At 39.5% G+C, this 124,257-nt stretch overlaps 2 protein-coding genes and 1 long non-coding RNA gene across 4 annotated transcripts; 2 read left to right on the top strand and 1 right to left on the bottom strand.

Annotated features, from left to right (window-relative positions):
• Nucleotides 1–2,889: 2,889 nt before the first annotated feature.
• On the top strand, nucleotides 2,890–20,786 carry LOC105063157 (T cell receptor gamma constant 2). The gene is made up of 8 exons (XM_074367679.1): nucleotides 2,890–3,091; nucleotides 3,181–3,484; nucleotides 11,608–11,663; nucleotides 14,564–14,893; nucleotides 18,242–18,301; nucleotides 18,791–18,838; nucleotides 19,094–19,141; nucleotides 20,212–20,786. Exons 1-8 carry the CDS (start codon nucleotides 3,016–3,018, stop codon nucleotides 20,352–20,354), a joined length of 1,065 nt encoding a protein of 354 aa, XP_074223780.1. The 5' UTR covers nucleotides 2,890–3,015; the 3' UTR covers nucleotides 20,355–20,786.
• Nucleotides 20,787–26,923: 6,137 nt separating this feature from the next.
• STARD3NL (STARD3 N-terminal like) lies at nucleotides 26,924–68,220 on the bottom strand. Of its 2 annotated transcripts, XM_045510908.2 has the most exons (10): nucleotides 68,013–68,220; nucleotides 67,269–67,327; nucleotides 46,178–46,460; nucleotides 41,578–41,655; nucleotides 38,853–38,930; nucleotides 36,927–36,980; nucleotides 36,711–36,828; nucleotides 34,672–34,767; nucleotides 29,039–29,114; nucleotides 26,924–27,644 (listed from the first exon to the last, which is right to left on the bottom strand). In XM_045510908.2, the coding sequence occupies exons 3-9, from the start codon at nucleotides 46,400–46,402 to the stop codon at nucleotides 29,056–29,058; spliced, it is 708 nt and encodes a 235-aa protein (XP_045366864.2). In that variant the 5' UTR covers nucleotides 46,403–46,460; nucleotides 67,269–67,327; nucleotides 68,013–68,220; the 3' UTR covers nucleotides 26,924–27,644; nucleotides 29,039–29,055. The 2 variants fall into 2 exon arrangements, with proteins under 2 accessions (XP_045366864.2, XP_010945605.2); XM_010947303.3 differs by lacking the exon at nucleotides 67,269–67,327 and having other exon boundaries at nucleotides 68,013–68,219.
• An 87-nt stretch (nucleotides 68,221–68,307) lies between these two features.
• On the top strand, nucleotides 68,308–102,142 carry LOC141578188 (uncharacterized). Its single transcript, XR_012508274.1, has 3 exons — nucleotides 68,308–68,602; nucleotides 71,110–71,237; nucleotides 101,945–102,142. It is a non-coding gene; the product is annotated as an uncharacterized LOC141578188 (long non-coding RNA).
• Nucleotides 102,143–124,257: the final 22,115 nt, after the last annotated feature.

The raw sequence follows: 124,257 nt of genomic DNA, 5'->3' as shown, positions 1-124,257 counted from the left end.
TATTATTGACTGATGTTCCTCCTTCCAACTCTTTGCTGACAAGCTTTCATATGTTTTTTAAGTGAAAATATCTTGAGGCTTTAGTACAAATAATTTAAAAATTATTTTGAAAAATATTTTGAAAAATGGCTGTATTCGGTGAGTGAGAGAGCAGTAAGGGCTTCCTAGTGCTGGGACGATGCCAGCCTGTCTCCCTCCTGCAATGTTCCCAGGGACCACTGTTATACCACTGCCGTCAGTGTCTCCTGGACCTTATACGATCCTTGAATTTGATCCAGTCATTCCACTCTGGAATTACTTCCTAGGATAGATCCCTGAGGAAATCGTACTTCTTTTCCACTATGATGTTTGTCCCTTTAAAAATCAGAAGAAAAATCTAACATCTGAGAGTAAAAGAAAAATAATTACTATATTTTCATGGAACATCTTGCATTCACTTAAAAACTGTGTATCAAGCAACATCTTATTTCTCTTTTCGCGGAGACTCGTGGAGCCTTGACCAGAAGCTTCCGAACTCCCTCTTAGGGCTCAGAGGGAAAGCCCTGGCTACTGTGTGACTCTGTCCTGCCCAAGAGTTTCCCTCTATGGTATATGCAAACACGTGTCTATTAGATGAATATAACTTTTCAGTGCCACTTAAGAGCACAGACACATCATGCTAGGAAGAGAAATGTAACAAAGGAAACCAAATGTCACCTGTTGAAATAAATTTCTGGGCACAAGATGGAGGTGCTGCCGCCCCGGATACCAGGTCAGCAAATTGAAACTTGCATAAATGTGCACTTGGCCAGAAACACAGTATTTCCCGCCAACCAGTCCCTTAATACCAAGAGTCTGTCGTGATTTCTCTGTTCCAATTAAGATCAGATAGGCAAACTTAGCCAATTAACTAAGCCAAATATTTTTTTCCTTATTCCCTAATGGACCTGGCAGCCTTCTAAGGAAATACCCCACCTCTTAACTAACCCTGCCCCGTTTCCACTGCTGCTTCCAAAGTTCTTCCAAATGTGCTCCTGGCCCACATCCCTGGGGAGCAGTACTCCCTTGCTTGTGAGACTCTGTACTCCCCCAGTCCATGCACTGTTCTCCTTGAAGAGAGGACATCAAACTCTTAACCAGATTGGTTTTTTTAAACCATTTGTCACACCAAAGAGAGTATTTGCCTAGAGGCCTGGGGCAGACTTCATTAAAATCTAAGGCTGGTTATTGCCATCAGCCTTTGACCCTTAATTTGAGCAGCAATTGAATGAAAATTGTTATTCAAACAATTGAGGAACACAGTTTGGAATGCTGACATGAAATAAAATTTACTTGCATAAAACAAGAGATGGTTGTAGATTTTGTCCCCCAAAGAAATATTTCCTTACGGGTGAATACCTAGAGAATAGAGGGAAAAAATTTCAGCTTCTCCCCACCCAAACTGCTTGCCTTCTATTTGGAAACTTTCCACTGTTGTTCTTCTATGTTGATGTCACTTCAATTGTCACTTTCTTTTCCACGTAATATTTTACCACAGCTGGGCTAGACATCAGCAGAGGGTATAAATGATAACCCCAGGCATATTCTTTTAGCTAAAATATTCTATTAGCTCTGTTGGGCCCACACCTCACTAGCTCAGCACATCCCAAAACCCTTCAACTGGGGACACTTGTGCCTTGAATCTCGGTTACAGCTGAGCGTGTCTGACTCTCGGTTTGTCCCACAGAAGAGGAGCTCCGGAACTGGGTCAGTTGGTGCAGGCTCAAGGTCCCATGTCTTCCCTGCCCAAGCTAAGGCCCCTCTCTTCCCCAGGCCCACCGCACCCTCCTCTTGGCCTTCAGTGTATAATTGGCATAACTAATTAGCATAATTATATAGACCCAGGAGGCCCTGGGTATAATTGGCATAACTGAAAAGAACCTGCATTTCAGTTGGAAGTCGAAGCCACCTTATTCCCAAAGCCTTATTTCAGATGAATTCCCCAGCTGATCCTTCCCAGTGCCCTGTCTTTACCATCGCTGAGGATATGATGCTGGAACTGGAGGACCTGGTCCCACTCCATGGCCCTCATTTCCCCCTGGTTCAATTTCAGAGTCTTTGAATACACACACACACACACACACACACCCCAGATTCTCCAAAACTGTAACATTCCCTATAATTTCTACACTAAGTGGACAGCAGGAATCATCTACCACCAGCTGCCCAGTTTCAAGGTGAGGAAATAATCCCCATCATTTCTTGAGCATCTTCTCTGCATATGGGACCCGGCTGCATGCTGCAGTCACGTAATCCTGTTTACTCTCCACACGACCCCATGACATCCCTTTTTACAGCTGAGGAAAAGGAGATGAGACAACGTGCCCGAGACTCCAGCTATCACGTTATTGAAGGCATTTAAAATCTCCTTTTGCTGGGACCTCTCGGGGAAATGCTCCAATGCTGCTCGGATGGCGGACTCGCCCTCTGAGGAGGGATGGCTTTTCTGGGCTTGACCCTTCCTCCCCAGCAAGCAGCACACGCCCTGCTCCACTGGTATCAAGTGACTAAACCAAGCATGAGATGTGCCCATAGCCAGACCTGGCTCCAAATTCCAGCATCATTCTCCTTGGGCATGCAGCCTTGGAAAAGCAATTTTAAAACCAGCTCCAGCTTTCCCATTTCTAAACTGAGGATAATATTTGTCCCACACGGGTAATTTGCAGGATTTAATAAAACAACGAACGTAGATCAGTTAGCAAGCACCCTGACAGAGTGCAGCTGATGTCTGATCAAGGATTGCTGTGTTGCTCCTGTTAATATTCCATCAACTTCTTTTAGCATTTCTCAGACCTCTCACATTTATCATCCCCGCCTTCCTCCTGTGGTCACACTTCCGTCTCCTCCCTCTTGGCCCCTCCCGCCTTCCCTCCCTCATTTCTCCCTCAGTTGCCTCCCTGCACCTGAGAGCTGCAGAGGCTCCCGCCCAGACCTGGCCTCACCACCGGCCCAGCTGGCCGCTGGAGAGCCTCCTGGCGATTTGAGCCCCAGATCACCATGGGCCCCTCCACCCCGGCGGGATGCAGAGCCCTGCTGGGCTGCCTGGCCCTCCTGTGGGCCCTCCCGGTTCCCAGTAAGTCCTGGCCCTTTCCCTGGGTGGGTGGGGAGCCACCAGGAGGCTGTGGGCTCAGCCCACCCTCATCACTGCCCTCTCCCCCGCAGGCTACCAGGAGGAGGTAAGGCTGGTGCAGCCGGCCCTGGTGATGGCGCGCACCAGGGGCTCGACTACCCTGCCCTGCCGGACCTACGGCTCGGTCACCTATGTCCACTGGTACCGCCAACTGGAGGGCCGGGCCCCCGAGAGGCTCCTCTATCTGGCCTTGTCGAAGAGGGATGTGCAGTGGGATTCGGTACTGAGAGGTGATAAAGTCAACGCCCAGGTGAACAATGATGGCAGAAGCTGCTTCTTGTCGCTGATGAAGCTGGAGAAGGCTGATGAGGGCACGTACTACTGCGCTGCCTGGGACGCCCACAGCCCCGCGCACCGCCCGGGCCCCTGCACAAAAAGCACTGGGACCCACTGGTCGGTCCAGGCCTGACAAATGCCACGCCTCTGGGTCCCTCGGGTTGCCCTGAGGTCAGACCTCAGAATCCCGGCCCTCTGGGACTCCCCCTCCGCAGGTCCTGTGCACATAAAATCGGATGGGAGCAGGAGCTGACCCAGGCAGGGACCTTTCTTAAGACCATCCAGCTCAGCGTTTCTGGAGCATCTGGCGGACAGTCTGGGCCGCTCATTTCCACCAGCCACTAGCCGCATGTGGCTACTGAGCCCTTGAAATGGAGTTGGTCCAACAGTCCAAGCTGAGGTGCCCTGTGAGGATAAAACACAAACTATATTTTGAAGACAGTGGCAAAAAAAAAAAAAAAAAAAAAAAAAGAGGTAGACGATCTCATTAATGATTTTCATACTGACTGCATGTTGAAATGATATTATGGAGATCTTGGACAAAGTAAAAATAGTCCTAACAGTAATTTTAACTGTCTTTTTACTTTTTCTAATGCAGAAGTCAAAACATTATAAATTTGTGACTTGAACGGGTGATTTCTATTGGACAGAGCTGTCATAGACAGAAATATAAGAATCCGGCCACCTCCCTTGAATGATACACAAATAAAACGTTGTGCAAATGATTTCAAGGGTGAAGGACCCTCTGGAGATTTGCCACAAAGTGACTGAAAGCTGAGCCTGGAAGTGAACTCCTGCAGGAGTTCAGCAGGTATTCTGTGAGGATTGTTCCACATGTTGGCACCTTTGAGGTATTTGTGGGGGGAGGGTGAGCTCTGTGTCCTTCTGTTCTGCCATCTTGAAGCCCCTCCCCTGGAAGGGAACTCCTGACTCCAGTCCATAAGTTATCATTTGGCAGGTAGGGTAGGGTTGGGGGTTGGGGTCAGGGGGGTGGCAGTTAGAATCCCAGGAAACACTGGCAGCTTCTCAGTGCCCTCATCCATCGCTCGCCTGCACTCAAACTCATGCTGGTAGGCTACAATCCTCAGGGTGGTGCAGTCAACCCTGGATGAGACATCAGACCCACTGCCTTCCACCTCTCCTTGAATGCCACCACATATGGGATTTGGGGTGGATCTCCAGCCTCTCCAGACCTCTGTTCTCACTTCTGTAAAATGAGGTGGTTGAGCTGCTAAAATTACATGACTTTGATTTTTGCATTAAGGCAAAAATCATACAAATCAGCTAGCGCCATATTCATTGCCTTCTTGTAAAACCAGTCAACTTCTTGCAAAGAAAACCTGTGTCACTGATTCTTCAGCCCCAAATAGGAAACCCCTCTGCTGCTATATGTGGGGGAGAAATAAAAGTTCTTTGAGGTTGAAGCTGAATATTTCTTTTCAACTGAAAATTCAAAGTTTATATACAGCTTAAAAGCAACAGTCAAATGAGTAATATAAGGAAAGTCTAAATGATCCTGAAGAAGATTGGTCCCGCAGATTCCTTAACTCATTGTGTACCTTCCTGAGCTCTGATTTTGCAGTTAGAGATATGTAATTAAGACATGCTTGGTTTCTGAGAAAGCCCAACAGCCCACCCTCTACTGCACACCTAGTTCAAGGCTAAGAACCCCCACACCCTAGTATGTATGAGAAGAGGTGGGGGTAAAGGGGGCAGAAACTTACTTTAGCTCCGTTTCTGTGTGGTTCCTTTACTTTATCTTCTCCATCCTCCTAATAAAATTCTTTCCTCTTCTTGCATCCATCCCAGTGCCTGACTCCAAGGAGAAGGGAATTCTGTGACCTGGTGACAATGAGGGGTGTGGCCATCAAGAGGAACCAGCTTGTCACTCATGTCCTTACAGAACAGCATTGTCCCCAGTCCCCAAGGGGTTGCAAACCTCGACTCTGCTCTTAACCCTGTTTTCACAGCTCACTGACCCCTGCTTTGGCCTGATGAAAATTTCATTATGCAATTAATTTTTTCTGACTTTTGGGTTCTAGGATTTTTTTTAACATGGAAAAAAGGCAAGACAAAAACTAGTTATTGATGCAAATAAAAACATTAAGTTGGACCACAAAGACATGCCTCTGGATTATTGTCTTTGGTGCTGCCCTGCTCCACTCTCAGCCTGCTGTTAAGTACAGAGATACTATCCACAGGCAGAGGGAAAGGACATAAAGGACTTCCAGTTTAACCATGGTGACTTAGTTAAACACCATACTAGAAGCTGATCTGACTACTTTGTTTGCTGAGTTTGAATGGTGCCTGGGCACACTTTGACCTCATTGCTAACAACCTAAGAGTTGCTAAGAAATGGAATACCCTTTATGATGGGAACCTGAGCATCAGGACCTACGATTGGTAGGAGGTCACTGTGCCCGAGCTTGGAGAAAACAGGTTCACTGGGGAGGTGGCCGCCACATTGAAAAATTCAAAAGTGAATCAAGGATTTTTGGAGGCAACTGTACAAAATTAATTGACTTACTGTGTCCAGTTCAGAAATCTGTGATGGAGCAGGTCCCTTTTCAACTCTGATACCCACTTTCTCTAATACATACAGGCGCTCACATGGGATATACAGCTTACCCTATCTGATATTCTCAGATTCAGTCTCCCCATCTGTAAAGGGGTATAGTAAGTGTTCCTTTCTTGGAGGGCTGCTGGACTGTTCACTGGGTCAATACACGTAAAGAACTCAGACACATAGTAAGGAAGCTTGTCACGTATTAAGAGTTTTATAAAAGTTAGCACTGGCCATTATTGTCTGTGGCCTGGGCCCTGGGTAAAGAAGATGCAGATGAGATGGTCAGGAGTCCTCCGTGATGACTTTTCCTCTCAGGAGCCTCTCAAACCCAGACAACCTGAAAGACAAGACAACCACCTTGGCTGAGATGGCCACGTTATTCTGCTTCCTCAGTGGCCAGGGCTGAGCACCAGGTAGGCGGCAGATCTTGAACTTTACATCTTTTTTTTTTTTTTATGACCTAGATATTATCATCCCCCTTTATGCATGAGGTATTTGGGATTCAGAGGGACTGTGGAGCATCTAAGATCACAGAGGCATTGCTAACAGCAGAGAAGGGGAATTCAAAGCAAGTATGAGCAGGAATATCAAATCACTGTGTTGTACACTTGAAACTAGTATAATATGGAAGTCAACTAGACTTCAATACATTTTAAAAAAGAAAAGAAATGAAAACAGCAAGAAGAAAGTATGCTTTTCTCACCACATCAAACAACCCCAAAAGAACTGAATTAAAGGACAAAGAAGAAAAGAGGGGGTCAGATCTGTGTATATATTCAAGAAGATGGAGAATGTGTTCCCACAAATGTAGCCATGCAGGAAATTTGGTCCTGTAATGAAAAAGTGTTGAAACAAAGAATTTCCAGTTGATTGGATAAAACATGATAGAGCAATCACCATATCAGAGAACTGGGCTTTGTTTTCAAGTTTTAGTTTAAATAAGAAATCTATCCTTTCAAAGAAGATAGAATTCCACAAATTTCTTCCTTTAGCCTACGAAAAATAATGTCATCACAGAACTAATTTTTCTCACTTCGCATTACTGTGGTAAAGAATCACGTTGTCCAGTGAATGGAGAACTTGTTCCCATCTCTCAGTACACTTGTGTTGGCATATTTGCATTTTCAGTTACTGAAGAGCTTCCTCCTTTCAGAAATACATTCCCAAGCCTCTAACGGAGCAGCCCTGGTGTTGGTGAGAACAGAGGGGTCTTCCTTTGATGCAAACTCGGAGCAGTTTCAACGCAGCTGAACACCTGGAGGGGAAAGAAAAGTGTTGTTTCTCTGAATACTTTTCCTGGTAGTTTAGAAAAACAGTTGGCTGATTGGTTGGTGCTGTGTCTTCTTTTCCTGCTTTTATCCTTTTCATCTTTTATTGGTGCTTTTAATAATTACTCCTCCGTGGAAAACAGATATTTGGGTCCATTTATTTCAGGAAAACTTATAAAATATCAGATACCATAAAATCTACGTTCAAGGACTTCCAAACGAACCCAGAAGGTCAAATTGCCAGTACAAAATTTTTTAACTGCTAGTCACATCATGAAGCGAGGGGAAGGCTGAGATTTTTATAGGAACTCAGATCACACCCGGGCTGCAAAAGGGGCTGGAGGAAGATATTTGGAGAAGGGACTGAGCTCATAGTGACCGACCGCCCCTGGTAAGTAACTTTCTTCTATTTTTGCCTTAGTAATGAAAAACTGACAGATGCTTTTTAGGGGAAAAAAAACCCCAACAATTTAGGATCCCCCTTATCTGACTGCCACATTCTTGGCTTCAGCACGCGAACCATAATTTTGCAGCTGCTGGTCACCGTATATGGAAAGAAAACTATTTTGTAAATGGTTTGTTCTCTACCCTGCTCGGAAGCAGATTGAAATTCTTCTCTTAGAATATGCACACACACACAAATGTAGACAGCAGACTCAGGTTAGGTATTAAAATATTCTGAAGGTCATGTCTGTTTCATTGTTTTGTTTATGTTTCAATATTCTTATACCATTATCATATTATGTCCTTAAGTTGGTATAAGTTATCGGTTCAAGTTCCTTTTCTTGTAGACAGTCTATTAATTGAGAAGCTCTTTTCTTACTTTTCTCTTCTCTATAATTTGAGATAAAACACCATTCTCCTTTTCCCCCCAAACCTGCAAAACCTATATTATTGGTTTCCATTTCAGACCTAACAGCAATACGAAAAAATTCTCATGGTAAATGTCTACAGAACATCAATAAAGCCCAGTTCTTATTATTCTAGTTTCTTGGAGGTAGGCTGAGGTCAGTTGAAACTTATGCTATCGCATCTTTTGTTATGGTACCTGGATACAGACCAGTTTAACGGAATTTGTGAGCTCAAGGAGCCGTTTCTGCTCCAAAGTCCATGAAAAGAGTCTGCACGGTTTTACATCCTCATTTGCTCTTTCTTTCTCTTGGCAAACATTTACTGAGGACAGTTTCTGGGCTGGATGCTGCAGATAAAAGGGTGAACAAAACAAAGGACAAGTCCCAGCTATCAAACAGTTTCCAAGGCAGGATGTCTCGGACCGATGAGCTTGTTTCCTTTCTCAGTTGATGTAATAGTTATTGCTTATAAAATCCATATTTTTTGTCTGATGGTAGAATTTGGTGAAATGGCCCCAAACCATCCCCGTAAAGAGAATAAGAATATCAGGTACTATTTACTGAGGGCCAGACTCCGTGATAGATGGTTTGAGTGCCTTATCTCATTCCTCAACAGGAATCCTCTTCTTCCCATTTCATAGACAAGGAAACTGAGGTTTAGAGACGTTCAGTTACTTGCCTAAAGTCACGTGACTAGTTACTGTGGCAAAATTTGAGATCCAATAGAGATTTTTCTATTCCCAAATGCATGGTCTGGACCATTATGTGATGTGAGAAATATTAAGTGTAAGTTTTATATTCTGAATATTTACTCTTCTGTAGCCTGATCTTTTAAATGGATCCTTTAATTGACTTCTTAATTAGTAATACCTATAATTTGTATTACTCGTATATGAAAATAATGCTTCTGCTTCTATTCACGGCACTGAAATGAACTCCCCCCCACAAGACATCAGGTAGATCATATTGTACATGCATTTCTTGAGTACTCAAACTATAATTCTTGGGGTGTCTCTCAAGAATGACTCCACAGGCCTCAGTTATCTTTCTGTATTGGTATCAAATCAGCTCGAAATATGGAAGCTGTTAAAAGAACTACAACAGTTGTACTGCACTGCATTCCTGACTTGCACAACTCACAGCTGCATTTACACTCACGACAGGGGTGGAAAATGCCAAACCAAATACTGGAGAAAATACCAAACTGAATCGGGTTCTCCGATGAGCAGCGCAGGATTTTCATTCAATGCCTTGGAAACCATCGGGTATTTTCATTCAGCAATGAATAGCTCAAGAGTTCATCCTTAAGAAGTCAGACTCTGCAACGACTCATCTGGTCTTTTAAGTAAGAATTGGATTCTAGACAGAAGTTACTTTAGAATCATCCCAGACCTCAAAAAAATAAAAAACACAAAATCCCTGTAAAACATGTTGACTATGCATTTATTAAACACTCAAATATGTAATTCTTCTTATTGTTTGTCTTTGATAATTTAAGGAACATTAACTCTACATTACACTCTCGACAAAGAACTGACTCTATACATGAAAATCTTCAAGTCAGAGAGGAGATTTAGAGGGTTCAGACAGCAGGGTAAGATGTAACCATACTTTCCAATGTAGTGAGAATTGAAGTGAGAAAAGCACAGACTTGGCTGCCCAGGCAGAGCTGGGTTGGTTATTTGATTCTTTTTTTTTTTTTCTCAATTGAAGCACAGTCAGTTACAATGTGTCAGTTTCTGGTGTACAGCACAGTGTCCCAGTCACCCATCTACATACATATATTCATTTTCATATTCTTTTTCACTAAAGGTTATTACAGGTTCTTTGATTCTTGACCACATTTATAATTAATGTGGTTTTCTGAGCTCCATCTTGAATGTTAACAGGGCCAATTTTTACATATTTATATAAATACTGAAAAAATAGGGGCACAAGGATAAAACAGGCACAATTCTGTGTGATTTCCGAATGTTTTGCATCTATATCACAGAATTAGAATTTGCAAACATGATTTCCCATTCCTCATGTCATAATTGTTAGGCCTTATTAAATGATAAATCTCTGGGACAAAAAAAGAAGCAAGCTGAGATGCATGAACTTGCTGTCATTTATTTAAGCAGCTGGTTTCCAAAATCTATTTGAGAAGGTCTCACATAGAAAACACACATACAGGCAGAGCATGAAATGAGAACAGAACATCGAAGACACTAAGAAACAAGGCCTGTGATGATCTAGCAAGAGGCATGGGGTAAGATTTTATTCTCAAAGGTAGTAGAATCAGGTGTCTGCCCTATCTCAATGTTACACATAAGAAAGAAAAAAGTAGAAAATGGGGTGGAATACATACTTTTTATTATCAGATAAAATGAGCACACCAAATTTTCAAATATGGTATGTTCTTACACTATAAAATTAGAAAAGGACTTCAATAGACAAGATTTAGGCGGGAAGTGAGAGAAGATGGGATAGTGCCTGCAGCGTGCATTTTATAAACTGAAAGAAACGGTCTTTAATCAAATCCATTTGTACTCCTAGGGCATCGATGCTCTGGGCACCGTAACACTGAATGTCATTCACAGATGGTGGCCCTCGGCAGACAGGGTCAGGCAGGTAGGGTCTTCATGATCCAACGTGATACCGGGAGGATTTGAGGGCCAGGCATCCTGCCATCTCTCTGGTCATTCTGTCTTGAAGGTCCACTGTCAGGACTTGCAGGCTGAACTCTGTGCATGAGCTGGACAGAAGTCAGTTTGAGGCTGAAGTTTCTGGTAAAAGCTTGGAATGAAAATAGATTGTGCTGTTGATAGACGGAAAGAAGCCTTTTGTTTTGAACAACACAAGTGAAGCAGTTCCATATGCTGACTGTATATATCAGGCTTTAGCCAAGTTTCCCTTTGATTTTCTTAACCCTGGAGATGCAAGGGGAAAGACTAGACAAAGAATTGCCTTTTCACTGTGTGTGCGAAAAGCACTTGCCCCATGTTGATGGCTTTGAGAATTCCAGACATATCAGAGCACACTGAATTGCAAACAAAGGGACAAGCCTTCGCAGTTAATGACCACAGACCCAGTTGCAAGTCCCAAATACTGAGTTCCATCAGTAAGGGCAAGCTTTGGTCTCGTGATATTAAAATACCACGTTGGAGCTTACAATCAGCACAAATTGCTAATAATAATGATAAGCTAATAGCAATTATGATAATCTCTCTTTGCTCCGGCATTCTTAGTCAATTTGCTTTTTCAGATCTTGTTTCATTTTGGTCTCACTTAGGACTAGTAGGGATGTTGAATGGATTTACTCTCACATTATGTCTTCAAGTAAATAAGCACCGAAAGCTTTAACTTATTGATTTGCTTAGCTACAGAACTTGTTATGAGCAAAAGGAACCAGGTGCAGAACCCTGATCTCTTGAATCCCAGGCCAGCACAGTTCCACTAAGATTTGAAGAACTCAGAGAAGCTAAATTAGTCTAAAGTTTTTGATGCGGGTTGAATCACTGTGGAATTATATAGTAAAATCTTCGGTGGTGGAACAAAACTCGTAGTCACAGGTAGGTATCAGAGGAATGTCATTTTTTTCTTTCAAGGTAATAGAGGGAAGGCAAGAGACAATTAAATTGGAATAATAGTTTAAAATATTTGGAAAAGTGGGAATATGAATGGGGACTAGCTGTAAAAATTTAGGAGAGATAGTAAAACAAATCCTCAGAGTAAAGGACAGCATAGACAAGATTGTACAAATATCGTAGTAAGATTTGTCTTTGTGTACATGCACACTTATATGAAAGGGCTCACGTATAACATCATGAAAGTGTTTAGCCCGAAGCCGAAATTTGTTACTAAACTAAGTTTTGTGAATTGACACGTTTCCTTTTCTGATGGTGAAGGGATGTTTTCAAAGAACCTGATTTTGGGGTCAGGCTGAGCAGGACCTCTGGGTCCACCATTCACTGCTTAGAAGAACTTGGTCCATTATTCTTTGGCCTCAGTTTCCTAATCCATAAAATGGGATAATAGTGCATGTCTAGTAGCTGTTGTATGAAAATTAAGTGAGATAGTGTGAATAGTGTATCTGGTACATTGTCTAACACATCATAGGTGCTGGGTCAGTGTATCTACAGTCTATACAAATGTAAAGGGAAAATTGTATCCAGCAGGGAGAGTTGTTTGCAGGCAAAAATACTGATGGAACTGAAATTCTCCAGAGGCTACAGCAGTACTTCTAACTTCACAAATGGAAAGTTATCTCAATGTCCACTGGTAGACACACAAAATTGAATTGGGAGATATTTGTCTCTCTCTTTAGCAGACTTTTTTCCACTTGGAAAGAAAACTGAGATTAAAATGTGTTTGTTTTTTGTATTTGTTGTTGTTCTATGTGCTTTAAATCTCAATCCTTTAACTTAATTGATATCTTCTCTAACACCAACATTTATTAGCTCTAAAATGGATAGCCAGTAAGTTTGGGCTTCATGATCCTGTTTATCAGAAAAAATGTTTTAATTTATAAATTAAATGATCAAGATGCAAAGTCAATTAAATATAGTGACAAAAATCATAATGTAATTTTCTTCTTTAAATGTGAAATAGCTCTTATATTTAATTTATGAAAGGAAATAACAAGAAAAAATAGAGAACTCTATGTAAACAAAGTATATGGTTGGAGAAATATACAGTGTCTTACGGTTATAAGTAATAAAATACTATTTACACCACACGTGAGATGTATAAAGTCACACATTATAGCCTGATTGTATTTACAGCGTAAATTAAAAATTACTACTGTTTGCTTCCATTTAAAAAACCCAGGAACTTTACTATAGAGGCAAAAATTTTGAAGAAGTGTTTTCTTTTCCTTTTCAATTGAGAAGTCCAATTTTTCTCTTCTTAGGAAACTGTCCACCGAACGATTAACTCCAAACTAGCCCAAAGAGAATAGTAGTAAAGTATTTGTGTTTCATTTGGAAATCAAATTGAAAAGGCTTCCAACATTTATCATTTTAACCATTAGGTTAGCTATAACTGTATAATCAAGTAACATTCCAGCATTGAAGTGACATTCTTTATAAACTATGTTTTGTTATGTATGTTGACGCTATGTCTGCAAGAAACTCAGGAAGCATACATTTAACCTTACTCTAATTATACGTACATAGTATTCAGCACGTGAAAGTAAACAGTGGTGCTGTAAAGCAGTTCAGCAGCCTTAAGGAGTAGACTGAAATTTGGGAGAGACATTGAGATTTAAAATATGGTAGATTCTTAGTCATGCTTAAAATTCAAATGAAATTCCAAAATACAATATACTTTTGTTGAACATTTTCTAAAATGAGACAAAATTCTAACTGCATTACTTGATGAAGTATATATAAGGCATGTTAGAAAACTATACACTTTAATAGAAGTTTTGGAAACATTGCAATTTTGTTACTAAATTTGAGGCACTGTAAATAATTTACTGCTCCACTCAAAAATCTGGAGTGGTTCAGATGTGAAATTGCATTGTATACAATCGGAAATCAACCCGGAGACCCCCCAACACTCCAGAACTGGGCATGGGACCCCTGCATTGGAAGCTAAAAGTTCAACAACATAGATTGTCAAATACACAGGCACACTAAATCCCGTTACAAAAAGTGACTATATATTGCTTAACATATGATAAATTTCCTACTAGCATCTATTCATACAAGAAATAAAATAAATATGGTGCATCCCAGAATCAGTTAAATGAAGAATGAGGTTCCAAAGAGTTACAGGACATGAGAATATATTATTTAGTCTAAGGGAACATAAGATACAAAACATGGATGGGGAAGGGAAGTAGTTTAGAAGCCATCACAGATCCTCACCTGTAGTGGGGAGGGTACAGCTCAAGTGGAAGAGTGCATGCTTAGCATATACAAGGTCCTCGGTTCAATCCCCAGTACCCCCTGTAAAAAAATAAATAAGTAAACCTAATTACCTCCTCCCACAAAAAAGTAAATTAAAAAAAAAAAAAAGATTCTCACCTGTAGAGAAGCCATCCAGGTTATCTGGTCTCCTCCTCCATCCCCATCTCCACCACCCACCCATCTACTACTTTCAAACTGGCTCCTCTAGGGTAGAACAAAAGAGATTTAAAAAAATGTGCTCCTAAATGCTGGAAGCTTTGAAATGGGGCAAAAGTCATGCCCCATCTCTGCATATGGAGAAAAAATGAAGGCCAAGGTGTCATTCAACTACTTAATAGTTGTGGCCTCGGGCAAATTATGTAACCCCTTGAACTTCTCATTCCATGGAAAATAAGGATAGTAAGACTTCACCATCTACTGCGGCTGAAAAGCCAGGGCGTGAACTAATTCAATGGTAACTTCTCCTCCTTTTACTACACGCTGGGTGGTTCCAAACTGCACAATGTTCCTGTTTCTCTAATAATTCTTTCAAGTTACTTCTCCATCTCCCTTCACAGATAGAGGGCTTGATGCAGACATGGGCCCCAAGCCCACTATTTTTCTGCCTTCAGTTGCTGAAATAAACCACCATCGGGCTGGAACGTATCTTTGTCTTCTGGAGGACTTTTTCCCTGATATTATTAAGGTTTCCTGGAAAGAAAAGAATGACAACAGGATTCTGCAGTCCCAGCAGGGAGACACCGTGAAGACCAGCAACACGTACATGAAGCTGAGCTGGCTGACTGTGCCTGAAAAGTCCATGGATAAAGAACACGTATGTGTCGTCAAACACAGGAACAATAGAGGAGAAACTGGTCAAGAGATATATTTTCCTTCAATAAATAAAGGTATGTATCTATAAATATGAATATAACTTCCCAGAATGCTGTTTTTCAAAGAAAACACCCCACTGTTTCTGCCAAGCATTCATGAAAAACATATAAATCTTTCTAAAGTGTTGTTAACATTCAGTGGTAGCATCAATGTCTTGCTACTTTCCCTAGAATTAAAATGGTACAGTTTGAAACATTAAAAAAAAAGAGAGAGAGAGAAATATTCTTAACTTTTCTCAGCCTCAGTTTCATCTTCCAAATTATTGAGGTCACAGTGCTGATGTTTTGGTTGTTTTATGGGAGTAAATGAAACAACACACTGGAAAGCATCTAACAACTTAGCACACAAGAAACGCACAGAAAGAGATTCCACTGTAGATCATCTTAGATAGTCAGGAAATACGAACAATAACACGTCTTTCAGGAATGGTCTACTCAGCAGGCAAAGTCAGGCTCGCTTCAATCCTGTTTTACACAAAGACTAGCCCAGGAACAATGAGTCATTAAATGACAAAATGGTATTTGTATGAGGGAGCCAGAGAGCAGCTCAACCAAAAGAGTAATCTGACTGCTCAGATTTACTATGGTCTTAGGTTTTTGATGTTTGTATTTTATGTACCACCTTAAGGTAATTATTCGTAATTAAATATTGAGTGAGGCTAACGTGTGCAGACAGACTTCCGTTCTACATATGAGTGTGTTTCTTGCCATCGCTACGTGCCTCTCACAAACTTTCATTGCTGCCCTAGCATGTGCCAAGTCTGGAAGGGATGTGTGGGTGATACACTCGATGAATTACTGTCCCCAGGACAGTACAGAGATTATACTCGGTTCCTAATCACTCAGGGTCACTGATCATTCAGGCCTGATGTCCCGGAGGAGTCCCTTTGAGGCGGATGCTGTGAGTACTGCTCCGCGTGGGCAGAGGGCTGCACGTGCCTTGGCACTGGCAGTGGTGACTTGTAACTCACTAGACCCGGGACTTACAGTCCTAACAGACCAAAGGTCCCAGAGTGCCCATAGGAAGGAATCATTCTGTGCTTTTCCCTGTGGTTAAGCAGCCCTTTTTAAGCAGTGGGAACTAAGCACCTAACATAATGTACATACATAGACTTTTGCGGTGTTTTGGTCCAAGTTTCTGAAGTAAGTCATTTTCTTCTCTGTTCCTATAGTTTGTCCAATGATCAAATCAGGTTTGAACACTTGCCTTGGCTTTGTCCTGGGGCTGTGTTGAAGAGCGAATGAAATAACATGAGTGAAAACGCTTGCTTTTGAAAACATAACTTGGATGTATTTATTCATATATTCAGGGTATTTATTTATATCCTTTCCTGAAACTAATTAAAAGTAAGATTACAAAAACAGCCCTAAATTTCTATTTCTACAGCTAAGAAACAGAAGGGAAGCAAATTTGCTAAGTGTAGTTAAATATAACCACGGCCTTATGTTTAACATTGGGCTTTAAGTTTTTAAGTGATCAGAAAGAAATCAGTGTAATAAGTTCCATCGTGGTAATTATCATACAGGAGACAAGTTCTTTTTATAGTGTGTTGTATTTGGCACTTAATTTTAGAAACGGATGTTTTCCATGGATTGCATAGCAATAAATCTAATGTTAATACCATTCCACAGCAAATTTCTGATGCTGTTTTTCAGAATTTTTTTGTTTCTTATGAAAGCTAAGAATATAACACAGAAGCACAAACCATGAAGTGATTTTTGAGGAGAGATATAAAGCTAATCTGGTCCAAGTTTTCGACCAACCTTGATTGAGAAAGAGCTTAAGATCCATGGTAATTTATGATGAAATTTTTTTACTTTATTGTTTTTACCGCAATCAATTTGTAGTAATAAGAGATGTATTTATCTTTTCATTAATATAGTCACTGAAAGCAAAAGAAAGAGACTTTCAAGACACATTAAAGTCAGTTCTTGAGGCTATCTTAACATCAAAATATGATTGTACTAACATTTACTGCAAAGCCTTTGTACCTCAAACCTATTTGTTAGATTATAGTGAAAATGATCTCATTGAAGGCATAAAACGCCATACAGAACCACACTCATGAACACACCCAGGAGGACAAGGATAAACCAAAAAGCACCATTGTTGAGTCTGTTTTCCTGCCGCCAACAGTCCATTATCTTAAAAAAAAATTTCGTCTTTGTATGCTTGCCTTTGAATTTTTTTACATTGTAGATGGCTACAACTCACACCTCAAGTTTTATGGAGTCAGAGAACTCTAAGTGTGATTTGGTCTGTTTTTCTACATCTGGAATTTTCCATCCCTGGAATTACACTGAAATGCTGAGCTCCTGTAATAAAAAGGTCATTGCTAAGAATAACTAAGATATCTGGAAAAGAAGATGTTTTCAGTGTCCGCAGTGATGGGATTACATTGTTTCTCTATAGATTGATTTCTCTCTATTTCTGTGGAGTATTTTTGCAAAGTGCTTTCCATGTGCTCTGTCTCATTTAATCCCCCACAATGATCCTTTGAACGCTGGCTCTGCCTTCACTGGTGTGACTCTCCGGGAGCTACTTTCCCTCTAATTCTTATTTCCTCCTTTGTAACATGGAGTCCGCCAAAATACACTCACGCCAGTGTCACTGGCGGATTAAAGGAAATAATGCATGTGGCGTTTTTAAGGCAGTGTGTGGCCCAGTTACATTCACTCAATAGCTATGAGCCTTATTAATACTGTTTTCATTATGCCCACAAACATCACAACTGCAGACAGTCACGTGCATGAGTTGGGGGTACTGGGGATCTCTGTGATTTGGAAAGGTCGGCTGCCTTCCTGTGCTTAGATGGGAAATGTGTCTAAGCCAGACTCCCTCCCACGTGGGATTCTGTTGTGGATTTTAGGACTGGACAAATTCATCTTGGGAGTGTCCCTTCATGTCAGCGGTGTGTGCTGAAGATATAGGGCAGCCAGCTGCACTTTCGTTTGTCTCTTCGACAAATATCTCTCGAACACCTACTTTGAGGCAGGCACTTTGCTTGCAGCTATGCATACAGAAGGAAAACAAGATGGTCTTGGATCTTACCCTCCAGTTATGATAAAGAACAAAACTCTACCTTTCATGAACTTCAACCCTTCCATGTGCAGAAAAAGAATATATGAATTAGATCTACTGAATTACATCCAATCAGACGAACTATCCCTGGAATTGTAGGCCTCATATTTTTAATGACGGTCTCTGTGTCAGATTATCTTAGATGTACACACATATATGTTACATACATGCATGCACACCCATATGTGTATTACTCACACATACACTTATAAACACACACACACACACTGCCAAACAATGGACACGAATAATCAACTAAAACTTGGTCTCATTTCTTATAGTTGTCACCTCGATTGTCACTACTACTGATTCTCCAAACGATTGTTTGAAGGATAAAAGAGGTATGTTTTTTGTACATGTTTGCCTTTATGTCATGCTTCAGTATTTCCCCCCCCTCTGGATTAATCAACTTTTGAACATCTCTGGCTCAAAGTAGAAAAGACCAATTAACTGGAATTGTGAAGTTAATCATTTTCTTAGTTTAAATGACTCTCTCTCTGTCAGCAGATTATATCCATATACATAAACACACATATATATACATACACATATATACACACACACATATACACACACATATACACTCACATACACACACATATATACACATACACGCATATACACACTCATATATACACACACATATACATACACACATATATATATACACACTCATATATACACACATATACACACACATATACATACACACATATACACACACATATATACACACACATAGATATACCCACATGTATATACATACATATATGCACACTGTTAATAATAGGCAGGGACAATTGATTAATACTTACCATCATTTCTTCTAGAAGGCATTGTTAGTGATTCTACAAAAGCCTGCCCAAGAGATGGAAGTGGTAAGTTTTTATATCTATTTGCCTTCATGTCATCCTGTAGCATTTTTACCCTCCTGATCCAATTACCCTTTGAACTTTCCTGGTTTATGGTAGGAAACACCAATTATTTCTGGAATTGTGGGGCTCCTACATTTAATCAGTATCTCTCCTGTCTCTGTTGGCAGATTTTGTGTGTATGTATGTATATATGTATATATCACACTGTCATATACTAGGTCTGAACAATTGACTAATACTTGCTTTCCTTTCTTCCAGAAGCCACTGGAATTAATTCTACAAAAGCTTGCCTGAAAGATGAAAGCAGTAAGTTTTGTACATGTTTGCCTTTATGTCATGCCCAGCGCTGTTTTCCTCTGGATAAACTTAACTTTTAAACTTCCCTGCTTTAAGATAGAAAACCAGAATATCTGTATGTTGCAGAACAGACTGAGCGATATTTTATGTCAATCTATCATTATTTCTTGGGAGTCATCTGAACATAGGAAAAGCTGGTTTTGGTATGGGATGACTGTAAATTAGAGGGTGCAGTGATAAGTTCCGGATTATTTCAAGAATGCACTTCATTCGTGGGGCTTGTGTTTCTTATTACTAGGGAAACATGATACCAAATTGCTTCTAGATTTTTTACGATCTTTGGTCATTGCTAGTAGATAATAACATAAACTAACACCTACAGAGAGATTCATACATAGAAGGTGGATGGAACGTGTGTCCTGCATTTTCTGTATAATTCTCACAACACTCTCATGAGGACGTACATTTAGTTCCCCCCATTTAACAGATGAGCTAGAATTAAGTCCCTTATACCAAGCCACACAGCTGGATCTGATATTTCTACCCAAGCCATTTGAATTCCTCCTCTCAGACATTGCTATAGAGCAAGAAATCCCCAAACCAAGGCCCTGAGGCATGATGGACACCTGGGGAGGGGTGTTAAATGCATGGCTTCTGCCCATCGCACGCTGCGGTTTAACTGCTCTTCTTTTACTATTAGTTGCATGAGTATGGGTAAATTATTTACATTTCTGAGCAATACTGTCCTCACCTGCCAATAGGGAACAGTTACTCCTCACTCAGTTACTGAGGAGGTAAGGGCACAGGTGTGGAGTGTCTCCCATGGGGACTCCACGCAGCTGGCACAGAACCAGCACTAGCGGGGCGGGGGCGGGGGGGGGGGCTTTCCCCCTGCGTGGAAGGTTCTGAGTGATTTAGAAGCATTGGCTCTGGCCCTGCTCATCCTTCCTCCTTCTCAGGAGGTGCGGGGGTGTCAGTCACAGCAGGTCTCCAGAAGGGAATAACTGTGCCCCCCTCCCCTCACCGTGTCCCGGCCTCTCAAGGCAACGGGTGAAACTAACGGCCCGCTTTCCCCTTAGACACAGTGCGGCTGCAGCGCGAAAGCACGTCCGCCTACTACGCGTACCTCCTCCTGCTGCTCAAGAGCGGGCTCTACTTCTGCGTCGTCGCCTTCCTCCTGCTGCGGAGAACAGCCGTGTGCGGGCACGGGAAGGGCTCGTGACGGAGGGTGCCGGAGGGCCGGCTGTTCCTCACCGTCTGTTGTCTGAAAAAGACGTCTGCTGAGGACCTAGCGGGGCTTCCCTCCTGGGTTTGGGTGATTGCAGATAATGTGTGTATGTTTTTTTAATTATTGTAGAACAGTTTTTCAAACCGCTGGGCAAACATATTTTGCTCTGTAACAAGGAATTCTGCCATTACTCGGGGTTGGGAGGGGGCGGGCAGAGGGCAGGCCCCCGGGAGCCTTTCCCGCCTCGTCCCCACGAGCTCGTCGGCTCCTCCGGCCGCACGAGCCCCCGCCCTGAGTGCCGTCTGCCAGCGCGGCAGCCCCGACCTTCCCCGGCGCACACCCCGCGCCCGCCAGCTTTGCCACTTCAATTCTGTACTTTGTTTTTCATAATAGGAACAAGAAATTAAAAAAGAAATCAAAAGCCCACTTTTGTCTTTGTGCACTTGAATTTCACGAAATCTAGCCAAGGTAAGAAACAGGATGCCGACAGAGCTATCCAGTTCTGCGTTGGTTGTAGCAAAGGTCAACACCACGTGTCTAAGTGTTTTTCTGAGATGGTGGTTATGGTGCTTTCTCTGGGGCACTGACTCCAAGGGGAGTCGCAGCCAAATGCAGGTGCCCGGGTTCCTTCTCTTCCAAAGGTCGCCAGATCAGACTCATTGGTGTGGGACGTTCCCACGGTGACAGGGTGACCCCCCCACCCAGCATGACTTGCAGTGTGTGTGCTCAGATCTGTACGAGTGTTTCACAAGCACTGACTCCTGGTCCTCACATGAACCCCCTGAGAACTGTGCTAACACCAGAGGGGCATCGCGGTGGACGGTGGAGCACCCGGACTCTGACCCCCGGGGGCCTGGGTTTGCACCATGACTCTGTATTAGTCTCTGTGTGACCTCAGGCAGCTGCTTGAACTCTCTGTGCCATCATTTCCTCATCCATGAACTGAAGCCCCAGAGCCCTTTCCCCTGGAGCTGTGTGCACTGGCTGAGATAATAGTTTGGTCCACGCGAGTCCTCAAGGACATTAGCATCCACTGTCCGCAGCTCCACTTTAGAAATAGTAGATCCCACACATACAGAGAATCATCTCCAATCTCATTCCCTGCACACAGGTTAGATGTGAATGTCACAGGGAATCAGTTTCTGCTGTTCACCAGGTAACCCACCAGTCCTCTAGGAGCCCTTGGAGGAAGAGACAGGGACAGTCCACAGTTTACAGACTGGAGTGGTTAATTTGTTTGCTCCTGCTCGCTATTTTGTACCTAAGAGTCATTAAAGCCAGGTCTCTGTGAACTCAGAGCCCATGTTTTGTTTCCTAGTATCCTGTGGCTTTCCCTTAACTCACTTTCTACTGGGAAAAACAAAACAAAAACAAGCCACAACAAAACAAAACATGCACAGCCTCTTTACTAAAGATCTCCTCCAAGGAGGCAGGGAGAATTTTCTCACGGACTCGTGGGCGCATTTCTCCTCTCCTCAAGTATATACTCTGGTATCACTGCAGTTGTTCCCTGGGCTCTCAATACTACAGAAATCCTGCCTTATTCTGTGAGTGTGTCCTAGATTCGCAACTGCTCTTTTTGGGGGGTGTAACGAATTGGACTGAGATTCCGGGCAGACAGGACAGTGGATGGTTCCCTGACCATCCTAACACTCCAGCTCCTCCCTAGACTCAATGGGCCCTGAGATCCTTATAATCTCGGGGCATTTCTGAGGTGGAAGGAGGGCACACATCATTTTGGTCCAGTTCTTTTCCACTACAGCTCAGCTTCCACATGGTGTAGGGGGAGGAACCCTGGACCAGAAGTTTCACCTCACAGCCAGTAGTTAGAGTGTCAGTTACTTGGTCTGCTCTAACCAGCTGTGCCCATTCTTCTTGACCAGTCATATTGCCTGTATTTGCTCATCTTCACAAGAAAGTGTTCAAATTAAGTAATTTCAGACTTCTAGGGAAACTTACAAATTCAATGATTAATATCCTAATGAAGTAATAATAGCAACAGCTTTCTGGTTCTGGTCTAAGTGCCTGCACATGTGCAATTATCTTTGTTCTGTGGATGGGGAAACTGAGGCAGAGAGGGGCTACAGAACATCCCTGGAGTTAAGAGACCTAAGAAGAAACAGAGCTGGTGTGTGAACCCCAGCAGCCTGCTACCAGAGCCGGCTCTTACCTCCTACAGTAGTTGCCGCTAGAGTAGAAACAGGTTATTTTCGCTTTCAGTGGAAACAGGAAAATTTCCTTCCTTATTAGGCTAAGAGCAATGGAAGGGAACTCCCTCTTTCCCAGTCCTAATTTCCCTCCTGTTCGTACAATTAGAGGATCACAGGCCAGCCTGTCCCACAATTTTTCATGCCAGGAAGACATACACTGACTTTCCACCTACTAATAGGACTTCTGTGAGCTAGCCCATGACACTTGGTTGGATAAAATAAATAGCACAACAGCAGGCTGCACCCACAGGTGTGCAATGGAAAAGTCAGGCAGATTTGTATAATTCTCCCCTAAAAACGCTCGCGTCTCATCAGTCTTTACAGAACTAGAGTACTCCACACACTTCTCAACTATAAACAGGGAAACCGCAAGGCAACAATTCTCAGAATTTTCTCCATTATGAATTCTCCCTACTGTTTTGGAATCTCCCCCTCACAGACTTTATTTTTTTGAAGACTTCCTGTCAATCAAGGAGGCCATGAAAAGTAATACATGACATCCCACTCGATTTATTCAAAGTCCTATCTAAGTGTCAACTAGAAATTCTGAGTAATAAGAGATACCCAGAGGTATGACACCAAGATGGTATTCAGCCCAAAGGCTAGGAACTCAGCATTTCCATTAGCCGTGGAAACTTGTCTGGGTAAGTGCATGCTCTCTGTCACGTACTCTTAGGCTATTTTTTCTTTGCTTGTTTGAATAACAGCTAGCACCCACCACCTAGTGAGCATCGGGAATTCTGCTGGGCAGCTGCCTGCTTCATATCTGATGCGCTCACTGTACCACGGTTCAGTACGATGCTCATTTCACTGATGAGTAGACACAGTCCCAGAGAGGCTAAGAAGTATGCCTGAGGTTCAACACAGGGTAGTGTCAGGGTCCACATGGGCCGAGTCTGCCTGACTTTAAACCTGCTGCTCGATCCTTTGTAACAGTGATTCTCTTCTTGGGAAAATATGGTACGTTAATTAGAACTTAAAATGAATGAATGAAAGAAAGGAAGGAAATGAAAGGAAGGAAGGGAAGGAGGGAGGGAAGGAAGAATCAGAGGTCCACATTTCATCGCAGTCCAGGCATCAGACTTTACAAAACCTCCTTCAGGAATTCTAACGTGCAGCTGGGTTGAGGTAGCAAGGGGCTGAAAAAGCTCTAGGGCTGCCTTCACAGACCTCAGCAGCGAGGAGTCACTGAGTGCATTTCAGTGTAGAACTTGCTTCACCCAGAAAGTGTTCTTACTACAGATCCATTACTTTCCAAAAAGAAACAAAATGTACGTACGAAGATTGATGTGCACAGATGTTCCTTCCCTGTAGCACCATTTATACCAGCCCTCAGTTAACCCTAATGCCCAATAAGAGAACTAAAAAAATGAACTAAAGGATGTCATATGACAGAGTACTATGCATTTTCAAAAAAATGTAAATTACTTAAAGAAATGGAAAACTAGTCATGAAGTGTTGTGGAAAAAGTAGTACCCATAGCAGAATCCCAATTAAATGGTTACATAATACAATCAAGTGATGCAAATCCATTAAAACACTGACAATTGCATTAAAAAACCTTGCTTTAACCACTGTCTTCACCTTCCTACCTCTTACAGGTCACACTTTCGTTTCCTCTGCATCCTTCCCGTTTTTATTTAGGAAACACAAATGAACACACAAATAATGAGCGAATAAATAAATAAAAACACACACACATATATGCATCTATATATATATTCTAATTTCCTGCCTTGTACACAAACATATTACACAATAGACATTATTCTGCACTTCTCACTTCTACAACCTAGAGCTCTTTTTATGCCAGTCTATGGGGACACATAGACAGCTGTGTGTTATTACACAGGTGTACATGTATTTTATAAAAATCAGTTCCCCATGACACATACCCTGGCTTATTTCCACTCATTTACTATTAAAAAAAAAAAATCTGAGAATTTAAGTGTCTTACATCATTTTGAACCCATGTATTGGTCATTTTGATAGATATGGCCAGCTTGCCTGTGATGGACATAGTACCACCCTGCATTTGTACCACAATGTGGGTGAGTGCCAGGAGCGTGCTGTCAAAATGTCGGGATGTCACTGATCTAGAGGTGGAAAATACTATCTCACTGCGGTTTTAATTCGCTCTTTTCTGTGGGTGATGATAAACATCTTTTTATATAAAGTCTATTTATATTTCTTTTCTGTTGAATACTTGTTCATGTCCCTTGACCCTTTTTTCTACTGAGTAGTAATACTAACAAGCATGACCCTCACTTATATGTGTGTCTGGGCACTTCCGTAGGCACGGGCATAAAACAAAATATTCATTGCATGACCTATTGGTGAAAAAATAACTGACTGTATATTTTTCTGTTTTCTCTAATGAATCCTATTAAAAAAAAATCCTTTTCAAGTATTAGAATTAACACAATGTTCCGATTAAAATTGGGAAGGCTGTTTTATTGGTTTACAATCCACTTCAGTTACTGTAAAACCAGTTCTTTTGGAAACCAAACAGAGGTTCCCATTTGGATGCAAAATGAAACCAACCAGACACAAGACAGATGAAATCAAATTTAGAGCGACACTTTGATCCTTTTAAATTTGATCAGAATGCTTTGGCCCAAATAGCTGGGACTCATCTGAGACATATCGAACGATTTCTGCACTGGGGAAGCATAGAAGCCAAGAGGGGAAACTTGCAAATCACTGGGAGTTTTGTGCAGCTGGTTTCCCCTCCAGGGCACTGCTAGGCAGCGTCTCCCGTGGTTTCCACCTTCTTAGCAACTCCGTCCCCTACTCGCCCTGGCCGCCCTGACCTGGGAGGTGAGGGGAGGGGAGAGGCAGAGGTGGTGGAGGTGACAGCACGAGTGGCAGGAGGCGCTGCTGTGGCTCATGTTGCTTCATTTCCTCAGGCTTCTTTTGTTCATGTGCTCTGTTAAATGTGGTTGATTCGTGGAAAATGATCAAAGTCAAACCGGCCGCCCGTATTGTTTGACGCTGTGCACGGGGTGGCTGGGGTATTATAAGAAAATAACAACAGTTAAACCACAACCAACTCGGCTCACTTTCAAAGGGCCACACCTAACGGGAAGGAAATTTCCCTGCACACACACGAAATTGCCGTGAAACACACTCTTAGGCCGCGGGGCAGGGTTCCCACTATCTGTCCCTCCAGTTGGCTCCTATGTGAGGTGGGAGCCTCGTGCCCGGATGTTCAGATGCGGCACCTTCCATCCACGCTCAGGACCCTGTTCTGAAGCAAAGAGCAGACAGGACTTCCTGCAGCACCAGGACGGCCCCTGACATTCCACCAACGACCTGCCCTCTCCCGGGAGACGCGGTCACTGGGGCTGCTACTTGTTGATTTCAGTTCCTCAGTAGGGACGGGGTGACACAGGACCTGCTCCCCTGAACCCAGCAGCACAGCCAGACTGCAGGAGTGACAACAGTGACGTGCTTTGTCCCTCACAAGAACAGATACGGAGGCCCTGGGCTCACCTGTGCAACTGAATGTCCTGTACTGAGTCACATGAGTCCCCCTAAAGGGACAAAATGGCCTCAGAGTCAACCTGAGCAAGGCTTCAGAGAGGACAGTAACTCAGATCACAGTGTGATGGTGAATCAGCAGAGGGCTGCTCTGCAATGTCAGTGTGAGAAACAAATGTCCCCCGCCCCACCCAGCAGGGGACAGAGAGGGGTCCAGGCCCACGGGCTCAGTCTGTCCTGTCCTAGAGGAACAAAGCTCTCTTGCTGAGATCAACAATTCAGGTTCTCACTGTCTGACTTGAGGGCACATTCAATCATGCACTTCATTCCTCTGCTCTGAGAGCCAACATCTGGGGGGGGGGGCCTGGGCTTCCTACGAGGACTGGCCAGTCCCACGGGTTCAGCCCAGCACGGCAGCTGGGAGCTCGTCCTCAGGTTAAAGTCACACACTGACGTCGGGCTGAGGCGCCGTCTCTGGGCTTGGTGTAGATGCGAGCCCACTCCTGAGACAGGACGTTCCCACTGTGATGACACCACTGCATTCTTGGGCTTTTAGTCCCAAGGTCAGACCCTGGGGCTTTTCCTCCCCTCTTCCTCCCTGTCAGAAGCTCTTCCTGGTTAGAGCCCAGCCTCCAGGGAGCCTCCCAGCTGCACTTCTGTCATCTGGGCCAGTCTCAGAACAAAGACGGCTGGAGGTGATTTGATCGGCACAAGTGGCCAGTTTCCACCCAGACCAGCACCAGTACCAATACACACAACTGCATTTTCCTCGAATGACACATGAACAACGAAAGAACACTAATAAGCACGCTGCCTTCCCATGGCGCATTAAGGGGACTAAGCACGTTTTTGAAAAAACAACTCACAATATAATTTAGTTCATTTTAATTCAAACTAGTTAAACACAAGGGAAAACGATGGCAATGATTTCATAGAGTAGGTTCAACATACGAGTATTCAGGCTATTTTAGAGCAAACTTCTAAGAGGAAGATACAATTTTTGGTGACTTTTCATATGTATTCACAATCCCTCTGCCCCCCTTTTGTAATTCTAACTCTTTAGGCCAAACACATAAAGTAAAACAGGAAAAATAAAACTCATCATTCTGACATGTTGGATTTTGTTACCTTTTAAAATTGTACAAAGAGCACATGTGCATGAGTTAAAACACACACGGGAAACGTAGGGTGTTGAAAAGGAAATACAAAAGAAGTCTGAGACATGACATAAAATTCCATTTGGCAAATCAAAATAAAAAGACATTTGCTTACTAAAAAAGTGTTATTCCAATATACTAAGAAGTCTTTTGATTAGGAACACAGCACGAGAGTTTCCTGCAACTGTTCATGAACACATCAGACTCAGTCTCACTGAACACAGGGTGGAGCATGACATTGCCTTTCCAGCCTCAGGCAGGCCGCTACATGTGTGTGGATATGGTACAATGTCTGTGAGGTATTACAATAAATAAATTCTCTATTAGCCGTCCGACAACGTCAGCAGTGGATGTCACCACTGCAACGTTCAAAAGGGAGAATCCATCTCCAGTCCTTTTTCCCCTCTGGTGACTTTCAAAGACGGTTTTTCACACTTAGAAAAAGAGAGAACACAGAAATATTTGAGATGCAGTGTAAAAGGCAAAATGCTGCACTTTGCCTTATGTGTTAACAACAAAGTCTAGGTACTAAAGGTGGGCTGTGTTACATCTGAAAGACCATGGTGAAGGCCACACAAGAATTTATTTCAAGGTAATTTAGAAAAGGATCTACTGTTCCCATGCCCAGATTTTTGTCTTATGTCGAACACTGCCATGGGAGGATGGGGCTGACGCGTGCTGGGTACCATGGATGCAGCACGGGACCTCCAGCCCCTGGGCCCCGGATGCCTCTGCCGACCAGTCTGCCCCTGTGCCGGCCGCCCACCTACTCTGAATCAGTGCACTGCTTTCCCTGCTTTTACATTTTGCTTCATTATTATTTTCTATTGAGATGTAATTGGGGGGCAGGTGTAGCTCAAGTGGTAAAGCACATGCTTATTAGCATGCACGAGGTCCTGGGTTCAATTCCCGGCACCTCCTCTAAAAATAAATAAATAAAACCTAATTACCTACCTACCCCTGCTACCAAAAAAAAAAAAAAAAAAAAAGAGAGAGAGAGAGATGACATTATTTTAGTTACAGTTATACAATATAATGATTTAATATTTGTATGTATTATGAAATGGCCAATAAGTCTAGTTAATATTCATCACTGTACATAGTTACAAATGATTTTTTTCTTATAATATGAACTTTTAAAGTCTACTCTCCTTTCCCTTCTGGGGTTAGTTAGGCAGAGTTCCTGCTATAACAATTTCCTTGCTGTTTATTTGCCTGTGCTTCTGAGGGTGAAATGCTTTCTCTGGAGATTTGCAGGGATTTAACAATGGGTCCCCCCTGGAGGCACATCCAGCCGTCCTGCTGTGACTGGACCACATCCTTCATCTCAGAAGCTCCGAGACACTCCAGAGCCCTCCCAGTGCTGGGCCAGCACAGATCCTGGTAGCAGGTGGGGCTGGGCTGCATCCCAGCTCTGACCCCCGCCAGCCCCGCAGCCTTGGCCCAGCTACTCCCCCTCCAGTGTCACAGCCCTCGAGTGTGGGCCAGACAGTAACAGTGGCAGCCTCCCAGGACTGCCACCTCCCAGCACTCACGAGTCAGGGTCGTCACTACACAAAGTCTGACCCTGAGACAGTCTGGCAACAGAAATGAACTGGGTCATCCTTATTAGGAATTTGGGACTGTGCATTATTTTCATCCTTTGCAAACTTATAGCTAGAAAATGTTCAGAAATTTTACATTATAAAATGTGTCTGACAAATTTATGTAAATAGGAGAAATATAACTATATAATCCCACTCACATTTTTTGTATTTTACTTTCAATCTCAGAGAAAGGTTCCATATCTAGCTCCTGCATTGTTACTGTTTCATTTTCAAAGACTTACTTTAACATAAGTGTCACTCATAGTTCTAAGAGTGGTTTTTCACTGTCCTGCTTTTCTTCAGCTTCATTTTCAGATCCTAGATGGTGGGGAAGGGGAAGGGAGAAAAGTACTGCGTTCAATTACAGCAACACTTTCTTTAAAATTATACCTGCATAACATTTTAAATGAGAGATACATATGCTTAATCCAAGAGAGATTTAGGTTAAAACTGTAAAATAGTTTATTGTGCATCTTACAGGAGGAAAATCTTCAGAATTGGACCTATCAATTGCACTAATCTGTCAAGATGTATTTCTCTTATGTACTTCTAAAAATATTCATGTGGACCGAGAACTAATATCCACTGTTCTTCCTCCTCTACTCTTTGCTTGAAAAGCTTACCTATTTTTCAAATGCAAATATCTTTGAGTATAAATAATTTAATCTACATATTTTGAAAAATGGCTGTATTCAGTGAGAGAGAGCCATGAGGAATTCCTAGTGCTGGTTGGGGGACAAAACAGATGGTCAACTTCCTGTGCTGTTGCCAGTGGTCACTGTTACAGCCAATCTGCGTGAGTGTCACCTGAATGTCACCCAGTCATTCCACTCTGGGTTAATATCCTTAGGATATATCCCTGAGGAAATAATACTGTTTTCCATTATGAAGATTTTCCTTCTAAAAATGAGAAGAAAAATCTAACGTCTGAGAGTGGAAGAAAAATTAAGTCATTATTATAATTTCTATGAAATATCTTGCACCCATGTAAAAACTGTGTGTATATAGAATATAACATGGGAAATGCATATGCTGGAAAGTAAAAGCAAATATGTAATGAAAAATAGACTGTAAGATCATATTTGATAACAAAAAAAAACTTAATATACACATGCAAATCAGTAAGACTAGAAAAAAATAACCAGGTGACTTACATACATTTCTGGATACTCCAAACTTTCTACAATAAACTTAAAGTGACTTTTTAATTTTAAAACAAGATCTATATAATACGGGTAGTATGTTCACAATTACGCAAATGACAAACACAAAAGTAAAAGGAAACAAACTAAACGGCCAACACTGATGCTGCTGCATAGTTTGAAGGACTGTGATCTTTTCTTTTTGTTCTTTGCACGTTTGTGTAACAAGTGTGCATTCCTCTCATCACCAGGGAAGGGAACTAAAGAAAGGAGTGGTGAGGACAGCGAGGGAGCAGGTCAGGATATAACCTACTCACCTACAGAAGCTGGCAGCCCCACTGGTGCTTATCTGCTGTCAGATAACACACTGCAAAAAGCGCATTTTTTTTTCTCAAGAAAACGTCTGCCTGGATTATAGCCAAGAACAAATCTGTACAGGAGAATGGGCAGCTGAGAACCTTAAGGAAAGATTGTGTCTCATATCTCAACCCCGTAAATGTCACAGAGCTCAGGATAAGAGTGTAGTAAAAAAACAGATAAAGGTATAAGTGGTTGGAAGGCTTCACTTTCCAGGCTATTAAACTGCTGAAAATCATGGGACGCCGGGTGGTTTAACTGCCTTCTCACCATGAGTCTAAGTCTAAGGAAGACGGTCACACGGAGCCTTCCTGTCTCCACCCGTCAGGCTGACGGCAACGAGCAGCTGTCACGGCCTGGGGCTATTTGGGAGTCCCAAATAAAGTCAAACTTTAAATTAAAACATAATATGCATCTGCTTTCCATAGATTAAAAGTGTATGCCAGCAAGGGCTTCTGGCTATAGTCAAGAGAGGAGTTCACCAAATCCTCTCCCTGAAAAGCAACTATAAAACTGGACACGATGAACACCACAACCAAGCCAGTGCTGGGGAACTGACTGAAAGCTTACAGCTATGCGAGCGGTGTTTGCACTTGAAAAACTGCAGAGTCTGGGGAAGAACAGTGTGGCTCCTTCCTGCAGCTGCTCCCATCCCTCCCCCAGCTTCCAACACCCGGCTCCACGGCATGAAGGTTCTTCCCGGGTAAAGCGGGCCATGAGGATGGGCAGCAAATTCACACAGCTGAAGGAGCTGATTTAATTTGAGGTGAGGTGTGAGAAAATTGTGAACTGACAGACAAACTCAGTGTGTGAGAGCGAGCAGGGCCAGAGGCTCTGCTGGTTTGAGGTTATGGTCACGGCCGTAGCAAACACGTGCTTGGCTGAAGCTGTGTGCATGCTCGACGGAAACCCAAAAGAACCCAAGCTAGCCTGGGCGGCCATGGGACTGTGAGCATTTGCAGAAGAGATGCAAAAACATTCAGCCAAAAGTCCAAGGGGAGGAAGACTCAAAACCACCTGCAATTTGAATGTGTTATCCACTGTACACAAATATTCATCTGACCGAGGATGGAAGTCTTAATCAAGGTGTTTGACCACAAAGGCTGTCCCATCACTGGCTACCACCAAGCTATGTAGACACAGAGGGGAGCCCTAGGAAGCTAGGCTTAAAAATAAAAGAATTAAAAGAAAAACAACTGAGAAGAGACATCAACAGCCACACACCACAGGGGACATAATTTCACAGATTCAGCCCACACAATTTTCTAAGCAAACGGCAATACCAGCAACCTTTCGGAGCAAATTCAGAATCTACACTTGCTACGATATATTTGCAAAAAAATTTTTTTCAATAAAAACATGATACGAGGGGCAAAGAAGAAGCAAAGTTTGATTACTCTGAGGAGAAAAATAAAACAAATACCACAACTCAGTACAAACTTTCGCGTGTGTCCAATTTTGTTCAACAAAGATTTCAAAGCAATGACTATAAATATGTTCAAAGAACTGGAAAAAAGTCACGTTTAAAGAATTAAAGGAAAGAATGACAACAATATATCAATAAATTGAGATTCTCAAAGAGATAGAAATTTAAAATAAACAGATTTTTAAAAAATCTGGAGTAAAAAGTAACTGAAGTTAAATATAAATACATGTGTTAAGAGAATATTCAAGTTGGCAGAAGCTAGAATCAGTAAACTTGAAGACAGGGGAACAGAAGTTATCCATTCTGAATAACAGAGAGAAAAAGTCTAAAGAAAAATTGAAAAAAGCTCAGAGACTTATGAGGTAACATCAAACACACCAACGTATGTAATGGGAATCCCAGAAAAAGAGAAGAGGAAATAAAAAGAATCAGTAAAAATGTTTGAAGACGTAATGGCCAAAACTCCTAAAATTTGTTAAAAAAAAATCCCCACTAACCTGCATATCTAATCCTGACCAGGATATAAACCAAGAGACCAACATGTAGACACATCACAGGCAACCAAGCTGAAAACCAAGGAGCACACGAAAACACAACACCAACATTTACAAGATGTCACAAAAGCACTGCCAGGGGACATTTAATGGCTTTAAACGCCTGTATCAGAAAAGAAGAAAGATCTTAAATCAATGACGAAACAGAACAGCAAGCTAAACCCAACCCAAGCAGAATAAAGGAAATAATAAAAATTGGGATGAAAACAGGTCTGCTACGTGCCAGGCAGTATACTAGGTGCTAAAGAAAGACAGACAAAAGCCAACAGGCAAGGCAGGCCCCAGATGTCCTCTTATGTACTAGGGGCCAATCAGCGCTGCGTCAGGGCGAAAACCTTCTAGCTTCTGCTGCGGAAAGACTTCTAACATTTGTCCGCTGACCTAATGAGAAAGCTTTACTTTAAAGGAAAATCTTTTCTAGGCACACGAATTCCAAGAATAGTCTTTAATTGTGATTCTTTCTTACACTGAACATTCAGACAATGAACCTATAATACTATAATAAAGCAAATCACTTTGAATACTCTGCTCACTATTAATCTGCACCTTGTCTTACACAAGGCAGCCACCCAGCGGGACACTGCAAGTGTTTTTGTTTGGCTTCCTAATTCAATGAAGTGGTAATGCTTCCAAATGCCACTAGGTGGTGGTAAAAGTCAAAGGATGAGGCCAACTGATTACTTTTGAAAAATGCCTCCAGTGGTACTCATGTCATCCTGTGTTCGGAACTTCTAATTAAAAAGTACATTAGTGCTAAGAAATTTTATTAGTCTTAGGAAAATCTAAGCTATACAAAAGCTTTTTGCAAACTTTAAAAAAAAAAAAAAAAAGAACTAGCCCTGTGATGTACAAAAATCTCGATGAAACCGTCCTTACAGTGAGGCAATGAAAAGTTTAATACTTATTCTAGCTTCTGCTGGCTGAGAAATAGCTTTTCTGCTAATCCATATCTTTGTTTCATCTGACTCTACATGATTGTATTTTTTACTGCTTTTAGATTCAACCCCTATCGTCCAGCACGTCAGTTGCTTCGAGACTCCCTGATACGCTATGCCACACTGCTGGGCCCGGGACATCCACGTGGCTCTTTCTGCCTGGAGTCTGTTCTGTTATATTGTGTGTGTATGTGTGTGTGTGCATTTTAAAGTATTTACTAAGTGTGATGCTGGGAATAAAAACTATGTAGCCTCTAACTCAAGTTTCCGTTCCACTGGCAGAAACAGACCAAGTCACTGGCAAAGACAATCAGTTCAGGCCGGTCAGTACGGGAGAGCAGAGTCGTGGGAGAGGTCTGGTGAGCATGAGGCAAAAGACACACCTCCTATGCCTGCCGGGAGCCGGGGTGGGGCTGGGGGTCGGGAGAAGCCTCCTGAACGTGAGTGGAGACTAGGAGCGCAGAGGGTCACGTCAAGGGTGCAACCAACAAGGGGCACAATGGATTGAGGGTTTTGGTGTATTTTCAGAGAGCTGAGAACGGAACACAAGGTGAGGGATGAGAAGCAAGCTTGGACAACTGGGTAAGGGTGGACACAGAGGTGCTTTGTGCCAGGCTAAGGATCCAATGATTTCCTTAATCCTTTGTGCCGCTGAAGGCTTTTAGGAGAGGGAGTAACATGGTCAACTCTGCATTTTCATGAGTACCGGAAGGCTGTGTATTTATCAGCTATGACTGTGGACTCTAGTACAGGAGCTGGGGTTCAAATCCTAGCTCCACCTTCTTACTCTTTGTGTGATGCTGGACGAACCACCTCCTCTCCGGGCCTCAGCCTGCTCATCTCTAAAACAGGGCTAATGAGGCTTTTACATCACAGGGTGGTCACGAGGAACTCCCAGAACAATGGGATTGTTCTATTTAACACGGCATTCCTGTGGCTGGGTGGGAGAAGGCGACTGAGGTGGACAGTCAGGAGGCTGTTGCAGACATGGAAATAAGAAATGCTGAACTGAGGCTAGAGATGATCATAAGAGATACAATTTAAATGAAATAATGGAGACAGAAATAAGGAGGATCAAAACGGCTGGTGAGTGAAGAAGGTGATGTCCCCAGTAAGGCGCTGGATTCTGACTCGGGCACCTGGGGAGGCGGTGCTGGCGTTCTCAGACAAAGGGAGTCCTGGTGGACAGCCAGTTAGGGGAGGACGGAACACAGAGAGCATCAAGACCCTCCCCGTCCACATTCCGGTGTCTAAGACCCTCTATTATGTTTATTTCTACATCTCTGTGTCTCACCTCGGGCTGCACATCGAGATCATGTCTTGGTTATATTCACATCCTAAATGCCTGGTGTGTTATGTATTTGCTCAATGTATTGGGAAGTAGAAGGTGGGGAGGGGGGAAGGGCCAAGCTTCTGAATGATGGACAGAAACACAAATGATAAGTCACATTTTTTTTTTACCTGCTTCAGACTCAGGAGGAGAATAAAACTGACCGTCAGAAAGCCCACCAGGTATAAGCGCCGCTCTCTCCGAGGCATCCTGAACGATCAGGAGTCCTAGAAGAGAAGAAACTCAGCTGCTGGGAATGACGTCACGGTTCTGGGAGCCTCTTGGTAAAGTTAAATACAATAAAAGGGTGTTATTATCACATTTTAAAAAACACTTAGCAAGAAGAGGTACTTCGAAAATCAATCAGAAAGTAAGTTGTATTAATGAGCTACGAACTAGCGCTGTAAGGACAGATTCCAACTAGCTTAAAAAAATTGCTTCCTGTTACTTATGGGATTCTTTGGTTCAGGATTTATAGCCTCTTCCCCTTGGAAATACCTACTTCCCTATCGAAATCCACAAGATCAAAACCAAAGCACAAAGCAAAACCAAAAAACCTGGTCAGCTGGCACAAATGGCTTACAGTCTGCATTTGGTTAGAGCAATACCAGACATAAAGCATAAAAACACTAGCAGGTGACCATCGGCGATGAGTTCTTCCAGCTGGAGCAGGGTTAACACTGAGATCAAGCTGCAGGGAGCCCTGGGCCAGACAGCAGGTGCCAGGTATGCGTGTCATATACGCTACAGGGGAAATCAATGCTGCTTTAAATATTTTCCTTAAGTTTGTTCTGCTTTATTAGTTACTCTGAATGTGGTTTAATCACAGAAGCATTCAAGCTGCAGTCCCACGAATAGCTGCTATGCCTTCAGTAAAGTTCAGTTTGATGTTTATATAGAATTTTTTCAAAAGTGACTTCCATCAGCTTTGTCCCTTTTCCACATTACATTTTCACAAAGGAGCGGAGGGCACATGACAGAAGATGAATCTTGGTCTGATTAATGTGTTTTAAAAGCTACTGTTGGGGGAACGTATAGCTCAAGTGGTAGAGCACATGCTTAGCACACAGAAGGTGCTGGGTTCCATCCCCGGTACCTCCTCTAAATATAAATAAATAAGTAAACCTAATTTCCTCCCCCGCAAAATTAAAATAAATAAATAACTTTTTAAAAGAAAGAATCTATGTTAAACTATAATTCTTTTCTTATGGGTTTCTTCTTTGTAAATGAGATTTTGAAAAAGAAAACCACTTGCAAGGTTATTTTTCCTTCTGCTGTTTCTCAAGGTTGTAATTATGCTTAACTTTCTATAAGACATACAAAAATTTGTCTTCCCTATTATGCAGGGCAAATTCAGCCAGGTGATTGACAGAGCATAAAAGCAGCATGTCTTGAAACTGCCTGGGTCTCTGGATCAAGCTTTGACCTTATCACCCCCAAGAGGGCAGGTGGGATGGGTGGGCTTCCACCAAGGCCATCATGCAGAGAATTCCAGCCCAGGAATTCATCCTAAAGCTCAATCAAATCCTTTGGACTCCCAGTTAATACCAGCCACAACCGGAGATGATAAGAGCTTTGACAGGACTCACGATCACACAATGCCAGCTACCACTCTGCTCCTCGGTGGAGGACGGGGAGAGCCTGAGATGGGTGGACACTTCTCTGGCTTGCTAACTTCCTCCTCTGAACTCCAACTCCATCATCAACCCATCAACAGTCCCCCCTCAGCTCTCAGCTGCTCAAATGATGGCCCATTCAAAGGCACCCCCTGCTGCATGGACAGCAACATGAGACCTTAGAGAAATGCTGACTTCTATTTAGAATTGCTACCTCGGCACAAAACGCTTAGTGCCCTCCGGCCACTATTAAACAGGGAGAAAAGGTGCACCTGTCGGAGGAGAAGGAGGTGTTGGCTATTGCTGTTGCCCTGGGAATGACTTTTCCACCAGCGTCCCCACTTCCTTCCAGGGACGTCTAGCCTGACAGCTGAAGTGAGGAGTCACATCCCGCCCCTGCCCTCCCATCCACCCCTCCCGATGTCTCCTGCCCCTGCAGAATGGAGACATGCCATCTGCCCAACCCCACCTGGAGCTCCAGTTGGAGCCGGACACCTGCAGCCCCTCCTCTGCGCCCGGCCGCTCTCAGGAGGCCCCCTCGGAGCCAAACTTACTGTTCTCTTCCTCTGCCTCTTGAGGTAACACCTTGAAATCCAGGAACCACGTCTCAATCCAGGCGAGGATAAAGGAAATGATGGGCAGCACGTAGCCGAAAGCCCCTTGAGAGAAGAGCTGGAAGGACAGACGGGACAGCAGAGGGAAAGGCCGTTACCGGGAGCTCACCTGGCAGGAGGTGGCAGCCACCACGCAGAAAAAGTGGAGGGCCGTACCTTTGAGAGGATCACTTTTGCTAGTAAAAAGGCACTGGTCACCGCTGTCGTCAACTGAAAGACAAATAATCCAGTACCATTCAAATTAGATGCTTTACACTGTGAACACCTACCTCATGCAAGAGACCTGGCTGAGCCAGGAGCAGGCGATGCCTGGAAAGGCTCTGTCCGCCTGGGCTCCCTCCCACGTCTCCCAACCTCTATCCCCGAAAGCAGACTGAGGCAAAGTGGGCTTCCACGGGGCACACAAGCCCTGCCTGGCAGCTTGAGGTTTCCCTTAACCCATGTCTTAGCACACTGGTGTGGTGGAAAGCTAAATTTTGTCCACTAGAGGGTGCCACATGCAAAGATGCTATCAGCACAGAAGGGACCATTGAAATACAGCGGTAGAGCTTCCCCAGGGATAGCTCCACAGGACCTGGGCCCTGTCATTCCATCCTCTAACTAAGATCCATGGCCATGTGAAACCTGACTGAAGTAAGTGCCAGCAAGGAGGTCAGGGAAACATCAGACATCACGTTCAGACAGTATTAACAAAGTTGCAGTCAGTTTTGTTAGCAAAGCACACGCATGTGTGTACACACACACACACACACACACACACACACACAGGAGAGGAGGCATCTTACATTCGGATGCTAATTAACTTTACAGGCTGACACTAAGTGTTCTTTAGGGACCAGCTGACTTCTCCTTCCAGCTGCCTGGCTCCTCTCTGCACATGTTTTGAAAAACAAGAATCAGAAACAATAAAATGCTACATCTGACCTGTGATAATTTGCAAGTAGATATTGAAGAAACTTTCTTAAAACTCTCAATGCGTGTCAACCACTTTGCTGAAACAAACATTGCGACAGACGGTTTGGCAAATACTAGTGCACATTCTGGAGACTCCGGAATAGAATGTCCAAAACAGGGACTGCTTTAGAAAATGGGCGAGGGACACTCACTACAGCTATGTGGGGTCAGCAAAAGCGTCTTCAGGAAAGGAAGTCAAGCCTGGCTGAAATTTGTCAGCCTCCATCCGTGAAATGTGAGCCTGGGCTCAAGAGATGGTCTGATGGCAGCCCTGGGGTTCTGGGGATGCTCAGAAGAGATGGCCCAGGCAGAGGTGGCCTCTGGCGGACTCTCTGTTGGGACAGCAGCACAATGCCATGCCCAGCTGGACAAGCCCGCAATGGGCCCCACTCAGACCGAGGCCTCACGCTCCAGAAGCAGGACTCCAGGTTATTCCTGACCGTGTCTCTCCCGTCTGAGATGTCAACATGCCTCCCAGATACCTGCCTCGTCAGAGCTCTCACAAGGGTGAGTGTTCAGACGTCTGCAGAAATGGCAAAAATAATTCAGGCAGAGTTGCTTATAGTTCTTGTTTCAGTCCATAAACATTTATTGAGGGTGAACAGCATGTGCTAAAGCTCTGGGCTAGATGCAAGGACACAGAGCTGAGTAAAAACGCCACTGCCTTCAAGAAACCCGGAGGCAACAATAAAAAGGGACACACGAGTTTTTGCCTGGAAGCCTGGAGGGAGGTGGATAAAACAGTGAGGAAGGCAGTGATCAAAAGAAGCAGAAAAATCACCAAGCAGTTTCAACCAAAGAGGAAACTGTTCAAGTGCCTCTGTGACAGAGGGACTGAATTCATCTCCTGTTTGCAAAATTAGGTAGAGGGTGGGTTGGTGCTTGGCCAACAGTCATTGTTGGGTCTCTGGATTCCTTGTCTGTCTCAAGTCTCCATAGAGACAAAGCTAATTACTCATGACCACTGGAAAGAAGCCCCGGAGAGTTAAACCTACTGAGGTGTGGAGGAAGGGGACCGGGGAGAAGCTAGTGGAATTCAACCCAGATGAAAACCTCGTCTGCCCTCAGCTCAGCCCTGCCGTGAGCCTCAGCCCTGGAGGGGATGAACCACTCACCGACCATACTCACCGCTATCGCCCACCAATGGCGCAGTCTGCACACAGCATATGCAAGTATTAACACTTTAAATCGAAAAACCGCCAAAAGCTATATATAAAAAAAAAAAAAGATAAGTTTTAAGATACACACACAAAAGTGAAGTAATTCGGTTTTATGAAGAACCCACCAAAGTGTCTTCATCATTCTGGTTTAGGACTGCCACAGACTGGTCCTGATTGACAGATCAGCATTTGGGATCTCTGTTCTAGAATTTATGGAATACCATTCGAACAGGGATTCAAATTAAATGCCCATTACCAACAAAAGAACATATAGTTCGATGTTGATTTTTCTTTTCTATTGGAGTCTACATATGTTCTCATACCCTTTGAAGGTGGGAGAAAATGCTTTCAAAGTTGACTTTTCCATGCCAGGTACAAACACTCACTTTTGGAAGATGCCAGATTCTCAGCGAAGTCCACTGTAAAGCTCTGGGTTCTGGGGTGTGGTGAGGGTTCTGCTGTCCCAGGGGCTATCCTCTGATTTTTCAGGGTGGTTCAGGGACTCCTCTGAAACCCTTTATGTGCATCATTACCCCGTGTAATCCCCACCCCAGCAACCCCATGAGTCAACTATCATTAATGCCAGTACACACATAAGATGGATAGAAAACTTGTCTGAGGCCACACAACTCCCAGTGAGGAAGCCAGGATCTGAACCCAGGCAGCTTGACTCCAAAGACCAGGCTCTTAACCACTATGCCACAGCTGTTTCCAAAATTCTCATCTATTAAGGAACTGACATAGAATGCAATTTTACCAATTTTACTTGGAAAATACGCTTATTCTGAGCAGACGGAAGTCAAGTGGGTCTTGAGCAATGCCTCAGGGTAGGGGGTCTGCCAGAAGTTCCTCACTAATCAAAACTGCTGAAAGGCTGGAGCCCGACAACTTCTTTGCTACCACTGGCTAGATGACCTCACTTAAGGTCCTTTTACGTACATGAAGTTCGCAGTTACATTTGTTTTTAATCTGCTGCCTTCATTAAAAATGTGTTTTCCGATAATCTGCTAACCATTTATTCTCTACTTCTCATAGCTCTATCTCTGCATCCTGGACTTGGCAAAAGTAGTTAAGTCTCTACCCCTCCATCTCAAAGTCTCCAAGATCCCAAGGTTTCCCGGAGGCGGTGCCCCTTTCCAAGGCCAGGCATGACAGTCTTCCCAATCTGAGCTAAAGGGCCCCACCTATTTGTCCAGCGCCATCAACTCCTTAAGCATGGCATACAGACAGCCCTTGGAGATCTGGCCAAGGGACTAAGCTGGCTTCCTGGCAATTCCTGGCTCAGGCTGTTTTAAGATAAATTCAGCAAGGGAAATGAAAGGAAAAAGAGAAATCAAATTTTGTTATTCTACGTCAATAGTCTTACAAGAAAGAATTATCAAGAGATTTGGGATCTAGCATGCTCTGTGGCCTGGGCAGGTCAAGGCACTGAACCAGCAGACTCGGTTTCTTCAATTGCAAAAGGGGATTAAGTTCTATCAGTGGTTTTCCAAATATTCTGTAGCAGCTGAACGCTTTTGCAACTCAGTCTTATTGGAACTCTAACATACTGTACAGAAGAAAATGGAATTACTCAGTTTAGAAGAGGGTGATGACAAGGAACCCTGATCTCTATTTCCTGAGAATTCCATCTCTCCTTATACTCGCTTCTGCAGCATGTGTGGGAAAGACCAAACAAAACAAGACTTTTTAGAGTAGTCTGAAACACACTAGAAACTATAATCACTAATACTCTCTACCAAAAGCAATGATGATGGTAACAGTGATTGCAGGTGAGTCTCTGAGCTTCCAGGATGTACCTAGCACTGGGCCAAGTGTCTTCCACGTACTATTTCATTTACTTTTCAGAACGACGATGATCTCATTTCACATATGAGGAAACTAAAGTTTAGACCTAGAGACAGTCAAAGACAGACAATCAGTGATAGTGTTGTGGGTCAAATCCAGGTTTTTCTGACTTTAAGGTCCTACTCTTAACCACTGTTCATACAGCTTCTAAACATAGTAAATAAAGTAGTTGAATTTGGGGCGAATTCTTTATGAACTTTGCCTATGCTGTGACTAACACAATGTTACAGTCTGACTTACAGACACTATCAACCGAAAAGACATACCACAGAGATGTATCAAACCCAATCTGAGTCACAGTGTGTCCTAGAAACATGCTGCAAGCATTCGTTTGAAGTGAACGCCTCACCTACAGATGACTGCACCCGTGTAATTCTACAGCTGACTGTTTCCCAAGATGATCAATAAATCACTTTTCTCAAAAATTCCTATTATTGAAAAGTGAAACAGAATTATTACTAAAGATATACTCAGAAATTTATCTCAAGACAGAAAAGGAATAGCATTTTCATTGTGTTATTATATGTAGAGGTGACTTCCTTTCAGTGATTAGGGTGTGTCCATGACGTCTATCTCAGCCATTTTCAAGAACAAAGGAAAATCAGAACAGCTTCTGCTGAGACCCCGTATCTCTCTGTAATCTTTCCTTTCCTTGAGATGGCCAGACAATTTCTTAGACAGAGACAGAGAGAACACTGAATGGGCCAGTAATAAGGGAAAAGAAAAGATAATGTTTAAAAGAGGACAAAAAGAATGGCATAGAATCTGAGGTCTGTTGATAGCAAATCTGCCTTTTGGTTAGTTTCATCACATCTGAACTGAAACAGAAAACAGAAAATACTTACAAATATGTCAAAATAAGAAGAGTAGTAGTCATACTGCACCACCTCCTTCTCTAATGTGTTCTCAATACCTCCGTTCACCTAGGGAGGAGAGTAAGGGGTAAAAATGAGGACAGATTTTATGTGTAAAAATAATACGAGAGCGCATGCAAGTAAGGTTTTGTATACACTTTTCTGTCTGTCGTCTCAGAATCCAGAAGTGTTAAAATATGAAAGAAAAGAACCCTCATCATTCCAATAGAAGGATGCTGAAGAGCACTTCTCACTTCGATTCTGAATTCATTTACTCAACAAATGTAAACGTAGAAGGAAGAACAGTGCCTTTTTTGCAGTTCACAGTTGGGCAAACCAAAATGTTCACTATGGAAACGTTTCTTCTCTTGTCAGAGAAAGTCTTCAATCATACAAACGTGCTTTTTTAAAGACCATTCGCATTTATCTAGGGCTCCCCCTACTTTCTGATCACTCTCCACTATTTTGGGTCTTGGAAGACCAAGAGGCCAACAGGTCCCCTGATCTCTTAGCAACTATCAGTGACAGCAGTTACCATGTTGCTCCGAGCATTTTAAAATTCTGCACTTTTATCAATTTATACATCTATATTTAAACTAAATAAGGGACAGACCAGACCTACAATCATATGTGACAAAGTCATAGTAAATGATGGATGAGTGACAATGTTGGCTCGGTTGAGGGTGGCGACAGTAGGATTGAAGAGAAGACTGCGTTGCGTTGTGGGTGGATTAGACAGGACTTCCTTTCAGACTAGATGTGGGGCATGAGAAATACTAAACAAACAAGCCAATCCATTCAGGTTGAGTCCTCATTTTTGGCCTGAGCATTTGAACATTGTTTACTGATCAAGAAAGAGGCAAGGAAGTAGGGTGGGTGTGTGTATGCGTTGCCGGGGAGCAGGCTGAGTTAGGCATCCGAGTCGGCACAGCAGGCAGGTCATGGTGTAATATCGAAAGCGAGTCACTACCTTCTGGAAGATCTCACAACCATGTTTTCCGATCTGCTCTAGAACCTGTTTCAGCTCACGACTGCAGGAGATCCAACGCTTCCATGTAGCTCTTTAAGAATGTTAATCATTTAGAGCCGGCTTACCTATGCACTTCATTTCCTATAGATAAACCTGACCTTCTAACCAGCCTAGTATTTTCTCTGCATCAGCCCTGTTCCCTCCAAAACACACACACACTCTTGTCTCAGTGCTTCTGCTGACCTTCATCTCCAAACCCTTTTCCTATTGCTCCCACATCCCAATCCCAGATCATCCTTCTATTTCCAAATTCCACCCATCCTTCCACACCCAACTCAGTCCATCTCCTCCACTCACTCCTCAGATAACTCCAACCCACCGACCTCCTGCAACCTGAATGAACTTGTTACCATTGGTCATCACAGTTTGATGACAGAACACAGTGACAATGGGTAATAAAATCGGAATCAGAATCAGTGGGATAATAAATACTTGAAATATGTGTAACAACAGCAAGAGAATAATAACCAACTTTTTTTTCCCCTCCTTCTGGGTAAAATTTACTTTGGTTAATAGTAAATGACATAATCTACAGTTGCATAGAGCTTCCTAACGGCCAAGGGCTGTTGTATATGTCTCTTTATTTGATCCTCACAAGAATTCACAAAGAAGGCAAGACAGGTATCAGCTCAGTTAACTGACTGAGAAACAAAAGCCCAGAGAACGTAAATGGACAGTTCCAGGGTAAATCAGAAACATTCTGACACTTTCTAGTACAGCAGTTAGAAAATAACATGAACAGTAAGCATTGATAAAGGCCTTTCTTGAACCAGAATCTCAACTGAAGGGTCAAAAGCTGAAAAAGCAACTTCTACGGCCATTTGGGTCTATCAGTCTAAGAGCCTGGGGGAAGAGTCTGGAGGGGAAGTGAGTCCTCAGGCAAATCAAGCCATTGAGGAATTCCAGGTCCAATGTGGGAAATCAGTCTACTCAAGGGTGCAATGGGAGGCCCGAGACAGAACCCCAGAACCACCCTTGCAACTGGCGCTGAAGAACTCAGCTGCCCCAAGGTCGGCCAGGAGGAAAAGGAAACCAAGGTGCCCTCAGGCTTCTCCAGCTGGCCGGGTCCCTGCACTCCAGGCAGGGTGGGTGCCGGCCAGCTCCCTGCGGCCAGGAGGAAAGGCGGCTGAGTTGGAAGCCATACACAAAGGCAAAAGAGTTTGGTGATTGCTATGACTGCACAGAACAGCTGGGTCCCCATGCTCTTGGAAGGTCTACGCTCCCTTTAATGTGACTTCTTTCCTCTCTTAAAGACCAACACCATGAGGCAAACTTTAAATCTTTTTGTAGAGCCTGCAACCCCGGAATCAGAAGCCTGTGTCCTGACATCAGTAAATGCAGAGACATATAAAAATCATGATGGATCTGAATGATTATAGAGATTTACAGAGAAAGACAAGAGAAAAGGGATGGTACAGAGTGTCATAAAAAACCCAGGTCAGGACTGACAATTCAAAACAAACAGAACTAGAAAATTAAATGTTCAAAAACAAAAATAGCCTTGCTGAGAAAGACATGACAGATGATCTTATAGATACACATTCTTGTATGATTTTTTTTTTCTTTTTACAGTTGTGGAAACTGGCAGTTGGTGGAAAAGTGAGGATCAAGACACATTTCTTAACTGCGAGGTCTGGTGATTTTTCATTTATAACAAGTTTCAAGCAGATGTAGACAGATCCCTTTTGATGAACAAAACAGGGTACTGCCCACTTACTTTGCTTCCATTTCAAGTTCCTCAAAGCAGTGAAAAAGGAGGGAAGTGAGAAGAGTAGCTCCATGACCCCCCACAGCTCCACCCCTGGGCTTCCCTCACTTAAACGCACTCAGTGGTCGCATCAGCGGCAAACCAACGAACTCCTTGGTTTTCTGCTGTCACACAATAATTTTAAGTGTGCTTCATTCAAACGGCGGCTATGCTTCCCTGTCAAAAGATGCATTTCCTTTCCACCTCTCATTCTACAGCTGCTAGTTTTGAAAACACGTTACTCCTTTAAAATAGACATCAATTTCAGTATTTTCTTTAATGTGTACATATGCAACAAACAGTAAAAAGAAACACTTTAAATTACTGTTGTCATATCACTGACTTATTTGGTTTTAAATAAAAATAAGGCAAACCCACAGTGCTAGATTAACAGAAGGAAAATCTGTAAAAAGAAACTTAACAGTAGATTCGTGTTGCGTATTACCCTGATTGGAGGACAAATCTTATTTTCTACTATAAGTACATATCTGCTTTCATAAATAGCTTTATTCTTCTATTAGAATTCATGATGAAATTAAATTGAGTCCAACGACCCTAATTATTAAGAGTCTAGAATCTAGAACTAAAATTGCTGTTTTGGATCAGAATATTAATCAGTTTAGATTAAGACGCTGACTCTTTCTATTATAAAGCGAAATTAAAAATCATTTTCCAAAGGCATCTCAGTATCTTTTCATTTTTTTCTCTATTTTAATAAATTTCTTATAAAGCACCGGCACTGTGTTTAGCAAAGAGTAACTGCAACAATAAACAATAGCTGACAACTATTGCTACCCAAGCCTTTGCAGATATTTCTTGGAAAGAAAAGAACTGCTGAAAGTGAAGGAAATAGACAGTTTTTGCCTGGGAGGAAGTATTCTGGAAGAGTTCACCAATTGTTGGTAAGGAATGTACCCAGTCAAAGCTGAGGCTTTGGAGAAAACAGACACACTGGGTAAAAATAAAACATATTATTAAAATGAATTTCACCTGCTTATTTTTACTTTTATTAAATGTAGCAACTAGAGAACTTAAAATTACATGTGAGGCCTTATACTTCTACTGGGCAGTACTGGTCTAGACAATTATTTGGCAACAGAACTGCATAAACCTAACAAAATAGAGACAAACTTCCAAATGTCTCTAGGATTTTTCTGGATAAAATATGAATAAATAATACCTTTGCAAAAAAATAAAGAATAATGACATGCAAAATCTTAAATTTGGGATCCAGATGTCCCCTTAGCAAAACCAAAATAGAACAAAAAACTTAACTGTGGGAACTAGAAAGGAGACGCAACATTTAAAACATATTCCAGAAGCATGCTACATTTTTGGAAGCAAAGATCAGCAATTTTTTTCTGAAAAGGGCCAGGGAATAAAAAAAGTTTGCCTTTGTGGGCCAGATGGACTCTGTCAAAACTACTCAACTACTGGCACAAAAGCCAGTCACACAGTATGCGAACAGGTGGGCAGGACTGTGTTCTGATAAAACTTTATTTATACAAACAAGCCAGTTGAATTTGGCCCTCAGACTACAGTTTGCCAACTCCTGTTATAGAGCAAAATATCATGGATTCAACTTTTATATGTGCGAAATGAATTTTAAATTAACCAGGTGTGTTTTAAACAAATATAGTAAAAAACAAGAAAGGCCCAAGTCAGCCAGAGAAGACCAATGTTGCCTCATTTGCAAAAAGATGGAATTCACTACAATGAGACAGAAGTGAGGAGAAAAATAAGAAGACCGTTTTTTTCTGTTTCTGGAAACAATTCATGTAACATCATGGAAAAAGAAAAAAAAAACCACTTACATTTAACTCTATTATCCACAGTAATGTTACAAACAAGAGGTCAAAGGTGACAAACAAACAGAAAGTCCTCCTGACATCAGATATGCCTTTCTTCTCCCTTCCTTCGTAGGACTCGATCCTGGCCATGAGCTGCGTGGGGTTGATGGAATGGACGTCGCGCAAAGAGGCATGAGAGCTCTGACTCCCAGTGAGAGCGTTCTCCACGTCTTCTGGCAGGGGGTTCATCCTGCAGGAGGGTTAAAGGAGCCTCTTTCCAACTTCACCATCCCTAGAGGGAAGAGATCTTTGGGGAATAAAAGAGAGACACCACGTTAAATCAGAGCCCACCGCTACCACAGTGCTACCCCCACCACTGTGCACCGTTCCCTGATTTGAGCATTCAGGCATCTTAACCGAGGATGTTATGTCTTGAGGAAGACATAAAGAGAAAGCAAAATGAGGAGCAATTATTCATGTTATCAATCAATACTACCAAAAAAAAAAACTGTTACAGAAAAGACGGTTAATAAAGACAGCATGCAAATTTACAGTAGGTAGTAAACAGTAGAGGCTGGCTGTGAACCACAACACAAAGGTGCCGGGTAACTTTGGGGCAAGCCTCTGGGTGAACGAGCCAAGCCAGCTCCCTTCCTGTGCCAGACAGAAAACCTCTACAGTTCTGTAAGTGTCCTTACCCATGGACTGGGAAAACATTTACTGAATAGCTGCTCAGAGGGCATGCAACCAGAACCTGCAAACTGGCTATAAAAAAAAACCTGTTTCCTCAAGAGGAACTGCTTTCCACCACAGGTATCTAATAAACCGAATTTAGCATTTCCATTACCTCTAAATGAATTAGCATGTTTCTGGGCCTCTTCTTGGAAAAGAAGTATGCATGCACCAAAAGGTTACCATCATGCAAACAAACATACCCCACTGGTAGTGGCAACAGTCACAGTCCCATTTGGAGATGCAGGAACCCCTCCCCACAAGGTCGCATGTGCTTCTATAATAAAGGTAAAAGACTGGCCATCTCACCGATCTCATCTCCTCACGGATGAGGCAAAGTCATCAAATAGAGGGTACGGTGGATGGTACTTTTGTTTGCCAAATATTCCAGTTTCCCTTCCTATGCTACCTCTCCCTGGGGGAGGAGTATATCCCCTGGCTCTACTGAACTCACATGCCTTTCTGTGGCCAATGTGATGTGTGCCACTGGGCGTCCAGATCTCAAGAACCAGTGCATGGCTCACCACGGACTCTGCACAAGAACTGGATGTTTAATACTTTCAAATTCTATCTGGGAAAATATCCAAGCTCTTCCTCAGAAATGAACAGTGTGGTCTCCTCAATTCACCAGAGATTTTGGAGAGCCTGCTCTGTGCTAGTCTCTGTGCCACAATGACTGGCAATGTCCACAAAAAGAACATTTTCAAGGTGGGTAAAATATAATTTCAAAACATTGCTGGAATTTCCCAAAAGTAACAGGGTCCCATCGGGTCCTATTCACAGTCCAGAACTCCATGTCTTTACACCTGACCTTTGTTTCTCTCCCTCTCCAAAATTGGGAACAGAAGTCCTTTCCCCATTTTCATACAATGTGGTGATTTCATAACATAACATTTTGGAAAGCAATCTGGTGATATGAAGTAGCATACTGTAAAATATTCATATTCCTTGATCCAGTAGCCCTACTTCTGGAAATCTAATGGAAATTAACTGTAGACCTTCAAGGCAAAAATTGATCTACGTCATTAGAAACTGGGTCAGTGATTGCCTTTGAGAAGGAGGAAGAAGTGACTAGAAGGCACAAGCTTGGTCAAGTCGTATTTCTTGGCCTGAGTAGCACTAACATGGCTGTACTCACTTTTTGATAATTTATTGACATATAAACAAGTTAAATCCACTAAACTGTACAGAAAATTCAACAAATTCACAATTCAAGCTGAGGACTGCTTTTAGGAAGAACATCAGTCTCACTCATTCCCCCTTTCCTGAGCCCACCCCTCATGAATGGAAAAGGACAACAAAGCCAAACACCGAGCCTAGACATCCGAGGCTGTTTCAAACTAAAAACTGGCATCATCCAATGCTACACCCCTGACTTGGGAAATGAGAATCATTACATTATTTTTCAGACATGTGCACTAATTCACAATCAGCTAGAATGTACAGATACTTGCAATAGTTTCAATAATAAAGTTACTCAGTACCCAGAGCAGCTTGAGGCTAACCAGACTGACCTCTGTCTGGGACAGAGGAAAATCTTAAAAGGAAGAGAGAGCTTCCTTTTAATGTGTAAAGACAAAGATACTTCTACAGCCTCTTTCTATTCTAGAATTACAGGACTTCGCCCTAACCATACCCTCAGAAAGATTCAGTTCAACTGTCAATTCCTTCCAGAAGACTTCCCTGAAATGCTCCCCATGTGCCAATCCCCAGGCAGGGCCCAGTGCGTCTCCTCCAAGTTCTTCTCAGACTAAAGATACGCCATCGATGGTAATGCTTATCACACTGTGCCTTAATTATCCACTTAGTTGCATGCCTCTCCTGCTAGCTGGAGGCCTCCTTGAAGGCCCTGAACTTGATTTACACATCCCTGTGTCCCCAGGAACTAACTACCTCAAACACCGCAGGGTACCCAGCACGCACTGGGAACAAAACAGATACGGACAGAATAAATTCTGTCTAGCTTCAAGCACAGAGGCTAGCACAGAGCAGGCTCTCCAAAATCTCTGGTGAATTGAGGAGATCACACTGTTCATTTCTGTGGAAGAGCTTGGACATTTTCCCAGATAGAACTTGAAAGTATTAAACATCCAGTTCTTGTACAGAGTCCTCTCCGGGGCTGGCCTGAGGAAAACTACGTCTCTCTGAAGAGGTTGTTAAGCCCTGATTAGCCGTATAATCTATAATACAGGGTTTATAACTATGGAAGAAGCATGGGGGGGTGTGGGAGAGGTGGCGAGGAGTGGGGGGTGGGGGAGAATTAATAAAATAAAGGAAAACATCCCCCTTTTTTTTTTTTTCTGGAACTTGTGTAAGGAGATGAGAACCCCTTTTGGTTGTTTTGGTTTTTGAAAAAGAGAGTCGTATCGTAATTGCTTTATCTAGATGGGTACCTGTCCTCTGTATTAGCCAGCAATGTCTACAACTTTGCTGTGATGACAAAACCCCCAAAACTCAATGGCTTTAAACAATCTACATTTATTCTCAAGCTCACAGGTCTGCAGGTGGCCTGAAGTAGTCTGGGCCCAACTGGCAACCCTACTTCAGGCCCCTCCGGGGAGCAGAGCTCAGCCTCAAACCATGTGTTGGGTCTGTCTTTGTCCTGGGACCAGGGCTACCTGGGCCATGTTCTCTTCATGGCAAGTCGAAAGAGCACACGGGACAAGCTAGACCCCACGAACGTATCTGAAATCTCTGCACACATCACGTCTGCTCGTGCTCTGTGGCCAAAGTTTATCTCAAGGCCAAGCCCAAAGGGCATGGAGCTGGGATGCACATTCCACCCAAAGAGGAGGAGGAGGTCAGTGAATACTTGCTGACAAATATTCCCATCTACCACAGCCAGCACCATTCTGTGTTCTAAACCAGAGGGCAACAAACTGTACCTAGTAGGTGGAATATGGCCCACTGCCTGTTTCCGAATACGGATGGAGTTTTATTGGACTTCTGTTGGTATCCACTGCTATGGACACTTTCCCACCAAGAGAAGAGAGGTGAACAGTCACAACAGAAACCATATGGTTCCCAAAGCCTAAAATATTTCCTATCCGCATTTTTCTAGGAAGGGGGACTGCTGCTTCCATTAGCTTCTCAAAGAGAAGTTGGGTGAGATTGAGTTACTGTGTTGTAATTAGTGAAAAAGATTAGGCTAACTGATGAATAGTAATTTTGCCAATACATGCTCTGATTCTACAATTAGAGCAACTTCTAATTCATTCTTATCTTCCCACAGGTCGCTCTCCAGACACAGCACAGCTCAGGCACAGGTGGTCTTGTCCTGAGGCCACCGCAGCGGTCCTTCAGCCCAAACGCTTCTCTTTGCTATTCTCTTGCCTTAATGCCGCACCACTAGAACTGGAGAAAAATTCTACCTTGTCTCTCCTGGTAGCTTCCTAAATGATGATAATATCCTGTCCAGGTGGAAAAAAACAAAAACCACAGCCTGAGATCCTTTTGATTCCAGAGAGACTAGCTTACATCTCTGGGATGCTGCTACTGCACTGGTCCCCATGCTGGTTGCAAAGCTGAGCCAAAACTTCAGTTCCATCTGCTTTAGCATGGAATTGCTACCACCCAGATGGGAAACAGGACGCTTGGTACAGGAGCTCTGATGCTAGCATTTTGCCCAAGTCCCAAGGTCTCTTTTAGGACAAGTCTAGAGGGCTTCTGAGCACCTGCTGGTGGAGGCCAAACCAAGTCTCTCGATCCAAGCACCCAGCCTCCTTCTCCGTATTACTTCTGGAGAAGCCACAGCCAGGACACTGCATTTTCCCCTCCGAGACAGAGAGAGAGAATGAATAGCAGACGTTAAAAATATTTAATTCAGCAAGACCTTAGTCATCATCTTATCCAAAGGCCTGGGGAGCAAGATGTGGCTTACAGACATGTTTTGCTCGGTCTTGTACGGTGTTTCTAAAGATTCTGAACTAGTTGCTAACATTTTAAATAATGAACTTTCATATAAAATTCCAGATGTCCAGCTTCTCTGGAAAAGTTAACACATAGGATGGCCAGGCCTGCATTCCCTTACCAGGAGAATAAAGCCAGCAAGCTGCTGACCTCCTTAGATGGAGCACTGACTCTGCACTTGGCCTCACGCTTGACCCAGCCTGGAAGCATCTCAGTCTGCCACTTGGATCTAGTCCAATGCCCTTGTTTTACAGGCAAAGAGAGTACAAACCTGAAGCTTGTGTCTCATCACGTTGTTTTAAAGCCTTCTTCATCTTTGTTATCAAAATTATTCTTGCCTATAAATGTTTGCTTACAGATGAAAAAGCAAAAAAAGCAGCAGCTGAGGCTATGGGGATGATAAGGATGCCCCCATATTAAAGAGATTTCAAGATATAGCTTAAGGTTGAAAGTTGGGTTTTCCACTTCTTCCCTCTCCATCACCCTGCCTCACTCACCCCTGATTCCTGGAAGGAAACAGGAGGGACGCCAGAAGGTGTTCAGATGGCCCCTAGGATGCAGTCACTGAATCTGAGAGTCCCTGAGGACCTGGGCTGCCTCAGCTGTGCTCGCTCCATCCTGGGACAGGGTTTCTCTTGGGGCAGGAAGCACCTCGAGCTGGTTACTCTCTCGCAGGGCCACCACGTGTTATGAGACCTGGTCTATAATGGTTTTGAAAAGTCCTGTTCAGAGCCCACAGGTTACAAAATGAAACAGCTAGAAGTGGAGAATATTTTGTCAGGATGAGAGACATAACAACTAAGAAACACAGGTGCTTTAAAAAGTAAACATGCACAGAGAAGAGAGAGCCTTAGGAAGGAAGCAAACCCAGAGTATCAGAAACACATAATAAGATAGCCTTCATAGTCTAAAGGTACCAGCGTGAGGTGAGGAAAGTTCTGTGTGCCTAAGAAGACCTGGAAATTCTACATGTCAGATTCAACTGATTATTCAGGTGTTCATAAAATAAAAACTTCTACTTAGTGTTTGCTTAAATGAGCTGCTTATTAAAACCTCCTAAAGTTGGTTTATAGTAAAGATGCTCTAAACAACAAAACAAAGTGTGAATCACTGTCTTGTACTTCTTGTTACTGATGCTACAGGTATGTTGATTTTACTCTGGAAGGAAAGACCTGGCAGAACTCCAGTGAAAGCGGCTTTAGAAAGACTGGCAGCGGGCAGGGTTAGGGAGTTGATGCATTTGTGTAACATGCTAGCTTCCTGGGCTGGAGAACTAGCACGATGAAGCACTACAGGAAGTTTAATAAAATCAAGATCAAACAAACTGGTCTTTGGCAAGTGTCCATCACCATTATGTTCACATTTCAAAACAGGTCTTTATTTTGTGTTGTGCGTATCCTGTACAGCAAGGTTGGTCCTTCGTAACAGCGGATGAAATGATTCCCCTTTTTAAAAGTGCCCTCTCTCCCTCCCCACCCCGCGCCCCTGTCCTTGGCATGTTTTGTACCAGCGATCATTCTGAACTGTACATAATTTATGTTGCAAGAGGCAAAGGGCAAGTTTTGGATTTTGCTTCTTCAAAGTTTGTTTTTAAACGACAAATAAAAAAAGAACATTAAAAAAAACTGTCTTGGCTGTCTTTATGCCTTATATACTCCAAGTTAAATACCATGTCTAGAAAAGCATTTCTAAAATCTGGACTACTGGATTAAATTTCAAAACTCCCACACATCACATCCAAATTAGTAGTTGTAGTAATAGGAAATTACTGAACAGAGAGGTGTAGAAAATAAAGTTATTTCAAAGTAATAAATGAAAAATTCTAAAAGCATCTAAATAAAATCACCAACCAATTGTTTGGTATTACTTTAAAGAAAAAGAATCTTTCCTGAATCAAGAAGTCAGATTTTGCCAGCAGACTGTTATTAATTTTCCAACTGAAAATGAGTAAAAATGTTTAGAAAAAGAAAAACAAAAAAAAGATCTATGTGCATGTCTGAAATTCTGCTAGGCTTTTTATAGATTTGCCTATATCATCAGGGCTTCATCAGGGGGAGAAAAGGAAAGAATTTTGAAATGATTAAAAGGATGCTGCCCTCTGAAAGTTAAACTACAAAATCAACACATGATGAATCAGAGTTGATGTGCCCTGTCCTTAAAGAAGCAAAAACAGTTTGTAGGTCAAGAAATAAGAACAAGTAGACAGGACGTATATTCAGGTCTAAAGAGGTGAAGATGGAATGTGCCCATCAGAAAGGGGGTGAGCTAGTCTGGAAAACACAGGAAAAGGAATGTCACAGGTAAATGGCGGCTGTGGCCAGCCTGGCCCTCTTCAAGTGGGGCTGCCTCGTCTGTTAGATTTTAAGTATCTCCAACCCACTGGCCAGATTATTCCTACGATTATTATTCCTATGATTAGTATGATGGCATTAGGGTGACTTTTGTCCCTGAACAATTTAGTAAGTCCCCGCCCACCTCCCACAAACTTTCACAATTCTGTGCTTCTTGTTAAAATGTCATAGGGAAACAACAGACTGGCTAGGCTGAAATGAGCATTCAGTCCACATGGCAGTTACGCTGTTCACGGCAGATTCTTAGATGTGAGTTCACCCATGTGAGGAAGAGCCACTCTCCACTGGGCTCCGGACACTGAAACTGACCAACCAGGTTTGTTTCTCAGTCCGTAAGAAAGAGGGCTGGACTCAAACCTAATGAAGTCACCAGTGTGATGCCACTGAGAAGCTTTTTGGAAGGTTGATGTCTAGACATGACCCGATGACACTTTAACAGTATTATCCTACAAAACTGCCCTTTAGGAACTTCTAAAGGTATCACCCAGAGGCCATGTTAGTATGGTTAGCCATAATAAAATATTAGCATATCCTCTATTAAATAAAGTATGCAAGTGCTAACATTTCAAAAGAGACTTATATAAAAGTGGTATTCTTCCAATATCTCTTTATAAACTGGCAAGTTATTATCAATAATTTTCCTTAAGTAGAATGACTAAGTGCATCACAGTTTTCAAGCTCAGAACAAAGCTATGATAATTGAACTTGACTATGCAATGGTGATACAACATCTGCTTAAGTCTTTGGGTATGATTTTGAATTCACACTCAATAAAAAGCAGGGGAGGGTACGTAGTTCAGCAAAGGTTTTTAATACGTACACAAAAACTTCAGAAACTCATTAAATAAATCTAGCATACTTCTAACATTATCTGACCAAGCACACACAACACAAGAACAAAAGAACAAAAAGTATAAACATACCCCATGTACTAACATGCTATTATAATATGGATGGTGTGTGCCTTATACTAACATAACAACAAAATCAACAGCTTCCTCACATTGAGACTGAGTCCGACACAATGCTGGGTACTTAACACACACTATGTCAGTTAAGCCTCACAACAGCTCCCACAAGTAGGACCCACATATTAGAATGTATTCCTGGAACATCACAAACATAAGTCAAAACCCACATTTAAAAAAAACCTAATAGGAAGGCAAATATTTCTGTTTACCCATTAAAATATTTCACTAAATTTCAAATGCAAGCATGAACACAACTTAAAATTCATTTGGACCAAAGTGTTTTGAAATTATGTATGTTTTGACTGGTTTTGAGTTTGAGGGCCTGGCATAACTTCAAACTTTATGGGACTCTTCATTTCCACCTAGACCTTCACTGTTTTCCACTTTTCTTCAAATGTAGCTCTCTCAAGTCTCTTATTGTCCAGGCTTGAAAGAAACATAGGGATATATATAAGTGATAATAAGAAAAAAACAGAATAAGCTGAAGGAAAATGGGCAATTGATGATCAGAGTTGGAGATGAGGAACGATTGGCAAACAAACAGGAGAGGAGTGTGTGCCCAATCTTTGGGGGACAAACATGTAGACAAGGGCCACAATGTTGATTTATCAGTAGAAGCCAGAAATCTGAACTGTCATAGGAAATTTCCCAAATACTAAGCATTAGTTCAATATTTAAAAATAAGAAAGGCACTGATGGTCAAGGAAAACTCATTACCAATAAGCCACCACGTGGTCTGTACTTTCCTAAGCTTTCCTGTAAGAAAAAACCCATATAAACCAAAAAATATCTACAGATGATGGAGATACCATCAAAATTCAGTTGCAAAAGAATAAAACTATTAACCAGTCATTCAAGTATACGGAGAAAGAAATTTATGCATCAAAATATACTGAAGATTTTATTAAAAAACTAATAAAAGATCATTTGCACGGTTGATAAAGTAGAAGAAATTATAGGTGCATAACACATGATTTGAGGATGAGGAAGTTCTTTCTAAGAAAATTTAGAATGGGAAACAAAACTAAATATATAAAAATCAAGTTTCTCAAACTTAAGAACATTAGAAGCAAAACTTTAAAAAGTGTTGAAGGATAGGTAATGAAAACCTTAAAACTCAATTAGATAATGGGCAAAGAAAGTGAAGGCACATAAGGAAAAGAAATGTATTAATAAACTAATTTAATTCTCATCCAACACCTGCAAACTTTTTAGAGGAGCAAATGAGATTTATGAGACCATTTACTAAATAGTTTTTGGGACCTTCAGGTAGAGCTCAGACCCCTTAATCTTACCTAACCTAACACATGGCCTACTTCTGCCTACTTCTCCAGAACCACTTCAGCGCCACAAAAATCCCAAGGAGTTCCCTAAAGGAATCACATTCTCAGCTACCTCTCTGCCCGTATTTTCCTCCTGATGTGAAGCGCTACTCTCCTTTAACCCTGTTGCTCTTCCTCATCCCAGTGAGCCTCAGCTCAAGGGTCGCTTTCTCAGGGCAGCTTTAGCCTCCTCCCCCTCTTCCACACCTCTCTGCCCCATCAGAGAACAGTGGACAAAGACGTCTCTACTGACATCTATCATGCTGCCTCAAGATCAGTTTTGCTCTACTTAAAAAAAAAAAAAAAAAAAAAAAAAAAAAGCTCATTTAGGAGTTGTGATTCACCCATTTACCAGCCCTTCATTTTGTGCAGTTGGGAGTAGAAAGTAACCAAGAGACAGTAGGAATGCATCTAAAATCGCATCAAAAACATAAAACACTAAGCAAATAAAATATATGCAAGGTCCCACCACCGAAAACGGTAAGACATTGCTGAGAGAAATCAAAGAAGATAAAAATAAATAGAGATTACAATGTTTATGGACTGGAAAAAATCCACATTGTTAAGAGTTCAAGTCTCCCCAAACTGATCTATAGATTCAACTCAATCCCAATCATAACCTCATCAAGCTTGTATATGGAAATGCCAAAGGAATAAGGATAACTCAAGTAATCTTGAAAATGAACATAAACTGGAAGACCCACTACTTAAAGACAGTGTGCACCAGCATAAGGATCAACAAACAGAGATCAATGGAACATAAGGAGAGCCTAGAAACAGATCTGCCCTTATATGATCATTTGACTTTGGACAAAGATGTCCAAACAATCCAAACGGAAAATAAAGAATGACGCTGGGACAACTAGATATCACAAGAGAAAAGAAAAACAAAAATCAACCTCAAACCCTAATTCACACCATGCAAACAATTATTCAAAATGGATCACAGACCTAAACATAAGAACTAAAAGTATAAAGCTGTTATAAGAATGTGCAGCAGAATATTTTAAAAACCTTTTTGTAGGCTAAGAGTTCTTAAAAGAAGGCACAAAAAGCCATAATCATTAAAAAAAAATTGTGTAGGCTGTCATGAGGGGTTCTCATCGGTCAGTTTGGAACAACTTGAACATAAAAATAAATAATGACTGTAATATTGGAATTTATGTTGGAAAAATTATTAAGTTCCATGAGCCCATGGTAATACTGTAAAAAAAAGGGAGATAAGGTAGGAGTTTTCCTTTATAGAAAAAAAAAGTTAGATAAAAAATGTAGAAGGAATAATGAAGTTAGAAAAATCAACAGTTTGAAACCCCCAGTTGGAGTAATTGATTCTGGCAAATTGATGGATGCTAAAAATTATTAAAGGGGATGTTCACAGTCTCAACGTGTTACCCTTCAGATTATTTAATAATTTCACTGGCAGTAACAGAGAGATCTGGCAGTCACCACCCATACCAAGTAATCAAATAGTATTACCAATAGGAGAACAAGCTGATACTATGATACAGTCAGGAGTACGTGTTACGACATACCAGTGCCAAAAATGTTTAACCTGAATTCAGTCTTAAGGAAACAGTCAAACGCAGTTGTGGAACATTCTACAAGACAGCTACCCTGGAATCTTGAGAGAAGTCAATGTGGTGAAAAACAAAACAAGAACAAAAGGTAGGAAAGTGATGTGAAGACTTAAAAAAGCATAAAGAGCCACAGGCATCACATGCAATGCACAAGCTTAGACTGAGTCCTGAATTCAAACAAAAACAAAAACAAAACCCCAAAGATACAGCCACAAAAGACAACTGGAAAATTGATTACAGTTTAGTATTCTGGTCATGTTGGAGAATGTCTTTATTCTTAGGAGATGCATGATGAGGTACTGAACGGTCAGTCAGGAGGTACACAACTTAACCCCCGATTAGTTCAGAAAAAAAAAAAGAACATAAGGATGTTTGGGGATAGAGTTGCTCTGTTTATCTATCAACCATCCGCCCATCCAGTACATGTAAACATATATACACAATACAGAGAAATATATTTAAACAAAATATGTATATAGTATACATAAGCATACATAGTGTGTGTATGCATGTATATAGGTATATAATATAAATATGTATCAAAGAGAATAAAGGACAGTTTTCATCGCAAAAAATCATTAAATTAACTTTACTGTAAGTATGAGCTGCCTTTAAGAGCAGTATAAGAAACTGGAATTATCCTAGAAAACCTCTCAGATCATAATATAAAATAGAATGTAGATGGATTTTGCACACATACTTTTATATAATAATTCTCATTGAGACACAATGATAGAGCAAGTGAAAACCTTTATAAGATTTCTGGCCATCCAATTCATTCTGCTCCTAATAAAACTATCAAATTACCTAAATGCAAGTGGAGATTGAAGACTTCTAAAGTGCTCGTGACTGCAGATAGGAGTCATTCTGTCTGAATTTTGAGCCAGTATCAAATACCTAATAATTATTTTGATGTTGTTGACATCACAAGGCTTGAATGAAGTGACAGAGGGCAGTCCAGCAAGAATTACAACCAACAATTTTGCCAAGGATATACCACATCTACCACATTTACTTCACAAGTAGGTTCTCCTCTGAGCACTGGGGCTGTGGCAATGAATAAAACCAAACAAAATTTCCTCCCCTCATGGAGCTTACCTTCTACAGTCCGGGGACAGAGGACAAACGAAGCAGCACTGTAATTTTAAACTGCTTGGTCAGGATGACCTCATTGAGGCCAAGTAAAGGTGGAGTAAAGAAGAAAGGTGGAGATAAGGAAGAAATGCCATGTCAGCATCAGAAGGAAGAACCCTGCAGGCAGAGGTAAGAGTAAGGGCGAGGCTCTGAGGAGGGTGGGGCTGTCCAGGCAGGAGGTCAGCCCGGTCATCAGCTTTCAGCTTTGCAGCAGCCAAGGGACAGAAGGCAGAGAGGCAGGAGATGCTAACGGAGAAGTCAACAACTTGTCAGGGTCTGGTGGGACCTTCCGGGCCGCTGGAAAGACTGAATGAGATGGGAAGACATCGGAAGCTTTTTGTTGTTGTTGTTGTTGTTGTTGTTGTTGTTTTAATATTTTGTTTTGTTTTGTTTTTTGGCGGGGGGAGGTAATTAGGTTTTTAAAAATTTTTTTTATCTATTTATTTTTTAATTTAGAGGAGGTACCAGGGATTACACCCAGGGACCTCGTGCTTGCTAAGCAGGCGCTCTACTGCTTGAGCTATACCCTCCTTGCCGGAAGCTTTTCAGTTGGTGACAAGCATGATGCAGCTTAAGCTTTATGGGGTCCTCTGGCTGAGAGAAGCTGGAGTGAGAAGACCACGTGGGGGACTACGGCAATCAGTCAAGACAGAGAGGATATACTGACCTAGCAGACTAGGGTGGTAGCGGAGATGGTGAGAACTGGTTGATTCTAAATACAGAGCCAAAAGCATCAGGAGATGGGTTGGGCAGGGACACAGGACACAGGGAGGGCTAGCTGCCTGAGGAAATGGAAGGATGGAGCTGCTGCTTACTGACACGGGGAAGCAAGAGGAGGGACGACGCTGAGGGGGAACACCGGTTCAGTATGACACATCAAGTAGGAGAGGCTTTTCAACATCCAAGTAGAGATAAAGTAAGTGGCTGGATAGGAGTCAGGAGTTCAGGGGAGAGGTCTGAGCTAGAAAAAGAAATGTGGGAGTTAACAGCATATAGATGGAAGTTACAGCCATGCGATGGAAGAGAAGTTAGAATGCTCTCCCTTCTCTCCATAAAAGATGAAAAAAAAAGGGCATTTATTCGTAGAACAGAAAATAATTATGAGGTGGGCCTTATTAACATTCACTAAGAGTTCCATTTTATTAATTAATATGCATTGAACACCTACAAAATGTAAAACTCCAAGCATTTAAAAGGATTCAAAAGGTAATGCAGGAATTCCCCTGCTCTCAGCAGAACTTCCAACCAGTCAAGGAGGCAGATGTACTAATAAGACAAGGGGGTGACTGAAGAGAAGGGAAGGAAATCAAGTGTGTACTCCTGACAATAACCATGCCACTGGGATGACGCTTGGTCCAGGGGAGGCTGGGCTAGCTGCATGGAGGAAGGACATCTGACAATGTATATTTGTTCTCCCACAGATCACAGGTTGGCAAAATGACAGCATGCCTCGAGTGGCCAAAGTCACGCTGGGCAGTACACATTGTTAGGTCACCACCCTGCAAGGGTCAACAACTTGGTAGCCAGTTATGTCATCAGCATTGGCTGAGTCAGATGGCTGGTATGCTGTAGCTACATCACATCACTTCTTCAAAGTCCGTCTCAACATGGCCTCTGACAAACAAGAATATTCTTTTATTTGTCTTTCATCTTTTTTGGAAGCTGCTATCAGGTGGCCCAGAATAACTGGAACAACAGAGTCGTTACAGCTACCTTCCTCCAGCTTCTACTGTCCCTCTCCAACCTGACTCTCCTCCTAGTAGCTTTCTCCCGGTGCTCAAATGGACTTTGCAGCTTCTTCCCCTTTCTGAGCTTCAGTTCTAACTCCTACACCCAAAGACTTCCTCCACACCCTACCTAGAAACTCCTTTGTCTTAATCTTCCTAATCGTAGACGCTACACGTAACTCCATTTTCCTTCATGAGTCAAAGTCATTTCCACAAGTTTAAAAGACTACTGATTTTTTTGGTTGCTGACTGCCCATCATTTTCCAGAAGATTTTCTTGTTCCCATAGAACTAAATCTGCTTTGAACTTTCCTAAAAAAAATCACAAGAGATCAGTTACAAAATACCTAATGGTTATTATGGAGTTACCACTATTTCTCCCAATTTTGACCTCATTATTACTGTCAACTAGCCAACCATCAGCAGACAGTAATTTAGAGGAACTATGGTGCTCTTTGGTGCATACATTCTCATGAATATTTAAAGCTTCCTCTTAGAGATGTGTTGCCAGCTTTAGCAATGATGGAATCAACAGTCATATTACTATCTAAACAGATAAAATTCCCTCAAGTAAGAAACTTGAAATACATTCCACTGCATATGAGGACATCTCTGCACTACGTAATGCTGCTTCTTCAGTACGTACTGCAAGCAATTTTCAAACAAATGCTTTCAATTCTCAGGATGGAACTGATGATCTTATTGATCTAGGTCTGGAAATCAATAACATCTCAAGGCAGTGAGCTCACTGCTCTCCTAGGAATCATAGGAAGGTGGCTACAAGTGTACACTTGTTTCAGTAACTATCCTTCTCCATTGCAAAGACTAGAATTAAGAATGTGTTCATCACACAACCTTCACAGGCCTCCCCAGACCTATCTTTCTCCATGCAGAGAAAACAGAAGTTAAATTTCCAAGTCGCTAGCTGATGAGGAGACAGCAAAGCCCAGGTGGATATTGGAGGCAAAATAAGTTTCTTTTCATTCAACGCAAGAGTCTCTGAAAGGATAAGGGTTCCTGCAAGTGTCACCCTAGGTGACAGAGCCATCCTTTACTCACTGCCCCTGGAGTGGCTCTACAGCTGGAAGAGGTGGCACACTAATAGCAGCACTGGGGAAGACATAACATGAATGGTCCCTGGAGTTACCCAAGGCCAGCTTCCTATTTCACAAACTAGAGCAAGTGAATAAAAGGGAATGTCATTTACAAGTTTGCCCAGGAGTACCTTCCAACAGGCACAAGTTACAAGTAATCTCCCATACACTGACACACAAGGACGGACAGAGCCCAAGGGCCATGAAAAGTCAGCATGAGAGCAGGAGGTCGCTTTCAACACCCAGAGCAGCGGCACAATGGCTCACAAGCTCAATTAAAGAAGCAAGGGTCCTGAGCATAAGGAAAACACCGCAAAGGCCGGCAGAAGTCCACCTGCTGCTAAAACACAGGCAGAGAGTCTGGTCTTTCCCTACAGAGTTAAACTGGACTCAGCTGCTGGCTGTCAAAAGTGAGGTATGAATGTCAAATGCTAGACAGGGTGTGGAGAAAAGGGAACCCTCCTACACTGTTGCTGGGAATGTAGTTTGGTGCAGCCATTATAAAAACAGTATGGAGATTCCCTAAACACTGAAAACGGAGCTATCATATGACCCAGCAATCCCACTCCTGGGCATATATCCAGAGGGAACCTTAATTCAAAAAGATACGTGCACTCTAATGTTCATAGCAGCACTATATGCAATAGCCAAGGTAAGGAAGCAACCTAAATGCCCATCGACAAATGACTGGATAAAGAAGATGTGGTATATATACATAATGGAATATTACTCAGCCATAAAAAATAATAAAATAACGCCATTTGCAGCAACATGGATGGACCTAGAGATGATCATAGTAAGTGAAGTAAGTCAGACAGAGAAAGACAAATGTTATATCATTTACAGGTGGAATCTTAAAAATACACAAATGAACTTATTTACAAAACAGACACAGACTCACAGACACAGAAAACAAACTTATGGTTTCCAAAGGGGAAAGGAGGTAGGATAAATTAGGAGTTCAGGATTAGCGGATACAAATTCCTATATACAAAACAGACAAACAACGAGGTCCTAAGTATACAGCACAGGGAACTATATTTAATAGCTTGTAATAACCTATAATGAAAAAGAATCTGATAAAGAATCTATATATATGACTAAATAACTATGCTGTACACCAGAAACTAACACATTGTAAATCAACTATACTTTAATTAAAATAAAAAAGGGGAGGTATGGCTGTGGTTTGCTTCTCCAAGATACAGTCATTGAATTCTACAATTTATGTTTTCTCAATGTCATATAAGATATGGATTTAACACCTCGTCAAGCAGAGGTCATGAAAGAAACAGTTATGAACAATGCTGCTGAAGGTAATTTCCAACTGAGTCTGCACCGAGCAGCAGAGCATTGCCATTTCAAAGTGTGATGGGTGGCCAGCTTTAATTCTTGCACTTTTTGGCTTAAAACAAAGCAAGACCACAACTTTTGTTTAGAAGCCCACCCATCCTCATTTCCAGAGCCTTCCAAGAAGGGAAACATTTGCCCTCCTCATTTCCCCTCATCAAATGAATATACAGTTCTCTATAATGTCACGATGCTGCCAAGTTTACACAAAAAAGACTGAAAACTGAGAGCCTGGGGCCAAACCCTGTCCATCTGTAGGTGACGCTGTTTGGCTGAAGGATGTTCTGTAAACACTGAATTGAATGCCAATACTGAAAGATAAGAATTTTTCACACAAGTAAAATCCAGATTTCTAGCTTCTCTTGAAAAACAGGCAATTCTGGCAATATTCACTCAGCCACCTCACTTATGGCCCTGCCTGGTCCCGCTGGCACCTGTTCTGTCTCTGGTTTACAGGGGTCTTTGGCTCCCTAACAGTTGGTGCCGGGTCTGAGCTGGCTGCACCGGGCCAGTGTTCACAAAGAGCACTGCCTGGTTTCACATCCAGTATGACTGCTTGCTGGTCATGTAACCTCAGACAAGTTACTTAACCTCTCCATGCCGCAGCTTCTCATTCTGTAAAATGAAGGCAATAATATGACCCACGTGTCGTGAGGAATAAATTCGTTTATATAAAGCAGTGGCTCTCAAGGTGTCCAGCCTGTGGAGGGGAAGGATCCCACCCACGACTCCCCTCAGGACATCTGTCAATGTCTGGAGACATTTTTGGTTCTCACAACGAGGGGAGGCGTCCCTGGCGTCTTTTAAACACCCAACAACGCACAGGACAGCCCCCACCAACCCTAAGTGTCAACAGTGCTGAGGATGAGAGATCCTGATGTAAACATTTAAAACAGCAGCTGACAGGGAAGAAGCCCCTCTAAGTGTCACTTATTATCAATAATAACAAAAGCAAGTCCTGGCTGGTGCTCCCACCTCAGCTGGAAAAACTGTGAATTTCTCCAGAGCTCCACGTGTTACCTTAGAAGAACTGGACATACCTTACAAATACGAAAGTGGACTTGAAACTTCCCTGGCTCTACATCATTAATTCAGCAAATGATTAATTAATTAAAGAAAGAATTATGAGAATCTATTTTCCTGAAACAAAAAGCAAACAAGAACATGCTCTAGTGAGCAACAACACACAGTATCTGAAAAGTATCCCATCCCAGAAAAGGTGGGTCATGGAAACCTGTGCTCACTACAACTTAGAAGGCACTCAACCAAATTCCTCCAAACTCCAAGCTTAATACAGAGGATGCCCACCAGGCTCATGGTATTTTTTGGAAAACTGTGATGAGAGGGTAAGTAGAAGAGAGAAGTTTTAAACTAAAGAGCGTACCAAACCCGACACCAGCCAGTGCTTACCCAGGAAGAACCCATAGGTTTAAACAGCTCAGTCAGGGATCCTTGGTAAGAGGTCCTACTTTGACCTTGAGTCATAACAAGAGGTATCTTCCAGATCCAGGTCAATTCACTAGCAAAGCAAGTGAAACAATCCAGAAAGGCCTCAGCTGTGCTGATACTCTTTAAGAGGCCACCAGGAGATCTGATGTAGGACAGTGGGGGCACAAGCCCCCACTGCCGTGAACCAGGAGTGCTGACTGGGCTCCTTAGCCCAGCACTGCAGGGTCCCTGGCTAGTCCTCTGGGCCTCAGTTTTCTCACCTTCACTATTAAAAAGTGCAACTGCTAGTATTTTTTCCCTGAAACCATAAATGCAGAGAACACTGATTTTTATTTGCGGCAGTGCACCTTCAATATTTACTACCCAAAGACTTGGGCGCCTCTCAAGAGACCCCTTGGTAATTGTAGAAGGCAGACCCTTAACTGAAACAGGAAAGAGGTTCTGTTGAATCCAAGCCAAGAAAAGCGTAACAATGCTTCTTGCAAAGATGAGGTAATAAACACTCCATTAATCCAAAGAGCTAAACTAAAGGGTTCGACAATCTACAGAAGACTTTGTATGTATAACACAAGTTGTTAAAGTCTCTTTTACGCCCAAGTCAACATATATTTGAACACTCAGGTACAAAACAGTGCTTTACCAATGATATCAAGATTGATAAACTGCATCACAGAGAAAGACTACCGAGAGAGAAGCCTTCCATTAAAGAGACACAAAAAATAGCTCATTAAGAAAGCAGCCCAGATGGATACAGAGGGACAGGTAGAATTTTGGCTGGATTTGTCCATCTAGAAGGCATTCCAGGTTGCAGGCAGAGCACAAGCAGTAACAGTTAAGCTGGAAAGGCCAGAAGTCCAGTTTCAGGCACTGGGTTCACAGCGGAAGGACAGCGCAACTATTTGAGACCAAATCATAACAGCCTGGGTCTTCAGAAAGTGGGTGTCAGTTGCATAAATAATCTTAAAGGATAGAGATACCCAGTCAAAATACCCAGTAGATGGTGTGAAGAGCAAAAGCAACCTTTTGCTTAAATTTAAATATCTTCCAACATTTAAGAAAGACGGTGCTACTAATTCCATGAACATTATTCTAATTTGACTAGTAGAAAAGACCACCTCCATAAAGTCATAGGAGAGTCAAAAAGCCACCAGAAAGTAAATTTAACTATTTGTTAATTTGCCATTATTCATCAACCATATCCCAATCATAATAACATAAGCGAACCTTAGAAATTAAGAATGGGTATTCTTAAATTGCATGAACGCAGTAAACCATTTTCAACCATATAATTTACCAACTGATTTTTACTCATTAAAATCAATACATTCCTAAGAGAAGTTGTATTCCTGAGATGACCCAATGGCTTCCTCAATTATAGGAAGAAACTCCATGTGCCAACAGAAACTATGTGCCAGCATCGTGTAAAGCTGGGTTTAGCTGGGAAAAAAATAAATTTTAAACTCCCTTACAAAGATTTATGAAACTAAAACTTAAATTTTAAACTCATTTTGAAACCACTTTTTACTAAGAAAATCAAGATACATTCAGAAAGTTTATACCTGCTCACCGCTGAAAGAGAAGTAAAATAAAGCAAGGGTTATTTTCGCCCAAGAAGTAGCACTGTTTTACCTTTTTAAAATTACCTTCTATGAGTTTCAAAACATCATGAATTTAGGGACTATAAATTACCTTGTATGAGTTTATGGTCAGTAACTTCAAGATGTTGAGATACTGTATTTTTATATACACAGAAGCCCCTTATGATGGAATTGTCATGTGGCAAGTATAGCAGTAAAAACACTAGGCTGATATTTAGTGGGGTGAGAATTTGGTGCCAGTTATGTCTTGAAAAGCAATGAATATCTACAGGCCTCCAGTCTCACCGTTAAACTAAGAGAATCGAATCTAAAATGCTATTTCATAAAATATTAATTTCACACAATAGAGATTTGTAGTTGTTGTCGTGTACCCAGGCAGTGAGGTGTTTAGGCTTTGGGGGCAGGCTAACTGGAGTGTTCAAAGCTGGGCTCCCTCAGGACCAGCTGGGTGGCCTTAAGTGGAAGTTTCCTCTTCCATCAGGAAGGGTTAACATCTACCTTTGCAACGGGTTAGAAGGAACAGAGTGTATACAACACACATGGTGCAGGCAGGCACTAAATAAAGGCAGACACGAAGTCTCTGGTCAGTAATAAAACTTCTAATGGAAAACAGGAATCCACTTGAAATGCAGCTTCCAAAGACTCTGCTTGGAGAAGAGCAGGGGCTGATGGCCTGCACATAAATACTGGACAGGACTCAAGGTTGAGAGTAGGAAGGAAAAAAGCAGGGAGAGGAAGATGAGCTTAGATAAGCTCAAGAGTCCTGCACATAGTGAACAGGAAACAAACTGCATGGAACACAGTGCTGGAGGGAAGAAGATATGTTTCCATTGAGAAGGAGGATCACTGGTTAAAAAAAAAGATTTACTACAATGATTTCATAACTAATATAAAGCAGAGAGCTGATTAGCATCTATGAATGTCAAGAAAAAAAAAAGGAAGAGAGTTTTGACAATATATAAATCCTATTTCCTTTGCCTGTCTGTAATTCCTACATGGGTTCAGATGGTCCCACCTCCTGCCTGCTTCTCCAGGGTAATCTCCTCCCACTGTCCCCCCAACCTCACTCTCCCCTATGTTCACTCAGCTTCTGTTTTATCCACGGAACATGCCAAGCTCATTTCTCCTTTAGTTCCTTTGCGTCGTTACTTCTGCTTGGAAACTTCCAGCAGATCTTCCCACGGCTGACTCATTCTAAATATTCAGGTCTCATCCAAACTTCCTCAAGGAAATCTTCCTTGATCACCTATATCTATTTCCCCCAAATCCTAGTCACACTCCAGCCCTTTGCCCTCTAATATTTTTTCTAGCATTTATCATTATCTAAAACTGTCATTTTTATTTTACATATTTATAGTATCTCCACCAAAATGGAAGGTCTTTGAGGGAGGGAACCTTATCTGAATTTTCCAGTATTTGATCCCCAACACCCAAAACAAAGCATGGCACAGATGAGGCATTCATCAGATAAATCTGTCCAAAGAATAAATTCAAATGATAATAACCATCCTCTGTGAACATAAGCAAGGAAAAGTCCCCTGAACTGGCTTTAATTTCATTTCTTTAGTGCCATTTTATGCAATAATGAGGTCTTAAAAGGTCAATGCTTGAGACAGCAAGATTCAAAGAGAATGAATTCTTCATGACAATATAAAATATTATATAAGGATTCATATCTTGTACAGCACATATTTTCACTTTATGAGCATGAAATTATGCCCCAACTTATTAAGCACATAAATAAAGCAATGGTACCATAAGTTGTTTTGTTTTGTGAGGATGTATAGGTAGACAGTATGTAGATGGAAATTCTCTTTCACAACCCTTCTCAACAAAGAATTCTGAGAAACAAACTAAAGTAATTCCGGTGTATTTGAGAGATTCGACCTGTTACTTTATTACCTTGCTAAACTTATCCAAACTATTATTACTGAGTCAAGTGATGAATTCAGTGATTCCATCTGTGAAACAGAAGACAAATGACATGGTGAACAATTGGCATATTAAGAGAATGATAAGAAAAGTTCCACAATGTTAACTCATGTTTGACCTAAGGGAGGAGGGAGATCTCTTTCTAATCCTAAATCAAAACTAACCAGGCTATTGAGATTTCAAATTATGGCCACATACCCATGAGCAGGCAAAAGCAGTGAACTGAAACCACAGCCAGAACGTTCGTGACTTGTGCTTTAATTTTTAAATTTTGTTTTGAACAGTTTTTCTCGATGAATAAAGAGGCCAGTAACCCACCTCGTCTGTATAATTCACGCATCACCCCGTCAGCGTTCTTGGTCACTCTGGAGGGCCCACGGGGCCAGCACCGGGCTGGACCCCACCGAGGACACTTCGGGGTCCGCAGGGAGAAGGGATGGAGACCTCGCTACCTACATCCATCCCCTAACCCCCAGCTCAAGCCCTGGATGAAAGGGGCTCCGCAATCTGCAACTTCACTTTTGTATCCTTTATAAACACAGCCTACCTAGCCCCTCCTCCTCCCCTGAGGACTGCGAGGGCTTAACAAACAGAACAGGACGCTAGGCTCAGGCCTCCGTTCGCGGGTCCACAGTGAGCCCCGGGCAAGTCATCTGATCCCGGGTGACTCAGTTTTTCAATCTGTCAAATAGGGTGACGAGAAACCCAGCCTACCTCATCGGAGGGTTCCGGGCCGGCCGCCCCAGGCTGCCCCGGCGACAGCGGATCTGTGGCTGCGCCCACGGGAGTCCTAGCGGGCGGAGGGGCGGGGCTTGGCGGGACGGGACCGGAGATCCAGCCCTGCAGGCCACGCACAGCCCACCGCCCGGACAGACGCCCCCGGACCTCCTCGAGTACCCTGCCCGCGACGTCAGCACGCTGACGTCGACGCACAGGGGCCGCATCTCGCCGGAGAGACCGAAGACCGGGCCAGGGCACGCCCCCTTGGCCTAGCCAGCGATTGGTAGATGAGCCTGTCAGTCATCTACTGCCCAGTAAGCATCGCGGGTAGGAGGGAGAGGGCGGGCCAGCCTGCGCTGAAGGGAGAGTGGGAATCTAGAACTTCGGCTTCGAGCGCGCAGAGCTGGTTGGACTTGCGTGAATCCGGTACCACACAGTTTTATTAGGCGTCGCTCCCCCTCCTCGTTGATTCTGCTTCCGCCTTCAGTCTCTTGGAGATTTAGGCTCCAGCTCTGGAAAATAATCATGGGACTGGATTTCAGGGTCCCTGGGCTCCTCGCACTGAGCTCTCCGGGAATGAAAAAGTAGGACAATTTCTCTGTTCAAGCGTCACCTCAGCTTCGAATTCTCCTCAAGCCCCTCAGACTTAGGATACCTGTTCTCTGTGCTCCTATCACATAACTAGCACCTCTGTCTTAATAGTAGCCACGTTGAATTATATTTGTATATATTTTACCTCAAAATTGGGCATCTTTTAATTACCGTTTTAATTCAAATTATCTTTATATTTTCAATTAAACTTTTTTCCTAAAAGGTGCTACAGTTACATCGTTCACGTATTTGAAGGAATAGAGGGTTACACAGTAAGAATTCTTTCGCTTCCAGACCCTCGGTCACTCAGTTACCCTATTGGAGTCAGTGCCTGAGGCAAGCGTTACTGACTTTTTGGATATTCTTTCAAAGACATTATACAGGCTGTTTGTTATTTATTTTGAATTATACCTAACCATAAATTGAAACATCACAAATGAGGCTAGTCCATTTTAGTCAGTAATTACAAACTAGTGCCTGCAGGATGACTCCTGGTTCCTATGCATTTACACATGCGTAGGTGTCATTTTTTTTTTTTTTTGTCCAATCAGTATTGTATCCTTGAGATCTTTCCATATCTACATATAAATTTACCAAACTCTTCTGAAGTACTGCATGATAGTCCTCAGAACCAATAGTTTTAATTTATGATTCCCTTACCCTCAGACATATAGTTTCTGTTTTGTTATTAGCAGTATTGCTACCTTCAATATGTGTTTGTGCCTTTTCGCACCTATATCCAAGTGTCCTCTAGTGCAGATACTAACGTGACTGTGCAGGATAGGGAGTGCACATTTTAAACCTCAGTAGTAGAGTCTCCCCATTTGCTCTACTTAAGTAGCTGTTGCAGTCACATTCCTACCCTAATATATGAGCACCCCTTTCCTTGCACCCTCATCAAAATTGACGAAATACAATTTTTAAAGTTTTCTAAATGGATGTATGTGAAAAAATTTAAAGAGGTAATGTGTACAAAAGAAGTGCAATAATCATGAATGTTTATCTTGGTCTTGGTAACCAACTTGTGTTGCCACTTCCTAGATCAAGATTTTAAATATTTACCAGCAGTATAGAAGCTCTCCTCATGCTCGGTCTTAGTCATTGCAGCACACAAAAAAATTGCCACTATTCTGAACTTTGTCACCAAATTTAGTTTTACCTGTTTTTAAAAGCTTATATATGGCCACACATTGTATGTACTCTTGTGTGACTCTTAATTGATCCATAGTAAAGAATATAGTAGTAGTTTATTCCTTCTCATGTCTGTAAATAATCCCAAAATTTCTTTATCTATTCTTTTATATATTTTTTAATTGAAGTATTTATATATATATAAATTTTTTTTTTATTGAAGTCAGTTTACAATGTTGTGTCAGTTTCTGGTGTACAGCACAATGCTTCGGTCACACTGAATACATATATTCGTTTTCATATTTTTTTCACCATAAGTTACTACAAGATATTGAATATAGTTCCCTGTGCTATACAGTGTGGACTTGTTGTTTATCTATTTTATATATATTAATATCTGCAAATCTTGAACTCCCAATTTATCCCTTCCCACCTCTGTCTCCCCCTGGTAACCATAAGTTTTTTTTAGGTCTGTAACTCTGTTTCTGTTTTGTAAATAAATTCATTTGTCTTTTTTTTTGGATTCCACATAAAAGTCATATCATATGGTATTTTTACTTCTCTCTCTGGCTTACTTCACTTAGAATGACAACCTATTCTAATATTGCTTAACACTGAGTTGTTAAAAGTTTAGGGTGACTACAAATGATGCTGCTATGAATATTCTTATAGCTGTCTGTTGATGCACATAGTTACACATTTGATTTTGATATGTACCTACAAGCAGTACTTCTGTGCCACAGGATATACATATATTCAGTATTAGTAGACACTACCAAACAGGTTTTTTTGGTTTTATCAATTTACAACCCGCTAGCAGTGAATGAAAATTCCAGTTGCTCCAAATCTTTGCCAGCACTTAATATTCCCAGATATTCTCAGTTCTGTGTTCCTCTTCTTGTTTGTTTTTTGTTTTTAACCTTATTTAGATAAGCTGAATATATAGAAATTTGCAAATATTTAATGTATTCATTCTAATGAGTTTGAACATATGCATAGATCTGTGATACCATCATCACAAACAAGGTAATAAACATATCCATCACCACCAAAAGATTTCTTGTATCCTCTTGCTTTTGTGTATGTGTGTGTGGTAAGAACACATAGCAAGAATCAACCTTCTTAAGTTTTTAAGTGAGTAACAACCTATATTAGCTATGGGCCCTATGTTGTACAGCAAATCTCTAGAGCTTATTAATCTTATATATAACTGTAACCTTATAACCATTGAAAAATTCCCTGTTTTCTCCTCCCCCATCCTCTGGCAACCAGCATTCTATTCTCTGCATCTATAAGTTTGACTATACTAAATACTGCATTTAAGTGGAATCGTGCAATCTTTGTTATTCTGTGACTGACTTATTTCCAGGCAAGATGCTTTCCATGGAAGTGCTGCATCTCCAGCTCCTCCCTCTGAACCTTGGGTGCACCACAAGCTACGCTGGACTTCGGTGTCTCCCCTTCGGATGGTTGATGCCATAAGAGGGCCACAAGCAGGTAATAGATGCTGCTACAACTGCAGGTCACCCTCTCCCCATCCCCAGGTACAGCCTGACTCAGTCCTCACCTCATGCTCCCCCAGGTCAGGCGCCCAAACTCAAAAACTTCTCTGCCCCGACCCTGATTTGGGCTCTGGAGCCGCCACAACTGCTGAGGCAGCCCATGAGAGGTGTTAGCCCTGAAACTGTATTCCAGAAACCTAGGAATTATCTATGAAAGACAGGTACTGTGAAGAAAAAATAATGATTGAACCAGGTGAAGCAAAGGAGATGTCTCTGGTTGAGCAATTGATCTATACTACATGCCTTTTAAACAATTAAAACTAGATATTGCAATCATTTCTCACCCAATTGAATTTGAAAAGCAAGAAATACAAGAAGTAACACTTTAGCTTTTGCTTTAGTTGAACCACTTGTTACTTATATAAAAGGACATTTAAAATGAAAAATCAATTTTGATAAAAATTTAGAAGCATAGATAATAATTACTTCTAGGTCCATCCATGGTGTCCCAAATGAAAGGATTTCCTTCATTTTTTAAGGCCAAATGCCATTCTATTGTATGCATATACCACATTTTCTCTATCCTTTCATCTGTTGATGGAAATTTAGGTTGTTTCCAAATCTTGACTGTTGTGAGTCATATTGCAGTAAACGTGGCAGTGTGGATATCTCTTTGAGATCCTGATCTCAGTTCTTTTGGATATATACCCAGGGGTGGAATTTCTGGATCAGATGGTAGAAGAAATAGATAATATGAACAAACTAGTAACAAGTAAGGAAATTGAATTAGCAGTCAAAAAACCTCCCAACAAAGAAAACCTCAGGACCAGGAGGTTTCACTGGTGAATTCCACCAAACATTTAAAGAAGAATTACCACCAGTCCTTCTCAAACTTTTTCAAAACACTGAAGAGGAAGCAACATTTCCAAATTCATTTTACAAACAGAATTCAACAGTACATTAAGAGGATTATACACCATGATCACTTCAGTTCTAAAAATAGCAATCCAATGACCCATCCACCCTCGAAAGAAAAATACTCAAATGAGGTTTCTTCTCCTCCCCAAAACTCTATGGATTTGAGGTAATGGGAAGACCTATAGCTACTGTAAATATGAGAGAATTATCTTAATTCCATGAAACATATTTGCAATGTTCTGCATAGACATGTAAATGTAAAAATAGAAATTTTACCACTAAGTGCCTAACTCATATGCCTCTCCTCCTCCTCCTTTCCATTTGGACTAGTTGCACCTTTTTCTGCCCCAGATCAGTTGCTTGGAAATACTTGTGGAATGAAATTGCAATATGTATATTTATTAAATATATATATATATATATATATGCACACATTATACATATATGTTGTATTTGCATAAACATTTTATATATATACACATTTATGTATATATATACATATATATAAAATGTTTATGCAAATACAATGATCCCATCTAATCCATCCTCTGTACTGCCACTAGTTGGTCTGTATGAGTTATGATGAAAGCCTGAAGTCTTGCAATAGGTTTTTGTGGAAATCATTAATGTACATTAGCCTGGGTTGGAAAGGAAGTGATGAATATATAGGCTATTAAGGAGGTACAACTGACAAGACTTGACAATTAACTTTATTTGGGAAAATAAAGGAGTAGGGAAAGGGTGATTAGTTGGAGAATTTTGTCATTAACTTAAACCAGGAACTCAGGAGGAAAACTGGATTGGACAAGGCTTCATTATAAACTCACTTTTAAACATTTTCTGTTTAAAATAAGTATGGTTCATTTGGAAATGCGTGTCCAGTAGGCATCTAAATTTTAAACCTGGGGAGTTTGGGAGGGAGTCATGCCCAGAGACTGAGAGGGAATGCACAGATGCAGAAGGGAAGAGAATCTAGGGAAGAATCCTGGAGAATATCATCATTTAAGTAGGTGGAAGCAGAAGAAACCAAAGGGAAACCTAGACACAGTGAACTCAGAGATCAAAGAAAACACAAGGAGAAGATTCATGAGTGGCTAGAGAAAATAGTGTTTTGAAAATGATGAAGTGATAAAGATTTAAGTCAGAGTGAGCAAGAATTAAGAGAACACAGAATAAAAATCCTCGTGGATTTATGAGGCAAATATGAGAATATTTACTTAAAGAGATAAGTTGTAATTTGGGTCTTTAAGGATAAAGCAGTAAGAAAATAAGTGGAGGATGGAAGATGAGCATTATAGGAAAAAAAAAAAATGGTGGCAGTAATGTGTGAGTAACCTTGAGGGTAGCCATAATTGAATGGTACATAAAACTCTAGGTCCCTGAATTATCTAAATTGATAAATCACTTTAGATTCTGAGAGGGGCTATAGTTGGTCATATGATAAAAGGAGGGATTAACACATTTTATTCTAATGTTTTTCTTATATTCCCTTTATTACTACTTTATTTTTTGCTACTAAAATAGTCTTAGGAGTTTATCTAAAAGGGGCAATCCTTTTAGTAATTTAATAATTAGGCATATTGTTACCAAACCGAACTTGGGTCTGTTTGTCCAATGCATAGCAAAGCCAATTTACTGACACTGGGTTGTGGTGAAGAAAAGTACAGCACTTACTGCAGGTGCCAAGCACGGAGAATGGGAAGCTTGTGCTAAAATAACCTGAACTCCCCAGTGGCTTTCAGGGAAGGGTTTTTAAAGACAGTGTGAGTTACAGGGTCACAGGGTGTGTGATCAGCTCATGCACAATTCTCTGATTGATTGATCATGAGGTAACAGGGTCAAGTTTTGGGAATCTAAATCATCAACCTCTGGTTCCAACTGGTCTAGAGTCTACATGTTGGTGGTCAGCATGCAGTTAACTTCTCCCACTTGATGGGGGTTTTTGTATACATAAAACAATTCAAAGATATAACTCAGGATATTATCGTTAGCCCTTGAGGAGGAACTAAAGGTCCTTGACTTTGTTTAATGGGTAAACTATTATTATTTTGTCTTGCTTGACTGGTTTTGTTTGTTTTGCATTTTCTCACTTCTCTGATTAAATTTGCTCTTTGAAACTTGGATACTAAAGCTTTTCTACAGACACTGGGGACATGTAGGAGTCTGTCCCTGGGAAGTCCCAGCAGGGTCCTGCTTGGTTTCAGAATCACTAATGCACATTGTAATTTAGTTCCCGTTAAATAATACTAATGTATAAATTAAAAAGTGAAAACCTTTGGATAGGTGGTTTCAAATTAAAAAAAACAAACACACTAAACCTGGAGAAGAATGAAATAGTGGATACCTGTTGAGAAGGGGAGTATCCATACTGTCCAAAGAGACATGGGTTCCAAAGCAAGTTGGGACATTTGGGTCTGATCCAAGATAGACTTTAAATACTAATTTATTCTTGAACAGAATGTAAATTCCTATAGAATTTATTGAAAAGACAACTTCAACAGCAGCAATTTAACTATTAGAAGTTGAAAAGACAAAGTAAAACTTGACTTATGAAACCAGAGCTAATGTTAGAACTTCTAACTCAAACTTTGCCAACCCAAAACATCAGTGAATTTGGTCATTCTCATCCTGTTCTCTCCTAATTTGAGGGATTTGGTTGCATTTTGGTGAAACTGTTTAGCTCACCGTGGTTGCTCACGTAACACAGGACCACAACCCCAATGAGCATCCTCTTCGGCTCCCGAGTGAGTCAAGACAGCCAGGAAGGAGTCTTTCTTCTGCCACTGTGACTCATGGCGCATGAGACTGAGTTGGTGCCCCGGAGTAGGGAACCACTGCACCCTCCCTTACATGTGGACCTGATGTTAGCCAAGGCTGGTCAAACCACCAAGTCCACATGTCAAATTAGGCCTCCGTCTTGCAAAGCTGCTAAGAAGTCATATAGAGGTCATTGTCTATTCTTCCCAGCTGTTTATGAAGTTTTCACACAATGCTTATGTTGGCAAGAAGCAGCTGCTGTAAGATTCTAGTGGTAACGTCTGAGAAAGGGCCAAAATAATGGCAGAATATCCAGGAAAACAATGTTTGCCATTATCATTAATTATTTTCAAAGAAAGTTTTCCTCCTTGCTGTTTTGACTTTTTGGGGTTTTCTTAGTCTTTTTGGAAGCCTCTGTAACCTAATGTTCTTTCTATGTTAAAAAAAAAAAAAAGGAATTCAAGTCAAATTATTGTTAGTAATTCTTAACTTTTGGAAGCACCATGTTGATGTAAAATTTCTCTGTAAAATTATGCTATCCATAAAAGTTCTTAAAAGAAAATACTACCAGCAGAAAGTCCTATAATGATCAGTATTTGTTTTTGGTGAACTCGTTCACTATTACTAGGAACTGATAGAGTGAGTAAGGTTTTTTTTTTTCTGTTTAAAAAATTAGTCTGTTTAAAAATTTACAGTAGTGATTTTGACCCTGCTGGAATTGGAGCTAAAGGGATGGGGAAGAAAGAGAGTTGGGATGGGAGGCAAGTAGGAAAGGTGTTTAATGTAATTTTGTAAGATGGCTCCGTGATCTGTGGGCCTGGGTATTTTGAATTATTTTAATTGTGCTTAAAAAACCATGTAAGATAAAATTTACCATCTTAACCATTCTTAAGTGTAACATTCAGTGATGTTAATTATATTTACTATATTGAAATTGTTGTGCAACTTACCTCTAGTGCTATTTTATATCACAAAACTGAAGCTCTGTACCTATTGAACAACAGCTCCCCATCACCCCATCCCCTCAAACCCTGGCCATCATTACTCTACTTTGTTTGTATGTGTTTGGTTACTTTAGGTACCTCATGTAAGTGGAATCATATACTATTTGTCTTCTTGTAATTGACATTTCTTATTTCACTTAGCATAATATTCTATTCCATTATGTGTATATACCACATTGTCTTTCTCCATTCATTTTTCTGTGAACATTTAGTTTGCTTCCGCCTCTTGGCTGTTGTGCCTAATGCTACAATAAATATTGCTATGCAAGATGTCTTCCATCCTGCTTTTAATTCCTTTGGATAAATACCCAGAAGTGGGATTGCTGGGTCATATGGTAATTCTATTTTTAATTTTTTGAGAAACTTCTATTCTGTTTTCCATAGTGCTACACCATTTTACATTCCCACCAACAGTGCGCCGTTCCAGTTTCTCCATATCCTCACCAGCACTTGCTATTTTCTGAGTGTGTATCTGTGTGTGTGTAAGTGTATGTGATGTCTCATTGCATTTCCCTAATGATTAGTGATGGTGAACCATCTTTTCATATGCTTGTTGGCCTTTGTATATCTTCGTTGGAGAAATGTCCATTCAGGTCCTTTGCACATTATAAAATTGGGTTTTTTATTATTGTTGTTGAGTTGTAGGAGTTCTTTGGACATTAATTCTTTATCATATATATGATTTGCAAATATTTTCTCCCAGTCTGTAGGCTGCCCTTTCACTTTGTTGATTATTTCCTTTAATGCACAGAAATTTGTAAGTTTAGTGTAGTCTCATTTGTCTATTTTTCCTTTTGTTGCCTGTGTATTTGGTGTAATATCCAAGAAATTAATGCCAAATCTATTGTCATGAAGATATTCCTCTATGTTTTCTTTTACAGTTTTACAGATTTAGCTCTTAGGTGTAGGCCTTAACTCACTTTGAGTTAATTTTTGTATATGGTATAAGCTAACAATCCAACTTCATTCTTTTGCATGTGGATACCCAGTTTTGCCAGCACCATTTGTTGAAGATACTGTACTTTCCCCATTGTGTAGTTTTGGTGCTCTTTTCCAAGATAATATAATCATACGAGTGAGCATTAATTTCTGACCTCTCTATTCTCTTCCATTGGTCTGTGTATCTGTCTTTATGCAGTATTACACTTTTATGATTACTGTATCTTTGTAATGTTTTGAAATCAAGCAGTATGAGGCCTCCAACTTTGTTCTTTTTCAAGATTTATTTGGAGTCCCTTGAGATTCTAGATTAATTTTAGGATTGTTTTTCAATTTCTGCAAAAATGTCATGGGGATTTTCATGGAGTGTATGAATCTTTAGATTGCTTTGGGTAGTATGGACATTTCAACAATCTGAAGTCTTCCAATTCATGAACATGGAATGTCTTTCCATTTGTTTGTATCTTCTTTAATTACTTTTAGCAATGTTTTGTTGTTTTCGGTGTACAAGTCGTTTTCTTCCTTGAGTGAATTTATTCCTAAGTATTTTGTTCTTTTTAATATTACTATAAATGGAATTGTCTCCTTAATTTCCTTTTCAGGTTGTTTACTGTTAGTGTATAGAAACACAACTGATTTCTACCTGTTGTTTTTGTGTCCTGCAACTTGCTGAATTTGTTTATTAATTCTAGCAGTTTGTGTGTGTGTGTGTGTGTGTGTGTGTGTGTGTGTGTAATCTTTAGTTGTCTACATGTAAGAATATGTCATCTGTGAACAGAAATAATCTTACTTTTTTTCCAAATTGTATATCTTTTTTTTCCTTAACTAATTGCTCTGGCTAGGGCTTCCAGTACTGTGTAGAATAGAAGTGATGAGAGTGAGCATCCTTGCTTTGTTCCTGATCTATGAGGAAAATATATCAGTTTTTCCATATTGAGTATGTTAGCTGCAGGCTTTTTATATATGGCCTTAATTATGTTGAACTGGTTTTCTTCAATTCCTGGTTTTGGGGTGTTTTTATCATGAAAAGGTATTGAATTTTGTTAATGCTTTTTCTACATCAGTTGAGATGATCATGTGGTTTTTATTCTTCATTCTGCTAATGTGGTATATCAGATTGGTTACTTTTCATGTGTTGTCTCTATCTCTGTCTCTAACTCCCTCTGTCTCTCCCTCATTCTCTCAGTCTCAGGTTCAAGCTTGGCTCCACTGGAACCATATAGTCTCCCAATCTAGAATCAGGTCTTATATAAGAAAGGGTTACTGTTCAAGTTCTCCTGTGATATAGACATAATGTAGATCAAGGTCTGAGCCAGGAGGCAATTGGTTTCCATTCTTGTTTATGAGGCTGTTTCTGGGTCCTCCCATTTCCTTATGCCCATAGCTTCCTAAAAGCTGAGGCCACATGCTGTTTTGGTCAGCCACAATTGGTTGGTTTTCCCCTCAGTGCCCTTTCATGATCAGGGCAGCTGCACCCCAATCCCTGGCATTAAGTCATGAGTCTGGTTCACTGATTCCTTGTCTCTTGATTCCTTGATCTCTTTCTGGTGTCTTTACTTCACATAGTTGAATCTCCCAGACTCTAATTCCACACCCATAGCTCAACAGTTCTGTGGGTTCAGCCCTGCTGACCACTTACATTTTTTTTTCCAGTTTCAGAGAGGTATTTATCTTGTTTACAAATCTCAGTTATGTCTTTAAATATTTTAACATCCTTTGCCTTGGATTTATAAGATTGCTCTAATGTTTTATCCCTTTTATTATTTTGGAAGCTACAGATTGTATTTCTTTTCTTTTAGTGGCTATCATTAAGTTTTTTAAATACAGATAAATATAGCATTTTTATAATGCAGTTTATATGAGTAAATATTCATTCTGTTTATAAAACAACTATAAAATGCCTATATCTTTACCAACAAAAACTCTATGAAAGAGTATATCACCATGCCCCAGAATCCATTTATGGGGCTCTCATGGGTTATTCTCCTTCCCTCATCTTTAATCGGTGTCTAAGTTTTATATTGAGCCTTTATTTCCCTACCTTTACTGGTTGTTTTTTCTATCTATGTTTGTATCTGTTAGTAAAATTTTGTTTTGTCTTCTTTCGAATGCAAAATAAATGAACTGCTTTTTCTTTTACTCAATATGTTGTTTAAGATTCATTCTTATTGATGCATGTAGCTATGTTTCACCAGTTTTTCATGGTGTGTAGTATTCTGTTGTATGAATATACTACAACTTATTTATCTATTCTGATGTTGGACGTTTAAGGTTTGCTGTTATGAACATGGCTATAGTAGACATTTATGCACACATCTCCTGGTGCACATATGCAGAAGTTCCTGAAAGGTATATAATGCTGGATTATATGCAGTATTTCAGGCAATGCCAAATTGATTTTCAAAGTGGTTGTTGCAGTATAACCAGTTGTGGACAAGAGTTCAAGTTGCTTCTCATTCTAATGTACATTTGACATTGAACAACTTTTAAATTTTTGCCAGTCTGGTGGATGAGAAAGAGTATCTTATTGTCTTAATTAGGACTCACTGCTGACTAATAAGCACCAATATTACTTCCTTTTTTGTGAAATTTCTCTTCACTTTTCTTGACCATTTTTCTATTGGGCAAGTTTTTCTCACAATAGTTTGTTGTTGTTGTTGTTGCTTATTTGTAGGAATTTTGTATCTATCTTGGACACTAATCCTTTATTGATCATGTTTTATAATCTTCTTACAAGTTGTTTCTTGTCTTTTGTTCTCTTTATGATGGCTTTTTTTTAAACTGTCACTCATTTTGATGTGGTCAAGCTTATTCTTTTCTCGTGATTTACACTTTTTGTTCCTTGTTTAGGAAAAGCCCTACTTTAAGTTCCCCTGACTTTTCTTTTCTTCATGAGCAACATGATTCTTGCCCCTTTGCACTTACATATACATTCTAGAATCAGCAGCATTATTAGGCTATTTAACTGCCCACTCTATTATAGTAATAGTATTTATTCTGTATTATCCGATATTGTATGGTATGTAACATCTGTTATTAAACTTACTATTTTTTATCTTGTATTAAGTTGAATTTAGTTTTTATTAAAGTATTTATTATTTACTTATTTTTCCAAAACTGTGCAAGATTTAATTTACTACCAAGCCTTAACTAATTTAAGTTGGCTGGGGTTGTTTTTCTATTTTATAAACAGCAAAAACCAGTTTCCACATTTGTAGGAAGATAATTAGTGATATTGCCAGTAGTTGTGGGAAAGCTAGAAAGCATATACTATCAGAAAAAAATGAATTAAATGTCCTGTGCTCTCAAAGAAAAAATATACAGTCAAGAGAGAGAATTGCAATAAAAACTATTTTTCCTTTCAGCATTTCAGTTGAAAGAAATTATTTGTTTATATTCTCATTTGAACCATTTTCCCCTCTTTATTTTGAAAGAAATCAAACTTACAGAAAAGTTAAAAGGTTCTACACTTATATTTACCTTTCATCCAGATTTCCCCAATTAACATTTTGCCATATTCTTTCTCTCCTGTACTCTCACTCTCTTTGTGTGTATGTATGTGTATTTCCCCTTATGAATTATTTGAGAGTAAATTACAGACAGCATGACATTCATACCTGAATATTTCAGCATCCAACTATAAGGGAATTTGCCACATAGCCACAATACATTTGTACACCTAAAAGAATTATGAATAATTCCATAATATCATCTAATATACAATCATTGTTTAAATCACCACTTTTGTTATTTTCTCATGGTGATAACTAAATTGATAATTCGCGTACTGTATTTTCTGTAAATTGATGGTTATATCTAGAGGCTTGATAAGCTTCAGAAGAAACATTTTTGGCAAGGACACTCAATAGGTGATGTTGATTTCATCATACTGCTGTCAAATCTGAGGACCAGTTATGTCAAATGTTCCATTATTAATGATGCTAAATTTGACTACCTTTTTAAGGTATTGACTTGCAGATCGTTCCATTTTAAATACGTTTTTCTTGTTTTAATTAGATAGTAAACTATGGAATAATATTTGGCCTAATAATTTGTCTCCTAATGGTTTTTTAATTTGTTGATGGTGCTTTATGAGCCATTGATTGCACTTGGGGTTGCAAAATGGCAATTTTCAAATTTTATCATTTCTTTTACATTTCTTAGGTGATATTTTTGTAAAGAAGAGATTTCCCCAGCTTTTCCCTTCTCACTCACTTTCTTTTCTTTTTGTTAATTCTTTCAGATTATTACTATGGACTCGGATTTTTTTTTAAGTTTATTTAATATGTAATAATCATTTACCATTATTCTTCTTTTTGATGTTTAAATTGTCCCAAATGTGACCATTGGGAACCATATCAATCTAATCACTGTCTTTTTGGACCTGACTCCATTAACTGTTGAGTCCTTTCTTGCTTTTTATCACAGTTTGTCCCAGGCTCACTTTGTTCTTTCCTATCCACAGCTCTAGAAATAGCCATTTCTTCAAGAAATACCAGGTCCTTAAAAGTGGGCCCTTGTCTTTGGAAACTAAGATCTGAACATTAGATATGCTAATTGCTATTGGAGTATTATTCTTTTTAGACCCTTTTATGGATTAAACTTAATAATTATGTATTTTTTAAAATCGGAATCTCATATTGATAGTCCCATTTCAAACTTAATAGTGAAATTTTTTCTCAACTTCTTTTATATTTGCTTGTCTTTTCTATGATACTGGAAATGTTGATCCTAATAATATTAAAACATTTATTTACTTTATTCTACAATATGCTTAAAATTGTTTCAAAATTATTGTCAATAGTATTGCTAACAATAAGCATACTGACTAAAGTTTAAGATCTCTTTGCAGAGTTTTTGGTCCTTAGAATAAATTGCATTATTTATGATGAGAGTAATATTACAAAATTACTTGAAATAATCATATTTTTTGTGTGGTTGTGTTTTTAAATTAATGAACAGTTTGGTTCATTTGCTTTGTGTTGGGGAGAATTAGGTTTATTGAGGTAAAATATACACGGAATAAATTCACAACTTTTAAGTGAAAATTTGATGACTGATAAATATATTCATCATCATAATACAGAACATTTCTATCACTCCAGAAAGTTCCTTTATGCCCGTGCAAGCAATCCCTCTCCCCATATCCTGGCCTCTGGCAACTCACTTGTTTTCTATTACTATAATTTTTTCTCTTCCACAATTTCATATAAATGGAATGATACTGTATGTAGCACAGTGCTTTTTAACATGAATCCATGTTGTTTCATGTATCCATAATTTGTTCCTTTTTATTGTTAAGTGGCATTCCATTGTGTAGATATAAAAAGTTTTGTGAACCAGCTTCTCTACATCCTTACCTACATTTATTGTCACTATTTTTTATTGTACTCTGCCAGGTGTTTAGTGATATCTCATTGTTGTTTCAACTTGCATTTCCTTAATGGCTAGTGATATTGAGCATCCTTCCATGTGCTTGTTTGTCATTTGTCATTCCTCTTTAGTGAAATTTCTCTTCAATGTCTTTTACCTTTTTTCTTCTAATGGATTAAAGTTTTTTTTACTGTTGAGTTGTGTGAATTCTTTATATGTTCTAAATAATAGTAAATTGTCACATATGTGGTTTCAAATATTTTCTCCCAGTCTATAGCTTTTTTTCATCTTCTTAACAGAGATTTTCTGAGCAAAAGATTTTAATCTTGATGAAGTCCAATTTGTCAATTTTCCTTTTTATGGAACATGCTTATTTGGTTGTGAACTCTTTGTTAGCCCTAGATCCTGATGATATTTCTCTATGATTTTTTTCTAAGATCTTTGTGGTTTTCTATTTTACATTTAAGTCCATGATCTATTTTGAGTTAACTTTTACATAAGGCACGAAACTTAGGTTAAGGTTTTCTCTCTCTCTCTCTCTCTCTCTCTCTCTCTCTCTTTCTCTCTCTCTCTCTCTCAATCTTTGTGTGTGTGTGGCTATGGATGTCAAATTAAACCAGCACCATTTGTGAAAAGTCTATCTTTCCTCCACTGAGTTGCTTTAGCACCTTTGTCAAAATCAGTTAAACATATTTGCATTGGTCAATTTCTGTTCCCACACTAGGGCAACTTACCCTATTGTGTGGAGCACGTCGGCCTCCAGATGGCGATTCCTTGCTCCAATTGCCAAGCGCTAGAGCAGCCAGTGTCACTTTGGGGAATTTTGAAGGGAAGATCCTCAGGACAAGTGGTCCTAGCAGCTGCTAGGGCCTTACCTGAAAATTCCCCAGACAGGCTGGCTGGCCACGAGCAGCAAGGCTCCAGGCTGGCTTTGCCAAAATTTGTTACTGACTCCAAACTCATTCTGGTCACCGCACGACAGGCCAATAAATCAGGAGATGGGGTGTTGGGGCAAGGAATAGCGACTTTATTCAGAAAGCTGGCAGATTGAGAAGATGGCAGACTAATGCATTGGAGAACTATCTTACTCAAGTCAGAATTCAGGCTCCTTTTATACTAAAAAGGGGAGGGAATGTGGTTGGTTGTTGCATGGTTGGTTGTTGCAAACTTGTTGGTGTAGGAATTCTTTGTTCTTGTAGCTGTCCAGGTGGGTCAGGCCATGGTGCCCCTGTAAAACCTCTAACAAAACAAATGTTATTTTCTATTCTACAACTTATCTTTATATAAGTACAAAAGTGTATATATCCTTAAAGATCAGAGCCTTGAGAATAGGCCCTCCTGTATATTTGAGGCTAAAGGCAACGTTCCTTTACAAAAGGTACAGAACTAGCAAGACTAAGCCTAGAAAACAAGGCACAGGGTTAAAGCCAAAGAAACAGATCTAATACGGAGTCAGATTTGTTCTTTTCTGTTACATGTATATGAGGTAGGCATTGTGATTGCTGATACTCAGAAATTATCTATAATACCTGGAAAGAAGTTGGCAACAAGACTGCATTAATTTCTTAGGGCTCCTCTACCCAAATACCACAAACTAAGTGGTTTAAAACAACAGAAATGTATTGTCTCACAGTTCTGGAGGTTAGGAGTCTGAAATCAAAGTGTCAGTGGGATCATGCTCCCTCTGAAAGCTTTAGAGAGTATCCTTCTTTGCCTTTACATAGCTTTTGGTGGGGCCACAATCCGTGGCATTCCTTGGCTGGCAGCTGCATCACTCCATTCTTGGCCGCTGAATCACTCCATTCTTGGCCGCTGACATCACATGGTGTTTTCCTTATGTGTCTGTGTTCAGTTGTCCTCCTTTCTTTACACAGGCACTGATCAAACTAGAGTAAGGGCCCATCCTACTCCAGTATGAGTTCATCTTAACTAATAACATCTGCAACCACCTTTTTTTCAAATCAGGTCACACTTTGAGGTGACACATTTGAAATTTTGGGGGTTATGACTTCAGCATATCTCTATGGGGAACACAATTCAACCCATAACAATGACTAAACCCAGTTCTACAGGTACTGTAGTAGTAGTGGTCAGATTGCATAGAAATGTTGTAGGAAACAAAGAATGAGATGGAAGTCAAGGTTTGAGAATTAGAATAAAAGGTCAGAATGAAACTCATTATCAGGGATAAATTACTGCTAAAGCAGACTATTAGCAAAAGAAATAAGGAATTGTGACTAAAGCTAGGATTTCTTCTAGAACTGCAGTATTGGGGTTAGACAGAGAAAGGGGATTACAGAAATAGGAAGCCAGATAGGCACAGATAATTGTTAACTTCTGTATCACAGTTAGTGCTGTGAATCACTTTGTATAGCCCTTTAAAGCTTGCAAAAACATTTTACCATCTTTTATGCATCAGGTCCTCTGCCAAGGAGCTGGACAGGTACAGTGATGGTAGATGCAGTGTCCTTTAGGGATACCTAGCATTTTACCAACACATACATGGTATTTACAGTTGATCCTTGAACAACTTGGCAGTTAGTGGCGCCAACCCCATGCAGTTGAAAATCTGTGTATAATCACAGTCAGCTCTCCATATCCAAGTTTCTGTACCTGTAGATTCAAGTACAATGGTATGTATTTATTGAAAAAATCCATGTATAAGTGGACCCGCACAATTCGAACTCATGTTTCTGAAGGATCAACTGTATACACAGATGTTACTGATACAGGGCAATCACACTGATAATTGATGCATAAAATGTGCTGTTGAATGGAGGGGAGGGACAAATTGATCTTGATGGGAAGAATGTATGTTCTGTATCCCTCAGCCCACTGCTCCTTTCCCCTATCCCCTTTTGGTTTCTGTCTTCCTCTCTTCCTTCTATATTGATCTGATCTTTGCAAGCATGTCTTACAACCTTACTGTCTAACACTGAAGTTAAAGGCTTCTGTTATAGACTGAATATTTGTGTCCTCCCCCGAATTCATGCTGAAACCTAAGTGCCCAATGTGATGGAATTAGGAGGTGGGGCTTTTGGGGGGGTGCTTTCATCATGAAGGCGGCACCCTCATGAATGGAATTTGTACCATTATAAAAGAGACCCCACAGCTCCCTAGTCCCTTCTACCATGTGAGTTTATAGTGGGAAGATGGCTGTTTCTGAGGAAGTGGGCTCTTACCAGACGTCAAATCTTGATCTTGGACTTCCGTTCTCCATAATTGGGAGAGATAAATTTCTGTTGTTTATAAGCTACACAGTCTGGTATTTTGTTATAGCAGCCCAAACAGACTAAGACAACTTCTTTCAGTCTTTATTTATGCTTTGGTGTTTGCTAGATGGAGGAAAGGAGGGTGGGAAGGAGGGAAGGAGGAAAAGAAGTCCTCAGTGTAGCAGTGAGAAAGCGGGGAGTGGGGGGCAATTATTTGGAAAACACACAGATTAATGCTGAAATATAACCCCCCTGCCACAAAAAGGCTGTGTGGCAAAATCACCTTCTCAACCTTCACTGTAATTAACTTTTCAGCCCTGTAGGCTACTAACCACCTGCTAACTCTGAGGGAAAAATTACTGAATTTGAGCATGTTATGACAGGAAAAATGTAATTTTAGTGGTTGACTTGCATGTATGACTTTCCCTCAGTCAGCAGAACGGGTAGATCACTGATGCACGTTTCTCTATGCTCACCTTATCGTAAGAACTACTTGGGTTAAATGCACAGATTTCTGCCCCAGCCCAATGCATCAGTCTCTCCAGGGGAGGGGCTCTGAACATATGTTTTTAAGTTAGGAAGACCCTCATGATCAGGCAGTTTGGGAAACATTAAGCAAGTATGGGAAAGTATTTCTGAGGAGGAAAATAGTAAAGCACTCAGCTTATAAATATCATAATGTGTATCTGGAAATAACTCTCCCATTGACTAAACACATTTTTTTAAGTAAGGAGTATCCAGGTGACAGCTTAAATCTTTTCTGAGTTTGAGGATGGTGATTTTTCAGATTCACAACCCTGAAATTTCCCTTCTGCCTCATCTAGTGTAATGATATCATCGTCATAATGAATTGCCCAATCATCATCTTTTAACTGAATGAGAGTTCTAAATAATTGTTTATGAAACACTATGTTATTATTTGTTTTTTTAAAAAAAAAAAAGATTCTATACAAATAAAAGGAAAATTAACCTGTCTCTTATATGAAGGAAGGAAATGGTATTTTTTTGAGCACTTACCAAGAATTTTACGCCACTATGCCATATAACTAACTGTTTTCAGATCAGAGCTGGTTTCCATTTTACTTATGGAGAAGCAGACTTGGAAAAGCAAAGAGGCTTTCCCATGGCCATAGAGTCTATGGTGGGCCAGGATCCCTTCCCGTATAATTTATCAGGATAGCTAAACCAGTAACTCAGCACACGTGAAAAGTTGCAGAATTCATGTTGTATTTTTAAAATAAATCTGCCATAACCTATATAAGAAAAAAGAAGGTTACAAATGCTTATTTTAACTCCTAGAGAATCCACACTGCTTTTGTATTGGCAGTTGTGTTGTTCATAGCAACATCAGTGAAGTCACAGACAGTGGGTTGAATTCTACAAGGGTGATGAGTAAGTTTAACTATAGCAAACAAATAATGAATCAACACAGTTTCCCACAAGACAATACAAAAGCAAACTGTAGGAAAATTTCTTGAAAAGAAAACTCAATTTTTTTTATGGCAAAACATAGTAAAATGGGACTCAAATATTCTCTGGTGGTTCATCTGCTCCAGGCTTACTCAGTACTTGCCAGCACGATTCTGTTCCTCACTGGCTGTTGTACTGAAGGCCTCAATTCCCCCTCGTGCTTTGCCAGAGGTCGCCCCCAGTTCCTTGCCATGTGGATCTCTGAGACATGTCTTTAGGTCCACAAAAGAGTCTATAAACAAGACAGAATTCACAATTTTGTAACCTAATCAGTGGAGGTATTCTATTCATTAGGTCCAGCCCACACACAAGGGGAGAGTATTACACAGCGTGTGGATACCAGGAAGTAGGGGTTCTTGGAGGTCGTCTGGAAGGTGATTTATCGTACGAGGTCTTTAAATGCTTCAACCCACAAGTACCTTTTCCCTTTGCTTCAAGATTTCTTTGTTTTCTGTTACATCCCCGAAAAATCTTTGGCCTGACATGTGTGAAGAGAGAGGAAATTACCTCAATATAAGCAAAATTTGGGTTCTTAGATATCTATCAAGATGATAAAATAAAGTTACAGAAGCAGCAGAAATTGTATAACATGATATTCATCTGTATGGCAATGATTTTAGTACAAATCACACAAATTTGTATAAACAGCACATTTGTTTGTGTTCTGAATGTGAATGCCTTTAATTCAGGCACACTCTCTCTGGTTCCTCACTTGCCCCTTCCACTGCTCCTGGGCATCTTGCAACCTCATTCGTCGGTTTCTCACATTAATGTAAGCAACCAGCCTGGCACCAAATCCTTTGCGTTGGGACTCACTATGGTGTAGGGTACCACTTGTCAAAAAACTGTTCTGTTAATTTGAGATCCCTCCATTTCCCAGTTTCTTAATGATGGAGACTTTAAGAAACTTTTTAGTGCTCTGGAAGAGGATTACCATAATATAGTGACAGCATACAACGTTCGTTGATTGCTTAGTATAGTCAGTCAGCAAACTCAGATAGCCAATATTTTAGGCTTTAAAGGCCACTTACGGTTTCTGTCACTTCTTTGTTTTGTTTCAGTTTCTATAACTCTTTAAAAGTGTAAAAATCCTTCCTAGTTCTAGGCTGTGTGAAAACAGGGTGCAAGGTAAATTTGGCCTGTGGTTGTAGTTTTTTAACTCTGTTAAAGATTTGTTTAATGAAATGTTTGGATGTTCAAAAACTGAAATGGCATAATCCTCAAATTTGAAACACAGGCATATTTATTACAAAGAGATATTCAGATTTACTTATTGAATGTAGTTAATATCTTTCTCTAGATCAGCTAAAGTATTTGTTGAATATAAAGTATAAGGTAAATAATAATCTACCTGTCATGCTAGACACTTTGAAAGCCATTTGGTTTGGACAATCTTTCCAGGAAGTTTGACTGCATTATCTCTGTTATAATTTCATCCTTTTCATTTTTCTCTACTCTCTTTATGAATCTGTTATTAAGATTTTGGACCTCTTGAATCTTTTCTATCACATTTGCCTACTCACCTTTGGTTTTTGGTCATGCTTTTGGGGAGATTTCCTTAATTTTTATCTTTAAATCTTCGTATTAACCCTTAAAAAGTTTTATTTCTTGGTGGGTGGGTATAGCTCAGTGGCAGAGCATGTGCTTAGCATGCACAAGGTCCTGGGTTCAGTCTCCAGTACTGCCATTAAAAAAGAAAAGTAAAACAAAGACAAGAAAATTTTATTTTTAAGAGCCTGTTTTTATTCTCCAATTATTAACTTTACATAGTGCTCTGTTCTTATTTTATCGATGCAACGTCTTCTCTGATTGTCCTAAGGATAATAATTAAAGAAAACCTCAAAAAAACTCTAGGGTTTTTTTTTTTATCTGACTGTTTCGGTATCTTTCTTTCATATGGGAGACTTTTCTTAAATATCTCATAAAATTTAATTTCCATTAATATTTCATAGTGAGATTCTGAAAAGCAGATTGGAAGCTGTGTGATTTAGCTTGAGGACTGCTCATTCACTGGCTGTTTTACTTGCTTCAGCAATTCTACTGGTAGAGGCATATCCCAAGGACCACTAAGTTCTTCAGAGAATAAACTGCCAATCTCTTGCCCAAGGTGAGAGATGGGAAGAGCTTAGCTATCAGCCTTCCATGCATAAGGTGGGTCAGAGGGTGGAGGAGCTAATTATATACAATTTTTATACTGTCTCCAATTTTGTCTCAATTTTGCCCTGTGCCTCCTCTTCACTTTCCTCCTCCAACTTCGCATGTCCTAGTCCTGAGCCCCTCCCAGTACTGGCAAGTGAACTGTCACTCTTCATTCACTGTCTGGCTTTGTAACCATGGCTTCCTCAGCATCATTAAATCCATGTATATTTGATTTTCTAAACGTTGATTGAAATTCCTCCTCTATTGCTATTCCTCTTTTCATGTTCTCTTTGTATTTGTGAGTTTATATCTATTTTCTCTGTACTATTAGTTTTAGCGGATTTTTAGTAGGGAGATTAGATGAATAGTTGACTGACTCCATATATTTAATGCTTAATTTGACTTCATCTCAGATTTAGTAATTTTAATTTTACTAAAATGTATCCTTTAGTAATTATACTAAATGCAATTTGAAGTTAGTAAATTTTATGACTTTTAATTACTTACTTTGCCTTTATATTTGAATAATAGTTTGTTGAGCTGGGAGAGTCAAAAGGTATTTCTCTCAAGGCTTAGAAGATAACACTCTATTATCTTCTTGTATCTAGTGTTACTTGTGAGATATCTAATTTAATTCTGACACCTGTTAGTTGATAGATGAATTTTAGTTGTTAGTTACCAGTCAACAAGATCCTGAGAAGTTGTCCCCAACTTTATAGTAGGAAAGTATTCAGACAAATAGGAAAGTTGAAAGCATGTTATAAGGAATACCCATGTATCTGCCACCAAAATAAACATTTAGCCATATTTACTTGATAGTCCTGTCTCTATATGTGTGTACATTCTTTGCTTAACTTTTCAAAAATATATCACGGCCAACATGAGATTTCATCCCTAAAATTAGCATACTCTTCAAAAAAATAAGGACAGTCTTCATTTCACCACAATCCTTTCACTACACCTAAGATAATTAATACCTATTATTTTATAAGGAATATTTTATATTTTCTTTTTTTCTACATTTTAGAATTTTTTCTTGATACTTTGATATTTTACTTTAAGGAGTACCAAAGCTGGAGCTTCCTGTATGATTTCTTTTTAATCTACTATTTAGCATTAAGCAGGCTCTTTCAGTCTTACACCAAGCCCTTTTGAGTTCTAGGACATTTTCTTCTCTTATTTTCTTTCATTTATTTAATGTACCACCCCTCCCTTTGTTCTCTGTGCTGTCTTCCTCTGGAACTGCCCCTGGAAATTCTGGATGTACATACTGAGTCTCTTAGCCATTCTTCCATGTTTTCTATCATTTGGTTCATTTGGAATTCATTTAGGGAGAATTCCTTAGCTTGATCTTTTAACTCACTAATTTGTCTTTCAGCATTGTTTATTTTACTGTTAATCCAACTTCTAGAGTATATTTTGTAAATCTGATGATCACTGTTTTAATTCTGTGGATCTCTGAGTTTTTGATGTATACAAAATCTTCCTGAACCTCTCTGCAGGGGAGGTGTCTCCATCTATACACTTCTTACAGTTTCATTTAGTTTGCTCTATTAACTCTATTACTTTATAGTTTTCCTCAGTGTATGGGATTACTGGTTGTGTGCTCATCTTTATTTGTGTTTCCATTTTAGCCCTCCTTGGACTTAGCATGTTTTTACCACAGTCTTTCTTTTTTGATTATGAGGAAGGGATGTAATGTGCTGACAGATGGGATTGCATGTAGCTAATTTTCTTCATGTGGGGTTTTTCCCACTCTTCTTATGTTTTGCCCACATGGCACCAACCTGATTCTTTGCAGAAGTCCCCACACTCTTTTTTGCTGAGTACAGATACTGCTGCCTGCTTAAATGGTGTTAAGTCATCTCTATGAGTTACTGGGGCTGGATCCCTAAGGAAGCGTAAATGCCTCTGAGGAGCAGTAGGAGAGTGATTATCCATCAATTTCTGACCCCTGTTGGTTCAGGGTTCCCCCGCTGGTTGCTAAAACTCCAGAGCTTCTGGGCTGCAAATGCATGTGTGTAGAGTGGTCCTCTGTGTCCCGTGCCCCAGCAATGAGAAACCCTGTAGAAAGATGGGCACTTGAAGCGTTAGTTATGTTAGTAGACTGAGACAGAGTCTTCAGAGAGCTGTTTGCCACAGCCATGGAATCAAGGGTGAGACTGAGAAGGTCTAAGACAGGCACTAGTGGCATCTGATACAGAAAAGGAGGTAGGAGATTTCAGGCAAAAAATGTTAGACAGACTCCTTCCAGAGTCATGGTCCCTGTGAGACACAAGAGAAGATTACTGAAAGCAAAGATAGGTCCTGCTTGCAGTTACATATTATCTGGCCTTACAAGGACAGTGACATACCCAAACGAGCCTCAGGTGACCCCAGCTCCTTACATCACTTCAAACCTGATTCAAAGGAATACAGTTTAGACCAAGATGTATAAACATCACCCAGCACCCTCTTCCCATTGACACTTTTTGGCATTAGCTCCTAATTTCAGAATCACCCAACTGTGATAATTCACACCATGACAGTGAGAAAGTGAAAATAGTGAGAAAGTGGGCCATCACAGGGTGATATGGGGGTAACTAGTAGCACATGCTGTCCTCACCTGTGGCAGGGATGTTTGTCGTTGGAAGTCTCCCTTAGTTTCTTTTAGCTCTTTGCTCCTCGTGGTTTTTAGCATCTTCCTACAAGTGCTGAAGGATCTGGACTTTACCAGACATCTCAGAACAGGATTATAACTTTTCAATTATTATTAGATCAAATGTAAACCAGAATTATATATATATATATATATTAAAATTATTCTCTGACAAAAATGAAGAGTCAATTTTTGCTGAATAACTTTATTTTATAGAAAAAGAATAACAGAGGACTTGTATATAATTGAGTCCTGGAGGACAAAAAAAGAAAAGGTTGTCAGAGAAGATTTACCTCTAACTCCCCTTATATATGAAAAGCTTCCACAATCACAATTTCTACCAGATACCCCCCTTTTAAAGCTTCCATTTGAAAAAATGGAAAAGGAAAGTTATTGCATACATAAAGGCAGCAAGGAAAGAAACAGTTTAAGAATCTGGGGGATACCTATGTTCACTCCATGTTGCTGTAGCAGTGTCCAGTTTGAGGTAAGGGGTTGTGACATTCATAGCTGAAGGGGGAGACGAGGGATGCATCATGAAGAAGTATCACAATAAGTTGCCCAGACATTATTCTATAGGCAATAATTGGTGGGTATTAGACATGAGAATGATGTAATCAGTTTTCATCTAAGAAGAGTGATTGGAAGCTTTGTGGAGAATGATTATGAAGGTACAAAGCCAGCAGCAGAGAGAGTATGTAGTCTTCTTTTTTGTCTCTTGATGCCCAGTGCCTGGCAGTTTTAGTGCAGATGGAGAAGAAGATTCCAGAAACCAGAATATTTGAGATATAAGCAATGACTAAATTAAGGGCATGATATAAAACGGTGAGGGAGTAGGGAGCTAAAAGTTGACACCAGATTTCAAGCTTTAGTTAAGGTGGCTGTTTGAATATCCAGTGGGTATTGGATATTCTCTTTCGTGTTCTGAGACCAATGTCTAATGTGTGGATAGGGGGTTTCCCCACACATCCAACAATTCTCCAGACACTAGCTGTATGTCCTACAATTCAACTGAATTCTGACACTGTTTACCCAGAGACAGCATCGGATTCCACAGATTAAGGATTCAGTCCTTCTATACTGTCCCTTCCCCTGCCCCAGCTTCAGACACCAATTGCAAGCCCAGGTTGTTACCTGTGCTTCTGACTGACTAGCTGTAAATTATGTTCCCCGAACCTCCTGCTTGGATTTGATTTAATTTGCTACATCTCCTCCCAGAACTCAGAGAAACATTTTACTTACTGGATCACTGTTTTGTGAAAGGATTTAACACAAGAACAGCCAGATGGAAGAAATGCATAGGGCTAGGTATGAGGAAAGGGCGTGGAGCTTCCATGCCCTCTCCAGGGGTGCCACTTCTCAGTCTCCACATGTTCACCAACTTGGAAGCTCCCCAGACCCTGTCCTTTTGGAGTTTTATGGAGGCTTCATTACATTAGGCATAACTGATTGAATCACTGACCATTGATGATTGATTCAACCACCAGAGATTGGAGGGGTGGGACTGAAAGTTCTAAACTTCTAATCACATGATTTGTTCTCCTGGCAACCAGCCCCCACCCCAACCTTAGGTGCTTCCAAAAATCACCTCATTCACATAACATTTTATCGCTCTCAGCACTTAGGAAATTCCAAGGGTTTGGGGAACTGTGAGCCAGGAACTGTGGACAAGGACCAAATATATATGAGAAATATATGTTGATCATCTGAATGACCAAATGTATATTTCTTATAAATCACAGTATCACAGGTATATGGATGGGCTTAGAGAAGGGATGCAGGGTGGTGGGAAAAGATTAGTTTAGAAATACCAGATTTAAGTTCCTCGCAAAGATTAATAAATAGGTCCAGGCAACAATGTATTCAAATCTCAAGAAGGTGAGGGGATTGAGTTGAATGAAAATATAGATTTGGAAGTCAAAAGCATACTGTTGGTAGTTTCAAATGACACAATTTTACATATTCTTTGCAATTAAAGCAGAGAACGGAAAAAAGAACGCAAAATTAAAGAATATATGAAAGAAAGAGATTCCACTTATAGAAACAGAAATGGAAGTAGGAAATTATTCTTACTCTATCCTATTGCTATTCCAGGAATTATTCTATTCCTTTTCACTTATAGAAATAGAAGTAAGAAAATAGTGTGCCTTGAATAACAAGGGCAGAACAAATTTTTAAAAGAATGGGATATACAATATGGAGACATCCAGTAAAAGAGAAACTAAAAATGGCTGTTAAATGTGGTGAAAATGTTATTATGGACCCAACAAGAGTAACTTCAGTGGAGTGCTAAGAGTGGGAGCCATAATTCCGCAGATGAAGTTCAAGTGCTTGACAAACCAATCTAGACTGATCTCTTCTCCCTTGTGAATCTGGACTTCAGAGATTAAAATGTTGCTCTTGAAGAATGCAGTTCAAGGGAAGGCATTTGTTCGTATTTTGTTTTGTGGCAGATGGGGTGAAATAACAAGAGGACCAGAAGAGCTTGCACTTAAAAGAAAGATAATGGATGATGGAAAGGAGTGCATGGCCTCAAGGACTGGGTGGTTGGCCATTACTTGATGTAGGGAGAACTCAGACCAGTGGAAAGAAGATAGAATTGAATTGGTGGAAAATGTATTTCTAGATAAGGTGAAAGGTTCAGAAAGAAAACAAATAAACCAAGAAAAGCTCTAAGCATAATCTAAGTAGAAGGTAACATTGGGAAGTGTATGAGAACAAGAAGGTAGGAGACTGGAAGTTGGGTTGTGAATGTAATGACAGAGAAGTGATGGTTTAGAATTACGAGAGTCACTGCACGGAACGAAAGGGGAAACAGAAGTGCAGATGAGAGGTTCCTGTGGCTTGTCAAGCCAGAGCCTCGAAGTGTGGTTTCATCCATTTGCAGGCTTATGTGGCTTGTTCCAGCAGGCTCAGTCCCCTGGATAGAGTAGGAGGAAAGGAGGGCTGTTGCTTGTCTTTTATCCACAGGTCAGGTAATTTGCAGAGTGGGCATGGCAGGAGTGTAAGATGTAGGTGAACCAAGATGCTGGTGAGAAGGTAGAGAGGAGGTCAAGCCTGAGGTTCAAGGTTGGCCGTAAAGCTGCTGGTAAGAGGATTGGGTGAGGGGAGATGAGGAGCTAAGGAGAGGCAGGTCTCCGGGGTGAAGACAATGATGAGATCCTCTGAGAAATGGAGGGTCAGGAACTTATGGTGAGAATATGGGAGATGGAATCTATGTTTCTGAGGCCTCAACACATTCTTGAAGCCAGAATTGAACCAGACTGGTCTTTGGGCGTAAGGACAGAAGGTTAAGAACCTAAGGATTATTTCTGTCACATTTAACCACCTTTCCATCATGCCCTGGATCAGTGCTGGGGGATAAAGCAGCACAGTGGTCATCAAGTCATAATTTTTCTGATTCCCACCTCTTTTATCTTATCATTTAAGGGAAATGTGGTTAAAACAATCATCAGTGGGAGCCTGGGGAGAGCTGACTATGCAGAAGAATGGTAAAGTGGATCTATTAGACATTCCCTCAATCACCACTCAGACATAATGTCTAATTATGAGCAATCACTGGTGGGAATATTTGCAAGGTGGGAATATTGTACCACAGGAAATATCATATTATACAATTGCTTCAATATATTTTAACAAAATGCTATGTGATGGAATAATCTGATACTAGGTGTAATGTTTAAAGATACGTCAAAGAGAGGATGACTTAGCTTAGAGGTTTTGAAGCACTATGGAAAAAATGGAAATCTTGGGCTGTTCTCATTAACTACTGTGGATAACCACTATATTTCCCAATCTGCAAAGTATGCAAATTGTGGACTATTCACAAAAAATGTTTTTGGAAAATGGCAACAAGAAAATAGATCAATGATTTTTCTTCCAGAACAGATTGTTAAGAGTTTACCTTTGTTTTCTATTGTAGCCTTAAATATTATCACCTACAACTCACCCAGAAGCTGGAGTGTGCTGTACTCCGTTTCTGTTTTGATTACATGTCTGTTGTCTTTGAAAGCTTCATGAACTTTTTCCAACCCAAGAAGCATGTGACCTTATGATCTTGAAGAGTAGAAATTATCTTAGTGTTCTTTTATTCTTGGATCACTTTATATTATTATAAGGATTTTGTAGGCTCTTGCTTCAGGATTGGTGCTCTGACCTTAGGGGAAAAATAAGGTGAAAGCTTAACAATTGAGACAAGATCCATTGCCAGGCTAAGCAACTTTTTAATATATCTTGAACTGGGCTGGTGAAGGTTGGTAGTTAGCATCATAAACACATCATTTTCTTTGCTTTGCTGGTTAAGAGTGTTTATGTACTCTGCGAGTGTAAGCTTTTTAAAAAGTAATCCCTTGTACTTAAATTTTCTATTCCGTCAGCAAAGTTTAGCTGATTTAGGCCTAAAATATGCCTTCTGATAGAATGAGGTATCCTCCAAATTACTGACACCAAACTCTGTCACCCAGTCAATGGTGTATGCATTTAGGGAAAAGACACTGTGTGCCCAGTTAAATGTAAATGTTTAATAATTCAGAAATACAAGAGCACAGCTTGCTTTGATTTATTCCTCAGCTTCCCAGCTCTGACAAGACCTCAGGCGACTATGTAATAGAAGTTCCAGCCAACTTAAATGTTTGTTTCTTTTTTTAAGAATAAGGGGAAATAAAGACTGAAAATAAAAAAGCAAGTTGAAATCCTTCTCAGCACCTTAACCATCTCAGGATCACAGAAGGATGGAGATGCAACCAATAGAGTGGTAACAAGATAAACTCAAACCATTAAGGTGGTAGCAGGAACTGATTGGAAAGCTCGTGACAGACTTTTAGAACCCTTATCTGCATGTGTTAGTTAACTCCGCACATGTTTAATTCCTTTATGTCAGTTTTTCTAACTCCAAAATTTAAGCCTTGCTCAATTTATTTTTTCTGCTTGTCAAAGGACATCTTCATTTACATATCCTGTCCCACACTCAAATTCATGGGGATAAATCTGAATACCTCTCTGTCTACTCAATTCCCACTCCCAAAGATAACTTGATGATATAGTTTCCATTCAAAGAAGGGAAGACATCCATTGAAAGAGGCTGTAAAATGTGTATTTCCTTGATTCCCAAACCCAGTCAGGTATTTTCTTTGTAAAACCCCATGAGACAGAGCTATTGGGCTTAGTGAGCACTGAGGCAGACATGTTATTTCTGGGGGAAAACCCTCTCCTCAGGCTAATTCAAAAAGGGAGCGAGAGCTCTAATGTTTCTCTGTGGTTCTGTTCCGCTTTACTGCACTTTGTAATAAACCCTATGGTCAAAAGACCAAGTTCTGATGAAGTGGCACAAAACTGTGTGTCATCCCACAGCCTCAGAAAGGAGGTCTCTCTGTTTTTATTTTAAGCATACCATAACATGGGATCCCATCACAGTCTTTGAGAATTGAAATGTAACAACACACAACTGATGTTTGGATTGCCTTTAAACCACAAGAGAATAGCCACAATTCCAGCAACTTTCCTTCTTAGCTCCAGCCAAGCATTCTGAAAGTTGTATCCTGGAATTATAATGTGGAATATCATTGGTTTCGGGGTGGGGGGACTGTTTTAGAAGACAGTGACTGATTAGTTCTAATGCAGCATGCTAAATTTCCTTAGACAAAAACTTAAACTTTTTTCCTACCCCAGAAACTAACTCGTCGGTTGAGGGCAAATCACTGGAGCCTTTCATTTAACAGATGAGAAGATTAATGTTGAATACAGTGAACTTCCTTATTGTAAGTGAAAAAGTCAAAAGCTTGAACCTCACGATCTATAGCCCTTTCTGTAATTCTAAACTTTTCCTTTTTGCTTTGGAAGATATTCCATCACTGATTAAAAAATATTACTTAATACCCTCCATTTTAAAGATAAATAACTTCTCAGGAAATCATGTTTCCTAAATCATGGGGAAATTAATCAATACTGTACTCATTTTTAAAATGGTTTCCTGGTTAATTGCCTGTAAGACTGATTGACAAGAAAGGAGGTGCAAGTCTACTTCCTGGAAGATCTTAGCAACTGGGATACAGGCTACTTCTTAATTTCCCTGGGATTGAGTAAATCAGATTCCTAATTAGCTGCAGTAATAATGCAGCAGGACTCAGAAATTAGACAGTGGCTGTTTATCACTTGTCGCCATTGATGTTCACTAGAACACAATCCCCCTCCCCGCTCCACCCACCCCCAGCCCAGAGGGCCAGAGCAGGCAAGGCAGGTTTAGGAGAATCAGAACTACAACTTGGGGAAGGCTGCTTACAGGCTGGTAGAAGGCAGACAATTGGGAAGCACTAGAAGATGATGCCTAGTTTATTTTAGCTTTGACTCTGGGTTATTTGTGAGCTTTTCTCTCTTCTCTGATTAGCTGAGAGTTAGCTGTGTATCTGTATTACTATATGTCCAGAACAAAATGAACAATTTATCAATGTCATTTCTGGTCTGATCATTTCATGATCCTCAAATCCATCCTCAGCATTTTCTTCATATTTACTCTCTATTGCAAATCCCTACTTAAAGATACAGAAAATATTTCCATGAGAAAGAACATTGGCATACAGTGGAATGAAAAGACAAGCAATTTTTACTGAATTGGAAACTTTATTTAAATATCATTCATTGTTCAATTGTATGAATCTCACCCTTATTTTTCAACAAGAAGGGATTTGGGGGATCATTTTCTTGACATTGAGTTGCTGAGGATGCTTCACAGTCAGTTCTGAAATCAAAAGTTTCTGAAACCAAAATGTACTGCTTCAATCCTCAAAGTGACTTAATCCATGCAGAGCAATTCTCTGAGTGTAGAAAGAATTTCAGAGATTAACATCATAACTTGCTTTTGCAACAAGGTTAGATGTTGCCATAAAGGAATGCTAAATTTCCTTGGATAAATATGGGGATGGTCATTGGGTCAGAGATGGAGAGGAAGTTCTTTCACATTGGAAGTTGCTTAAAGAAAGTGGGAAGGAGGAAGGGTAATTCTGAGCAGTTGCCTGGCTAACTTCCAGATTCAGCCACTCTGGTGATTAAATGTGGATCTTGTAAAAATGGCTTTAATTGTAAACTCACATAGTCTCTTAAGTAAGACAAGTTGTGAAGGGCTCAGGGCTGCAGGAAATTACCATAGTTGACAGTGACACTAAGGAGAGATTTCTTCTTCCTGTGGAGAAACTGCTGCCAGATAAATGATGGATGCCAGTGGTGCTTGTAGGTCACCAAGGCTCTCTGCAGCGGTCACTAGCCACAGCACCGGCCTGGGGCTCAGCAGCAACGTTGTGCAGCAGAGGCCTTACGTGGGTGGATGTGTTCCCTGCGTTTCAACAGCGACATCGTGTGGCAGCAACTGTGAAGAAGAACGGTTTCCACCACCGATGGAGCAGGTTTCCAAGTTCTCTTTGTGTGGAATAAGCATCTCTGGGAGTTTGGGAGTTCTCAGAGGAAGGAGAATTCTGAGGAGAGAAGGGCAAATTATTACCAAGAAGTCACGATGACCTAGGAGAACATTTCTAGTATCTCATAAGGGAAAACCAGATGGTGATTTTTAGTCTCCTCTGCAACCCACTATGAACAAGGCTTTCAAAGAACTTCATCGTGAAGGGGCAAAGAAAGATGGAATAAAAGAGAAAGGAAGAGTCGTAAGTTATTTTTAACAAGTGAGAATTATTAAGCGTGCAGAAAAGATAGCACATCTCTCATTCTCAAAATTTAACGTGCATAGTGTTGTCAAGGACACTCAGATAGAGAAAACCCCCGAGTTCTGCCTTACAGAGCTGCTGACTTAGTAGGTTTGAGGTAGAGCACTGCATCTGTGTTTAACCAAGTACCCCAGGTGAGTGTGAGGAAGGTATTGCAGATACCACAGTTTAGAAACACTGCAGTAAAGGGAAAATAAGCAAGGATAAAACTGATAAAACTGGGTCCATAGAGGTAGGGGAGGGGATGGGGGCTAGAGAAGAGGTGGAAGAAGCAGCATTATAAAGGAAGAGTACACGTACTCACTCTGATAGGAGGGAAGGAGCAAGGTTTGCTATAGATGCAAGTTTGCAGTAAGCACACAAAAGTGAGTGAATTTCATTCTGAAGTTTTTAATTCTCTTTAAAATAAGCAGCAAATCATTTACTAAGAGTAAGAGGCAAGGCTAAAGAGTAGAGACATGAAGAAATAATTTTTAAATGGATATTTTTAGGGAATAGAAAATAGATAAGTGGTCATGACATGACAACATTGCTGGGCAGCTAAGGCCCAGGTGAGACTAGATGCTATTAATTTGAAGTGACAGTGATCTGTGAAGCTGTGATTTTCCACCGTCTCCCCCATCAGTCTTTATGTACTGGGTGTGGAATGGCTCTAAAGTTAGAGTTTTGGTAACAGGTGTAGGAGAACAAAGGGGTAAGCTAATTATGCCAGTTGTCAATGTGTTATCTGTCAGTTCCAAATCCACCCTTGTTTCCCTGCTTTGTGATACTTGGGATGGACCCTGTAAACATTTCTCCTGTTAGGACTGGTCGGGAGCGAGTGCTGGAGGACACCATAAGAAAGAGAAAAGGGCTTCTTTTCCTTGTGGTGCTCTCCTTCTTGATCCTGTGGCACCTCTGCTGGGGAGTTGGGTGGGTACTTTCTCAGCTTGGGCAACTTCTCTATCAGTGGTGTGCAAGAGTCCGGTGGTGTGTACCCCAGTGGGTGTCTTCCTAGCAAGTCTAATCAGTGCTCAGGCAGGGGTGCTCTTCCCAGTGTGTTCCTTTCTTGAGTGTCCCCCACAGCCAGCTGCCCCTTACCTCCACTTGTTCTTTAGCATCCTTTACTTCTCTTTGTCGTCTATCCCCTTACCAATTAGTTCTCTATGTTAAAATTTCTCTGTTCACATTCCTGATATGGTTTCTGCCTTACTGCATCCTAACTGATTGCACTAATTGAGAATGTTTTCTTTAAAAATAGCAACTTGAATAAGTAATCTACATTCACAGAAAATTGAATGATTAGATAAATTCTTTGAGAGTCAGATGGGACAGAGAGTTTGGTTGACTTGATTAATTTCTCCCCACACTCGGTGATAAAGATTGGTTATTTGAGTGTAAGATGACTAACTCACTAAGAACGAAAGTGAAGGGAACTACTGAATGTTTACCTAAGAGACTTGGAAAGCCACCATCATGGCAGATCATTTTAAGAGTGTGTTGTTATGTATGGATTTTCTTCCCATGTTAACAATGAGCAAGCATCCATAGAAATTTGTCCCTTTCCAATTTGCCTAAAAGTTCACGGGATATATGAGATGTTTTGACAAATTATGTTCAACTAGATTGTTTTTAAATGTTAATAAAATAGTTTTCTGCTATGTCACAGCCTTAATTTTGAGGATATAAATATAAACTTCTACTTGTAATTCATGACTGCTTTGGGGATAGAAATATTCTTACTCAAAGAAAAATGTGATTTAAGTATTTGTTATTTTTATCATTAGGAAAACAAAACGAGGGTTCATGTGTTGCTGATATGCATTATCAGCATTTTGTTGTCCATAGGTGAGCCCTTTATTCATTCAACAAACATTTACTGATTTCTTAATAATACATAGGTGCCAGGGTATAGAGGTACGTAAGTCTGCTCTGTGATTCTGCCCTTGTGGATATCTAAAACAATTACCTTTCTTCATGTATTCTGAAATTCACACTTTCCCCCACATTTTAACATTTAAATATCTAAAACTGTCAGCTCTTGGCTATTCCAACACCTATGTTATCACTTACAGTTACTAATGGCCAGGCTGCTGTTGGGATAGGATTGTCATTGCCAGCACGGGGTGAACCTGGGCAGAGCAATTCACATTGTCACTTCAACAGTATGTCACTGTCAAAAGCCTTGGCACTGAGGGGAAAAAAATTCAGACAGAGAAGGAGTTTCTCAGAGGAACATGAAACAAGCAAGGTTTCTCTCTGACCAGAAGGACATTCTCCCAAGGTTCATGTTGGGAGAGAAAAATGAAGTAGAGTACCTACCAAGTATGAAATTGATGGTAAGAGCCCTGCATTACTTACAGTGTACTACTTCTTATTTCATTTTGTGGACATGCCTTGGGAGAGTTAAAGAAAAAGTTCAACAAAAAATATAGTGACTTTGTGGCTATTTCTGATGGCATAACTAGACAAGTCTGACATTTTAGTAAACAAATATTTTGTGCTATTAAAAAGTAATGTGAGACCTAATTGTTTGAAAACCTTCCATTTGCTTCTTCTGATAGGCTTTTTATGTCAGCACCAAAACTTGAAGAGTACATGTCAGGAGCTTGGAAGAAAAGCCTGGAGACAAGAGTGCAGCACTTTAAAATACCTAATGTGGACCACATCTCCTGATGCCCCTGAAGTGGTATTATGGGGGAAAACATTGACATCAACGCCTCAGAGTCAGAAGAGTCAAACTCTGAATGGGAAGAAGTTTCAGTAATATTAAGGTACTCATTTTACTAATGGTTTTCTATTCATATAAGCAGGAGAGTTACATATGATAAAAATCTAGGTCTACATATGTCTAAAAGAGCTCTTTTAATAATATATAAACATTAAATAAAATATAAAATAAATAAGAAAGAAATATAAAATCAAAACATAAGATAATTTAATTGGTAACTTTTTTCCTTCTGATGATATACATAAAACGATGCATTTTTACAATTGGTAGCATCATAGATAAACTGTGATTCATGAAATTTGCCACATAAAATGATGACATAAAAAACATGAAGTTCTTCTTTTTTGCTATGGACTTTCAAGTTGTTACCACATGTCACTAAATATCAGTTAACTTTTAACCATTGGAAGGGACCAGGTGACTGTTTTACCAAGTGCTTAGTGATAAATTCCTCTATTTCCATTTCTTCAGGTATGTGATTTCCGTATACATGTTCTTAGAAACAGAACCGCTAGACTGAGAACATAGTGTTGAGAGAGTAACACAATTCTATAATTCACATCGATAGAATATTCTGTAATTTTCTGGTAAATTTGTCACACTTCTGTGCAACAGTTTTAAGTCCAACTTCTAATAAATTCTGCTCTATGTCTCATTCCTTGAGTAGTGAACAATGGATTGAAAAGAAGAAAGAGAGAGAGTATTTTGTAGACTATACCCTGTTAGTGGGATTAAATCTGTTCATAATTATGTAGCTCTCTCAATCTAAAGTGGCAAAAAGAAAGATTTCAGTGATGCTTACAGGATATCTATGACATAATGAATACCTATATTTGCAGTGCTAGAGAGGTGGTGTAGCAGACCAGTTCCTTTGGGCCCAGCAGTATGGCTATCATAGAAGAAAGGATCAGGGTACAAACCTAACAGTTTTGGTTTTCTGCAATCCCAGCCCAATGTTTCATTCTTCTGTCCTTGTTTATTTTATCCTCATTAGGTTCACACAGAGTTTAAATTTATTCCCCACCCAAAAACCCACAGGAATCAAGCAAATGTGTTTTGATGGATTTCTGTAGTTTCCTTTCAGAACCAGATGTTGGACAGCAGCCAACTTAGTAAAAAACACTTGCTAGAAGAGGCAGGTTAAAAGGGGGAGGAAATCTGAAGAAGAAATCAATTGGGGAAAAAAATATGTTTAGCATATCCCCAAATAAGAAATCTAATTAGTTACTAGATAATAATATCTCAAAGAGTTGAAGCCTGCAATCCCCAGAAATGACATGGACTTCCGTTCACCAAGGCCAACCTGGCTGTAGCCAATCCTGAGTGCCCAATCAACCAGCAGTAGAAACTAAAACTCAGTGCTCAATTTAACACCATGCCCCAGGTTGACTGTGCATTGCGGAAAAGGAAATAATCATATTTTTTGAAGATTACTGGACACTGCCTCTGAACTGACACTAATTCAAGGAGGCACAAAATGTCACTGTGGTCCACCAGTCAGAGGCCATGGAAGTCAGGAGATCAATGAAGTTTTAGATCAGGTTCATCTCTGTCGGTCCCTGAGCTTATCCTGTGGTTACTTCCCCAGCTCCAGAAAGCATAGGTGGAATGATAGACAACTAGCAAGTAGCAGAATCCCCAACAATTCTGAAGTGTTAGTGGCATCAAAACTGCTTGGAGGGCTTGTTCAAACACAGATTGCTGTGTTTCTGATTCAGTAGGTCAGGGGTGAGATTCAAGAATTTGCACATCTAACGAGTTTCCAAGTAATGCTGATACTGCTCTAAGGGGTGCCATTCCTTGAGAGCCACTGATGTAAGCCATGGTAATGATTAAATATTTTACTTTTGTGTTGATTTCTTGCCATAAGTATCTGAGATGACAGAGATGCTATATGGGAGAAAAAAAGGTGTTGTGAAGGTATAGTGGATCCAGCCAAAATAAATGATGAGATGATTTGGATACTACACCTGTAGATAGAAAACCAATGAGGGAAATCTGTACAATTCCAGAATTAAAGTTTAAATTTTGTTGTTAGAGAGATCTTATTAAGTTTGAAATAAATGCAACTTCTTTTGGCACTTTCATTCCTCTTCTGCAACATGAAGATCATCTCAAATCAGATGAACTCAGCATAGAAATTTTTAAAATATCTTCAATAAGAGCTTGATAAAGAACTATGTATTAGTTTCCTAGGATTGCCATAACAAATCACCGCAAGCTGATTGGCTTAAAAACAACAGAAATGTATTCTCTCACAGTTATTAAGGCCAGAGGTTTGAAAAAAATGTATCAGCAAGGCCACACTCCCTCTTAAGACTCTAGGGGAGGATCCTAGCTTGCCTCTTTAGCTGCTGGAGGCTCCAGACATTCCTTGGCTTGTGGCAGCTTCAATCTCTGCTTCTGACATCACATGGCATTCCTCTCTCTGTGTGTCTGAGTCTTTTCTTATAGGGACGCTTGTCATTAGATTTAGAGCCCACCGAGTTAATCCACAATGACCTCATCCTTGACTTAATTACATTTACAAAGACCTTTTTTCCAAATAGCGTCCTATTCATTGGTTCTGGGGGTTAGAGTTTGGACACATAATTTTAGGGGCCATTATTTAACCCACAACAAGCCATAACTCATGAAAGAATTCTTTCCACCTGATTTAGTATTCACTAAAATTTCACATTATTTGCAATTTTGATAAACACAAAGTGGAATGTAGTTTTGCAGTCAAACTCCTGTGTGGTTGTAGGGGAAAAAAGAACAATAATAATGATTTTTACACAATATTTTGTTGGAAGACACTTTGGCTGTGTCTTAGTAAGACAAAACAAAAGCAAAAACTCATGTAGTAGATTGTCTGCAAAATTGGCTACCACTGATTACTCTCATCTCAGTAAAAAGAGAGTCTCTTTCTTCTCCCTTTGAGTTTAGGCTGGTCTTTGACTTGCTTTGATCAGCCAAATTTTATATGACTCATAGACATAGGTCTTAAGAAGTTGGCAGCATGTATTTTTGCACTCTTGGATACCAGTTATAATGTAAAAAAGTCAAATGCACAATGAGAGAAAGAAGCCAAGTGGACAGAGAAGGGCACTCGAAGAAGAAAGATTACAAACAGAGAAAAAGAGAGATGTCAACCCAAGCCCTTCTCACCACCCCAGTTGGAATCCTGTGAGAGAGGCCCCAGCTAAGCTGCCTGCCATTGTCAAAATTACATGGAGCCAAGAAGGGCTATCACTGCCAAGTGCTGCTCAAGTTGCAAAATTATGACCAAATAAATAATTGTTTTTAATCCAAAGTTTTTTTTGGGGGGGGTGTTCTTTGTTACGCAGTAGTAGATAATTGAAACATTTTGTTTTAAATTTAAACAATTAATACACATATAGTACTTAATGAAACTAGTATTTCTTAGAGAGGATATAGAGAAAAAGTAAGTTCCTTTTATTCTTAAGAGAATTCATTCTGCTTTTTATTGTTAATAACTTTTCCCTAAGTGTGAAATGACTGTCTTCTGATTTCCTAGTCATTTCTATGAAAGTTATTTTGCTGTGAGCTGAAGTAGTAAGACTTGAAAGGGTCGGGGAGTAACTTGGTGCGAAGGGGCAATTGTCAGACAGGGGCAGAAAGGGGAGGATGTTATTATTCGTTTGTACCTTTTTGCTTTTGCTAGGAATGCCTAGGTGACTGTAAATATATTGGAGATAAAGAAGTACATGAAAATAAAGTTATAATGACATTGAACCTAGTTTAGAATATTGAATTCCAATCCAAAGAATTTTGACTGAGAATTAAAGAGCCATTTCATGTGACAGATTTTCAAAATATGTTAGAAAAATTGAAGTCTAACTTTCAGGCTGGCTTTCATTGTCTTTCCACTACTCACAGATAAATCTGTATGTAATAGAATACGTAAACACTAATATCAGAGAATGGAGGTGAGAGCACTCATTAGGTGGCTGTTGCAGTGATCAAATCCTAGGATGGACTCTAGAAATAAAACTGTAAGTGGAATAGCCAATGAAGAACCAAATGGACCACAACTTCCTGCACATTTTCCCATTAAAATGGGTCTCCTGTTGCTTGCAGGCATTATGAGCAGTAATCCTTGACGGTAATGGAGAACAGCAACTGAGGCTGCAGATGTAGGAAGCCAGTTAAGGAACCAGTTATAAAGGCTGGTTTTAATCATACTGAATTTAAGGTGGTATCACCATATGATTGTGAAAGTTAAAAGGCAAAAGATGTATGTGTAGATTTAAGATCTGTTTTTTGCGTAGTATAGCAGAATGGTTTAGAAAATGAGATCTGGAGAATAACTAGGTTCTACTAGGCTCTAATGTTTATTAAGTCTGGGAAATTGAGAAAGTTACTATTCTTGAATCAGCTTTTTCATCTGTACAATGGAGATAATAAAGACACCTATCTCCTAGGATTGCTTGATTAAATGGGCTAATATATAGGGAATTTAGAATAGTGTCTGGCGCATAATACCCGCTGTGTAAGTGTTAGCAACTACTATGTGCAGTTGCCTTGCTAATACTCACCCCACTCCTCTGTTTTAGTAACAGAAACCTCCAGTCGTTAGGGGTGGCAATGCCCTCAGCTAAGAGAAAAAAATACATGTCCAAATCTCTCTTGTAGATATGGCTGGCAAATGATCTGTAAATGTAAGTATTTGGATGTAATTTATGGAAGTTCTTAAAAAGGGCTAATTGAGCTAGTTGGAATGCTTTTTTCTTTTACTTTTTCCTCCTCCTCCTTTCATGAAATTAAGTCATGACTAGAGCTAACAGAAACCCTCATGGATCATGAGGGAAAGATCAGATGAAGAGCAGAGACCTTGATTCTGATATCTTTGAGCCATTGAATCATGCCAGAAAACATTTCAGACATTACCAGACTTCTCATTACATGCACAAAAATTAATAAATATAAGCCCTTGTGGGTTTAAGCCATTGTAGACAGATCTCTATTATTATCTAACATAATTCCTAATTGATAATATTCTATTATTATTATGAATGAAATTTCCAGTTAAGACACAATTGCCTTAAGAGAAAGAAAATAAATAGATTTAAAGGCAATGTATAATGAAAGCCAAAAAGAACAATATTTCCAAAAGGAGACACTCGTCTTAAATAAACTTTGTAGTGCCTTACTTCTAGGATGTCAGTTGTAACCTCGGGGTAACAGTGAAGAAAATAACTAGAAAATATGCTAAAAGAGAAATGAGTGAATCAAAAGAATAGACTAAGAATAAAAGATTACCATCCGTTACCATAAAGGATTGCTGCTCACAATGCCTGCAAGCAACAGGAAACCCATTTTAATAGAAAAATGCGCAGGAAGTTGTGGTATCTAACATAAAGTAAGGCAATATTGGAGGATTTGGTTCGAAAAAAGATATAAGACATACAGAACACAAATAGCAAAATAACCAAAGTCCTTCTTTATCTATAATCACTTTAAATGCAAATAGATTAAGCTCATCCATTAAAAGACAGATATGAGATGAATGGATAAAAAAATAATTTCATTGGTTGGAGATCCAACTATATACTGTCTACAAGAAACTCACTTTAGAGCCAATGCACAAGTAAGTTGAAGATGAAAGGATGTATAATTCCATACCAACAGTGCCCAAAAGAAGGCTGTTGTGGCTATGAAAAAATAGACTTTAAGTCAAAACTTGTTACAAGAAGTAAATAAGGATATTATCTATTGACTGAAAGTTCAGTTCATCAAGAAGACGTAATAATTATAAACATATATGCAGCAAAACAATAGCACCTCAAAATATATAAAGCAAAATGACATTACTGAAGAAAGAAACAGACAGTTCTACAATATTAGTTGGAGATTTCTTACCCTACTTTCAGTAATGAACATAAATGTACAATTACCAAAACTGACTCAATAAGAAAGAAATAGAAATCTGAAGAGACCAACAAGTAAAGAAACTGAATGAGTGATCAAAACTTTGCAACAAAGGAAGGCCCAGGACTAGCTAGCTTCACTGATGAATTCTACCAAATATTTAAAGAATTAACACCAATCCTTCTCAAACTCTTCCAAAAAATGGAAGTGAGAAAAACACCTGCTAACTTGTTCTATGAGGCCAATGTTCTAATGTAAAAGCCAGACAAAGATATCACAAAAAAGAAACTACAGACCAATGATGCTTATGAATATAGATGCCAAAATAAAATATAGTTTCCAAATTATACTAACAAATTGAATACAGCAACATCTTGAAAGGATTATACATCATGAATAAGTGGGATTTATTCCAGGAATGCAAAGGTATTTCAATATAAGAAAATTAATCAGTGTAGTAAATATTACATTAATATAACAAAGAGAAAAAACTACGTAATCATCTCAGTTGATGCAGAAAAAGTATTTGGAAAGTTCAACACCTTTTCATGATTTGAAAAAAAAAAATAACCACTCAGAGAACTAGAAATAAAAGGGAAATTCCTTACTGCAACAAAGGGAATTTATGAAAAACCCACAGCTGACATCATACTTAATGATGAAAGACTGAAAATTTTCTCCCAAGATCAAGAACAGGACAAAGATGCTTGCTTTCACCATTGCTATTCAGCACTGTACTAGAAGTTCTAGCCAGAAAAATTGGGCAAGAAAAGAAATAAAAGTCATCCAAATTGGAAAGGAAGATGTAAAATTATATTTTCAAATGGCATGACTCTATAAAGAAAATCCCAAAGAACCCATACAAAAAAAAAAAAAAATACTAGAGCTAATTAAAGAATTCAACACATAAATGGTTGTGTTTCTATAAGCTAGCAATGAAAAATATGAAAAGAAAATTAAGAAAACAATTCCATTTACAATGATATCAAAGAGAATAAATTCCTAAGAATAAATTTAACCAAGGAGGTGAGAGTCTTGTACGCTGAAAACTACAACATTGCTGAAGGAAATTAAAAACACAAATAAATGGAAAGATATCCCTTTCCCACGTATTGGAAGACAATCTTGGTAAGATGGCAGTAATACCCAAAGCCACCTACAAAATCACTGCAAACCTTATCAAAATTCCAATGTTTTTGGGTTTTTTTTTTCCAGGAACGGAAAAGCCCATGCTCAAATTCATATGTAATTTCAAGGAGCCCTCAATAACCAAGACAATATTTAAAAAGAAGGAATTATATTTCACAATTTCAAAACTTCCTACAAAACCACAGTAATCAAGACAGTGTGGTACTGGCATAAATATGGACATATAGACCAGTGGTATAGAATTGAGAATCCAGAAAACAACCCAAATATAAGTAGTAAAACAACCAAATATATAAGTAATAAATATAAATGGTAAAACTGTAAAACTCTTAAAAGAAAACTTAGGGGTAAATCTTCATTCCAAACCTTGAATTTGGCAATGGATTCTTACAAATAACACCAAGAGCATAAGCAACACAATTAAAAAATAGATAAATTGGATTGATAAACTTAATAGATAAACTTGTCAAAGTTAAAAATTTTTTTGCATCAAAGAACATCATTAAGAAAGTGAAAAGGCAACCTACAGAATGGGAAAAAAATGTTACAAATTGTATCTCTGAAGGGTCTAGTATTCAGAGTATATAAAGAACTCTTAATACTTAGTGTAAAACAAAAAGAGAAGCAACCCAATTTAAGATATACAAATGATATGAGGTGACATTTCTTCAAAAAGATATACAAATGGCCAGCAAGCACATGAAAAGGTGTTCAACTTCATTAATCATTAGGGAAATGCAAATCAAAACCACAATGAAATACCTCTTCAGATCCACTAGCTGGCAATAATTAAGAAAAGGGAGAATGAGTGTTGTCAAGGAGTTGGGAAAAATGAAACCCTTGTACATTGTTGGTGGGAATATGAAAAGGCGCAATCACTGTGGAAAGCAGCTGTGTGGTTCTCGACAAAGTTAACCATAGAAGTAATACATGATTTCACAGTTCTTTTCCTAGGTATATATCCCCCCAAATTGAAAATGGGTACTCAAATACCAGTATGTGAATGTTCATAGCAGCACTGTTCTCAATAACCAAAAAATGGAAGCAACCCAAGTATCCAGCAATTGCTGGATGGGTACACCAATTGTGGCATAGATGTGCAATAGAATGTTATTCAGACATAAAACACAATGAAGTATGGATACATGCTTCACTGTGGATGAGCCTCAAAAACATTATGCCAAATGAAAGTAGTCAGACAGAAAAGTTACATAAAATATGATCCCATTTATGAAATATCCAGAATAGGTAAGTCCATAGAGACAGAAAGCAGATTAACAGTGGCTAGGGCTGGGTGACGGGGAAAAGTTAGTGACTGTTTAATGTGTATAGGGTATTCTTTTGGGGTGATGAAGATATTCAGACTAGATTGAGGTGGTGGTTGTGCAACATTGTGCCTATACTAAATGACATTGAATTGTACATTCATTCAAGTAGCTAGAATGACTTCATTTCAGAAACATATAGTAATGATTTTCATCTTTGTTGCCTATCCTAATAAGCTATTAGATTGCTGTAATATGCTATTAGATACATATAAATAATGCTTGCCTTGAACTGAGGAGAAATGAGTGAATAAGGGATAAAATCAGAGGATTGGAGCTGCTAACCTTTTCGAAAACCAGGCAAGAACCCTGAGCTTTTCCCAGGACTCTTCTACCAACACAGACCAACAATGTGTACTAAAACAAGCACATCTGGTCAAATTTTGACAATCCATACACATTATCTTTTTTCAACTCCAAAGGTACCACCTCAGAATAATTTGTGACTTTCATCTCTTATAGTTCATTCTCTAATCTACTGGTTAAATCCCTCTTCTTAAATACATAAGCATATCAGAAAATTTAATTTTTACATGGGAAATTGCCTCAATACAATGGTAATGTCCAAGTATACTTTACCATCAAGCTACATCAAAGAGGCTTGTTGACTAAATTATGGCGCTCGAATCATTCAGGTTACTAAATCAGTTTAAAATACACAAAAAGGAGAAAGAGAAGTGGTTGGTTAACACATTAATTATACTTGCAAGCAGAGCAGAAAGACCACACTACCTAGACTCTTGTTAAAGCAATGTTTATGTAGCTTGCCTCTCCCTCTTTTGCATTAGCATTCCTTGTTGATCTTGGAGTTATGAAGACCAGAATTCAGGATAAGCTAAGCAGATGGAAGGTGTCCAGAGTTAACCATACACACAGCTTTGATGCAGAAAACTGTAGCAAAGAGACACAGGGACAAGTATCTGCCACAGCTGTAGTTCACCAGTTAGCCTGATGAACAGCTGCACATTTTATTTGTACTTCTTGGGTTGCCCAGTGGGGCTAGAATCGGTTTCAGCAGTGGGAGATCAATATAAGGCCTTGTGAATAACTGAGTGCTTACTATGTCTCAAGTATTAGTAAGTCACAAATGTTAGGTGCTTCTTGGTCCTGCAATCCCTTCTTACTTATCTATGATCTAACATGCCTCACGGTTTGATAACTTGTCTATTTAAGAACTTCCGCCCATCTCATAGAAGCCGTTTGATTACTTATGATCTACACTGAACACATTTTATGAGTCTTACTTCTCTTAAAACTTATTTATTATCTATACTTAACACAAAATGTAAGTTTTATACATCCTGTTTATTTTTCTTGTGTCCCATAGCAGAATTAAATATTCTCAGTTAATGTATGAAGCACATATTATATTAATGGGAATGACATTTCAATACTATGAGCTAGGTTCAAAGTATTACATTATATTATATATATGATATATATTACAATATATCATTATATACATATATATATGTAAAAAATATATATATATATGTATGTATATATATATATAAAACAAAACTTACTCCTATAAATAAAACAAAACTTACTCCAGGCTTTTAGCTGATGGATACAAATGAGGTCAAACAATGATAATCCACATTTCACCGACTAATACACTTACCTCTCTAACACAGGACCTAGTACTATCCAAATTCTCTGGTAAGTGATTTGGGGAGTCTTCAGAGTGTCTCAGGTGCACTCACAATTAGCCTGCTTCATATTTGCACTGTACTGTACTTTTAGTTCAGGAGTGGAGTACACGTACTTTCTAGAAGATACATGAGAAGCTTATTTCCTATTGTCATTTAGAGTTTATTTTGAATTTTCTCCCTCCATCTCAGTGAGGTTCTTAGATATGAGTTCAGTGTGGGAGCTACAGCTCAATGATTCTAAGTGATTCAAAAACTGTAGTGTTTCTGAGTCTGCTTTACTGGATCAAGCTCACTATTCTTGAAGCTTCCTTTAAGAATCTTTTTTTAAAATACTATGGTCCTCTTCCAGTGGGTTTCTTGTGGTCCTATCCCACATACTCATCAGGAGCAACCACACATATGTGTCAGTCTCTGACTCAAGCTGAGATGCCCACACCCACACATATATCACATATTTATTATTTCAAATCTTTTTAACAAGCTTGAATGATAGGTACCATCACAGGTGAAGAACACGTGATTCCATGGAGGTAAAGAAACTTGCCCAAGTGTGATAGTCTCTCCTCGGCCCGACATGCTCAATCACTCTGAGGCCTTGTCGTAGTAGAGGTGACTGTACGTGTGCTTATATTGTCTCAAGGGGGACAACGGTAGGAGGTACCTTGTCATTATTAACAATGAATCTAGAGGACAGTTGTAGGGAGATAAATTATTTCTGGACCCTAGCTGTTAACTCCTGGTGATGGGGCTTTTTACCGAGGTATGATTGTGCCCTTCTTGTTTCTTTATGCTGATGGTACCAGTATAGCTTGTTATCAAGTGAGTGAGTAAAAACTTACGGATGATCAATTCAATATTGGTCTCATGGATTCTCCTCCATATCTTTTATGAGCTTTGGCAATAAGAAAATGGAAATTACTGCAGGTTCTTATAAATATTGCAATTTCTCTCCTGTAGTTCCAGATTACATTCTGGTGACTAGAATGTTGTACTCAAAGAGCATGTCTCTGAGTGACAAAAATCTTAGGGTTACAGAAGGAACTTCAAACAGCAGCCCCTTCATGAAGATCTATCCACTTGAGCCTGGCATTTGGAGGCTGAAAATTTATCTTCTTACTTTAAGGAAAAGTTTGGGCCAAGAGGCAGTATTTAAGCAGATCCCTGGAACTCAGTCAATGGCATATTTCAGAACAATCAAATTTAATATGGTTTGAGGTTTTGCAATAGAAGCTCATATGATCCTAAGGCAAAGAATGAAACTCCCTTCTCAGAGTCCAGGAAAGAACTTAAACTGACGATACTAAAAAATAGGTTAAACCAAACCAAAGGAAGCAGACAGTAGAATGGGAGGCTCTGCCAACACAGGGTGGACTGGAACAGATAGTCACATACATTATCATTTTCCAAAACATCCTCTCTCCTGGAAGCCAGTGTTACCACTTGGCCTGCCAAAGGCCATGTGACCAGCCATTAATAACAAACTCAGGTCAACCATATCCTATGACGCTCTTAACTGTTTAAACGCACAACAGTACTGTTTTGAAGATGAGTGCTCTGTTGAAGGAATGTGAAGATTTGAGGTAGCCCAAAAGAAGTTGTCTAAAGGGACATTTTTCTTTCAGAAGTCACTTAGTGTGTTCCTCTGCTGAGGACTGCAGAAGATGAGAGTTAAAATTGTGCCTAACATTTTAAGCCAATCACAAGTTATGGGAAATTATTTTGTGTTTGGATGTTCTTCAAGCAAAAACAAAAACCAAAAACAAACAAACTTTAAAAAATATCCATTCTATTTAAAACATGAAATAAAAAATTTTACTAGTTACTGAAATGCTACTTTACCCTCTCTAGACAGACAACTTATTTGGAATTTTCGTTCACTTCCTAATTTAATTTTCTAAATAACTCTGTTTTGCAGAGTCTAAAGTTAGAGAAATTGAGGCCTAGAGGGGCTAAGTAATGATTCCACTCATAATGGCATACTGGCTTTATGGGATTAAGGTCTCCTTCCTCATCCTCTTGCTACTTGTATTATTCCCAGAAAAAATATAATCAAACTTTTCTAAAATTAAAATATGCATTTCTTAGTGAAACAGTTTTTCATTTTTTTGGTAGTAAAATATCTATAACTAAACTTTACCGTTTAACCATTTTAAAGTGTACAGTTCAATGATATCAAGTACACTCATGTTCTGCAACCATCACCACTATCCATCTCTAGAACAGTTTTCATCTTGCAAAACTGAAACTTTGTGCCCATTAAAGAATAACTTCCCAGTCCTGCCTCCATTCTAGGTATCTCATGTAAGTGGAATCATACATTATTTTCTTCTTGTGACTGGTTTATTTCACTTAGCATAACCTTGAGGAAGGTTCACCCATGTTGTAGCATGTGTCAGAATTTCCTTCCTTTTTAAATGAGTAATATTCCATTGTGGGCATATACAACATTTTACTTTTATGTTCATTTCTGGACAGATACTTGTTTTGCTTGCATGTTTTAGCTGTTATGAATAGTGGTGCTATATGTACATGAGTGTTTGGATATCTCTTTGAGACCACACTTTAAATTCTTTTGGATATATGCCCAGAAGTGGAATTGTTGGGATCATATGGTAACTCTATGTTTAATTTTTTAAAGAAACACCATATTCTTTTTCATAGCACTGTACCATTTTACATTCCCACCAGTAGTGCACAAGGGTTCCAACTTCTCCACATCCCTGCCAACACCAGCTATTTTGTTTTTTGATTGAAGCCATCTTAATGGGTGGGAGATAATATCTCATCGTGGTCACAATTTACGTATCCCTACTCACTGATATTGAGCATCTTTTTGTGTACTTGAAAATAGACTTGATCATAGTATACAATCCTTTTAATGTGCTGTTGAATTCAGTTTGCTAGTATTTTGTTGAAGATTTTAAAATTTGTTTCCAGTAAAATTTTATTTCAATTATTTTTACTAGAAAGGGACTTATTTGCATAGTATTAACTATTCAGACCAGTTGTAATATGGTTGATTTTTGCCTCTGTATTGAGTAGATGTTTTCAAAGTACCTTCCTTCAATTATATGTGGAATCTAAAAAGCAAAAAAAAAAAAAAAGAACAAATATAGTGAAACAGAAACAAATGGACAGAAACAGAGAATAAATAGGTAAAGGGGATTAAGAAGTACAAACTGCCAGTTATAAAATAAATAAATCACAAGGATGTAATGTACAGCACAAGGAATATAGACAGTAATTTTGTTAAGGATTATGACATCAATATTCACAAGGTGTATTCTATAATTATTTTGTAGCATCTCTCACTGGCTTTGGTATCAAGGCAATGCTGGCCTCATAGAATGAATTAAGAAGCATTCCATCCTCTTCAATTTCTTGGAAAAGTATGAAAAGGATTGGTTAGTTCTTTAAATGGTAGAATTCACCAGTGAAGCAATCAGTTCCAGGGCTTTTCTTTGTTGGATGGTTTTTATTACTTATTCAATCTCCTCACTAGTTATAAATCTATTGAGGTTTTCTACTTCTTAGTAATTCAGTCTTGATAGGATTTGTGTTTCTTGGAAAATGTCCATTTCATCTAAGTTATCTAATTTGTTGGTGTTCAGTTTCTTACAATGCCTTTTATTTCTGTTGAATTAGTATTAATGTCGCACTTTCATTTCTGATTTTACTACCTTGAATTTTCTCTTTTTTGCCTTAGTCAATCTAACTAAAGTTTGTCAATTTTACTGATCTTTCTGAAGAACCAACTTTTCATTTCATTGATTTTCTTTATTGTTTTCCTATTTTCTATATTTCTCCTCTGATCTTTATTATTTCCTTCCCTCTGCTAGACTTGGGCTTGGCTTGTTCTTTTTTTTTTTTCTAATGCCTAGGTTGTACATTTAGGTTGTTGATTGAAGATCTTTCTTCTTTTTTTAATATAAACATTTATAGCTATAAATTTCCCCCTTAGCACTGCTTTCACTGCATTCTATAAGTTTTGCTATGTTATGCTTTCAATTTTATTTATATCTTAGTATTTTCAAATTTCCCTTGTGATTTGTTCTTTTCTTTAGGTTGTTTCAGAGTGTGTTGTTTAACTTCCACACGTCTGTGAAATTTCCAGTATTCCTTCTGTTATTGATTTCCAACTTAATACCATTGTAGATGGAGAAGATACTTTGTATGATGTCCATCTTTCCAAATCTGTTGAGATTTTATTTATGTCCTAATATATGGTCTATTCTGGAAAATGTTCCATGTAGACTTAAAAAGAATGTGCATGCTATTGTTGTTGGTAGAGAGTTCTGTATGTGTCTGTTAGATCTAATTGTTTTGTTTTATTGTTCAAAGAATCTATTTTCTTACTTATCTCTGTCTGGTCGTTCTGTCCTGTTGAGAGTGGGGTATGGAAGTCTTCAATTATTATTGTGGAAATACCTATTTCTCCCTTTAATTCTTTCAATTTTTTTTACACATTTTGATAGTCTATTATTGGTTACATAAATGTTTATAATTGTGATATCTTCTTTCTGTATCAAAATTTTAAAAATATATAATGTCCTTCATTGTCTCTTATAAACTTTTTAAATTTAAAATCTATTTTGTCTGTTACTAGTATAGCCACCACTGCTATCTTTTGGTTCCTGTTTGCATGGAATACCTTTTTTTTTTTATCTTTTCACTTTCAGCCCACTTGTGGCTTTGGATCTGAAGTGAGTCACTTTTAAATAGCATATAGGTGGAACTTTAAAAAAATCCATCTGCTAATCTCTCTTTTCATGGGAAAGTTTAATCCATTTACATTTAAAGTAATTACTGATAAGGAGAGATTCACTTCTGTAATTTTGCTGTTTGTTTTCTATATGCCTTATATGCATATTTGTTCTTCTCTTATTGCATTATTGTTTCTTTTGTATTTAGTTAATTTTTGTAGAAAATATTTTAATTTTCTTCTCAATTCCTTTTATGTATGTTCTATAACTATTTCTTTGTGATTACTATTGGCATTGTAATTAATATCCTATAGAGTTGTAATGTTCTAATTTGAATTTATGCCAACTTAACTTCAATAACTTACAAAAACCCTGCTCATTTATAGCATGTCCTTTTCAGTTGTACCTCTGTGTCTGAAAATATAACCTAATAATCGTTTTCTTAATGCATTAGTGTTTTAATTATATAGAATCAAAATATGGAGTTACAAAATGTTGTTACAATAATACTAGCTTTTATCATTGCCCATGCATTTACCTTTACTCATGTCTTTATTTTACATGTGGCTCTGAGATGCTGTTCTTTCATTTCAATCTGCAGAACTTCTTTTAGGATTTCTGCAGAGTAGCTTGAGTGGTAACAAACTTCCTTAATTTCTCCCTCACCTTTGAAGGAAAGCAGGATATGAGATTCTTGATGGATAGATTTTTTTATTCCTCTTAACAAGAAAATAACAACATTCTTTTAAGAGGGAAAGCATTGAACAGAACCATACTTGAACATGGCACAGATGTTGTTAACTACCAGACATAAAATTTAAAATAACAAAGTTATTGTGTTAAATCTCTAGTGGAATATGCATGATCAGATGAGTAATTTCAGCAAAGATATGAAAACTATAAAAAAGAATCACATGGAAATGCTAGAAATGAGTATGCAGTAAGAGGAATGAAGAGGGTCTTCAATAGCCTCATAAGCAGCCAAAGAAAAAACATACAGAGACAAACAAGAGTGAACAGAGGACCTGAGACGTGTGCAAAAAAAATCAAATAACCTAATATATGAGTAATTGGATTTCCAGAAGAAGAAGAGAGAAAACAGAGCAGAAGAAATATTTGAAGAGATAATGGCCAAGAAGTTTCCAAAACTAATGACAGATACCAAAACACAGATTTAAGAACCTCACATTAACACCAAGCAGGATAAATGCCCCAAACAAAAACGGAAACAAAAACAACTAGACACATAATATGCGAACTGCTGAAACTTAAAGACAAAGGAAATCTCGACTTTATCATGAGAAGACTCACTTCTGCCTTCCAAATTTTATACGAGTGTATCTGATTGGCCAAACTTAAATCACATCTGGGATTCTAGATTCACCAAGGGAGTCTGACCTTGTAGTTTTTAACCTCCCAGACTCTGCAGAACCAGAACACACATTAGAAGTAGAATGATGTGGGTTTTCAGTACTAAACCTAAATGTCCCCCATGAAACGTATATGTAAATAAAGTTTTGGTCTACCATGTGGTTTAGTTTTTAATGCACATTGTAAGTACTTTAAAATGCAGAAACATAAACAAACATATAATAATTTATATATGGATTACAAATATAGTATGTATACAAATACTAATTTTAGCAGTTATTCCATGATTTGTTTCTAGGAAATTTACATCAATTCCTATTACCATTGTCAATATCTGAGTATATATTTCTCCATGTCTGTGCTAACAATTGGAGGTAAGGTTTTAATTTTTTCTCAGTCTGTTTAGAGAAAAGTAATTTATTATTACTTTAATATGCATTTTCATATTACTGTGAAATTTATTATTTTCACATGTTTCTTGGTCATCTGAACTTTAAATTGCTTATTTGTATCTTTTACTCTTTTCCTTTTTAGTTATTTATCCTTTTTTTGTTAGAGCTCACTTTTTAATATTGTAGCTATTAATCATTGAAATATCATTATATAACTTTTTTCATCTTCTCTTTGGTTTTATTGCCATAAAATTTTAATATTGGAAGCTCAAATATATCTTTATGTTCTTAATAGCTTCTGGATTTCCAATATTGGTTAAGATCTCCCCTGCCTTAGAGTGTACACATTATCTCTTAGACAGTTTGTAAAACAGGTATTATTATACTTTTTATTACTACGTCTAGAAAGTTTCTTTTAATGGTTAAGAGTGGGCTCCATTTTTTTTTTTCTTCTATCTTGGTAGCTAGTAGTGATAGCATCATGCATTAAATTACTCACCTTTTTTCATTTTGTAAAATTACAACTTTAGCCAAATATTAAAATTATCATATATACTAGAATCTGTTTCTGGATTCTGAATTCTATTCCATGGAGTAGTAAGTCAGTCCATAGCTATGCTAATGTCATATTTATCTTACCAGTATCTCTGTGCTGAGTTCTGATAGCCTGAGAAACAAGTCTCCCCCTTTTTGTTATTCTTTTTTTTTAAATAATTGTCATGGCTGTTCTTGAATCTTTTTTTCCACATAAAACTTGATAACTTAGTCCAGTTCCAACAAGAAACTATTAGAATTCTAATGAAATTTTAGTGCATTTTATGTTGTTAGGAGAGATTAACATTTCCATGATGGCAGTTCTTCCAATCCAAGAATATATCCGTATGCTCAAATCTTGACATGTCTTTTACTAACATACTACAGCTTTCTGCATATAGATCTTGTGACTTTTATTATATTTACTTTTAATATTTTATAGTTTACTTCTGTTATAAATGGAATATTTCTCCCTGGTTTCATTTTTTAAGTGCTAATTGCTAAAATAGAATAAATAAAATGATATTTGTATACTTAGCTTTTATTCAGCCACTTTGTTAAATATCTCCTACAGATCCTTTTCTTCCTATTGTAACTAAATGTCCTTGAATTTTCTAGTTGTTTAATCATATTTTTGCAAAACTGATAGTTTTATCAACTTTTTTTCAAATAATCAAACCAGTTACTTAAATTTTGTTACTACATTCACTACCCCAACTAGATCCAATTTTTAAATAAAAATGTCTTATTGTTCTGCTTTTTAGGGTGATAGTTGCTACTGATTTTTCTGGTAAAGAGTTAATCATATTTAAGTCTTTCCTTTCATTCTAATTTTACTCAGAATTTCTATAAGAAATGGCTATAGAGTCTTAACAATCAATTTTCACCATCAGTTCTTATATTTATATGATTTTCCATTTTAATCTGTTGATATAATAAAATATATTGATAAAATCTAGCAATGTATCAAAATAAATAGTAAATGCAAATTAACTAGGGTTTATTTTAGGACTGCAATGGTGGTTCCACATTAAAAAAAAACTTCGTTTAATATTTGATGCAATTTATGCATCTGTGTCTATATTAATAAGTGAGATCAATCTATATCTCATTTTTTATACTATCTTTTTCAGGTTTTAGTTTTAAAGTTATCCTAGGTTCATAAAATTATTTGGAGAATTTTCTAGTTTTATGTTGTCCTGAAATAACACATATTTTAAAAATATATAACATAGTTTAAAAGCAAGAAAGGAAAATTCTTGCGTGCCTTAACCAAAAATGGAAACACAAAGCTAGAGTGATGAGTAGGAGTTTAAGACAGAACTGAGTTTCCTACATAAAGGTGAGATTCATGCTTGGTCATCTATTTCAAGTGCTGAGACTTAAAAGAATTTTACTTTATTAACTTGAGAAACTAAGATTTTTTTCAGCTCCCTCAAGCCTTACATGGAATAAAAATTTACCTTAAGGCATTAAAATACCAATCCCGTGCCATGCTAGGATGTGGGGTATAAAACGTATTACCCATATAAACTCAAGCCAAAAATTAACACTGAACTATATTAAAATTCCTTGACCTAAAGGGGCTCTCAATAAAAGCAACTGCTTTTGAAAATACCTCTAGAACCTATACAAAAACAGTTGGAGAGGTACTCACTCAAAAATTAGAAGCGACATTTGGAAACAAATCACCATGAGGAAAATTCAATAAATGCAACAAATAGGAGAATGAGCAACTGAAAACTAACACTGAAAGATACAGTAATTGACATGAAAAATTCAATGGATTAAATAAGTAGTAGATGAGACTAGCTAAAGAGAATTGTTACACTGGAGATTGATCAATAGAAAATATGAAAAGACATGAATAAATAGAAAGAATAGGATAGGAGGCACCAATTCAGGTCTAAAAGGAGCTTTATGAGGAAAGAACTGAAAGAATGCTCCATGCTGTATACAAAAGGTTAATGAAGGGGAAATTTCCAGAAGACACGAATTTTCAGAATAAAAGATCTTGCTGAGTCTCAAATGTGACAAGTTAAAACAAATCACAACTGGATAAGTCATATTAAAGCAAAACTGAACTTCAGAGATTAAAAATAATTTTAAAATAACTTTTGATACATGGTATAACTTCTCTATATATCATATCCTCAACCTTTACATACACCTCTTCCATCAGCCACTTCATTCCTTTCTTGCCTTACCTAATCCTTCTCTCACCTCAGAACTCTGTTTCAGCAAACAGTTTCACTCCATGTCCCAAAAGATAAAGATGACCTAGTTTCATAAGCACATTTAGAAACTATTTTTCGTCCAGTTTTTTGTAAAACTCTGTTCTCTGAGATTTTGGCATTTCTTATAGCACACTTTCTACCTCTTACCATTTTTGTCATTGATTCTCCTGGTTGTTATTTATTATTAATTTATAAATATTCATGGACAGGAAGTTCAATGAAATGGAAAATTTCAGTACCTCTGAAAAACAATCTCTTAAGATGTTTGTCTGGTGTGATGGTCAACTGACTTCAATCTATTTCAGTCACAGTCTGGTCCTCTGTCACTTACCCAGTATTGCTCTGTATTTTGAAACAGCATCTAATTCAGTAAGCATACCAGACTTCATAATCCTATTATATACATTATCTTGCTCATATTTTCAGTTATGTCATTTACTGATCCTTCCTTTTCGTCCAAAAAAAAATGTACCCTAGATCAAAACAAATGTCTACAATTTGTAATTATATACCTAGACTACTGGCTCTACCTGACTAAAAATAATCCATACAGATTAGTGCCCAATTCAGGGTCTCTGTGGTCATTTGGAGTCTTGATATTGTCTGCCATTTCTTACACATTTCTCAAGTTAACTCTTCTCATACTCATATTTTATGCCCTCACCGTCAAGTTATTTTTTACCCATTATGGTCCTATGTTTAGTCATTACTTCATGGGAAATAGACACTCAATTGAGTTGACTATGTTAAATGTTCTTCACATGAAAGAACAATACACTGAAAAGTAAAGTATATATGAAACTGGAAAACACTTGTAATATTCATAATAGGTAAAGCTTATTTGTAATATAAAGAAAACAGACATAAATAAGAAGAAGATAAATATTACTATTTAAAAACAGACAAAGAACATGAGCATCCATGGGATTGGTTGAATGTCATTTTTTGTCTGTCAACCTACCAGTACTGGGCATGGGAGGGACCTGTTTGATGAGTATGCAAGAAATTGCTACTATCTTCAAGTGGTCAGAATCAACAGGTTATACCAAACAGCTATATCAATTTAGAAATATAGTACCAGAATTTAAAATTGTGATTCCACTTTTAGGAACCTGTCCAAATTTTGGAACTGATCTTTTTTTCTCCTAATGTTGTAGGAAAAAAGTAGAGATAGAATATAAAGCACAACTGAAGTCTCAGTAACAACTGTGTACAGGGTCTGAGATAAATGAAATGAGCCAGTCAAGAAAGAAAAGAGACTTTCAGGGAGGTAGTGGGAAACTAGAAAGTGCAGTATCAAGAAAGTCAGAGAGGAAATGGAATTCCAACAGGATGTCAAACTTCCACTGAGAATCAATTAACATGATTTTCGAAGGGATAAAATGGGCCAAACCCATTTGAAAGCTTATCTTGGAATACTGTAGATAACTTGTTTGACACTCAGTATCATTTTTGGAAATTGTAAAATGCACCTGTTGCTCAAATACTGGTTAAACCTCCAAGAGGAGTAAGTACACTTGCATATTCACTGTTGTTGCCTTTTTAAAGTCTCTTGTATTCAAGTCAAAACTAAAAGAGAGATAGATCTAGAGTTTGAATCCCAGGCTTTTCACTAGGCAATGTTGCATTGTTATTTTGCTCTAGGCCATCAAAATAAAAACTATTCAAAAAGTCAGCTGCTGCTACGAAGGTCATCTGGAAAGTCCAGGGAAGGGCCCTGCGCTGCTGCTGGGAAAGGCAAATTGTCCTCTGGCCCGTGAGCTGGCATGTTTGTCTGCGGAGTGGCTTCAGTGGCTTCATCTGTTGCTGAAAGAGCCAAGAGAAAGGGATAAAACAGGACTGTAATCCACACCACAATGAGCGGGATGAGACCAGCAGCCAAGGGAGTGTTTTGTTTGTGTGCTGCCCCTTCTGGCACATGGAATTGCTGCACAGATTGCATGGGTTTTTAATCATCATTTAAATATAAGTGATCCAACCTTGGCATGCATTGGGTTTTTTATACAGGTCGCTGATCACCCCAAAGGTGCTAGCGCATACCACTCCAGTTACAATTTTTCAAAGTGTAGTGATATCATGGTATGAAGGGTAAGCCCATATTCTTATATTCGGTGCACGTTCACTGGGTGTTCACAGAGAGAAAAAACTAGATAGAAAACCTAGAAGCTGAGTTTTGCTTTCAGTCAATCTCTGATTAAACACTGACTCCATTTCAAATCATGAAAACAGGCTTGAGGCAAATCATCGTTTGGATCTCTGAGATTCGGATTGTTAGTTCAACATTGGGTATTGAATAGTCTCTTTCCTAAGTTCTTTTTTTCTTGATTCTGAAATGCTGAGGGAGAAAGCCAAAAAATAAATCATGAGAATGTTCCTTTAAGGATATCAAACCGATTAGCAAAGATGAAAAAAAATCTTTATGGAAATCCTATAAAGAAATACAAGGTATTCTTCTGTTTAGTAAGAGAAAATTGTCCCAAATCTACTGGATGAAGATAGGAATCCAAATCCTTAATTCTTTATTGACTTAGCAATTATGCTCAAAGAAATTTATCCTAAGGATCTAATAAGACGAGTGTTTAATATCTAAGTATATGAGCTATAACACGAGTTTTCTTCCCTGAAATGAAAGGAGAGAACAGAAATGTAACTGCTTGGCTGGAAGAGCCAGGACATGATTGTCTCCCCACAGGGACTGCTTACAGAGGGGTTTGGTTACTATAAAGTGACCAAAAGTGACCAAAGTGCCATCTGTGGAGAAACAGCCTGTGAAAAAATCCTCTCTAAACAAAGAGTCAGACTGGAGTCCTGTGTCTGGATTAGAAAGCCACCTCGTAAAATCCCCCAAGGTTATTTTTTCTCTATTTTACCAAGATTGTGAATTAACCTTTTATTGTTTTGTAAGG

The sequence above is a fragment of the Camelus bactrianus genome, chromosome 7 (assembly GCF_048773025.1).
Source record: "Camelus bactrianus isolate YW-2024 breed Bactrian camel chromosome 7, ASM4877302v1, whole genome shotgun sequence".
NCBI classification, from domain to species: Eukaryota; Metazoa; Chordata; class Mammalia; order Artiodactyla; family Camelidae; genus Camelus; species Camelus bactrianus.
Note: the sequence above shows the minus strand (reverse complement) of the source record. Positions and strands in the feature narration are given on the sequence as shown.

Excerpts from the sequence above, each read along its gene's own strand:
- STARD3NL (XM_045510908.2), bottom strand. The coding sequence starts at position 46,402 with ATGAACCCCCTGCCAGAAGACGTGGAGAACGCTCTCACTGGGAGTCAG. Across the intron at positions 38,931-41,577 it reads CTTCTTATTTTGACATATTT|CTTTTGGCGGTTTTTCGATT; the intron begins GTAAGTATTTTC and ends TTTTATATATAG. Across the intron at positions 34,768-36,710 it reads AGAGGCAGAGGAAGAGAACA|GACTCCTGATCGTTCAGGAT; the intron begins GTAAGTTTGGCT and ends CTTCTCTTCTAG.
- LOC105063157 (XM_074367679.1), top strand. The coding sequence starts at position 3,016 with ATGGGCCCCTCCACCCCGGCGGGATGCAGAGCCCTGCTGGGCTGCCTG. Across the intron at positions 18,302-18,790 it reads TTGTTTGAAGGATAAAAGAG|AAGGCATTGTTAGTGATTCT; the intron begins GTATGTTTTTTG and ends CATTTCTTCTAG. Across the intron at positions 19,142-20,211 it reads TTGCCTGAAAGATGAAAGCA|ACACAGTGCGGCTGCAGCGC; the intron begins GTAAGTTTTGTA and ends CTTTCCCCTTAG.